Source organism: Syngnathus acus, chromosome 4 (assembly GCF_901709675.1).
Source record: "Syngnathus acus chromosome 4, fSynAcu1.2, whole genome shotgun sequence".
NCBI lineage: Eukaryota > Metazoa > Chordata > Actinopteri > Syngnathiformes > Syngnathidae > Syngnathus > Syngnathus acus.
In genome coordinates, this window is record NC_051090.1 from 3,132,272 (window position 1) to 3,273,406 (window position 141,135).

Consider the following 141,135-nt stretch of genomic DNA (forward strand, 5'->3'; position numbering starts at 1 on the left):
ATATTTACCACAAACATCATTTACACCAATAATGCAAGAACAAAGTCTGACGACAAGAAGAATCAAAAGAAACAATGTTAAGTTTGTAAGAAAACGGAAAGACTTAATCATGCAACAGAAAAACACAACAAAAGGACTTCATCGGTGCAAAAGGTGGATGATCTTCAACTGTCCGAGTCAACCACAGCCCTGGAAAAGCCTTTTGGATGAAGAAAGTCAAGTCAGCGAGTGGAAGCCGAGATGCGATTTTTTTCAAGTACGGGTTCTACAACCAAATATTAAATGCTCTTCACTGTGTGATACTTGAGTTCAACAGAAATTTAAAAGCCTTAGTTTCCACCAGATGTGGTATTTTATGTTTATTGATTAGCAAAAAAATAGTGTTCAAATGAGCAAAAACACATTTAAAATTGAAAAGAAAACAAAACGACAGTAAGGAAGCCCACTTACGTCAGACTGCTGAAACTGGAACAATGGGTGTCTGCGCTAAGCACCGCAAAAATGCAAAAAAAAAAAAAAATCTATAGTGCTGCAGTTAGTGCTAATAGTAATAAATAAGTTCAATAAATACAAGAGAAAGACTCCATCTACAGAATATGTCGTAAATGTGCTGTGCCGGCTGATCCCGTTGGTAGGTAGCTTGACAAAATTAACATATCACTTTACAAAAAATGCATAGGACTAGAGAGGAATGACAACGGGTCACTTCATACGCCAATCTCTCAGTCAAAGAGCAGGGCTAAATTTGCATAAAGTGCGCTCAGATGCAGGTGAAGTCAGTTCAAAAGTAGGGGAGGGGGGGTGAGGAGACAAGGGGAGGACGCTGATCACTCCCTGGACTGGTAGAAGAGGATGTATCCCGACTCAGAGTTCTTGGAAATGTCTGAGGTAAGTCCGTAAAACTCTTCGATGGCGTGAGCGTCAATTTTCTGCGGGGAGGTTTTGGACCGATGAGATAAACGTAGCGGGCAGAGCAAAGGGAAAAAAAAGAACGTTACGCACCTCCACGATGTCATCGTCAAACAGCAGCCAGAAGGCATGACTCTTCACGATGGTGATGTAATGCCCTCGGTTCGGACCGCTGAACACACACAACACACACGCAAGCGTTCCATTTAAGCAATCGAAGGCGTCCGAGCGATAACGGAGGCGGTCCACCTCACCTGCCGCAGTGGACCACCACAGCAACCAGGTCATACATGCGGTCCAGGTTGACAGCGTCGCTGGACGTGTTGAAGAGGCGGAGCTCCAGGGGGAAGACTACGCGGTACGACAGCTTGGTGTAGCGGTGCAGCTGCTCCATGTACTTGAAGCGCTTCAGGTGTAGCGCCAGAATCATGGGCAGTTTCTTCACGCACATTCTGCAATACGCACACATTTGCAGGCGTCAACTTTTTCTTTTAACTCAAGTCCAGTGTTTGGCGGCGGTGCATTCACTGACCGTTTCTGCGCCTCCTGCTTGCTGCAGCACATCTCACAGTAGTACTTGTATTCACTGCACAGCGTCTCCGTGTTGCTGAAGTCCCTGCAAAGTGGGTGGGGGGATTGTCAATCTGACTTACTTTGGGTCATTTCTAAAAGCAAAACTACCTGAGGCAGTGCGTGATCGACGTGTTCTGCTCCACGTCCACGGAAAGGTCGAGGAAATCCTCATCTTTGCTGCTCACCTGGCAAAGACATCGAGAGAAGCTTAAAACCGAGGTGGGCAAATTTTGGATTCCAGGGCACCTCACTTTCTTAAATATATTTATTGTCTTCTAACAATATTTCTTCATCCAGCAGTTCCTGAATCCAAATGTGGTGGCCACTCACCGTCTCGCAGTTGAGGCAGCGCGTCTCGTTAGTCAGCGTGCCTTGGAAGATGTCGTGCACCCAGGTGGGCTCGGTCTTGTTCTCGGTCGTCGTTGTCTCGGCCTCGACGGGGGGGCCGTGGTTCTTCAGGCGACCGTTCTGCTTCTCCTGCTTCTTCTCCTCCTGCAGGATGTCAGCCACCGTGTTCAGCAGGTAGTTGAGGAACTCGTGGGCGTCCTGCTGCATATAATTGTCGAAGAGGTCTGCAGAAAAATCCCGATTACAAAGCAAAATGCTTTTCAGATGTGCACGTATACGAAGACGAGGCGGTCTCCTCACCGTTCTCCTTGCGCAGGCGCGAGATGAACTTCTTGGGTGGGATGACGCCCACTTTCTTCTTCTGCGTGGTGATGGAGTGGAAGAGGTCAGCCAGGCAGGTGAGCAGGTTCTCCTTCTTCTTCTGCTGGGCCTTGTAGGCCAGCACGTTCTCGCGAAAGGGCCGGCAGAAGTAGAGCGCCTGCAGCACCGAGTTGCAGTAGCACGTGTTGCCAAACTGCCGGGAAGGAATCCAAAGAACGACGACAGCACTTTAGATGCTCCTCTTAGAGTCATTATGTTCCGGAACAGCAAGATCAGCCCTAGCAGCGATCCAAATTGTCTATGTCTCAACTCTTCAAGTCATATTTAATTGCACCACCTCTGACAGATCATGAGTCACTGATCAAGACAAGTCAAACAAAACACAATGACTGCAGCAACACTTGTCTTATACTGCCCTCTGGTGGCCACGACACTCACATCAGAAGCGGCTTAATAGCCATTGAATTATCATGACAGACAAAGCATTTATTTCTTTATATCACTGCTACTTACGGTATGTTTTATGAATTGGAATACTTTAGAGTACTCTTAAAAATATTTCGTTTGTTTGTTGTTTTGAGGGAATTGCTTCATGGCATTTCCAATCATTTCAACGGGGAAAGATGTTTTTTCTTGCTTTGAGTTACAAAATGTGGTCATGGAACAAATTGAACTCACATCTTAAGGCACCAGCATATTTGTGTTGATGCTTACATTGACCAGACCAAAGTAGTGCTCATTGATGGGGAACTGCTCGGGGCCGATGTCTTTCTCCAGAGCCGAGGCATTGGTGCCCTGCAAAGCAGAGAGACAACAAGCAAAAGGAGTAAGCTTTTGTCTTGGCGGAGGTCCCGCTCAAAGTTTTTTCCCACACTGCTGTCTGTTGGGCAGCCGAAAACAGATCCGGTCTAAATTGTCTAGGTGTGTTTTACAGATGATTGCCGGGCCCGAGCGCTTATCTCGGCGCCGAGTCGGCATCTTCCCAAGCTCAAAGCGAGGCTTTGTCGTGACGACGCAGGCGACAATTTAGCCGGCGGGCGCCCTTGACGGCCAATGATGGTCGGTTCCGAGCGTCAAAACAAAGATGTTGAATGGCGCTTTGTGCCAGCGATCCAAGAAGTCATGGCATTAGGGGACTTTCATGTCAATCACTGTTTCGGGATTCATTGTTTGCTTTTCTATCAACTGCAAGAGCTTTGAGCTTCCAGTCAAGATGGAGCCTGATCGACAACTAATGGACAGACAGTACCATTCAGGATTTGGGCAAATGAATACATAAAATAGTGTCTGATGCTACGGTTTTGAATTTTATTCCCAATGAATACCAAAAACAACAACAAAAATCCCTATATTTGTTAAACTCTAGTTTCTTCCTTGGGGTCTTCTGGGTGAATGACATGGACATTCCATTCCACCCCGAAAATCAAGTACAACCCCCCCTGTCCATTTTAATATTCCACCAACATTTCTTCAATCATTCATTATATTTTTCAGCGTTTTGCTTTACAACAGGAAAATTCCTTCACCCTAAAATTAAGAACCCAGAAAATGGTATGGTCCAGAAATCTTACGTCATTAGATCACAGTGACGTCATGATGGGTTTACCGTACGGAGGAAGCGTGAGTCCCTGAACGCGACATAAACACAGATGACTGTTCAGTGATACGCCTTTCTCTCGGTCTGTGGTGTAAACTTAACACACCCACAAGGCGCTAACACATAAATCACACTATTATCGACACGGCAATAGCTATTATACATATTTAATGGTGCCCTGCCAGCTCCCTGAGTGTCAACTTTCGGCCACCGCACACCACAAGCCCTCGCTCGGTTCAAGACGGAAGCTACTCCGCCTTGCACCACAAACAACCGAGCACTTTGTACTCACCATATTACAAATGGAGGCGATGTTTCTGACAGTCATTTAGTTCACAGTGTCCCCCTGGCCGCCATCTTCAGGAAATAAACATGACTGACGGAGCAAACAAGGCCACACACACTGCAAGAAGCCCCGGGCGGCGTCGCAACGCAGACCCGCGGCACCATACGGGCAGCGAAGACCACCGAGAGAGTGGAGAGGAACTTAGAGACGAAGCGGCTCCATCGTCAGAAGACATGAAAAACAAGCATAATGGTGTAGTTTGGAGAGGGAGGTTGTTAGCAAACAAACAGGGCAATGCTTCCGTGGGGACGTCATGTAGCCCCACCCACCTGCCGCCAAACCTAATGATTGGTTCGGAGGTAAGTATTTGATTGAAAGAGAGCTACAGCCAATCACAGGGGACATGGCTGAGCTGCAACCAATCATTAGCCCCGACGTGATTTTTCGAAATGGGTACAATATTTGCTTATATTTTGTTGTTTACATTTTTAACCGTCCCATTTCAAATACAAATTAGGCTGAAAATTAAATAAAAAATGTTTTTGTGCAATTATCGTTATTTTTACTTCATACTATTTTCTTGTGTTCTAAACTCCCAGGCAGACAACTCCTATGTAAAACTCACCTAAAATAAATGATCTGCAGATTCTACAATTTCAGTGAATTTGTGAAAAGTTTTCTTGGACTTGTGTGAATTTATTTTTCAAATTTAGCTTCTTAACTGCTTCAAATGGGTGGGTGGTTGGTTTTTATAGAATTCTCTCTGTAGGGGTTCTCCCACCCTCAGAATGCACCATCCTGCTTTGTGCTTTCATAACAACCAGTCCGCAATTATCTCCTTAGCATTTAAATGTGGAGCCCCCAAAATAAAGGAAAACAACAAATAATTGGGATGAAAGGCACTTCAAAAGGGAAAGGGCAGCGGAGGATGGGGAGGGCATCATGTTTGGTATGCACCTTGGTTTGCTTACATTATGTCAGCCTGTAATTGATGAGGAAACAATTGCAACTGGTGGCCTTTCAATACAAAACGTTCCACAGACTTGTTTTGCTATTTCCGTCCCTGTGTGGATGGACTGTATTAATTTGTCTGAGTCACACCGCTTTTTTTTTTTTTTGTTTAACTTTGCCCTAGCTCTGTGTGTGCTTGCTTGCGGCTGATGAACACTCAGCAACATCCATGAAACCAAAATAGGCCCGGAAACCTCTCCGCTGATGGAGATAAAATCTGCACTATCTTCCTTTTTGGTCTGTGGGTACCTTGGAATTTTGTTTCCACAACAAGTTCATGCCAGGTAGGCGAAGCGTGGTGTCCAGGCAGGATGTTTACACTTTCACTGCACATGGAAGACTTTTTCATGCATCATGAGCATGTTTCCTGTAAAAGCCAACGCAAAAACATGAAGCTGTGTCACTGAAATGATATCAAAAGCCCCAAACCTTTGTGGCTATTTACGTGAAAACTCACGAGCAGCTGCTGTAGGCCACGACACGCCCGGACACTCACACACAGTCATCCGCTCACAAGGCTGATGATCTGGAAGTGTTGCAAAAAATATTTATGTTTCATCAGCATGATCAGTGAATGAAAGTGAATATCATTAATTATGAACATAACTAATAGTATTAAAGGTCAGTTGAGCAAATTTGTTATTTCAGACATGTATCAAATTGGCACTAATCAGTTTACAAGAAGTAGCTCTCGGTGGCCCCTGTAATAGAGGATAGATGAGGAATCATTATGACACACGCACACACACATACGCACACACACACACAGATGAGGCCTGGGATGCCTCTTGGCTTTAGTACACAGTGTTCCCAACGGTCTCAATTGGACATGTCTGAGGCAGAGGCTTCATTAAACAGATCAGCAACAGGGCGTGCTGGCAACACGGCAGATGGACATGCAGAGCTCATCATCACAAAAACACTCAGTGCAAGCAGAGGGAACACTTAGCGGTATGTTAGGTGTTTGACTGCGGTCAAGCCTCAATTGTTTGCTTCTAATTATTTTTGGATGGGCGGCAAAATGGCTGTGCGAATGTGAACTAGCTACAGTGTTCTAGCTGTGGATGTAGCCTATCGCCCAAAGTCAGCTGGGACAGCTGAATGAATGAATGAATGAATGAATACAAATATGGATTATAACAATAAGATTTATTAACGAGGTTGTTTGCATAACGGCAAGTGACATACTTATTCCGACGACATAATAGCGAGACCATCGGCATTGTCACGTCGCCAACTCAGCGGCTGTCTCACAAATGCAATTGCTTCAATTTGAGTTAGGCTCGCTGCTAATTGATTGACGTGTGAAGGAGGCATGCATATGGATAAAACATTGACCTACTTTATACATAATGGTGTTAATAAAATGGGCACCTTAAAATAAATGAACTATTCTCAACAGCGGTGTCATACTAATGATGATAGTCACCAGCAGTTAGCATGTTCAAAAAATCTTCAGGCTTCTGCTGGAAAGCCAAAAGAAATGTCAGGAAAGTCCAGTCGAACATATTTGGGTCCATCAGAGGCACCTGAAAAGATGGAAGGTGTGCATTCACTCCCTTTTAGGATGACATTGAATGTGACCCAGCCTTATCCCCAGTTTTTAGCGGGTGTGCACACTTATGCAACCGCATTTCGCAATTGTTTGTTAGTATTTCCAAGCTCTAAAACTTATATAAAGATAGGTGGATGAATGAGTAGATTGCTAGATGGATAGTAGTGAGCAACAAAGACATCAAATAATCAATAACAATTTTCTCCTGGAAGAGATGCGCTCACTCCAACTGCAATTTGTTTTTCCGGCCGAAGAGATACCCGTATTTCCTTTTAACGATGACACACTCATGGACACTCACGCAGACACACACATGGCAACGCATGCCCTCGCCTGGCCTCATCACAACAAAGCAGACGTTTTTAGGAAGGGAGCTTGTCGACCCACTTTTTCAGTCCTGGCGGGCGGAACACGTAATGCGACATGTTGCTTTCGGAGTCGTGCCAGAGCACGCTGCTACCTTTCCACAACTGTGGCTTTCCTCACTTCGCAATTATGCTACATTTCGACGTGAATCAAATCATTTTCCCCATTAAAATTAATTGAAATGCCAACGATCCATTTGGTCCATCCTAAATACTGCGATAACAGTATGAGTACTGATACCAAGCACCGATACCGCTGGTAAACAGTATTTTTGAAACATGCTACTGAAGTTTCTTTGTGTTGTGATCTGTACCAAAATAACCACTTACATTTTTATGGCCTTAAATCTGTGGTCCATAACTACCAGATAATAAAAAACATGTCTGTTTTGGTAGCAAAGCATATATGTTCCGATTGGGATTGTACGTCAGCAACCCCCCCCCCCCCCCCGAATAAGGTGCTTTCCATGTGTGCGTAAAACCAGTAAAATAAATGGCAGGAAAATGAGACTGTGGCAATTTAAGCCACTTATTAAAATATTGTTTCACAGCAAGTGTGCTACAAGCAGCAGTTTCGAAGGAGTCGGTTCAAGTTGTCTGACGCATGAGTCTTTCCTTTGTCCGTGCCAATTTACACGCGCAGTTTGTACATCGTACGGCACGTACCCTGTGGGAACAACGGGCTAGCACGTACGCCGGGGGCCGCGGGCACTGTGGCCCATCGCCGCGGTTTTCTTCTTCACTGCCAGGTCTGCAAATGGACGTCATTGACAAGTGTGGCGGGATAAGAGCATTAACACATCTGAAATGCAGCAATTATATAAAGTAGATTTCATGTTTCACTGTATTAAATATAAATAAAGGCACAACATATTTTTTTCACCATTTGCTCAATTTGGTGGGGCACTCTCCCACAAATGAAATTAAATAGAAAATAAATACAAAACTGCCTCTAGATTGGTTATTGTTGCTGGTAATCTCGGGTCATGATATTGTTATTTCCCCTGCGGCCATGTTAGACACAGATCTTAAGCAGATAAAAAAATATACTGTTTGCCTCTTTTGAACCCCTCAAAGAATGGAATGCGTAACAATGATGATACTCGCGGTGTTGCATGCGTCTTGGCTCGCAAACACTGTAAGCACTAATCGCAGGAAAAGCAGCAACCGCATTACTTCAACGTCAGATGTGCTTTCAGTTTGTCTCTCAACATGTACAGACAAAAAAAAAAAACACAATGCCTGCGATTCATTAGAAAATGTCCTGACCCGATCATAGCCATATTTCAAAGGGCGCAATCACTTCTGCCCTCGAGGCCTGAACCTTTTGTCGGTACTGCAATTTTTTTTCCTTTTTTGTTGCCTTGTGCAAAATTGTCATTCATCCATTGTGCATTTTCTTCCTCCCAAGTGTGACAAGAAGAAAACGTGTCAACAACGTGACAACAATAATCAGGCAGTTTAAAGTCTTAAGAGCGTAAACGTACATGTCACATGCAGCGAAAGCACTCTCAGTATCTTCTGTTATTGCTGCAACACTAAATGCTTTTAATCTGGCGGGGGTGCGTACACACATGCGCGCACACACACACAAGCACACGCAGGATAATGGTTCGTCCGGGCACGTGCACAACGGGGCCCAATTATCCACCGCCGTGCCAGAGATCAGCTTGCGGAATGTAAACAGCCGGCGCGACATGAATGGAGATTGAATTTGGATTGAAATATTTTTCAACTCAACTCACAACTTTGACTAAGGCTGGAATTCCTCAGGTGGGAGGAAGGCCTGTGTGTGTGTGTCAGGTCTGTGTAAAAGTACTCACACACACATAGAAGGGCCAAGCCCCTCATTTTATCTCCTCTGGCCGCTGTTGACTATGCAAATGGAGGAACATGTCGGCCGGTTTGCATTTCAATGCGAAGCACAACAAGCGCTATTTGCCTTTGTGTGCGCTTGCTTGCGCCAACAAGCCAACATCTTTTTCACGCATTGCTCCTTGCCAATGCTAATCCGGTATTGACTTCTTGTCACTGACTTTTTCCCCATGCGCTCAATGTGAGGATATTGAGAATTGAATCCTTCCCTGACAAATACTCAACTAAAACTAAACAATGACAAATGAATGATAAGAATCTATCGTGACCTCAGGGCTTGCCGGAGGGGGCTTGCATGCCTTGGGAAGTTCCTCACATGTGTGTCAACAAGGACATCCTTCTGTGATATAAAGGTAAAAAAAAAAACTCCCTCATTTTTGTATTTCACTGCCTGCAAGCACCCCTAATTATCCCCACATTCCATTTGCAATGAATACCCCAACGATCCTTGACAATTGCCCTCAATCCAGATGAATACCCCCATCCAACCCCCACCTTACGAACCAGCCACATCAGTGAGTGACCTTTTAATTCCGTACTCTTAAAATTCATTCCGGAATGTTCATCGAGTTCCAGAGCAAAAAAACCCAAAACATTTGTTTCCCAGTTTAATCTAAATTAAATATCAAATATATTTTAAGAAAATTAGGGTATAATTACGTATTACAAATTGTTCTGTAAATCACTTTTTTAGCACTGGAAAAGGTCGCAAGCTAAACGTATTCTGAAGATGGATGGCATGCCAAGATAAGACACTGGTAGTTTGACCTTTGGAGGCCGCTCGCTGTCATCGGCACGCTTATCAGAATGACATACCAAAGCGGAATTGGTGCCAGCCTGGCATGCCAACACAGCTCAGGGAACGAATGTGTGAAAGATGGACGACTACGACCCAGCAGCAGGAGGCTAAATGCCGGCCGGGAAAGTGGGACACAGTCATGTTTACATGTTGCCAGCTGTCAAGCATGTCAGAATATTCTTTGATTTTAAACAGGATAGTCAACTGAGGTTTTAATTGCAAAAAGGATAACAAATACATTAAAAATTCAAAAATGTGTAACATCCACTTTCCCTTATACTTGAAAAACCCATGCAAGGGAACAACAGTTTTGCTCGTGAAAGCCAATGTCAAGCTTGTCTTTTGTTGGGACGTTTCTATCCTGAGCTGCCACCTGTTCGAGCAGAAATTGGGCTTTTGGGTCCACTTGTGGGCGGAGCTAACACCACACGCAACCTTTACCGTCAGCCAATCAGGATGAGGCACACTGCCTGCCCTATAAAACACGCCGGCTCTCCCAAGGAGCTCAGTCAAGTCAGCTTAGAGACTTTCTGCACCTATTAATCGACGACTCGTTAATATTTAAAAGAATCTCACTGCAATAAGCTGTTTTGCTACGAGAATTAAAAAACTTAGACGGCGAACCTTCAGTGACGAAGAGAGAACAACAACAGCGGGAAACAAAAATGCGTTTAATCCACAACATGACGACCATCGCGGAGTGCGCAACCCCGGACTACTCGCTCCCTAACCGGGCTATTAAAATAGCCGTGATAGGTGCAGGCGGAGTGGGCAAAACCGGTAAGAAACTGAAACGACAAAGATGCAAATGGCAACATTTTCCAGCGTGTCCAGTGATGTTAAATTGCTATTTTGTGTTCATTTTCAGCGCTCGTTGTGCGGTTCCTGACGAGGCGATTCATCGGAGACTACGAGAGGAATTCTGGTGAGTTCACGAGCACTAACGTTGAGTCGGACATTTGGACACTCTCGAGTATTATGACCATTTTACACAATTGGCGTTTCTTTTTAATCTAATTTCTGTTTTAATGTATTGTAGTCACATCTTTGAACGAAAAACTGTTATTTAGTATTTTCTAATTAACTTTTGTGTGTTTGCTTGCAGGTAACCTGTATTCCAGAGAGGTCCAAGTAGACGGCGAGCAAGTCAGCCTCCAGGTTCAAGACACGCCTGGTGCAGAGGTAACGGCTCTACCTTTTTCTTCCCTTCTCTGTGATGACACTATTTAAGTGGCCAAGCCTTCAAGCTGTATGTTCTGAGAGGGGAAAACGAGAGTGGAAGACTCACAGGTTGTTCTGTAAAACTAAAGTTGTTTGCAAACGTTTTTAAAAATTAATGAAAGTAATATCTCCTCTTAACAGGGAAATAGAATGTTAAGGCAGATTCAATTATTCTCTTTAAAAGAAAACATGAGATGAATTAATGTCTGTGAGAGGTGGAAGCTAACCTTTTGTGTTTTTTGTTTTCCAGATGAACGACAATGGCGTAGTTCTCCCCAACCACGTTTCGTGCTCCCTGCAGTGGGCCGATGCCGTGGTGCTGGTGTACTCCGTCACAGACCGCCACAGCTTCGATCTGGTGCCGCAGCTGCATCAATGGGTATCGCGGTGCGCTATTAGTGGCGGGGGGCCGCCCGTGGTCCTGCTGGCCAACAAGGCGGACCTGCTCCACCTGCGCCGCGTGGAATCCCAGGAGGGCCCCCTGCTGGCCGCTGATCTGGGCTGCGCCTTTTACGAGGTGTCGGCCAGCGAGGACTACGATCAGGTGCACGGTGCCTTCCACAGACTGTGCTGCCAGCTGGCCAAGCAGCGGCCGGCGCTACCATCATCACCGCCCCCCGCACCTGCTGAGAAAAAGCGCCCCAAGTCGCCCAACATGCAGGACCTGAAAAGGCGCTTTAAGCAGGCGCTCTCCGCCAAAGTCCGTACCGTCACGTCCATATGAGACCTTCGTCCTCTTTGGAATTTTTATTCTGTTCTTGGAGAAGTTGCTTCTCAAATCACGTCCAGAGGAGGGTAACCGTGAAGAGCGTGAGAGGCTCTCCTTTTGCCTCTTGAAAGATGGACGGACGTTCCTCCAGACCGTTCCGCCACAGCTCACGCACGAGGCAGGACACAAGATGGAGAGGTGTCGCACGGTGGCAGTTATCACTGATTGCACTTTTAACACTGTGGGCTCAACAGCCAAATTTGTTTTTGCTGCTTGTTGGTGATGGTGGTATTTATTTGTTGACGATTCACACGGCTTGTTTTCACAATAAAAGGATGAAGCCCATTTTGTCATTGTTCTTTACACAGTTAAAACTTTGACCAGGGTAACATTTATAAAACTATTAAAGTTGTTTCTTATTTAAGGTCTCATTGAGCTAAATAAAGGCAACAAAAGAAAAGACCACATAAAATGCAAGGAATTGCACTTTTACTATTTGCATCATTTTTATTTTATTGCAATTTACTTGGAATATATTAAAGAATAGGTATAAATGAAAGAAGCTAATTTTTAAATATTTAAAAATATATTTCAAAACATTCCCCCCTCCTCAAAATTTCACAAAAAGTATTCTTCCATTTTCTACACCGCTTCTAATCACCGGGATAAAAAAAAAGAAAGATAAAAGATTGGTCTAAAATGTACATTAAAACTACACAAATCATTTATGCACAATTAGAATTGTTTGCCAATAAACATCTGAAAATACTGCACGGTTAATGTTTGAGCATATGATCTATTTGGTGCGTGGAGGGTCGTTCTGCAATTTTCAAACCCCATAACCCACAGAGAAGCTGTTTTGTTTGCATTTAGTCTCGGCATACCACACAGCGTCCTTGTGCTCATTCGTGATGGAATAGCATTGCGCTAGCGCTGAAAAGCAGGCAGCCACGAGGCTACATCAGATGTAAATTTCACAGCGCTGACCTTATTTTATAAAAAGCATCCGCGGAGCGAGACGAGCGCGCTTTAACAACAGTCTTGCATGAATGCAAGTAACTTGTGACGACATGAGTGGGCCAACAAGCCTTTGCTGAAGGACAACAAGACTTATTCAGATTTTAACCGCCACAAAAGTAGATTCGAAAGCAGAGATGTGTTTAAAAAGAAAATGCTGCTACGTAACCAGGTGAATCGGGTCTGTTTAAAAAAACGCTGATAGTTTATTTATTACTTCTTTCGCCTTGTGTGCTAATGCTAATGACGAGGCCAATTCGCACCTTTCCCTCCAATGAGCTCTCTGGACTTTCAATGCCACACACAGCATGCTTGTTTTATTGAAATAATAATATCCCATGGTTATGAAAATGTTTAATCAATACTAATTACACTTTATGTACAATCTAACGTAGCATCTGTGCTTTTCTTTAATTACAGTGTGTGTGTGAGTACTTTTTGGTTGCGGCCTCACACTCCGATGTCAGGTGTCAGTCTTTGGGTGGCGAAGAGCAGCTCGGGAATGTCGGTGGGCCTCAGCAGCCTGGTGGACAGGACCAAAACCTGTGGCGGAAATCATATTTTCTTTCTAATGTTCATATGCTCAACGCTCGCCCAGTTGCATGTCACAAAAAAAACTTCCAAGTGTGCCAAAAAAAAAAAAGAAAAAAGTGTGCTAGACGGCAGAAGTTGGCTTTTCATATTGGGTCAGTTTGTACGGTCGCTTTGCAAACGTTCTCGTAACAACGCTGATGTCATTTGCTTTGAAATGAAACACGGAGTCGCTTTCTGCTGCGCGCTCACGTCCTTTTAAGGACAGCTTGCTTGATGCCTTTTTTCTGAATTTTTTTTTTTTTAAAACTGCTACAAAGTGAAAGGAAAATGAATGTTTCATAATTAACGACTGTTTTAGATTAATGAATGTTTTTTTTTTTTTGTAGCCTGATCCAAAAGCTTTGATGGCAGCAGGCGTGTTGGTGGAAATGGCATCTCCTATCCACATTTCCCAGTCATGACCCCAAAGCCAACAAGTTCGACCCGGCCCCGGCATCCATCCTGCCATCCGCTGTCATGTGCCCATACGCTCCTTTGGCTCATTTGCACTGCATGTGATGGCGGGATACAGAGCCATCTGCGTATTGAGGGCAATGCTCTGTGTGCATATTCACGTGTTTTTGCTCAGCAAACTGGGCCACCAGCAGGGGGTTACGACAATGTCACACAACCTGCAAAAATGACTTTAGATATGGTAATGTGCCCACGGGGGCCTGTAAAGGTTGACACATAGACTAAAAAGACTAAAAAGAAGAGAAACTATTAGCGTCTGGTCCTGAGCGTGGCACGCTCACCTGACTTCCAGGTTTCAAGGCCGCGACAGTTTCCTTGACAAGGCGGAGCTCTGAGGGTGTGACTCCGCCCACGAGGAAGAGGAACAGCAGCGGGTTGTCGCTGGGATGCGGGCGGCTCACCTGGGAGGGGGGGAGGGCTTCGTGGATTAACATGCATTTATTTTTTATGTCAGCGTCCTAAAGTTTTTATGTCAAAAGTCATCTAAATTTCTAAGCAAATCATAAAGCGTTGAAGTAGAAGGGGATGAGCACCAGCTGAGGGTCTACACACGCCCCGCCTCCCGCCCGTATGCTTATGCAATTCGGGCTGGATTTGAAAGGGCTCGCTTATTGTCAAGTGCGGATGCCCCACGAGGTGGCAAACAAAGCCTTTTCTTCACACCCTGGCGTCATGACACGTGGACGTCTCATATGACACACACACATGCACACACACATGCGAAGAGGCTTTCACACACATTCAACGACACTGGATGAGATGGCAATTGAAGATGCATTTCTAACAGCGGGGCGGGCGGCCCGCTGTGTGGGTCGGTCCCGATTGGCTGAGGCGGTGAGTGCTTCGGTACACGTGAGGCGGCAGACGGTAGGGATGAGTCGACATGTTGACGTTCAGGTTCACACTCTCTCTCTCTCTCTCTCTCTCTCTTGCTTTGTGTGTGCGCGGTCAGAGGGCGCTCGGCGACACGCAGCATCCATGTGCGCTAAGTGCGACCATGTGCTAGGCCATGGGACCACGCAGGGGGGCGGAGCTTAGAGGAGAACAGGTTTTTTATAGTCACACGGAGTAGACTATTTTACTTTCCATTCTTTGCAATGGGGAAAAAAATGAAATGAGTTGAATCCTATGATTTGCTTCATAGATGGAAAGGGTTATGTCAGCATCAGACGAGCACATGCTGACAAACACATTCTCTTGCTTTAAGAAAAGGACCCTTTTCAAACTCAATTTTCTGTCTTTTCTGTATCTTTTCTTCCATTATTTGTGCATTTTTGTCAAATACTACTTCATTTTTAGATATGAATGGGATCTGAGGCGGAAAACCTTTCCCACCGTTTCATCTGTGACGACGGTGCTTCAATAGCGTAAACTGCCCGAAAGTTCAGCCGGTTTGAGTCGGTCCAAGTCGCTTATTAATTTGCCCAAAATCAGGACACTGTTATGCAAGCGCTCTAATTCGTCCTCCCTGAGAGTAATCATCACTTTAAGCAGGCCCAGATGTGGGATAAACATGCCGCGGACGGGTATTTATTTCCCGGCGGGCCGCAGCTACATGTGTATTGCACGAAAACATCGGTGGCAAAAGAAAAAAAATATTAACACAACCCACAAGTTGAGGTTTGAGCGTCTCCCACAGAGGAGCTCGACAAACCACCAAAGAAAAGCAGGATTAGTCGACGAGGTGATGGAAAGTAGCGGAAGGTTTGTCGGGACTTTTCAAAGTGCAACACAGTATTTGTGTATTTTAATCTTTAGATTGCATAACTATTAAAATGAGGTTTTTGATTAGCTCTTTAGGTATTTTTTTGCACAATATTTGACCGTTTTTTTGTGTTAAGGAAAGCAGACAAAATGTGATTAATTTGTCCTTAAGATCAGTAAAAGAACAATTACAACAGCTAAAATGCTTGCATCAAAGTAAAATGGTGGACGTTTTGAGACTTCATGATGGACACATCTACCAAATGTCATGAAGTAAAACGGTCTGCACGTAATGTCTGACCTTCATGAACATGCTGAAGCCCGTCTTCAGGAGGTCCGTGAGGCCCCCGGACATGTGCTCGATGTCAGGACATTCGTGCTTGTCGGGATGGAAGACTTCTTGCAGGATCTGTCGCAGGAAAGGTCGATAGGTAGCCTGCAAAAACGAGACAATGAAAACACAATGACTTGACAAGTCGTCAATTTCAAATATCTCATAAAATCTCTGCGGGAAAGGCCTTATGCAACATACAAAACAAATTTCCGGAGCACCATCTGATATTCTTAAAAGGGAATTCAGCTCCAACCCAAGTACTGCACCATTTATAGCCTCAAAGCTAACAGGGCGACGATTCCAGACGTCTTTTTCTCGATAACATCGGACACGGTTTGAGATTCTCGCAAAGATGGAATCTTAAAATAATCAGTCGGATGACACAACATTTTTGTGAACGTCATTGACCGTGTTTTAAATCAGTCTTGGAAAAGCTGACGACTGCTAACTCATGAATCTGTGAATGATATATAGTTGGCTAGGAGTTAGCTTCTGTTAGCATGCTGACTATTTAGAGTTGACAACCACGTATGTTTTTGGAATCTGGGAGGAAGCCGGAGTACCCGGAGGAAACCCACGCAGGCAAGGGGAGTACATGAAAACTCCACAGAGAAGGGCTGAAGCCCGGAATCAAACCCACGACCTCCGCACTGCGAGGCGGATGTGCTAACCAGTCGACCGCCCGTGACTCACTATATCAACTAGAATTTAGCAACATTACAAAATGGGTCAACATGCTCCATCTGAGTGGGCGGTAAACAAAACAACACTGACACCACAACATCTGTCTTGCTTGACTAACATCGCTGGGGAAAAAAAAAAAAAAACACCTCCGCAAAAACACACCCACAGAATTATCATGAATGTCAAACCCGCTTCTGTTAGCAGGCACGTGTGCGCACATGCCGCCGTATCGCTTTTCCTCCAGAGTGGGATTTTCTTGGCGCGGAGAGGATTGATTAGCGAAATTGATTTGACAAAAACAGCACGTTACATGAATACAACGGGACAGAAAAACATGTTAGGGAATGGAATGTTCTAGCCGAATGAGGAACACGGTTGACATAAAGACAAGCTAGAACTTGGCTACAGTTAGCAGCTGTTAGCATAATGAGTAATTGGAGCCTGAATGTAGTTAAATTGTATTAACATATAGTTATCCAAAGAAAAAAATCAAAGAAACAGACTTTTTTGTAATTATTTTGAAAACACTTGCTAGCTCATTTTGTTTGTGTGAAAGCTATTTGGGGTAAAGTTTAGTGAAGTTAGGGCTCCAAACTAATAAGAATTCCGAAGTTACTGTAAGTTAGCGCTCATGTAGCTAGCGTTCGTTAGCATAAAGTCCATCTGGAGCCTGGCAATTTTGAGTTAAAACGAAGACAAACAGAAGCCTGGATACAGTTAGTTTGTGTATCTAGCATTTACATAAGCTGTGACTCAACATTTATCTACATCTACAAGTTTGTGGAGGCCATCCTCCACATTGCAAGACAGCTTTTGTTTGTTACACTTTTACAATTTTCAAGGATGAACGCCCCCCCCCCCCCCCCCCCCCCATGGTTACATAACATAATAAGATAGCTTGATAAAGACCAGGAGGCTGTGGAAGTAATTCAAGCAGGAAATAGTGGTATTAAAAAGGTATAATTAAAGTGTGCTTTCTGACTAGAATGTTCCATGGCGCCCTTATTTGGACGGCGACGGGACACAAGGTGGTACCTGGTGGACTCCGTCGCTTGGCGTGTAGACGCGACGTAATTGCTTGAGGTGGTCTCGGGCGTGGCTCAGCCTGCCCAGGGTCTCGAACATACGTTCTAATGCGGAATGGACCTGCTCAGTGCTCGGCTCCTCCTCCTCTGTACAGCCTGGCAAAGCAGAACAATTTTAATTTCAATACTTTTAATCATTTATTTGCATAATAATAGTTAAAAAAGGGAAAGGAATAGGTATAATTTGAGTTTTGATTACAATTTTTGTTTGTATTTCCAGGAAAAATATTTTTGAGAAAAAAAAGTTGAGACAAAGAGTCGTATAATTTTCAGGTTGCTGAGGTTTTACTTGTTCTTCAAATTGCAGGCCGCAGGTCGCCTGTCTTTGGCGCGTAAGCAAAAGTACCACCTGTGTTGCGTGCTTCTTTGCAAACTGGCACACAAAAAAAGCCAACGCATGCAAGAAAACACTGGCAAAAAACAAAAATGACAAAACACTTCACCCCAAAACTAATTATAGGAGTAAAAATACTTTCTTCCCAAAAGAACATCTAAGGAAGCTGATGTTTTTGCAAAGAGACATAAAAATATGCACTGGTATAAATTATGATTAAGGGGAACCCATTTTTTGGATGATCGGCACTGGCAGGAATGCAGCGAGTAATTAAACGTGTGTTGCAGTTCTATACGACATCAGTAAAAAGCGGCACGCCGCAACTGTGTCAGCAGGTAGTCAGCAGGTAGTCAGCATGGCTCGCAACCAACGCCAACGCTGATGGCTGCCAGCGGCGCACAAAGGCGCATTGTGCGCTGCCAGGTGCCTCACGAAATGCAAACATGGCTCATTATACGCCTCTTTAGTACCAGATTAATTCTTCTGTGGAATCAGCGTGGGTGAAATAAAAGCAACAGAAAAAAAGAGCAATTTTGAGGTAAATGAGTTGATTTTTTTTTGCCACTCTTTCACCATCATCCACCATTCACATCAAACCTAAATTAAATTGGGGCTCCACATGATCTCACATGTTAAACAGGTCTTCAGACATTTCTATATACAGTATGGAGTACACGGAGATAAAATCTCAGACGCCGGTAGATCACAGAAACCCCCTCGCACGATGTAACGATAACTTTTCCCAACTCTAAAAGGTGACCTGCTACCCAAACGCTTTGTCTGATTTTATTCGGCCGACTCCATCCGTCAACGTCGGCGCGCTTACATAATGCACGGGCGGCTTTGTTAGTCTTTAATCTGGGAACTTTGTTCCCTCGCCTGCCTGCTATGTTGCAGATGATATCCGAAATCAAGGGGGACAGGCTTTGTTTTGAGCGGCTGCCCGTCTGCAGGAATCTGGCAGCCAACCCCGACGGCTGGAAGTTAAACGCTCGTCCGGGGACAAAGCGCAGGGCGAGACCGTGTCGAGCGTTCGGATATGGGTCTTATCTTAAAGCATTTGCACTAATCCAAGCGTCCTAAAATAGGAGCGGGAGTGGCACCTGGGCCTTTCCCGAAAGTTGGACTGACTAGCCTCCAGGTCGCAGTTGAAATGAGCGCGTGGTATGTCGAGGGTTTGCCAGGTACCATCTGTTTGACGGTTTCACAAACCAGCTAATAGAATAAGCAATAAGACGTTGGCCGGGCGTGTTGCGTGTGAGCACGAGGCGTTTGATCACCTGCCAATGCTGGCGGGCCGCTGCGTTGACGGCGGCGTCAACCGAGCCCGACATAGGTCCCCCAGGTGGCGATACGGAAGCACCGCAGCTTGGCCCGTGGGCCCGAAACACCTGCGGATCAACTAATCTCTGCGCCATCCACCGTGTCGGGCCAAGACCGCACGCCTCTTCTGATGACTCTCACGCGAGTTGTGGATTGAGGGCGTGTCAAACGTATAGGTGGAATTTGACGGGAAATCGCAATTGAGCGAACGCTGCTCGATACGCCCCCAATCCTCCAGAACCTTCTTCAACCGGCATGCTCTCACGCAACCCTGTCATGACTCACCCGGGCAGCCATCCGCTTGTTCGGAAAATTAAAGGATGCACTTATCAAGCGGCATTGAAGGAAAAAGCGCAGAGTGGTGAGTCACTGTTCCTTTGTGCGGACAAAGAGATAACTCAGAAGGATAATTTGATCTTAAAATTAGTCCAAATGCAAAAAATTATCTTGGCTGTTTTGATGGCAGAAAATGGGTCCTCATTTATATTTTTTCAAAACAACCGCAGTCGTTATTTTTACGTGAAATCTGTTGTGTTAATCCAAAGCATGCTAGGTTGTTAGCCATCATCCGGTAACATTAAACATCCATTTAGTGAGTAATTACATATACAAGAAAGAAAGACATCAAAGTCGGAAGGAAGTAATAAGGCCGTATTTTGGTCAGCCATGTGGCCGGCGGAATGAAAACAGTGCGTTTCCTCAACAACCAGCCAAACAATACAGCAAAACTCTTGCTGCCGCCGCACTTATCAGCGGAATGTATTTATTATAAATATGCCTGCCTATTTCAAGGCACGAACAAAATGGCTCTCCTGGGGGAAAGAATGTGGGTACGTGATTCAGGGAGGAAACTATTTATGAGGCTTCTTATCAACCTTACGAAAATTACGACGGTGGACACGGCCGCTGTCGAGCTTTTCCATCATGTGATGTTCCACTTCCACATGGTACTGACATGAGGATGATGTAACCGAAGTGTGCTTATGTCATTCTTTATTCTGCCTCGGCGGCTTCAGTTTCCAGTTGTGAGCTACTTGGCTGGCAATGTCTATTGCGCTAGGCAGAATGCTAACACGCTAGCTTTAACTCCGCACTGGGTAGTTTTTGGACCCAACATGCATCCTCAACTGGATGTGTTGCGGTAGTTATTTCACCAAATTTGGGTTACTTTTGACCCAGCGGTTTTAAGAGCGTGCCCTGTCATAAGAAGGCGAGTTCATTTAACTCATATGCTAAATGCTAACATAGTAAGAATTTCTATTTCAGGCTGTGCGCAGTGCTGGTGTATTTAATGAAGTGTCTCTTAGAAAACGACACTGCATTCATTCAAGGTTGAGCTGAATTCGGTTTGCTCGTCTCTGTGGGAATTAAAAAAAAAAAAAAAAGAAAAAACATTTTTCTTGTCCCAGAGTTGCATTTTTTGCAGGAATGAAACGGCGACGGCTGAAAACCGAGATCCCTCATGACTCGTCTTTCACCTCCACCTTGGCTAGTTTGTGTGTGTGTGTGTGTGTTGAGGTGCATACTTTCATGGCCGATCAGTGAAATCTAGCACTCTCGGGCCCAGACTGAAAAAGGGAGTAAAAATTAGAACTTTGCACGCAATCCAATTTGAGACACACGCGAGACGAGAAGGGATGTAAAACAAACCTCCTTTTGGCACACCGGGCCTGTCTGTACAGTGTGTCGAACGTCCTGCTTTGGCTTTCAGCAGTTATGTAAGCGCCATGATCAGCACATTCACTTGAGGGAAAAAAAGCAGTCGTTAAAAAAAAAAGACATGCTGTCGTATGCTCAAAAGCATAAATGTCACGACGTCAATAAAAAGTAGCAGCGGTCTTGAAAAAGTATCTGCACTCTTTTCAAATTTGTACGTTTGATTGTCTGAAAATGTGACGCAATTGGAGCTCAGCATTGGAGGGTCCTGGTGAAACGGGATCTTTAGAAAAACACAGCGGCCTGATCAGAAACGGTCTTTTTGGGGCCTGACTTAACCTAAATGATTCATTGGCTGTTTCATCCAATCAAAAGGTTGTATAAGCCCTGTCTTTGTTCAGCAAGTCTTACACAACCACAAAAGTATTCTACCACTTGAAAACAACCTTGTCTGTCAAAAGAGTCCAATCGCAGCCTTCTTCCGTCACAATCATTCTGTTCAATTTTTTTTTTTCTTTTTCATGAATGACCTTGCTGGCATATGGTGTGCATCAATCGTCAATTGTTTGTTACACAATCATAGCGGGCGTGTGCGAGAAAGAATGTCATTAGCCGAGTGATGACTGAATGAGTGTGCCAGGTCACCTTTATTATTCTGATGATTATTTGCTGATTTATGCTGAAGGCCAGTGTTGGAGAGCAGATCAACAGGCGGTGCATGAGTGCACCTCCTAACTGATCACAAAGCCTTTTCAACACTTCTCAATGATGTCACCAATTGCAACTATCAGGTCATTTTCTGAAAATATAATATTACTTTTTTGTCTAAAATATACAACTTGTTTTTTCTCCAACTGTCTTCAACAAAAACAATGCTGTGGTCCTTGCTAAATGAACCAAGAAGTCAATGACAGTGGATGAAAAGGTAATTAATGAACCAAAGAAGGACAGTACTGCCCTCCAGCGGCGCATTGATGGCATTCCACTCAGCAGTCCGCCTTGTAAATTGTATCCAAAGCGCCCTCTGCTCGTCAAACGGAGACTAACTCCCTAAAAGTCAGCTGTGGCAAACTACATTTAAAATGAGTATGATTGCATATAAGCAAAAATGTCAAAGAAATATAGACACAAATTAATTTTAAAAAATTCAATTAAAATGATCTAGAGCAGGGCTGGGTAAATTTTGTGCTTATTTTTTTCCATCTATCTATCTATCTATCTATCTATCTATCTATCTATCTATCTATCTATCTATCTATCTATCTATCTATCTATCTATCTATCTATCTATCTATCTATCTATCTATCTATCTATCTATCTATCTGTACGCTTAAAAGTTTAGTGTTCTGTTTTAATTATCACTTGGACAGAGTGGGCGGGAGGTGTGTGTGTGTGTGTGTGTGTGTGTGTGTGTGTTCGAAAGGTTTTATTTTGACCGTCCGGGAAGCACACGGGCCTCTGCTCTGCTGTGTTTGTTTTCCCAAGTAGAAACATGTGAACATGTGTTTGTTGCTCACTGGGCTTGAGTTACACACCAGAATGCATGAACACGTGTGAGCAGTCGGGCGCGCGCACACGCACACACAAACACAACAACGCACAGTGCTTTGACAGGTGCAGTTACTAACATGTCCGCTAGGGGGCACTGTTAGATAAGCCTGCAGCGCACAGCATGTAACACGTACCCCCATCAATTCAATTCGGGCCCCCAACTCTCCAACCTATCAAAAACAGACCTCTCTGCCAGAAGGACCGAGGAGCTGTTTTTTCACGCTCTCCTGAGGAGGATAAGCATCTTTTTTTTTTTTTTCTCGCAGGGGCCCAGATGTGAGGCACCAAACCTGCTTGAATAAAAAAGTCACTTTCCCTCCTCCTCTTGCTCTCCAACTATACTCTCCATTTTTACCACAAAGTGTCCAAGTTTGAAAGTGAATATTGTCCTCCGCCCTTCCTCCAAAGCTGGCCCGAGTCTACTTTTTCTTTTCTCGCCGTGGCAGGTTCCACTTTCCAAATAAACCCTTTCAAACGTGCAACACATGCCATGGGGAACAAAAGGGAACAAAGTGAGACATAATGGCGAAAAAAACAAAACGCTAACAGACGAGTCACACAGTCCCGATGACCCAGAAAACAAAGACACATATTTAGCCTCGTCCACTTTGCTCTGTATCTTATTATTCTCGTAAATTCTTCGTCAGTGTGTGTGTGTGTGTGTGTGACATGTTTGCGCACATTTGTTACGGCACATCTGGATGGAGTGAGGGCGTGGTGGCTCGCATGACTCAAATCCATACGATGAAGAAACATTTTGTGAGGAACAAGGCAGAATGTTTTATAGCGCGTCCAGCCCGGATAACCAACACAAGTTGCTGCGAAGTGAATTTGGGATTTACGAGGCAAGGCCAAGACTCCGGTAGGTGTGCTGTCTGCGGGGATTAAGCCTCTTTTTTCACGCAGAGATCCCACGTAATTTCTGCACCAAAACTGGGACGCTCGTCCCCATGCTGCCTTTTTACACAGAACTAAGCAGTTAACAGGAAAAAAAACATAAAAACCAAAAACAGTCTTAAGGAAGTCTGCCATTTTGTTTTGAATAAGTCCTGTCTTTATCACACAGACTAATATGATAAGATAGTCAACAAATATTAGCCTAAACCAACAAAGACATCAAGTTCGCGTTTGAAAAAACATCAGAGCGAAAAAGCCTATTGGCTAAAGGTTTCCAGCAAATAAACACGCACACATGGTCAAGCAAGATGACGCGATAACACTCATGGCAGCCAAGCGGCCTCCAGTAAGGCCCCGCCGCTGCTTCCAGCCGCCACGCTAGGCTACACCGTGCTAATGAAGAGCTGGTGGGAGCCCGTGGCTCGTGTTCATGTTATAACGCCAACAAGACCTACATGGATGTCATGCAGACTTGTCTGGCTTAGTTTGCATTAACTGCAAATAGCATGAGCACATTCCTAAATTCAATTATTCTCTTTGAATCACATTGATGACACTTAAAACCCTAACCCTAGTTTCACACCCTACCCCTAGTTTGAAACCTTGACCCTAGTTTTAGATCAGCAAACAGCAACAATGAGACAAGACGACCAAACAATGGAGAGTAATGACAAGAGGAGGACAGGGTGGTGCTGCTGATGAAAAGACATGATTAACCTTTGATCCTCATGTAATTTTGTGCGGGTGTGTGTCAGATGATAAGTGTACTACTCCCAGGAAGCACAAACAGAGAGATAGTGTTGATGCTGATCAGATACTTTGTATATTGCGGGTGTGTGTGTGTGTGTTGTGAGAATGCGCGCGAGACTGGAATAATGGATGAAGTGTTGCGCAAGTCCACGTTTAACAAAGTGCAGGACCAAGAACAAAGACCATTCTGAATGAAAACAGATACAAACAGTGCTCTTCGTTTACATGAAAACGGTTTTCGCCGTTGATAGACAGTCTTCTTACATGAATACAATTTCCAATATTCTACCAATCCCAACAAGAGTTTAACTCAAAGACGACAACTGACGAGATACGGCAGCGACATCCATCTAGGGAGGAAACATCCTATCGCAGGAAGTCCGATTCTCCCTAATCGCAGCTCTACTTCCCGTTCGGGTCCCGGAGCCTCATCATCTCCGGATCCAAGCAGCCACGCAGGCAGGCGTCCCACACAAACATGCATTCATGCTAGGCTGGTGGCGCAAGTGCAAGTGAATTACAGGGCGGAGCGCTAGCAGACGTAGCACTTAGCGTATTATACGCTGACACCAAGACCGTGACTTAAAAAACTAGCTAAAAACTGTCTGGACAAACTATAATTTAATAGTTTTCATCCAGTCTCTAATTAGAGAGTGCGCGTGTGTCACGATCCAGGTCTGAGGGATGATGCTGGGCCAGACCCGAAGCCGCGGTAACCTCTGATGATGAGATGCTAACGCTTAGCATGACACAAATAACACACCCAGACTGGCTGAAACACAAAAACCTTGATCATGTACTCTGCTCTTCGACACTGCGCAACAAGCTGAACAAGCTAACGCAGACCACTACGAGGACCAGGAGTGGAAGGTGTGTGTGTGTGACTTTGAATGTGTTTATTTTCTGAAGCGGGTGAACCGCAGACAGCCATTATCGCGGCACACGTACGATACGCCCACACGATAACACTAGCAATGACTCTCAACAACCAAAACGTTTCCCACGAGGGGAGAAACAGTGGTTCATTCATGCCTTCATCTGGCCACGTCGGACTACGGCGACTTTAATGTTGACCCCGTTCCGATAAAACTGCAGCGATGTTAGCATCTGGGCTACATTTGATCGTCTTGTCACGTCAGCCTGTAATAATAATAAGCAGCGCACATGAGAAACATACACAAGAATTCCACACTCAAAGTGGCCGTCCTCCCTTCCCGTTGTATGTAAACCAAACCGTGGACACAAACCACAGAGAGAACAATTGACTAAGTACAAACATACAGAGTCCAAGATAGAGGAGGGGGTTTGTTGGCTTTTTGAGGCTCTTCATCCCTTACTATCTGCCTCTGGACCTGCATTCCTCTAATGGGGACATTTTGATAAGACTCAACATTGCCTTCGGGCTGTTTTACGACGAAACCGAAGAGGGACTTTGGAAAAAAATAAAGGGGTGGGGGTTAGCTGATAGATGAGGGTGTGCGGGAGAACACGGAGAGGGTGGGAGGGGGTGAAGGGGTGGCGTTCCCGTTGATTAACACCAGGCCTCCTGACAGGAAATGACCGGGCCGGCTCAGAGAGCCAGGAGAGCTTCCATCTGGTGCCGCGGAGGAGCCTTGGAGGAATTCTTCAAGGAGATCTTGACGCGAATGTGACGCTTCTGGTGCTGTTGCGGGACACTGAAGCAATGTGGACACAGCAAATGTTACCCCCACCAAGACCTTCAGTGTAATACCGTAATGTTCCACAACATGCCTTGGCAGCACTGAGCTGTACTGGAAGAGATGTAGCATAATTTAGAGGAAGAAGAAACTAACTCCAAGTTCAATCATCAAAACGATCCTTTACTTTTGTCCCCAGATTTGCTGGTACTATTTATTATCAGAGTGAATAATAAGAAGGAATACAATTTGAAAACTTTCCACACACTCCCACAGTAACTTTGCAAGGAGCAACAATCGTTAGAACGTTAGGTGGACGTACGCGTGCGCTAATGTATTTTCGGCCCTTGCGTGCGTACGAGTGAGCGCGTGGGCCGCCGTCTCTTATTTCCAGCGACACGTCCCCGCGGACAGCCGGCCTGTTTTATGATGAGCATTTCCTGTCGTAAATAAGACGTTCTAAAGCAAACACAGGCGTCAACCGCACACGACGAGCCGCAAAACGGCGACGCCTCCTCCTCACTGTACAAATTCGGCTGTGAAAGTCATCATCTTGTGATTTCTTTTTTGGAATGAAAACATCATGTATTTATTTCCCTACAATTCATAACAGTGCTACCGTGACAAGCCAATCGTAAAACAAAGCATGTTGTGTTTTTACCTTAAGAAAGTCTGCTAGCTGAATGCTAACATAGAATTTGGCTGATATTATTTTTGTATGATATGCCTCATTGAAACCAACGAATTTGGGATGGCGACGTTTTTTTTTTCCCTATGGGAAAGCAGACATAAACGAAGGCGACCGCAGTGGCCACGGTGGATCTCGGACCACAACGCTCACCACTTGGGGTCAGGTTGGACGAGGGAGGAAGGGGGGGGATCTTCGACCACAGCTAGCTGTGTGGTCAAAGTCTGAGGCGCGAGACGGTCTGCGATGGTCCTCCCTTTTTAATTACGGCCTGTTCTCCGAGTCACCAGCTTATCTGATCAAGTCAACTAGCGGGAACAAGGCTAGCGGCTGCTTTGACAATGAGTGTGTACGTGTTTATACAGTATGAGGAGGAAGTCAAACAACGGCCCCCTAATTAAAAATAATTGAGACTAATTTCCATATATTTAATCAGGCGCGATCGTTGGATCCACTTCTGCTCCACTTCCTCCTCCAAAGACAAGCCCCCGGACACTTTTGGGGCAAAATGGAGGAAGCCCCGTGGTCGAGGAAGTGCAAGCAGACATGGCAAAGGAAATGAAGGAGAAGAAGAAAAATAAAGAGAGGTGAAGAAAAAGTTTGAAACGTAGGCAAAATAAAACGGAGTTCAATGCGACTGCTTTCATGTCGCTTTCTTGGCCAGTGCCAATGCAAACAACTGCCTTGGGGGAGGTCCGGAGCTCTGGCTAAGAGCCCCCCCCCCCCTTTACCACCCCGGCCTCACCCCCCACAGTCTTTCTTACAACACACACACACACGATGAATAACAAAGCCAAGCGTTGGATCAGCACTAACTTTGCATCTCTATCAGTTGTTTTCACTGTTACAGCCCACATGCATCGGGGCAAAGAGGACCCCTTCGATCCAGTAGATGGCGCTGTGATGAAACAGTCTACCTTGCCAATCTATTTCATATTATTCTGACCATTTCCATCTAGGGAGCGGGCATTAGTTCCCATTCCCAGCAGTCAAAGCCAGGCCTCATCTCAACTGAGCCGATGTCCCGGGGTGAGGAATTAGGAAGGTTTGGCTTGGCCCGCTCGACTCCTCTCTTGCCGAGAAGGAGGATGTTTGAGGGCGCACCAAAGACAACATAAACGCCACTGCGGCTGACAGGAAACACATCCGCGGGACTCGGCGACATCAGCGTTTAGACCGCAACATTGCAAGCAGTGCGGTGACGGCCAATCGGGCTCCACAGACACACGAAGTCGGCCATTTTGGGTGCGTTTGCATTATGTCGAACCTCTGCTATTGCACTCGTGATGACCAGGTTCCAAACTATGTCTGGTTCTCATTTTAAGGCTATAATTGGGGGAGAGGGGGGGGCGATGTCACGATCAATGTTTTTCTCCTAGACGACCGCCCGCCTCATGTTACTTCATAAAAATTCACTCGCCGTGTTCAAAAAGGGAGGTCCACATACACACATGTGCCGACGAAAACACAGCTGGCACACCACGACAAGGTCACTACCAATCACGTGTTTATATCGGCGAGTCGGGGCTCCCTCACGGAGAACGGGAACTCGCATGAGGATGGAAAAAGAAAGAAAGAGAAACAAAGACCACGCCTCTAATAACGCTCTACCACCCGTACATGTGCAATATGAGAAGTGTGTTATTTGAGGGTGTGTGCAAAGGTGCACGGGCAGGCCACAACTAAAAGTAGCTGTAATTACGAGGGTGTGTGAGTGTGTGTGTGTGTGTAAGCTCAAGGTTAAAGACGCTATTATGGCACTGCGGTTGCAGACAATCCATCCATCTATATGGTCGACCTTCATACCAGACTATAAATACACACGCTATCGCAGGTTGACCGAACAGGTACGAGACTCATTACTGTGCTGATTGAGCGCTTGGTTGCTAGGTTACAGAGTATTATGGGGTGTACACACATCTTTTTTGTCATTTGTGACCATGGTGTGAAGAAAGAAGGAAATAGTGTCACGGTCTAATGCGACCCAGACAGCCTGGAAAAGGCGGCATTTATATTTGTTATACATATATTAAATAAGTTCAGTACTATTTGAGAACATCCTCCGATTCAATCAACCTGTTGCATCTGTACTTTGTGGTCAAGTGAAAATGAATTAGCCGTCTCACCTGTGATGTTTTGCAGCAAGGGGCTGAGTTTGCTTTCCCTGGTGATGGCCAACGTGAGCCCTCCGATCACCTCCCGTTCCAGCTTCTCCCTTAGCCGAACGTCTTCCCGCTCGGCGGCCTGGGCCTCGTCGGCCAGCGAGTACAAGTAGATCAGCAGGAGGATCAGCTCGTCGGGCCCGCACTCGTCCTCGGCGAAGCTGGCGCCGTCCTGGCTTCCGCGTGGCTTCAACAAGGGCACTATCTGACTCAGCACCGAAGTGAAGTCGGCATCTCCGAGAGCCTGATATACATGAAAACAGACAAAAGTGTTATGAGTGGATACTGTCAAATAATTTAGTAAACCTTTTTTGCAATCAACATGGGCAATTACTGAGTAAAAAATAATAATAAATACAAATAATGTTGTATGCAAATTGTGAATGGCCAAGTTTCTTTGTTTCAGCTTTTTGGAGATTTCACTCTTAGCAACGGCTACAGGAAGTTCTGCTTTAAATCTGCGCGCGGGTGATTGACCGATCACCATTTGGCCGTTCTTCGCATCCCGGGATCCATCCAGGCTCAGAGTGAGCCAATCACAGAGGCTCAGCAAAAAAAAAAAAAAAAAAAAGCTCCCCTTAGACAGGAAACCAGCTCCAGATGCAACTCCCGGAGGAAGGTAAGCAGGGCTAACCCGAAGCAGGCCTTTCACAATGAACCTTTTTCGGGGTGCAGCGTCTGGCGAGGGGAGGAGGGGCAGTTTGCGAAAAGTGGCCAGGTCGGGTTCGGTTTACCCGTCAACGCCAAAATGCTAAATTGCGTTCTTTGACCGGTACTCTGCAAAGCACAAATATGCAATCGTGTCCGCCAATCTGGAAGCCGTACATGAGACCTTGGGAGACAGGCCGTAAATCTCCGTGTCGGACTCAATTGTGAACAGCAGCGCTGCTGTTTTTTGTTTTTTTTTCTCCCCTCCGACATGAGAGTCACGGTCATCATCATCAGTGGCAAAAGCACTGTATTTAAGTAAAAGTACAAATACTGGTGAAAAAACAGACAAAAATTCAAGTATTGGTTCAACTCCCATACTTAAGTAAAAGTAAAAAAAGATACACTTAAGTACTTTGTTCGATGACTGTGATGAATCTGACAATGAGGAGCTGCTGTTTAATAAAAAGACAATTCCCTTTGCGAAAGTCGAGCGTGAACGGAAATCTACCGTTTATTTTACGCCTATAAAAACCCAGTGATGGACAACGTCCCCCGTAAGGGCTACGGCGGAAATGTGTGATTTTTAAACAGAAAGACGACAAGTTATAAATCTGACCACAATTCCGAGTATCAACAGCGGAAGAGTCGAGATTAAACACGTGTTAAGTCTTAGCATGCGAGTGTCAGTGCAAAACATTTTACACGATTGCTTGTGAGAAAAAGACAAAAGCCTTAAATGAGGCATTTCCTTGACGTGATTTTCAAATTGCCACATCAATTTTAATTTGAGTCCCCCCCCTAAAAAAAGCAAAATTAGCATATAATCTATTTATTCAAATATTTATCTTGGTAAATTTCTTTTTCCTTTTAGGTGCAGTACATTTTGATGGAATCAGAAGCTAATCCAAGCTAATGCTATCACTGAAGGAAAAAAGAAGGCCTTCCATCTTGACTTGCCAGTTTAGGGAATAAAAAAAAGCTAAAAGCCGTGAAATCGCCAAAGGCACTTAAAAGTAAGGCGACCTCTCGCTTGGGCCGTCTGTGTGTAACGGCCGACATAAATCTCCGACCTGACTCGCCACACAGAGCGGGAGCTTGCCCGTTTTTGTTTCTGATCGCAGCGTGCTGACATGTTAAGCAGCACAAATCAAAACGCATCGCACTTGCCATGACCGGAGCTACACTTGAACGTTCTCACCCTGCACTTCCCTCACATAGAATTCAGAAGAGACTCCCAGACACAAACGGCGGTCACTGCGGCTAGAACATCTGTTTGGCACACGACACCCCCCGCCAAGTGGTACGGTCCAGTTTAGTTCACTACGCCACAGGACAGTTTGGAGCACTAAATCTTAATCTCGTTTGTGTTTCTTTTTTATACACAATATGAAAAATATTTTTGAAAAAAAAAATTAAAATAAAGTGCAGTGATTATATTTTATTATAGTGATAATAAATTAAAAAAAAACTTTTTGGGATAGCACAGAGAAGGTCTGTGCACCACAAACTCAACGCTCGACAATTGTTAACCCCCCGTGGGAAAACACATGCTCGCTAACCACGTAGCTCTTTTCCTCGACTCCAAAGCGCTAAAAGAAAGACATAGGTTAGACTGCGGTATTTAATGAGCCTGCATCTCAGCCTGCGACACATTACACCGCTCGTCCCCTTCCCACACACACACATTGCGAGAATCAGAACGACTCATCAGTAAACAAGCAGCCGAGACAGTTACATGCCATCCTCTAATTGACTCAGGAGGCTCCGGCATGGAGGAAAACATCCTCGAGTAAACACCAGCTTGATTGCAATAAACACACCAAGTCGACGTTTTATTAGGGCTCGAGCAGAGAAAACTGTATTTTCCATTTTTCTTTCCAGATTTGAAAGAAATTTTACTCCCCAAGATATCCTTGGTCAAAGTTCATAATTACGATATCTATGCTAATTTAGATTAGTATATGTTAGCATTAAGCTAGCCAAACTTCATTCTCGGAAATGATACCATGCTTTTGAAATAAAAAAAAAAGATTCCAATTGCATCACTTTAGAACAAAACATTCCGAATTACGTCATTTGAACCATGCAACATAAATCCAGACCTACGACTTCTTTTCATGAGCGCGGCTAATTAAGAATTGTGTATTGAGAGGGATTAAAGAAGTCTGTCTTGCACATGGAGAGCAGTGGGAGACCAAAAGTAGGCTGCAAGGGTGGGGGGACAATGTGAAGGCAATTCAGACTCATTTAATTCCTAGGGGATGTGATGCATATTCGCAAGAGACCATTCAAACGATAGGGGGCAGTGTTGCGTCACCTTGACGACCCAGCGGGGTCCGCACAACTTTCCCTCAAAAACGAGCATCTTTGGGAGTGTTTCAGCCCATTAGCTGTACATTTGGTGCGTCCCAGTTGTGTCGTTCGGCATTCTGCAGTGCTGAGATCAGCAAGCGTTCGGAAACGGGTACTAGTCACCATCCACCATCGTTTGGTTTCCACTAAATGGAGGTAACGCGCACATCTGGATGAAATAAAAAAAAAAAAGAGGTCCGAAAGCCTCGGCCAGGGCCTTTGGGGGAAAGTAACAAAGTACAAATACTTTGTGTGTAAAAACGTGGTATCATCATCCCGACGTCTGCCACCATCACGAACAAACATGTCGCCTACACACAGCTGAGTTTCCCCTAAACATTTATAAAACTTTGCAAACATGTCCAATGGGGGGAAAAAAATCTGGCTTGCGTACACACCTGGGGGAAAATGAATTTTGTGGACAGCGCCAAAAACCACAGGAATGCTGAAAAACTAAACAAAATGAGGACAGAGATGGGGGGGAAGTAATCAAGTTTGGAATGATGGGAAGAAGAATTAAGATGCTATCACTGCCAGCGTGTGTCCTGCGTGTTCGAGAGATGTTCAATTACAAGTCAATTACAATCAATTAAGATGAATTACTGTCTGAGCTCGGGTTAACGAGCCGGGCATCCGCGTCAACATAAAACGGACGACGTGTTCCCACAAGAAATGAGTAAGTCGGACAGTTACGGGAAGTACATCAGTCTTTTGTCTTCTTTTTAGGAAAACTTCAAAAGCTTAGCTAATTTATCTGGACCTTTCGACTGCAAAGCAAGCCATAATAACTAAGGCACCGCCCGTGTCTTATTACAGCGTTAAAAATAAATAGCGCTAAACGGCTACGCTCGCTTTCGAATGAGGGTGTTGCTTAAAAAGACTGCATTGTCACGATTTAGAAACCCGAGAGCTGAAAAAATTGTTATGAAAATCGATCTGACGCAAAGATCGCCAATAAAACCAACACAATAAACAGAATGCTAACTAAATGTAGCGCCACCGTGTGACAGTATTCAGTTTTGATATTCAATCCCCGGGTTCCTGTCCCTCGGCTCAGTTTCTAGCTTGCGGCGATGCGAGTCCATGGCGGAAGACAAATAATGACAATAAGCCAGGAAAAACACAATGGGACTTGGTAGCGGTCTGTAAAAGCAGGCGCACATTACGTGCACGCACAATTTAAGGCGTCCACGAGGACCAAAAGGCATAATAAACACTTGCGAGCTTGTTTTCCCATCCTAGTTCCACGCAAAAAAAAAAAAATAGCAAAGGGGAGGAAATTATAAAAAAAAAAGTGAATTCATGATTTGTTTCTCACATTATTTTCATAATTTAACTTGCCAAGGGGGAGGTTTGACCTTTTTTTTTTTTTTTCCATGCACAGTTGTCCACATGAATTCCCAGCGTATATGATGAAGTGTATCGCGTCAACACGGCGGCCCCTCCCTCGGCTCTTCGACGGCTTAATATCGTCGACGCGCATACAGCGAGGCTTCTGTCGCACGCACACTCCGCCAAAACAACTCACACAAAGATAGATGTGTTGCGCTGGTGTTTGCTCGAGTGTCACGGGCCGAGTGGACGCGACACGCAATGAAAGAGCGCACACACCCGCCGTAATCCCTCAGCAGACCGCATGTCTGCACTTGTGCGTTGCACCAATGATTAAAATGTGGAGTTATCGAGACCTTTTAGAAACATCACATATTTTCCCGACAGGCAATTTTTAACAAATTTAACAAAATGTTCTCTCTTAAGTTGCATAATTGCAATGTTTGCCAAAGTAGCAAATGTTGAGTTCTTGTCAGGGTTCATTCAAGGTTCTAATTTTTTTTTTTTTTGGTGCAAGGAAATTTTCACCATGTTCCAAATCAGTTGTTCTGAAATCACAAAATTTGAACAAATTTAAGTTTAACAACGCCTCCAAATGATTAATCGATTCCGAAAACAAATGCCAATTAATTTGATAAATGATCACCTCTAGCAATCTTCTTATAATCGATTATCCTATCGATTATTTCATTCGATAATTGAACAATCAAATTGATTCGCACCCCTTTTATGCCAAAAAGTCAAGATGGAGACAAGCCAAGTTGAGAATCGCATGGTTGATTTTCCAATATGTGTGAAAGCAAAACACGCTATGTCGATGGCGGCTCCAAACACACGCGCGCACAATGAAATCGAACAATACAAACAACATCAAGCCGGGCTTCCGCTCCACAAACATTCCCAGAGTCGTAAGCCAGGCGGCTCAGCTAAACACGATAGCAAAGGGGGGGGATGACCAGGCAACCCTAATTCCCTAAATCCACCTCGACACATCCATCCTTGTTGCTGCAACCGTCCAACTTTTTTTCCCCAGATTTATCGACAAAGCTCTTTCCTTCAGCAAAGCATACAAATTACAAATATGGAAATAAACCATAAAAAAACTGCAGCTAATTCTAAACCCTCCAATAAATAAAAGCTTCTCAAATAAATCGAACATTATAAATGATAAAATGAAATTGTGAGGCTCTCTGTGGAACAAAATGTGGCGATAAATTATTTTGGTACAATTTGATCGACTTCTGACATTTCCTACCATCTATGAAGCGAAGCATAAAAAGTTTGGACTCGAGTTGTTTCCATCCATCGTTCCAAATCCAAAGGTCCGCTGAAGGACATTTATGGAAACAGGCCTGTGGATTCACTTCCTATGCTAGGATAATATACAACAAAAGAAAATGCCATTTTCTTGACTGAATAGAATTTTCGGAAACAGACCGCAGAGGGCAAGACGACTCTCCACAAGACAGCTTTACAAGTCCTGCAAGACGTGAGGCGCTGATGCCTTGTTGGACCGAGCTTGCCGGCAAAGATGGATGGCGACATCAAATTCTGGGCACACGAAGCTCATTCCTCCTGTCTTCAGACCTTGTAATCCCCGGAGGCTAATGGATCACCTTCACTTGCCCAGACCACGGACTACCAACCCAGCACGCGGCCGGCATTATGAAATAGAGCTTGGCAAAGGTGACCCACATGGCAGTAGAAGACCGGTTCTGTTCTGGGGCTGCTTTGCTACACCCGACACGGATGCGGGGTAGAAGACTATCGAGGGATTCTGGAACGGATTTAGCAACAGACTGCGGATTCATACAACAACAAAACAAGAACAAAACATGTTCTGAAGAACCTTGATCTAAAAGCGCTAAATTATGCAGCCTGGAGAAGATAGTGAGCCAGCTGGAGTGTGTTAAGAAAAAGTATGAGGACCAAATGACAAAGTAGCGCGTTCTCTGGAGTTATTTTTCTACACAGCGTCTACTAACGATGAAATCTCGAGTCGATCACGACATTTTGAAGGCTCAGTTCCAGTCGTTGATCGAAAAGATAAAGACACAAAGGGATGGAAAGAACCAAAAAAATTCTGAAGATCTCCTTCAGGAACTAATGGGAGTGGGAGGGTACGCCACATATCCCCTTTTTGAGGGGGGGGGGGGGGGGGGTCATGGCGTCCCAGGTGTCTGCTGTCAAGCAACAGGTCAGCATCACCGACGCTCTTCCATCACGCCTCGACCTTCCCGAGCAGATGGTAAAGTCATCGCTAATGCCTCGTCTGTCTGTTTGCCTAGCGGCTGATGCAGCGCAGAGCCGCGGCCGCTCAACGACGCCTGGCGGGCGGGCGTAGACAGAGCCCCCCCTTCTTCAAACAACACCAGCGGCCAGCTGAGCAACGACGCTGTCGCCGTCTGCTTGAAATGTACCAAAGTGCACCACTTAGCGTACAAATGTCGCTTGGTAGAATGAATCATTTTCACACTCGTGTTGTTTACATGAGTCAGATTGTATGGAGATGTCCAATCAGAGTGCTTGATGAGCGATGTCTTCAAAAAAAAATAACGCAAATCCACCGTTTTATTATTATTTTTTCCACCAATACTGCTGCTATGCTAATCTAGCTAAACGGAATCTTTTGGATCGCAGACGTGTCTTTTAATACTTATCGTAGAAGACACCGGCTGTATCTGTTTTAGCGCTCAGGCTTCAGCTTCGGTCATCTTGTGTTTCTCGGAAGCCAAAAAGTATCAACGAAAGATGACTTTTATAGACCGACAGTGGGCGGATTCACTCGTACCTGGGACTTTAGACTTTTCGACATGGTCACTTTATAAAATCAGCCATCCAGATCACGATCACGCTTATGAAGACAAACATCTTCAAAGGGATTTTTTTTTGGGGGGGGGCGAGCGAGCCACTCCTCTTTCCTCTATGAGTTTAAAAAGATGCCCCCGGGCTCTCTGCTGACGTCTGGAAGTGGTTGAACGTCGCTCAATTACAACGTTCCAGAAAAGTCTGCGACTCTTCAGATGACAAGCGATCGCAAGATTTGAAAGGTTTTATTCGCATTGAAATAAAAGGCGACGTTCGATGGGAGTGTTCGTTTTCAACCGCTTGTATTCAAATATCAAAGCAGAGAATCGCAAAGCAGATGTGCAAACCGCTCGGTCCGTTTTTCGACTCGCAGAAAAAACGTTGTCATGCAAACCCGGAGACGAAATGACACGCTTTTATGCATTTAGAGTTTAAAAGGGGGCAATTCCTCGGATGTGAACCTGCAGGCCAGAAGAAAATATTCCAAAGCCAAACGGCTTTGCCAACAAGGCTGCATTCGCTTAGCCCAATTACAACAAATGGAGACCAAATGTGTCCCGTGTTCATGGAGGAGAACAAATTGAAACGGGTTACACGTCCACGAGAATTGCTGCCATGATGAACACGTGTGTTCCGATTGGTCCGAGGAGGCTCGCTGATCAATTTTCACGGTCACGATGAGCACCGGTCGATGCCAAAAAAAGACCTCCGCACTACTTTTGATCCAGCAACTTTCTTTCGATCTATATTATTCACATTCAAAGATTTCATGAGGGGGAGGGGGAGGGGGAGGGGGGGGCTCATATGTTCTTCTTCTGGTGGCCTATTGTTGTTCGCTCGGCGCGCTTGGAAACACATGTGGCTCCGTTTGTGCCTTCCTTTAGGAACGGGGAATGAAAGTAACCCAAAACGAGGATCGACATTGAACGGCTAATGATGAGCAGGAGGAGGAATGACACGCCCTTAACTTGCCAATTTCTCACTTGTTGATTTTTTAAAAGCCGCTTATTGGCCCTCGCCTTTTGTGTTTTTTGCAGTCGTGCTACAACTTTTTTTTACATCTTCCCTATTGTGTCCCCTTACACAGACTATAAATCGTGGAATTTGCGCTTGTTCTGTTTGGGTGGTCATCCGAGTTGAGAGAAACTTTTAATCGGAGAGATAATTAATGACTTTAACAGCACAATAAACGTGGAGTTCAAACATCACTCTTGTAAACATAGCATGGAGATCTTTCATGAGTGCCTGAAGCTATGCGACAATGTATTTGGAGAAATACTTATTCACTCTTAATGGACATTTAGCCCTTTTGACACGTTTGCAGCTTTGGATGCATAGCCGAGCTACCGACTCTACTTCTACTTCTTCATTGAATTTCCTGGATCCCCTTTGGGATGCTGCTTCCGCCCACAGGTGAGTCTTGGAACTACATCGGGCATTGGGTTTGTGTGTGTTGTCAACACGCCGAGGACTTTTTGAGGTGCATCTTTGTTGAACGTCTAGTCAATTAAGACATTGTTAGACTACAAACAAATTCTGCTGATCACACACGACCCCCCCTCTATTGAGCTATGAGGTTACATGTAGACCAGCGGCCCCAGGGAACTATGGGTAATTAATGACAGAGCAAGAGTAGCCAGAGTCTGTATCCCATTGACCCAAATTGACCCTCCTTGGTTTGTTGCCATGGCGATGGTTACTCTTCTCTTTGGGTGACTGGTCGAATCCCTGGGGCAACAAGGTGGGCACGAGGGGGGCTTCAGATGTGTACAATTACACGCTTAGCAAAGAAGAGTCCTTGTGTCACCTTTGCTTTACCACCAGAGGGGATACCCCCCCCCCTACTACCCTAATCCTCCTTATTGCCCCTTTTATCTCTAATGTCGCAAGACAACGCTCATCCCGGGCAGCAGGGGGCACTGCCAGACTGCTGAGCTTCCTGCACAGAAGGACATTCATCACGAACTGACGTGCAGTCATTCAATGGTGGTCTAAGAGAGCATTGTCTTGTTGACATCCATCTCAACTTCAGCCCTTTCCCTAGACAGTATTTTTTTTATTTTCGAAAACATAACCACTGAAAAGAAATAGCCCAAACCATGCCAAGCCCACAAGCCACATTTGAATTTTTTTTTTCCTCGTTTTTTTTTTTCCTGGGCCCAAGTATCATTATCTAATCTAACAAAAAGAGACAGTCATAGGTGTTGGAATGCCGCTGTCTCCATTTCAGGCGGGACACAAAGACACACATCCTACGGTCGGCTGACCTTTGCCGGCCCGCGCTCAGCAGGAAGTGACAAATGATCTGATAGTTAATCTGTCCTGAGGTGGAGCTTTTTTGGCGAGGGGGGGCGGTGGGGAGGACAGAGGGCTTGTTTGTGACAACAGAAAGCTGATCCGCACATTAAAGGATGAATGTATAGATGCACTTGTGGCTTCACATACAGCTGAGAAGGTCGTATCATCGCCCCCCCCCCCCAAAAAAAATTCAATAAATTAAAAAAATGTCATTTCAAAATTCATTTTCTTCATGATATATTTTTTAAATTAATCGGGTACGATTTTTTTCCCGTCAAAGATTAGAATCAGTATTAGCCTGATGGTTGGGGTCTAATTTTTGGTGGGGTTGGAACGGATTAATTACATCTAAACTCATTTCAAGGAGTATAATTGATTTGATGTACAATGTGCTGTCAATTGAGCTACAAGCTTGGTCAAAAAATGATTTCAACTCATAAATCCAGTACGTGTGAGGTGTTGTGCCGATCAGAAGTGGTCGACGGGTCACTTCACTGAGGACACCGTCTCATTGTGGGGGTTTCTCGCAACCGAGCCACTTCGACCGCCTTGTTTGTGAAGCTTAACGGTCAATGCGGCACTGTGGTATTTTTTTTAAATTTTTCCCCCCCAGAAGTCTGCGGCGTCTTCTTGGTGCATGCTCAAATGAAGCCTGACGCCACGAGACCAAGTCAGCAGACCACACTGACCTGATTCACCCGGGAGGCTGAGAGACCCTCTTCTATGAGCTGCCGAGACCACCTCGTACAAACGCCGCTCAGTGCGGCTTTGGATGGAACACCAAGCCAAAGAAATATCACATTTATTGTTGATGTGGTTTTGCTTTACGGTCCTTGCTGCTTTTGTTCGTTTTCACATGTATCGATTTGACCTACAAATCGAATTTGCTCCGTGACCAAGCTCCGTTGACTCCGTTTATCCCGATTGATAAATCATTGAAATGATTTGATTCTATTTGAAATTCCATAAAGAGCTCTCGGCCTCCACAATCACTACAAAATAGAATGCGCTTGATACAAAACAGAGGGGGGGAGGGGGGGGATCCAATTTAACTTTGGCAAAGCTCTAACTCAACTCAACGGCTATTAAAAGCAAAGCAATCCTCATACGGTTTCAATTCAGTGAGGCGGCGCACGGGTGACATTTAGCAGAAAGACGCTTAGCAGAACAATTAAAACGCAAGCGCATGACAATCAAGCGGCAAAGTGTTTTAACACCAAGCCGCTTGATTGGTTCCCATGTTGATTGATTTTTTTTTTTTTTTTAACCGGGGGAAGAAAACAAGTGCGAACGACCGCCGGCGGGATGGCGAGGTAATACGGAGAGCAAAGCGAGCGAGGGAATGATAACAGGAAGTGAGATGAGTTTGTGTTGCCCCCCCCCGGCCCACTACTCCATCACCTCAGTTAAAAAGCTCCCCGCTATATAAACAGTCGTCTCTGCCTATTAAACAGATCGTACATTAGGCCTGAGCTGCGCTGAGCAACGTAAACACAGCCGTCCGTCTCAAGGTACGCGGGATGTTGGGATGGGGTAGGAGGGTTTATTCCGGGGGTCTTCCTGGGGAGTGAACTGCATCAAAAGTGATCATCTCTGGCCAAACACAGGAAGGAAGACAAATAAGTCGCTGGCTTGATAACCCGCCTTTAGTCTGTATGAGGGAGGCTTGCTTTAAACGCAGATGTGCAACACTTGCTGCAATGCGGCGTTGCTACCAATGATACGCCTTTGCTCAATTTAAGTGGGACACATTATGGAAAATTGGCTTTTTAATGGCGTGTAGACAGAGAGTAAGTCTCTGAAGTGTCTGTCCTCCCATCAAGTGTGAAATTAAACAATCAAGTAGATCTTTTCATCTGCTTGCATGTTTGGGAGAATTTGTCTGCCAGCAACAGGTAAAAACGGGTTTCATTTGCTAACGTCACCAGGCTTGAAACGCAAAACATTCTCAAATCCTATTTCCCTATTGAAATGAATGGAAATGCCATTGATTCGTTCCAAATAGTGGATCTTTGTGAGAAATGATAAAAAAATATGAGGAGCATGTATTTTGCACTTACGCACGTATTTTGGCCAGATTTAAAATGGCATTTAAGTTGCCCAAATCTGCTCTATCAGACCATAAAAGGACGGGACAGCAAGTCGTTGACATGGTTTTAACCTTTGAGCCTTCTTTGAGCAGGACAGTGTAGCTTGGGGGGCTAGCTAAGGGGATAAAGCAAGAATTACGAAACAAGGAGGGACAAGGGGGGGGGGGGCAGTCGGGCCTAGCCGTGAGGCTGTTAAACAGTGGGGCGACTGTAGGAGGTCAACGCTGGACGACTCGGGCCCTGCAGTCATTTACACGTCTTCTTACAATGCCCAGCACCCTCCATCTTCTAAGCAGAGATGCTTGAGAGATGTAGAAGATCAGGGAATGTTTGGTCTACGGGGACAGACACTGAAGCCTGGGGGTGGGGGGGGCTATTACAGACTTAGACCCACCCCCATTACGTGTCTTGCGGCATTCCGCTCAGATAAGATGAAAGAGAACTTTGGACCAATATCAACATTTTCCTGTGTCACCCGTCGGAATTATGCGATCCAGATGCTTCATCTGCGAGCGTACGCAAAGCATTCTGGGGGGATAAGCGCGACCTCGTAAATCTTGAAATAACAGGCCACCGACTCGAGCTTTATTGTCAAGTCGGCATGGCTGCTGGGCGTATACGCCATGACTTTTACAGGTCAATGTACGTCCAGGCGAGAGGGGCAAAGGTGAAAGGTCTGGCAATTCCGTAGCAGCATAAACTGACACTTTGCTAAATTGCTTGAAAAGTGGTCCAATGATTGTGCTTCAAAATTGGGAGCTGATGTGTGCACCTTAGCCACCGGGAGGCAGTGTATTACAGACACAGACATACTCTGTCTTGCAGCGATATTAATTGATCGTCAGAGAGGATAAAGGATACACGCCCGCGAGTAAAATCTGTCTACACGTGTTGCTGCACCTTTTGTGTCATTTTTTTGTCAGCGGCTCAAAAGCTTGTAACACTGACTACTTGTTAGCCTGTCGATGTCATTTTCAATTATGTGTTCAGCATTTCATTTAATGTCCACTAAACACATTCAATTCTAAAGCCACTACATACACGACGTGTAGACAAAAGTTATTCAAAAGAAGAAAACAGTCACTTTTGCGTCAACACACCCCAAGATAAGACGGAGGCTGCAATCAAATGTTTTTTTCTTTCCAGGCTCAGCTTTGGCGTGTATATACACAACATTTCATGTCAAACACAAGCCAGGCAGATAAGAGCCAGGCGGGCGGTTAGCGCGACCCCAAGAGAGATGAGGCGACACGGGGGGGCTGTGCACTCTTATGCATCTGTGCAGCACAGTGACCAATAAAGTCATAAGCTTGAATGTTTGCAGAGGCGTGCTCCCCCCCCCCTTCAGCCCTCGCTAATCCCAGCAGAGCGAGGCAAGCGGCCGCGGGGTTAGGGGTCAGCTAGTCTTTGCTCCGCGCCCGTCGTCAGCCAGCGTTCGGCAACACACACACACACACAACAGAGGTGGCGAAAGGACTCATGCTGTACTTAAACTTTTTTACATTGTCAGTTCAAAAAAGTTATGAGCTCCTTTTGACAGGGGCAGAAAGTCCAAATATCATTTTTAAAATCCAAGAGGTAAAAGTCATCGGAAAAATAAACACTCAGGTCAAGCACACTGATGTCAACATGCCTTGCCAGCCTGCGCTCTGTGGGTGGCTCGTTGCGGTGGCGCGTGTTTAGCTTGGTGCGCACGCAACGTTGATGGGAAGCTCGGTATCGTGTGCCCTGCCTGCGGTGTGCTGGAAAGTGGAGAAAGAGGCCGTCTGTTGAGGTTCGCCCTCACGGTCGTGCCACCCATGTCCGTGCCCTCGCCTCATGGCGCTCCGCCAGAGGAGGATGGAGGTGCGAGGTGGAGCGGTCCAAGAGCTGCGGCCGTTAACTGGCAGCCCATAAAGTCGACCAGATTAAATACAAACTATAAAAACTATAAAAACAAACACTCTGCTTATGACCTCACAGCATAAAGACCCACCAAGGTGCAAATTTACATTTTAATTCATTACGTCTATGCTAATTTACATTAGCTTGTTTATGGTGTTTCATACTGTACGTTAGCATTACGCTCGTGAATTTAAGTGAACCGTTTGGTCTTAAATGAAATATACACTTTTATTTCACTTTGGTCTAGGTGTCATTTTTGACAGTAAATATTTTAAAACTGGGGTTTCCTTGTATTTGAAGTCCAATTTAGCTTTGTTTTGCAACTTTTGGAGCATATTTGCACGGAGAAGAGGGTGTGAACTCAAAAGTCAAGCAGTGAACTCGGTGGCCTCAGCGGCCTGACGTGCCCGCTGCACGGCCCGCAGCTGGGGTGGGCCAGAAAGCCCGTCCATGGTCACACCCACAACGGCCCGAGTGGCAAACACACGCCGACCGCTGCGGCGCGCCGGACTAAAAAGGAATTTTGTCATGCGATTAATCGTTCTCCCACCCCTCAAAACCGCAGCACACACAACTCATTACTCCCTAATACCTCAATAAAAGGGAGGCCGACATTGCGAGATTGGATTCGCAAAGCACGGCCGAAGGCTAACGGGCTAAAACGTTCGAACGTGGCACTTGGGCTGAGAAAGTTGAAGCTCAGGTAGTGCGGGTGGGCAGCCAGCCATGGGAGAGTGGATCAAAGTGGAGCCAACGGAGTTAATGGACGCTGGAACTTTAAGCCCCGCAGTCTTCCTCCTCGTTTTAATAAAGCGGCTAGCTGGGGAACAGGAGCTTTTTTACGAGCATGTTTTTAAATTTAGACTTTTGGCACCAGGGCTCTTGATTTTTTTTTTTTTTTTCATGATTTACTTTGATTAAATCGGCTGAATGCTCCTCAGAGATAAAAGAGAAGATGTTTCAGGGTGATTTGGTTCAAATTATAACGGACGCATGTGTATCCTTTAACCCGCTAAAAATCAATTGGACATTTTTTCCTTTGCAGGGTATTTACAGTACTGGATGTGAATATTTTCCCTCCAAACAACCTTGTTGACCAGGGGAGGAATCTGCAACCACCCCCAGTCAGTACAAAAACATACTAGGCAGCGGCAAACAAACCCGCAGACACCCACTTACCTGGCTGCTCTGAAGCAAACAAAATATTTACGCGAGGAGAAAGTGTGAATTGCTAATTGCAGAGGTTAATTTTCTTCTGCTTTGATATGTTGCTTTCCACCATATCATTTTTTTTTCTGTCACTGACTGACCTGCAGCAGTAGCCTCTCGAAGGCCAGGCATGCGTCCCAGCGGGGTAGCAGGGGGTGTCGGAGGGTCTCCGCCGTGGCCAGGCCCTGCTGGAGCACCCCGCAGTGACTCTCTAGCGCCCCCGCGTTGTCTCGGAACGGCCGGGCGTAAGAGCACAGCTGTTCGGGGGTCACGCGGCCTTGGGAGGCAAAGGGAGAAGCAACATATACATGATCTGCAGCATTGGAAATAAACAAGGAGGCGCACAATTCGGGTAATGCATCCTGATGGGAACAGCGGCGTGGGGTAACAGTCCAAATAGACACCAGGGGGGTGAGCGACACCCGGCGCTTAAGCTAGTCAACACAACGCCAAGGCGGACTCATAAGAGCGTGACGGAGATGTGCGAAGCCGATCTGCTTTTGGATTATTTACAGAAAGTCCAGAGAAGACAACACCAGAGGCTGGACGGTACGGGGACGGGGGGCACGCATTAACTCCCCCGTAACGACCGCGTCTTCATGTTGATGCTCCGAACCAGCACCAGATGTGGGAGTATTTCCTGTCGGACTCGGGCGGGCAGTGTTTTCTTTAGCGCGGCCAAATGCATGACTCGAGCAGGACCGGGACACATGGACGGGAAACGTCCAGAATGCTGAATAGAAAGTAAGATATAGGGAAGAACTAGGAGATGACAAAATTACAAACGTAAAACTCTTTTAAAGCAAACTGTGAGAAACACAGTGTGTTTTTTGCGCATTTACAAAAGGTAGGGTCAAGTTTCATCCTGAAATTAAAGTATTTTCGCATAACAAGCTACAGTGTGAGAGTATGAAAAGCTCTATTGTGAACAAAGCCCGCCATAAAAAAAAAAAAAATCCTGTCCTGGCTTTACCGGCCTTAATGTGCCAACCATAATTTTTCAAGCACAGAACTGCATCAAGTGCCAGAGCCAAGCAAAACTCCAGCGGGTAATGGACGACTAAAAACGGTGTCGCTATGTGTCGAATGGAATCAAACCTTTAACGGTGAGGCGAGCCCACGTGCGCAAAAAGTCTGTTCCGGTTATCAGAGAACTCGGATTGAACCGTCGCACTTATCTATGCTAATGACGTTACGCCTGAGTCATTCCGAGAAAGTGTCGAGGTTTTAGAAAAATAAGAAGGGGTGAATGGAAGACTTTGCACTAAGTGATCTGATCACAAGTGAGTTCACACTTGGCGTGACTTTTTGTTTCAATTGGCTGCATGAGATCTCGAATCTCTCCGTGTGAGCGTCTGGGCGTGAGTTGTGACCTACAGCAGGAGTGGAAACGGCGGTACCGCACCATAAATAAAAATGTGCCGAAAGAGCGAGTGAGTCCGAGACGACGATGAAAGTCTTGAGGGATGAAATAAAGGGCACAAAGTGCAAAGCGATGATTTAGTCCGCTTACTTGAAGATGACTGTAGGTGAACGGGGGGGTGTGGGGGTGTCTGAGTTGTGGCCCACCTCAGCAGGCCGGACAGCCTCATAAGTAATGCTCCGTGAAAAGGGGACAACGGGAACAGACGAAGGAATTTTATTTACGTGCCCAGAAAGCAGAGGCAATTTTGGCTTCTGTTTAGGATTAAGAACGCATTTTTCATTGTTGAAGGAGACATATGCAATTTTTCACGTTGTAAAAAAGCCTGTCTAAAGATGTATATGTGAGATGTTTTGAATCAAAATTCCTCCACTTTGATGCTTTTCATTTCTTAACTCAACCAAAGCGTGACCAAACGTACACATAGCATCAAAATGTGAATTTTAGCGTAGCGTTACACTCCTAATAAATCCACCAGACAATACGCACGGAAAACAGACGGATGGACAATGAAGCTGTTCCGGAGAAGTTTCCCGACGCGATAGATGAACGAACACACGTAGGAGCCAGCAAGGGGAATTGCATCATCCGATTGTGCAGTGAGAAAGCTGACAGGTCAAGCGGAGGCTCTGAGAAAGTGGATTATTTTCTCGGATGATGTTATCCTGTTGAGACGACGACGAGCCAAGTTGGGCTGCGGTGGATGTGAGAATGTTGGCGCTCTACAAAATGAGTGGACCGATTTTTTTTTTTTTTTTTTTGGAGCAGCGGATGTGATTTTAAAACGTCCAGGCGGACTTGTGAAAATGTTTCGTCTTTTTTTTTTTTTAACTATCCGGAACAAATGAACAAATCAGCCAATTATGACACTTGAAACCAAAATAATCGGGCAAATGGACAATATTTGCCGATCGTTATGTACTCTAACCGTTACCAATCTCATTATTTATCACAAACTTGTGTTCTTAAATACATAACAAATCTTACGTTTGACAAGATATGGTATAAATTTCCACATTTGTCCAAATTCATACCGATCGAAAATATCGCTCATACTGCAACGTAATTTAGACGTAATAGGAAGTGTTTTACTGCCACACAAGTGGACCGGTTATTATGCTGTTCCTTGTAAATCGACTTTTAAATGGAGAGTTTCACCCTGAGGTTAGCGTTTTTTTTTTTTGCATTTTACATCGGCGGCCGGCCACCTTATTGATCGCTGTTAAATGTTCAGACGGCCTGCAAATTGCGTCTTTAAGCACAAAGTGGTGGAAAAAAAAAACACTGTGTGTGTGTGTGACTTCCACCACATCAACCAACCTGCTTGTTACCAGACACTTTTTTACCTCACCCATTACAGGAGTCGAGGGACCGAAAAGGGCCTGCCCATTTTTTGTGCCAGATGCTAACATTCACACTAAAACTGGAAATGTGTGTGCGTCAGTACATCAGTCATGCAATGTGAGTCAGAAGGTTGCACAAAGGTGAGCGTGCACGGCGGGACTCGTTGACCTGATTGTGTGTTTGTAAAATGACTTTATTTTTTGCGTGCCAACACATATTTTTATCCCTGGCCTCGGCCTCCTTTGCTTCATTACCAAACAACAAAAGTTTGCAAACGTGTGTGTGTGTCGCAGTTCCAACATGTGGTTCACATTTCCTCGGCGGCGGCCACATGTGCAAACACAAAAGTCTGAGCAAAAGGATTTGATTTTGACTCGGTAGGTGGCGCTGAAGAGCTGTAAAAAGGTGTCAAGACCCTTCGATTGGAGCCGTTCGGAATTTTGTGTCAATCGAAAAAACGTGCAAGTGAGTGTTAGTAGGTGATTAGACAAATTCGTACCCATGCTCATCTTAATGGGCAGCTTCTCCTTGCTGGCCGCTTCCACCAGCTGCCTTCGGACCTCCATCAGACTTTCTTTGTGCTTGCTGGTCAGCATTACCTCCCACAGGGAACGTGCTGCAGGCGACCTGGCAGCAAACACAACAGTGAGGTTTAATTTTTTTTTCTTCAAAGTGTCAATCCTGACAAAATAGTGTGGGTCAGATTCTAAATACTTTTCTTTTATTAATTGTATTTCATTTTATTGCATTTACATATTATACATGGGATGCCATTAATCGTGGTGTTCCTCAAGGATTGCTTCTGTGCACCATGCAATTCTCCAGCTACATAATACTTTCACATCATTCACAGTCAAATTTATCTCGATGGACAATCTAAGAATTTAATCTGTAACCACTTCACGCTGACTTCCAAGTAAATTGGAAAAATCTGGGGCGCAACAGTAGAGTGCAAGTCTTTCACGTAATGCACAGAGGTGTTATTTACATGGACAAAATGGATGAGACTGAATCTTGTCAGCGTGATAGTCGGAGCACGTCGACTCCCCTGCGGGACACCGCACAGGAAAAAGCCAGAATTAACATTGAGTCAACATTTGGAATGTTCCCTCCATCTATGTTAATACCGTTGTAGCGTGTCAAAGCCTGCGGAGAGCAAAGTCTCCTCTTGATAGCATTTCTCCCTGGTCTCCTTATCTCCCCGCTTACGGAACACTCTGATCCGCCTCGCTAATGGGACCGTAGCACAAGGCGAGCGTACGCGACACTATCAGCATCTACCAGAGTGAATATCTAGGAAAATGATCAAATGTTACTTTTATGAGATCAAAACTCCAAGAGAACAGATGCCTGTGAATATTGTTGATGTTTTAGAATGAGCGTAACAATTATGCAAAGTGCCGTTAGCCGGTCTATGTCTTTTGACATCATATGTTAGTATGGTCAGGTTTGGTTGAACATTTTGTATACAATGTTTAAATAGTTGGATATTTGCAGGGCGCTGGGCGTGACAAGCAGCTTGAAGCAAGCACACTTGGCCTCTTATTGAAGAACTGTACGAGCAAGAGAGTAAGAACAGGTGCTAAAGAAGAATGTTTTAAGAGCTTTCTACATTTTCTATAAGGCTTGTCTTTGTCGCAGATTTGGCTGGTTTTATAACATATCTTCAACGAAAAACACACCCCTCTGTCACATGTTCCAAATCCAGATGAATTGGAAACGACTCGGAGGAAATCAAAATGCACTCAATCTCATTCAACAGAATTGCAGCGGCAATGACATATTTATTACATCCCTCCTCTTTGATTTCCTGCAGCACAGACAGTTTGTTGTCAGGGGGAATAAACAAGAAAAACAAAATTCCCATCTTTTGCGTCTCTCTTACAAAGTTTCCAGAGACAACGGCGGGGCGAGCGAAGCGGACAAAGAGCGAGGGAAGGTAGACGGAGGGAGGAAGGGGGCGCTTGTTGACAAATGTGCTGCGTTTTTTTTTTTGTCGTCATCGTCGTCTTTTGTGCTTTCTAACTGCCGCCATGTGTTTAATATCAGATGTAATCTGTTCCAGACCTCAGGGCTGGACAGGGAGGAGAAGGGGGGTATCACGGCGGGACGGCCGCCATCTTCTCAGAGGAGTAAAAGAAAAAAAGAAAACTAAAAAAAAGTAAAGTCTGTTTCGTGGTTTGCGGGAAAAAAAAGATACACGCATATAAATCAGTAATTTCTCAACAATATGCACGCTTGCCTAAGTTGTGGGGAATACCAGACGTTAGTCCACACCCATGACATGGTTTCATTTCTGGAGAACATTATTATTATTATTTTTTTTTTGGACAAATCGTTTAGTAACATCCAGCGTGTTTGAAATGCTTGACCCGAACGCGTACGTCGTCTTCTCTAGCGTGTTTGCAAAACATCTGAGTGTGTGTGTGTGTGCGCGTGTGTGTGTTCCCTGAGGACCAAAGCAATGGATGAAATATGGTTCTCATTTGGCTCCTTGCCCACCTTTCACAACACACACACGCACACACATCACCCCTTGACGCCTTCCCTGCTGGGCCATTTGGTCAGAAGGGGGCGGGGCTTCTAGCTAAAGTTCGTAATGGCCCCAAACTAGGTGAGCAACACCACACTTGGGAACATTGGGGTGAGGGGCGGTGGGGGCTACAAACCGCCTGAAGGGGGCACTCTTGCACTCCGACTCTTGCCAGCGCTATGAAGGTGGCCCAACATCACATCGGGCGAAGGAATGAGTCGGCATATTTAAGTGATGAAATAACAGATGAGTGTCTGCATGCATTAATGAGCGAGGGGGGTTCGAGGCTGGTGGAGTGGGTGGGAGGGATTTGTTCCTGGAAGCGTGTGAGAAGGCAAAGAAGAATGTTTCTGTTTCCTGTGTGTGCGTTTTAGGAATCGTGCAGTTAGTTTATGCGCGTTTTCTTTTAGTCGAGAGGAACCTCGAAGAACGATTCGTTTCGGATTTGGGAAAAATCTGCAGATAACGCAGGTTGGGGTGAGGCAGAAAATTGTTTGTCCCAAATTTTTTTCTCCCTGATGGGAAAAAGGAGATGTCACTTTTTTGGGAGGCGTTTGTGTTTGCGTCCACAAGTGTACTTTTATGGACATTTGCTCAAATTACGACAACTGCACGACATCGGGGCGCTCGGACTGTCTTCGTTTATGCATGACGCACTCTTGTACTTGCATGAAAAGTTCATGTCATGATTCATGAGTGAGTCATGCAGAATAAATACCATCCCTGAACATGCTCCGGGACGGGATTCAAAATTTCTCGTAGGAGTCCATTAGCTCTTATTTTATCGCTCCCCCCCCCTAACAGAATAATGTTGTCCGTTTGGCTGCTGCAGCCGAAAAGCATGATTAAGTTTCCGGCGTTTTTTCTCTTTTTTTTAACAGAACACTACAAAAAAACAAGATCCAATAAAATAAAATAGGAGGAACCGCAACTGGAGCGAGAACATGTGTTTGTGTGAGGCCCGTCCAAAAACAACTGACGTCGCCTTGCTTTTCAGACAGTTGTTGACCGGACTGTTGTTGACAGCTGGGAAAGTTCAGCACCTACGCACGTCACACCTCCCGACCCGAGCGCACGTTAGGGCAACCGACTGCGCCCCAAAATACGACCCGAGAAGTTCCTGTTGATGTTGCGCTCTGAAGTTTGCGCAGCGGATGTGTCTAGGGAGGAGACGAGAGGCAGAAGCCCCGGCCTTAAGTGTCTGTGTGTCCTGGCGAGAGCGACAGTAAAATGACCTGGTAGATTTATGGATTGGGGGGGGGGCTGCAGCAGGAAGTGAGCAGAGGGACGTCGACACGACTACAAATAAAACTTGAATGCAATGAATGAACCCTCGAATCTTTGAAACGCTCACCAAAAAATTCATCGTTTTTTTTGTGATGCCCCACCTAACAGATATTTGCATTAAAAAAATCAACGATATAGTCTAAATGCAAATGGCGACCAACGCTCTATTGTTTGAGGCCTGCTGCTTCTTTAGCATTTCAAAAGAAGGCTTTCTTTGAAGGACTCGGATGCGAGGATCTGAAGCCTTATCTGTGCGGATGTTTGATCCTCAATACGTGCACGGTGTCCTTTGGTGGAAACGCAATAAAAGAGGATCAAACGGACAAAAAAAAAAAAAAGGTTATGTTATCTGGGCCTAGACGGGAACAGGCTGTTCAGGTGAAAGTGGTCACACATGGTGGACAAGTCCAACATTACTGCCACTAATAAATTAACTTGTTTATTTTTGCAGGATTTGCGCGTGAAAAATACAAAATTTGCGTCAGCAGCATTCGCACCGAGACCTGAATTTATCCTGCCTAGCTTAAAAATGAGCCTGGCTAGCTTTGCTTCACCTCTGTCCGTCATTAGCACGTCAACTTTTGCTTTACATGCCGCCAATACTGCCATTTTTTTTTTTCTTCACCCGAGCTTGGGACCGAAATAAGTATACATTTTATTCCGCGCAATCTGCCAGGCGCATTTGAGGTAGATGGCAACCTCGCCGTGTATTTTCTCGTGGCTAGGGTGTGGTCCGACACGGGGAACCGGATCTCCACCTTGACCACCCATGCGCTCACTCACACACACATCAAGGTCCGAGGTTGAGCCAAGCCCTGGGGGGGGGGGGGGACTGGGTGCCCTCAGCCGCGCCGCACAGGGCGAAGAAAGAACTCCGGGAGCCAAGCACAGCACAGACGTGGCGGCGAAGGTAGCCGACCGCAAGCTTTCGCTCCACACGGCGCGCGTTTATTCAACTCTGGGTTTGTGCTGCGGAGAGTCGGTGGCGTTGATATAAGAAAGTTTGAGAGATCCTCACCGGCAGGTTACAGACAAAACAAAACGGGAGAGTCATTATAAAGTAAGTGCGGCAGAGCACTACTTTTCTTTTTAGGAACCTTTTTCTTCATTTTAAGAGACGTGAACCTTAATTGTTTTTGTCATTTTTCCATCACCTGCAACATCAATCGTTTGTCATCTTTTTATGGAAGTCCAAAATCAATGAACTGATTATTTAAAGGAAGAAATAAAACCCTGTGATAATAGTTTGTCCGTAAACGCAATGAACTTGTTTTATGTTAACGTGCGTGTCGGCATAAACACAAGCTGCTTCCTTTGAAAGGGTTTGCACGAGAGCATTGTCTCGAACACGACACTCAAATTGGGAAATCTGCGCCTTGCTGCCATGTTTTGCCTGCCGAACATCTGCGAGGAGGCTCGATGGGGACATCTGCGCTACCAAATGTGCGTCGGGAACACTGCCGCTGATCGTGGAGACTATATGAAAACAATTTAGTTTTACCCTCGTCACACATTTGAACTCAAATTAATCTTGCATTATATCGCTATTAAGCGAGCAGGCATTCAAATGATACAGTTGGTTCGAACTTTGTTGTGTTTGAATTTGGATTTTCTTCTGGCAGTGACAAATAAACAGCTCAAAGCAAAAATGATTTTCTTCTTACTTGCAAAACTGTCCCCCCCCTCCGCACCACCACAAACATATTAGACACTCACCGAGTTTGCGCCAGGCAGCCCGGTGCCACGCAGCTTTCGGAACCAGGACAGATAAGCACCCCGGTCAGTTCTCGCATGTCGACCTGCACGTCCGTCACGTGACCCGGCAGAGGTTTCAGCATCGTCAATATCTTTTCTGCCAGGCTGTCACCATGATGACCGACTGCTCCTATTATTTTTTCCAGGAAAAAGAAAATATTTCTCTCTAATTTCAAAAAAGGGGTGTGTAAACATTTGACATTCTCTTCGTGACCTAGAAAACAAACGAGACATACCCGTGAGGTCCATGGTGCGGTCGACAAAGATGATGGAGGCCTTATTGGGGGCCGTCTTCCTGCGGTTCTTGGCCTGCGGGTGAGTGGCCAGTTCCCCCGCGATGAGGCGACTCATGGGGCCCAAGGCGAAACTTTCCTCCCTGGTGCCGGTGGCCTCCAACATGGCGTTCAAGGCCTCCGCCAACGTCTTGATCTCCAACTGCAGCTCAGCGGGGAGCGCGTGCATGTCCACGTCTTCCAGGCTGGCAAAGCGCTTCTTCTCCGGCCGCTTGGCGTTGAGGGCGCGCAGGTCCGGCGGCAGCAGAGGGAAGAGGTTCGCAAAGGCGGGCACCAGAAGCAGCTGCTGGGACACGGTGGCGAAGGACAGCGGCACGTGCAGGACCTCGGCCGTGTAGTTCATGTCGCCCATCCACTCGCACAGCTTGTCCTCCAGCTGATCGAAGACAGGCGTGGAGGCGTCAGTGTCGGCCGCCGCTGTCACGTTGTTGGCGAGCAGGTGCAGCGGGTGGGACACGGCCGTGATCACGACGCAGTATTGCAGGTGGCTGAGTGAGATGATGTCCTTCAAAGTGTCCACGGTGCGTCCCTTCAACAAGGAGCTAACCTGGGGATGGAAAACATTGGTACATTTCCAGAAATGTTTCCAAATTTAATTGAACTGGGGATGTGGCCTGTGTTCAGAACTAAACCATCACATTCAAACTCATTTTTCATGCATCATTTAGAGTGCCTCTAATTAAACTTAACTCAAATAAAGTTCCGATGTTCTTAGTTGTCCTTAGGAAGACCGAGAAATGGTATTTGGAAAAGTTAAAAAATGCCTCCACATAAATCTGAGATCAAGCAGGTTTAAGGGGAAATTTGAACACTTTTTGTAAGAACTTGTGACTACAATTGTTTATTTACTGGCCATTTCGGGTGGTTTATCATGAGATATTGACGTTGACTTATCTTATACGTTATCTTTTGGAGGCTAACATGCAGTCGTGCTCAATTCACCCATCGACTACATTTTCTGAGCGCGTGCCTCATAAGGTTATCCGGGTCAACTATTTGCTTTTTAAAAATGTATTTATTTACTTATTTTGCTCACCACAAACACCGCCTTGGGCTCGTCCTCGCTACACGATTCGAAGCTGGAGAACTGCTTCACGTTTCGGGCTCCGGCGTCGAACAACGCGGCGGCACCACCAGCGGTCCAGTGGAGGACTTCCGCGGAGGGGTCGTCCATGAAAACAACCGCCCGGTTCACCTTGGACAGAACCCGGTCCCACATTTGAACCGGGAAGTGCCACACCGCCTCCGGAGTAACCATTTTGCCCACACAAAACAGTCAGTCGGCGGCTGAGCTAGTGACAACTCAGCCCGGCAAAAAAACAAACACGTTGATGACGTGTCAGTGCTGCGTCGCGTATATTATACGTCACAGCCAAGGAGCAACGTTGCCATAGTGAAGTGGCATTATGCAACAGCAAGATGAATAGATGGAAGGTAAAAGGGCTTCATTCACGATTAACTCTTTCTGCTGACATTCTATTTCGTAAATGGATTGTAGTCAGGTTTATTTCACATTAATGCTCATTATAGTTGCAGTATATGTGAGTGACTGCAGCCCTGGCAAATGCATCTAATGCTTAAAGTAATCATGCGTGAAACAATAGGAGCTAATTCAAGTCCCGTTAAATCCTCATTCCATTAACACTTAATACTTCCAACTGAATGTGAGTGCCTTTGAGCCGTGATGCATTCGGACATTATCAGACCATAGGAGAAAACAAAAGCAGCCTTACATAAGTTCCATCTTTGAGATTCTGATTAATAATGGGGTTGGTCAAATCAGAATAAGGCATATGAAGCCAGCCTTCTGTTTGCATCAAGTTTACAACACTGCCATTTTGATCCCGTGCCGCCCTCCACTGTCAACTGAAATCAAAGTGCCCTCGGGCTCGCATTGCAAAGGTCACCGATGGATGGGTTCGCTCATGTGACGTTGGGAGTGACCACAAACAAGCTTGAAGAATGCACTTGCAAGATCTTTTATGAAGTTCACTGTTCACAATCACAGCTCAAATTTTTCCAAGACATCAAATCAGTCATATTTTGGGGGGAAAAAAAAAATAAAAAATTAGTCTGTTGACTCAAACATGAATGTACCAGTGGGATTATTTTTATCTCCTACTCTTGACTAACTCCTCGTGACAGAAAGGGGTTAGTGTCCCATCTGTGCATGTGTGTGAACATGCTTGGCGGGGGTGTGAATGTGATGACTATAAAGAGCCTGTTTGGTGAAGACGAGCCAAAATGACCCAGTTAAGGTGTATAAAATGAGTTAATGGAGCCACGGGAGTTGTCAAAGTGGACGACAAAGCGAGCGAGATTAGGACGTGTCCTGTTTTCTATCTGTCCAAAAAAAAAAAAAACCTTACAAAATAATCTTGCATATCTTCTTACTTAAAATTGTAGTAAACACATTTCCCAGAATCCCATTGAATTTTCCCATTGAGTGAGTCAAATGTTCTATAAATGGCCCTGATTAGTTTTTTTTTTATTAATGCCCATGTTGCGACACAATCGCACATGCACACACACGGAGCTTCCTTTGAAGGCATAAACACATCTGGATGCCATCCCCTCTCTTTTCTTTTTCTTTCCACGAAGACCCCTTAGCTAGAGAGGGGGGAGGTCGCAGCAGTTTTTCGGCCACACTAGAGCATAATCGCGATTTAATGGTGAATTGCAACATTTAAAACTCTCAAAATGGATTTTGTAAATTGCATCTCCTGAGTCCAAAAATAAAGTTGCAAAACATGTCGATTTTCATTAGCCCAACCATGGCGTTTGGCACTATCTGTTAGCATTGAGGTGACAGATTTTTTTATTTTTGCTATTTATGTCCACAATATTTAATTCACTTTTGTTTTACGTGTCAGTCTTAAAGGGAAAAACTTCAAAGATCCCCAGACGCTGCGGCTAGCGTGAGTAATTGTTTCCTACCTGTGGTGCTCTTGCAGTGAATGTTTGATGAGGGCCACAAAGTTGCATGCTTTGCAGCGTATGAGAGCACAAACTCCTTAGGGCTAATTGCAAACCAAATGTGCTTGCGTGGCTTCTTGGCTCTCATACAACTGCTTCACACTTGGAAATGGACTTGATGGATTTCACGCAGGCATGAGGTGGACGCCGCTGTCGCAGACTCAGTGTGAACACCTCGTTTAAGGCTTTCATTGAAAGTGACTTTAAAAATAGCTCGTAACTAATAAACAATGTTACCGATCCGATCGAACTAATTTATGCCTATCAAGACTGTGGTTCCGGGTCTCGGAGGGGTTCTGCAATTAGTATGACACGTGTCCTCTTCACCAAACACCCAAACAAAAACATCCGACTAAAAAAGCAATTTGCCTCTCCTTTTCTTTTGCTTCTGGCGAGGTCCCCATGGCGGGCCTGTTCAGCACATTTCTCCCGGCCAAAACGACACAGTCAGCGCTTTTTTTTTCCTTCTTGCAAGCAGGGTCCTATTTTTATCACGAGGCAGGCACTATAACTTCAAGAAAAATGGAGCGTTATGGATAAAAGCGGCGTAAAAGCCTTTTAAAAAGGGCCTTCTGCTGGATGTTTGGCAGTTGAGGCGTATTTAGCGGCCTCTTGGCACGGCTTCACCTGCTGGCAACATGGCGACTAACAGAGGGTGAAGGAGGCTCGCGTGAGATAAAAATAGAGCTTCTATTTGGGGATCTTTTGAAGATAAAGATGTGAAGCTTTCCTGGATCGTCCATGGATTGGCGCCAGCACACCTGGACTCAGGAAGACATACAAGCCCCGTCCGTCCAGCACACAATTGTTTATTATGACATTGCAGCTTGTGCACCCCGAATTGCAAATCAGTTATTTTTGCAGCTGCATGCGTGATGTGACCCAAGGGAGGTTCTCCAAGGAGGCCTTTTGAACCCTCCGAATTTAATGCGATCACCCCTAAGGGACTCCAAAGACAACATATGAGCTGCACATGAAAAGAGACATGAATACACCTATTTGGTCCAGAGGGATGGAAACCAGAAGAGAGTAGAAGTGAGTTAACTTTACAAAAAGACGATAGTGGAAACGGTGAAGGAAGGAAATGTCATGTTGGAGAAATAGTGCAGAGCAAATCTTCGATCAATTTGCACACACAAAGACAAACACAACCGATACCGAGTACTGATACCACTTTTGAAATATAAATAAGAATGGATTGTGATCATCACTGGCATCATTCCCAGTGTGAAACTCAGCCAAGGCTTAAATACGTAACACACACATACGCACACACCGATAGCAACACAAAACTTTGCTAAAAATAGCCAAGATCACTTTCATTCGTCACGGCAGGAGAGGAGAACACATTACCTCCACGGTACATACGGTTGTGTATGTGTGAAGTAAAATGTAGGACACACACACACATGTAATGGGTGACATTAGGATGGAGGAAAGAACAATCTATAAATATCTCGTGTGTGTTTGGCACGCACATTGGTCTCTCACTTCCCCTCGTTTGACCCACAAGTGTCATGCCGCATTAGAACGAGCACTTTAAAATGTGGATGTGAATGGATGAAGATTTTTTTGAGGGTGTGGGTTCATTACAACCTGATAAATATCCTCAAAAGATGTGGGAACTGGAGGGACATCCCACAAGAAGGAAAAATACAAAATATGAAAAATTATCCCAAAAGAAAATCAAGGGAAAAATTGTAATATCACCAGTCACCACTAGATGGCAGACATACCTGCACTTGCACTAATTTTTAGCTGATTTTTAAATGATAGGCAGGACAAATATTAACATTTTAAGTGAAAAAAATGAGTTCCTGCACTTAACTATGATGCCAGTTTGTTTAGCAGTTTTGTGCCATCCTTGGACGGTATTTATTTTTTATTTTTTGCAAAAGAGCCCTTTGCACTAAGGGGAAAAAACAGCACGTAGACTGTCGAGTTCCTGTTTTGTAAGATAGAAGGATAAATTGGATAGCTTGTGATGGGACTCACCTCGACGTGCGCTGGGAAGCATTCCATTAGAGGAGCTGGACTTCACCTGCAGTTGACTCCAAAGTCTTATCCATCCATCCATCCATCCATCCAGCCAGCCAGCTGGAGATCCTTTGACACGGGGCCAGTCACTTCAAACACGAGCGAGCTTTGTTATGCTCTCTTGATTCATCTGTTTGTATGTTGGCTCGCTCCCACTTGCTTTCTTCTGGCGGTTCCTCAAACGAAAGGCATATTGCAAACACTGCCGCTCGCAGATAAAAAGTCAAATGAGGCTTTCGATGAACACCTTGGCTTGAAAATGTGATTTACATTTTAAGGGTGATGCTGAAAGAGTACACACAGTAATGGTGTCAGAATTACAATTTTATTTGACCTAGTTTTACGGCAAAGCTATATTTTTTTTAGCTCTGTACGTGAAGGATATAATATAAAGTTATTCTGAGAACTTAGTATACATTTTGCAAGTCAGTCATTTCCTGCCCACATGTCTTCAGTCAGCCTCAAACGGGAGCAGTTTGTAAAATTTAAGAGCAGGAATAGCGATTTGTGATGCCAGCACCATTTTTCCTGCACTCCCGCTCGCATTGTTCTCTTTGGGTCTTCCGAATGTTGTGTACGTGTGTGAGGGCTGAGCGCCAGCGCGCATGGATCGAATGAGCCCGGAATAGAGCGCGCCGACAGATTCAAGATTGCTTTCACGATCAGACAGCCACAGCTGCTCGACAGACCGCGTTAAACGTCACAAAACGTCTTAGCCAAAGATTTAAAATCGAGATTTATTTATGGGATTGTTTTTATGGAGAGATTGAGATTTAAGATGTTCAAGAGTCTTAAAAAAAAGATATTTAATACAATGGAAGCTTTAAAATGTCAAATCAAGTTCAATTTGAAGATCAAAATGTTTATAGAATGAATAAAAATGATGAATTATCCAAATGGTATCAAAAGCAGGGTCGTCACGGGAGTTACGATCAAAGATGTCACAGGAGGGATAATTAGTAAGGTTCTTTGACGTAAACAACCACATTTGTAACTTCTCCTGTTTACGTTTTGTGTCCTTGCTCCGGGTTTCCCCTCGTCCGCGTCACCGCAAACGTCCAAATAAGGCGGATAGACGACCGAACGCCTCCGCTTTGCTCTTTATCGGCGGCGGAGGCGTCCTTCCCGCCCTCGTCGACGTGTCACTTTGGATTTACACGTGCTGGAGGTCAGCGAGTAGACCGAGCCCAAGGCCGGAGCGCTTCAGAACTTGAGAGAACATACGCTCATGTTTTCTCTTCCGTCAAGGACTTTCTTCTCTTCTCTTTTTATGAATCATTTCCTTTTTACTTTCACCCGATACACACGTGTGCAACATGTCCACCGGTATATTAGGAACAGCAGGTTCTCCTGGTGCAGTGGTGGGCCATATTTAGCGTTTGACAGGGGGAACGGCCGCTTGTTAACCTCAAGAGACAGTCGGATGGGATGAGAGACAGGATGGAAAGCAGAGGGAGGAAAAGAACATCCTTTACCTGGAAAACGTTTCCCGGCGAGGTGGTGTCAGAAGAGAAAGGAATCGACTCAAAGATCAAGTGAGCGGATGTGCCGACGTTGTGTTTTTCTCAATGTCTTTTTATTGACCATTGAACCGAGTGTACCGATATCAGTTATACGAGACGGGCCGAAGCGGAACACAAACAACCACGGCGGACGGCCTCCGACGGATACGCAGCAACCGAGTCACTTTTCTGAAATCTCTTCAAAGTAAGAAAAATGAGTAAGGCTTCCACAAAGTCACCTAATCACGGTATTTAAATAGCATCACTTTTTTTTTTTTTTTCCTTTGAATCTGAAAGAAACGAGTCAAACGACACAGACGACTACTTGGCAACGTGATCAACGGATGTAGTACAAGTGCTTCATTCTGTATTTTTTTTTTTTTATATACACACCTGACATTTACAGTAGTAGAACCTCAAGCGTTCTGTGTCCTCGTTCCCAGAGACAAAAAAAAAAGTCCAGTCTCAAACGTCCGTTCACATCAGGCTTCCCGGCCACGACACGATGGTCAACGTGATTCTTCCCCGAAGTTCCTTGAGGAGACGTACCAACGCCATGTGGGTCATGCCCCACGTACTCTTCCCGTTCACCTCCAGCAAGATGTCGCCGCACCTACAAACGGACACGTGGGTAAATAATCGGACGGCGAAAATCCCGACGCCAGTCTTACCTTATCCCGCCGTCGTTGTAGGCTGGCGTGCCCTTGACGATAGAGCGTATAAAAAAGTACTGGTTGCAGTTGACTTCCTCCTGGCCCCCCACAATGCTGAACCCCAGGCTGCCCGACATGCTCCGTCGCAGCACGATGTCCTTGCAGCTGTACAAGTGCCTGCGGGATAAAGCCGAGGGCGGGACGCTGTCTTTGAATGGACATTTTTGGGGTCATTGTGTCATCACACATGGACGTATTGGCATAATAACATCGGAGCCAGACAGCCTTTGTTGTTGCCTTTAATTTGAGGTGTGAGTCAATGGGGTTTGATGGATTTTTGCTTTTCCCGTTGGTCCCTGTTAGCATTGGAAGTTAACTGTCAAACTAAACACATGTATAAGAAAGGCCTGCTAGCTTAATGCTAATTAGCATTTATGCAGTTTTATCCATTTGAGCCATGAAGACAAATGTTTAGCAATAAATGTAGTAAGTACTCATAGTCATACATTCTTTATCCTCCGTAGAATGGCCGTTTTTTGACTTTTATCACGAAGTGGTGTTTCAAACAACTTCTGCAATGACAAACCTGGGCAGCTGCAGCCACGACACCCACAGCGGGGAGTAGTCGTTGTTGGGCAGCGGGCTCTTGGAGCTGCTGTCGGGCGAGGACGCCAGGCAGGGCGGCAGCTCGCCCTCTGGCAGACCCTCATCGGGGGGTCGCATCTCCAGGACTTTGAGCACCACGGGCGAGGAGGTGTTCTTCAGATTGGCCACGGCTTCGCTCCGCGTCACCCCCGTCAGGTCCACGCCGTTCACGTTGAGCAAGATGTCGCCTGCGGGGGGTGAGACGAGGGGAAGGGCGAGCTCTGTGAAATATTACATAAATATAACGCGAGCGCCACCTGTGCGTTTGAAAAGAGCAAAAGGTGCTTTCGAGCCGCCAGCCAAAGGACAATTGCTGTGCGAGCATATGCAAATGCCATCATGAATATTTATTCAGCCTCCTGTTAAATTGTGGGTGAGATTGACTCGTTTAATCTAAAATGCAAGAAAAAGTAGCTTTCGGCTTGGCTTAATCATGTCAGGCATTTGTAAAGCAATGGTTGGACGAATGGAGTTAGTCATGAGATGATAATTATTAGGATTTCCTTCCACCCAAAAAATATTAAAAAAAAAAAAAAGAAAAGGAGGGTGAAAAAGCAAATGTCATCATCCCATAAAGAGAGATTCACACACAGGCACAATGACATGATTCATATGCATTAAAGAGAGCCGAGTCAGCAAAATCTCCCTCGCCCGTGTTTTAAAGTGATTCCTTGGCCAGTTCCATTCCTTCCTGGTACTACGCTAATGCTAACGCTTTCTTGGGTTGGAGTTAATTTGCAGAGCGCTGAACCGCCGCCGCCGCCCGATTAACTTTCATAATTAAACGCGTGTTCGCCAATCGGTACACGGCACAAATCCACCAGCAGTGCCTGCTGCAATTAAATTGTGCCAGACAGAGCACAACATTGTTTTTTTTTTTTTTTTAATTATTATGTTCATCGCAGACTGACGGTACGGCTCACAAAATGGTGGAGCCTCATGTTACCTTTGCGTATGGAACCCTCCTGGCCGACAACTCCGTCGGGGTCCACGTTGGTGACGTAGATGGGCAGGTCCCACCCGCGGCTTGACATGCCACCGGCGACGGCCATGCCCAGCGAGTCGTACGGCTCCTTGCTCAGCGTCACCGTCTTCTCGTAGCAGGCGGGCTTCTGGTCCTACGAGATTCGCAATCCATCAAGTCCACATTCATGTTTGGATATTGTATTTGAGTGTGAGCTGACCAGCAGTGTCTGCTCAATGTCCACCGGGGAATACGGCGGTGGGCCGTCCAGGGCCCACGGAGCTTCTTGGAGGATGTCGGGCGCGGGCAAGCAGACCTGGCGGAACACGATGAAGTGGACGCCTTCCTCGCTCGCCTGGCGAAAGCACGTAAGCTTTGTAATGATGGTTCGGCTAATTTCCGTTAGCTCATCGATGAGGGTTTGCATTACATGTTAGCGTTAAGCTAAAAGGTTATGATGAAAACCCTTATTATTTTCATCCTTCCAGATATATTTTTTGATCGACTCTACCCTAATTTGCATTTGCCATCTGATGACCTCCCACGTACTTATTCACACTTTTGCCTGACGACTAACCGACTGTTTCTGTCTCTTTACCTCCTCCGAGAGTCGCCCTAGTCTCTGCAGCACAGCGCTCGGTTCCTTAATAAGCCAGACCCGAGCCCATTATTGCCTTAATTGGCCTGATTTAATTTCAGGCCCGCTGGCTGTTAATCTGTCAGAAAGTGCCAGCTCGGGAAGACCAATAGGGAGTACCCGGTAGAGCCAGTCAGTCAGAACTTCAGGCCCGAAGACCCTGAACAACTTCACGGCAATTAACCGCCATTTGGCAAGAAACGACAACTGGCCGAGGCCTTTCATACTGCTTGCAAACGGAACAATACTGCCGTTGTTCAATTCCCAGTTGAGCAAATAAACACCTTCCTTTTTTTCCCATGGCAGAAAGTAATTGATAGTAGGTCTAATTCATTTTTTAATCCAATTTTAAACACATTGCTAACCAAAACAGCAGCACCTACCAATTCATGTTCCCTTCACCAACCTGTATGAGCAGAGCAGCATGTTCCGGAGCTCCGTAACGCAGATCGTGTCCATTGATGGCCAGCACGCGGTCTCCGACCCACAGCTGTCCGTCACGCGCCGCCAGGCCGCCCTCCAGCAGGTCAAAGATGTAGAGGCCGGGCTCCTCGGGCCGCCGCACCAGCTTGATGCCCAGCTGCTCGTCAGGCGCGCTTTTGCTCAGCACCACGTGAACGTTGTCGTCCCGGAAGGGGTGCTGATGTGGCGGCCCGTGCGACGGGTGGCCCTCGGCGACGCCGGCCATGTGCGGGTGGCGGTAGCGGTGGCGCTGTTCCCGGAGGATGGTGAGGCGCAGGAGCTGGCACGGCTGCTTGAGGGTGGCCACGGCGTAGCAGTGGGACACGTTGCTGATGTCGATGCCGTTCACCTGATCGAAATCGGCAAACGTTGTCGTTATTTTCAATGAATCCCTCGATGATTAAAATAACGGTGATACCTTGAGGATCATGTCCCCGGGGAGCAGTCGGCCATCTCGAGCGATGACCCCCTCCCTGTAGATGTCTTGAATGAGGATGCGCACCAGCGGCGTCTCGTTGCCGCCGACGATGCTGATGGCGAGCGGCTCGGTCGGATCCGCCCGCGTGATTTTGATACTGGTCACTTCCCCGTCGGGGATCAAGTGGTGGAGCTGAGGCAGAGCCAACACTGAGGGAAGAAGAAAAGTTTGAGTGCAGCTGTACTTTGCAAAGAAATAAAAAGCCAAGTTAAACAGGAGAGAAGTTTGGGAAGATGGCGGAGCAGCTGTCTCGACTCCCTCAGGTTACTCAAACAAAACGCTACGAGCCAAGAAAAAGCAAAAAGGCGCTTGGCTTGTTGTCCTCGCTTGATGTTTGTGCAATTAGTCACCTACATCTGTACGCAATGTGCTTGGGAACGATCTCCAACTACAAATCTCCGCCGCTGTTACACGCCAGTGTTGTTGTTGTTGCAAAATGGAGCGTTTTCCAAGCACTGATTGGGAAGAAAAAAAAGACATCCTTCATTTCGCTGTGCGTGCAGCGCTGCAATTTCGAAACGTATTCATCATCATTCAACTTTTTCAAATCTTGCCTCCCACGAGGAACATATTGCGTTAACAAAAACAGTGCAGCTCAGCCTCTGCGAGTGATGTCATTTGCTTGATTTTGGACATTCCTAAAAACTAAAAAACTGGGCTTCACTGCATCCAAAAAAATGAATTGTTAGTTTTATCCAATTGAGACAACTCAGCGTGACAGAAGTGGATTTTGGCCCGCCGCCACGAGCCCTCGACCACCAAAATGATGCATCCCTGCTTTTAGTTATTGTTTCGAGATGAAAAATGTCTTCTGGTCCCTCCGCGGCGTGTTGTCCGTTCCCCCTCGGTCGTGTTACGCTTTTGCCGTTTCCAGAGTCAATATTTTGAGAGCGTATTGCTTCAAGATGGTTAGCGCACGGTACTATATCGGCCACGGCTGTGAGGCAGACGTTCTGACCACTTGTCCACCGTGTCGCTCTGTCTACACAGTCAATGATACACATGTCCCATTTCAAGTTAATTATCAGCAAAGGCTAATGGGTCCAGCAGGTAGCACGTGGCTTCCTCCCCGGGGACATTCCGTCAAAGTAACTGACAAAGGAAGACATTTCTGCGCCAGATCCCGCGGCTGTCCGAAAGCGCCTCGGGCGAACGCTCTCCCCCACGTCCTGATTTCGCCTCCCGCGACCAACTCTTACGCAACGTGCAGCTGAATTATTAAAAGGAACATCTGCTTGGGCTCGGAGCCGTGTCACCGTCCTTGTTTCAGCTGGGGGAGCGTCACAAATACACTTCGGGGAATCGTAAAGTGCACATGAGGCAGTTCTCCCTCTGGGCTCTTTGCTGGCCAGTTGTGGTCACCTCGACTGGCTTTTATTTTTTAAAACATATTAGCTGTCCTAATATAAATGTTTCAGCACATTTACTTTACCAATGGTGAGGAAATTCTGTCTGTACAATGTCGTGGGAGATTCTCAGTTTCCAAAAGACACGTTTAATTTGATTTTAATAATAATATGCATGTGAGTCCGGTTATATTGTGTGTCTACATGTGTTGCTCCACCGTTAGTGGCATTTCCGATTATGTTGGCTAAAACAAAGTTCATTGTTTTTTTGTTGTTGTTTTGACAGTCAACAAGTAAGAGTGGCACGAAACAACTTCAACCCTGTTTGTATATATTATATGTACAACTATTTTATACAAAAAAAACTTGTGCAGTCGGTACAAGAATGTCAAAAGACTTAAAAATTCCTGGCAATCTCCATAATTGGCCCAAAATGAGCACACGAAAATCTCAAAGCATAATAAAATCCAACAAGGAAGGCCTGAGGAATGGGATTAAATGGTATCCATTGCTGCATAACAAGCAAAAAGATTCCAAAAGGTACTCCTCGCTATGCCGTGCCGTACCTCCTTGTGGCACGCTGGAATTCCTGGCATTGTCCCGTTCTTCCAAGGTCTCATGGTTGACGGCAGTGCCGCTCTTGGTCCTCCGCAGGACGCTGAACGCCCGGTTGAGCCTTCGGAAAGAACGACTCCGCACTGGAAAAGGCAGTTTGAAGAGTGAGGCTGAGTGGGACTTTATAGACACCAGGAGACAACATGCCCGGACATGTCTGCAAAGGGGCTAAGGAGGTTTGCACCTGATTGGTTAACCACAAATCCTGAAATCAAATGGAAACCCTTGGAGGATACATTGTGGAAGTCCCAAAAATACACATTTGTAATTAGCCGACTCGATTTGTGCTATGCTTGCGTAACGATAACACCCTCATCCCCATGTTGATGGTCACATTGAAGGGGAAAACTCTGAGATGTTTGGGCTTCAAATATGACGTAGGTCTTGGAACTTTTATGAACTTCATTCTGGTAACATTATTTGGCTTAGTATAATTTTTCAAAAGTTTAAGAAAAACTTTAAAAAGAAAGCAAAAAGCGTAACCTCCCCGCCCCCCACATCACTCACCGCTCCCTAGCCGCCCTGCACGGAACGGAGGAGATGCGATGGCTCCTGACAGCCGCATTATTCTTTAAAAGCTGCGGTGGCTGCTGGCCGTGACAGCTTGCTCAGCGCTGGTGACGCGCACGATAAAGTGCTGCTCGACGTCATTTGGAGTCCCCCATGACTGAACGCTCAACTTATGGGTGGGGACTTTTGACGGCGTTCAGGTGGGAAATGTTGTCACTTCAAACGCATGCTAGCACTGGCTATATTTAAACTCCATCAACTTTGATTTTTATTCTCTTTGACGAAGTAATGTGCTTATTGGGCAAAATAGTGATTTATCTAAGTTGATCGATTGTAACCAAGATCGTAGATCTAGGCTAAAAGGACCTTGAAATCGAAATGAAAGACTTTGTCAAGATGTGTAACTCACACTCACTCTTCTTGCTGCTGCAGCGGGCCGCCAGGCTGCCGGTGCTGCCCGACTGGCTGTGTTCTTCCATGCTGGCGTCGAAGGCCGGGTTGACCAGACCCGCCTCGTCTGACAGCAGGGCCACGGCGGCGGATGCCGGGCCGTCGCCGGGCAACGTGGCGATGGTGAGTTCCGATGTGCTGTCGGTGCACTCGCCCTCTTGAGAGCGTCGCTTCCTGTCCGCCGAGAGTCCATAGTGAGAGGCGCCTTTACACCTTAATCGAAAAAGAGGGGGGGGGCGTGTCAGACGATATGTCGGACAAATTATGCGTGGGTGATATTTTCATGAATCTTTTGTTATGAATAATGTGTCCAAGAAGTTGCTCTGGGTAAAAGTCAATAAATTCACGAGGGGGAATTGAAAAGGTCACTGCATGGTGTTCTCGTGCAGTATTTTCAAACGCGAGTCAATGAAGACAAGATTGAGCTGGTAAAAACAAATGAAATAAGATAATACAAAATAATCAGTCTCTGTACACAATTAAGATACCGAAATTCACCTTATCCACGCAAAATGGTACACATTCTTACCATGAAAGGTAATTGAATCCGGTTGCCAGCAGTGGGCGTCATTGAGTCCTTTTTTTTCAACAATAGTCGACAATTGTTACAAAAACGAACAATTTCCAAATGTCCCAATAAACCACACATTTCGCCAAAGTCCACTCTACTTGCGATCGCGATCAAACCAGAAAGAGCGAAACAGGAAGTGACATCTGTAGATACGACGTCATCAATGACACAATTTAAAAAAAAAACGTTAACAAATTAAATTCGAAGATCATTATGTAACCACTCTACCTTTAACTAACTTAAAGGAGAAATATGTATAAAAAAAACTAACTATTGCCTTCAGTGCAACACAATCACAGTAAAAAAAAAAGAGCAGACTTCCTGTTATGTAGTTTAGGGGTCCCAAATACTCCCAAGACAAATACGACAGACAACCACAGTGTAAACAGATTTTTCAGAGCCAGGTAGCACAATGCCAGCAAATCCATTTTCCCCCTCCATCTACTTTTTCATCTGAGACAGAAAATAGCTCCGCCTCGCCTCCCTCCACTCGTCTCTGCGGAGCCATCAGCGTGGACATTAACTGGGCCGTAATGAGCTGGATCAAACCCAAACTCGGAGAAGAAAAATCCATTCTCTGGGCCCAAGGACGGGGGGTAAGAAAAAAAAAATCAAAAATAAGACAAAGCGAAGGCCTGCAGAGAACTGGCTGACCTGACTGTGTCCAAATTTCACTCGGGAAAAAATGATCCTTTGCCTCTACATATCACTGACATCTTTTACTTTCAGTTACAGATCACACAGCAAGGTGGAAGGAGCTTTACACAAAGACCCCCCCCCCCCCCTTCCTGAGTCGCCATCGATCGCATCGAGCCGCCGCACTCTTACGTAACACTGCCGGGGCCTGCTTCCGAGAGTTATTCCTGCTCGTTCAGTTAGTAAATTGAATGCCATCAAGCATGTCGCTGCGGCAACATGGAAGTTAACCTGCTAAAGTGGTTGAATAGAGCAATGTGTCAATCCACTTCAGAGAAAGTGGGGGGTGCCAGTGCAGTCTCGATGCTCCGTAGGACACAAGCAGCAGGGAAACGTCTTTAGCAGAGGCGTTTCTGTCACTGGCGGAGCGAGGATTTTTTTCCTGGGGGAGCAATGGATATCTCAGGGTGTCCGCAAAACTAAACAAAAAATGCTGATGAAGATTCATTAAGTCCCCCATGGGGGATGGGTGGAAATTTTGGAAAAAAACATCCCAGAAAAAAAAATGGCAACCATCAATCTTCCTTGGCACCTGGAGGTCCAAGCATATTTCAAATTCAGGGGAGGCCAGTGCCCTCGCAGCAACCCCATTAGCGCCGCCACTGTCTTAATTCATGAATATAGTCCTTAAGTAGTATATATGGAAAAATACACAAATTTTACATTTACGCTTTATATACTTACATTCTTTTATTTTATTACAAAACATTTTTCCTACTCATCAAAAACATGGCAAAAACAAAAAAGTCGAAATTCTATTCATTTCAAAGCTCGCGGAATGAGCTAAACTGGTGTGAAGAAATTTGCATAATATGTCTTGAACAGGCAAAGAGAATATATTTAGTGACACTTCACAAGGAAAATCAGCTTCACAGCACAGTTGGTGCTTGTTTGAAGTGAAAATGTGTTTATTAATAACTTTGTCTTGTATCTTAAGGGGACGGGGTCTTTCAAGCAGTCATATTGATGTCTACATTTTGTTTATATATATATTTTAGCGAGAAAAGCATGACTGACTGAATGGTGTCTGCCGCTGCAGAATGGATGCCGGCGAAGATTGCCAGTCACTTTGAGATATTTTAATTTTCCCTCCGTTATGCCGCACTAAAATAAACATCGCAAAACATCTGCGCGACAAACATCATTGTTCGTCTCCCCCAGGCGGCTCAGTGGATGCTTGTTATTAGCGCCGCCGTATCCTCGGCTGGCCTCGTCCTCGCATCATTCCTCAGATGCTGGACGGGATGAGGCGCGAAAGATACCCGGCGCCCGGTCTCCAAGTGCAGTCACAATTACCCACAATGCTCTGGGGCGTGCCTGGATGTGACACAAACTGCCATATTCTTGCGCTGGGAAATAAACAGCCGGCTCACAAGTCATCAAAGCCTGCGAGACTCTGCAATCCTCTTTGGGGCGCGAATGGATTATCCGTACTAACCCACATACTCTCCGCTCCCTGGCTGACGACCGACACCATGTCGCAAATTAACACCCCCCACACACACACTATACACTAACCACCATCGCAGCTGTCGAGATGACGGCGGGTGAAAAGAGTCGCATTCTCACAACCCGCAGGAAGGCCTGGAAGGTTGTTTAAAGACGAGAAAATCTCTCATCTGTCCACCGTTACAGATGTTAAATTTAAAAAGGAGAAAATGTCGTCACCGTTTATCATTGTAGAAACAAGTCAAATATAAAATAAGAGATTTTACACCAGTTCCCCATTATGGAGAGCCAATTACCATTAATTTAATGCCATTTTAAGGAAAACGCGTAAGCTGACAAGACACGAGGCCATCGTACTTGTTTCTCTCTAGCAAATACGCTTCACGTTATCTTTCCACACGTCATCACCTTAAAATATTTGCGTCTTTTGTCTGCCGCCCGTCGACAACAAATCGACACGCAAATCCTCGAAGAGCACTCCGCCGCTTCCCCCGTCTCAAATTCATCGATCGTAAAAATCAACGGACGTCGTTGCCAATTTAAGACTGACAGCCAATTTTCCCAAGCGCTGGGAAAATACATCAACGACACCTGACACGTAAAAAGCTGAGTGGGGGTGAAATAAATAAAATAAAATAAAGGGGGGGAAAAACATCTGCGGTGTCTCTGCCAGCCCAGAGGACGCCTGCGGCTATTTCTCATGGAAGAATGTGCGAAAAACAATGAGAAGGAATTTGCATGGGAGAAACCGCCAACAGGAACTCCAATGCAGATAGAAAAATGGCGCAATACTGTGCAGAAAAATCTATTTTTGAAACCCAAATTTTGTCCTAGGTTAGTTTTTTCATCACATGCTCGTCTCAGCAATGCAGCAGATGCTCAAAGTTGCGCCGGAACGGCTCTCGGGAGTGATAACGGCGGCGTAATCCCGTTAATGGCGAATTAGAGAGGTGTTTATCAGAAGGAGGCGTGTCGATTGGATCCGCATGTCGGTCCCATCTGCTGCACGGGATGCAGCGTGACCCAAATACAAAAAAGCAGTGCAAGTGTCTGCTGTCTATTTTTCTTTGCAAGGCGCAGAGCAGATTTGGTGCGCTGGGTCAACTGAGTCATGGCTTTCCCGCCCAATCAATATGTCCAATCATGAGAGGCGCTGGCCTCCTGATCGCACTGGAAGCCATCGTGATCGCACGAATCTCAGTCCGCTATGTGAACCGATCCGCTCGAGGCAGTTTGTCAGCATCCACTGTACTCTTTTGTCACGATGATTTTGTCCACCTCAACCGTGGCCAATTTCCCTGACTTGAACTGTTGTAATCCTCTCAGGCCCATGCTTGGGGCTCCATCTCACGTGACTCAGTGACCCCCCACGTGCTGCCAGGCGGCCAACCCTGACCCCGAAGCCTCGGCGCTGACTCGCGTGAGGGATTAACGCCGGCCGCCGCTTGTCACTTACGCTGTTGCAGACGAGCCAAAAAGGAGCGATGAGGAAAGGCCGACATTTGCAGGCGGGGAGGGGGGTCAACAGATTTAACCTTCTTAAGCCATCTGGGTGATAAAAAGCCCTCGAATGATTCAGGAGCTGATATTAAAGCATTTGGGAGGAAATACGGAGAAGTTTATTGACGAGCCCGGCTCTCCTTTCCCACTCGCCAGGGCGTCGGAAACAAAACGACGGCTTAAACCGAGGTGACATAACGAGGGTACAAACGACGTCACTCCTCGTCTGACCCGCCGCTCACTTCACCGCATGAATAAGTGAACGCAGCATGCATGATTCAGATGCCCTGCGTGTGCGCACACGTCTGTTTTACGTCAGCAAGCGACATTAACTTGGATTCTTTGATTCATTTATGAGAGCTGGAATCGATCCACTCAACTGCATGAGATTCAAACTTGAGGATAGTTGAGGTGTCGGGTGACGGATTACATAAGGCCTTAGCCGTCCATACGTCTGGATAGAACGAGACGGGGGCCCGGACAAAAAGTCTAATTAGTTGAGCGATTGAGTCATGAGGTGCTCAGAGCCTTTGACTCGGAACTTCTGCCGTGAAATCAGTGACTCGTACAGTTGGGATGTAGCTAGCGCGTGCCTTCCGGGTTGCTAATCCCGTTAGGGTGCGTCCAGGCTGAAGCGTGATCAAACACCGTGCAGATGCGGCATGAAGGGTGGAGAAGACGTTGGGAGAGAAATTTTTTTTTTTTTTTTTTTGGGGTTTACTTACATTAAACCACAGCCCTGTAGATGGCGCTAATCTACAAACAGTTGATTATTTAACGGAGCGAAACGATTGCTGTCAGCACGGAAGACGAAGAAAAATGGAACGCGACCACGCTCTCCGGCCAACCGGAAAAACACGACGTCCGCTTTTGTCCGTCATCACGGAGCGATGGCGGCTGTCACGAGAGGCGGACGCTTCCCATCGTCGACTGTGACGATTTGCCCCTAAGCTCGCCGCGCTCCAACTGACCCACATACAGTAAGTGGGCACTATTAGAAGCCAAGCGGGCGTATGTGCGGGCAGATGGAGGAGAAAAAACGCACAGGACGTGACCTTCTACCCTCTCATCTAATGTCATCTGACGGTCGACTGAGTGGACTTCTTGGGAAACGGGCGGGGTACACGGCCGGACTCCCATTCAAGACCTTAATAGGAGTTTGCTAACATTTGGCGAAATAATTTGGAGGTGATTTGTCAGCAAAAGCAATTTTGCTAATAAATCAGGGTGTCAAACTCTGGCCCGTGGGCCAATTTTGGCCTGCAGTAATTATATTTGGCCCGCGAAGGCAAATTGTGCATCGACTTTAAGTGTCAATACTAAAATTGCAAATTGTCTTCACTTTTAAAAAAATAGAGCTGTTGCTAGCAATTTTTATTACCATTCTTTTTTTATTTTATTTGAACAGTTCTTACTAGTCTCCGATTTCAAAACTAGTTATTCATCAGTTTGTTGTGTATTCTATACTGTATATAATATGAGAAGTAATATTTATTTGGGTTGATGGTTATAATGGCCCTGCGAAGGAATCTATGACTACAATGCAGCCCGCGACAAAAATAAATTTGACACCCCTGTAATAAATCCTCTATTAATATTGTGTGTCGTCATTTGGGTCACAGGTGAGCTGGACCATGATCAGTATTCAGGAGCCCATCATGGCTGATTGGGTGAGAATCTGGGTCCGCCTTGGACTTTTTGCCAGCCATTCGCAGGACCCATTTACAATCAACAAACATTCATAGTCACATTTAATGGATGGAGTCCTTAATGAAGCTAATGTAAATTTTTTTGGGGACAATGTTTAAGGAAGAGTACGGAGAGAAACGCATGCAAAAACAGAGAGCCAAGTTTCAAAGCCCAAATCTCCAGACGTCTTATCCACTCTTTCAGCGTGGAACCCAAATGTGCATTTTGTTATCAAAACTCGTTAAGCTGCCGTGTTGATTAAAAGCGCAACATCAAGGCTGGCTCGGTGGCAGTTTTGTGGTTCTCTGCAGCATCCAAAGAGTCCTGGAGAGCACAATGCGCTAGCTGCAGACGTCTACGATATGCGCCCCCCCCCCCCCGCTTGTCGTCACGTATGGCCAGGAGGATATTTGAGGCTAAACACATTGTTTCCACACAATCATGGATGAGTGGTGTGGAATGGGAGGAGGATGGTGGGGGGTGGGGGGGGGCAGGTCAGGTGGGGTGTTGTTGATGTTATGGTTTGACGGCATGAGGGGTTTTGTACTCACAGCTCGGAATAGAGGATGTGCAGGTTGCCCAAATTGTCAGTGTAGTTGGCCGGGCTGAGCCAAGGCAGAACCAGCAGCAACAGAGCCTTCATGGTCACCTCCTTCCCTTCCCTTCCCTGCTCTGCTGGCTCCTCGCCGCGCTCTTCTGGCTCCCTCTTCGTTTTCTTCTACTACTCCCCACCACCCCCCAGCGCAACCACCCTCCTGCCCACCCCCCTCCTCGTCTTCCTCTTCCACCTTCACTACTTTACACTAGACCCCCACCCCCAAGCTAACCCCCACCGCATCTCCCGTATCTCTCCAGAATGAATCCTTGCCGTCCCGCAGAGCCGGACAGGTTGCTCCTCTGCCTCAAGCCGGCCAGAGGACGCTGGAGGAAGAAGAAGAAGATGAAAAAGAAGAGGGTCCCGCTATGGTTACAGGAGGAAGAAGACAAAGTGCAGGAAGAAGAAAAAGGAGGAAGGTGGCACATTGGGACTACAATCGGAGATGTGCAGCCGCCCCCCCCTCCCCTCCCTCGTTTAATCTGCTCTGGGCAGCGGCCAGTTGTAAGAGGATTTGTGCTCGTGTGTGTTTGTCTCCATCCCCGTGTGTGTGTTGGAGACAAGCGCGCAGGCTGTGACTTATACTGCAGCAGAAACCAATGAGGAGGAGGGAGGGTGCTGGTGGTGAGATGGAGCGGACCAAATTGAGACAGGAGGAGGGGGCTACCTGCTACGTTGCTTCCATTGGCTCTTCCCTCACACACATCCACCGACATCGGGTCCAACGCACACACGTGCGCAACCTCTGCATTGGCCTACGAAGGGGAGGAGAGAAAGCGGGAGGACGAGGAAATCACCCCCCCCCCCTCGGTCCTTCTCATCGATGGACCACTCGCTGTGCAGCGGATTGGTGTGACGGTTGGAATGAACCTGCCTACTTTATCAAGTAGATGTGCTAAAGAGCCTGCGGGAGTCAAACACAAGACGGAATCAAAGTGCCAAAAAAGATGGGAGCTGCTGTGCGGCGTTAACACAAAAAAAACACAATTTTATCTTCTTACCAGGAAAGCAAAATAGTGCAATGGAACCCCATTTTAATGAAAAGAAAATGGAGCCCAGTTTGCTCCTAAAGTTGCCATTTTAACTGCGAAACTTAAAGCAATTGGATTTTGTCAGCTAACACACTGGCTGATTTTGTTTTTAATGATCTGAAATATCACACAGGCTCCATCTCATGCTGCGTAAATAAACGAGGCCGCGTGGACGTGCTTTGGTTACGTGACGTTTTCTTGCCCTATTTGAAGAGTCCGCAGGGTATACGCGGCGAAATGGAAATTGCGACGGGACGCGCTTTGCGTGCGGAAAGCCACGAGGTCCCTGGAGGAGTCATTTAATAGGTTTCTACATTAATGCTCAAAAACGTTTCACGTCTCAAATTTCCTTGTTAATTTCCCACCCACGGCGGCCGATTATTACTTTGCCGCAATAATCATCCCGCCGTCTTGCTATATTACGATCACTTTGAGCGAATAAGATCTGAATTGAATCATCACAGTTCAGTAACACATCATTTGGCGTTCTATTCGCCCACTGATTGACTTTGACCGAGCTTTTTCTTTGGACTGAAGCGACATGATTCCCTAATTAAGTGTTCGACTGCGCTGCTGTGCGCACCGCTGCCAACTCGCAGCCAAACGAAATGAACCCGAATTCCAAGCAAGTCCCGACACGATCAACCGTCAATGCCGGCGGCGAGAACCGACGGCGTCCATTTTGCATGTGTTTGTGCCTTGAATAACTATTCGTCAACACTCTGATACCAAGCAGGATTCAACAAGCGTGAAAGCAGCAATGCGACCAGATGGCGCGGCACGGCACGGCGGTCTCAACCATGACAACATTTGAATCGCTGCCAGATTGCTCCCTGACCGTGTTGCCAGCCCCTCCCCACTGTGGGAAGTGTGGCGGGGGGTGTCATACGCAAGAACGGTTTATAATTACTTCCTATTCCGAGTTACCGTGAGAATCTGTCTCCCCCACCACATAGCGACGAGCACAACAATGTGACAAGAGGAGATAAACATGCTAACATTAGCTGGTAGTGCTAACCCCACGCTCGTCACTCGCTAGCTGATTGCCACGCTCAAAGTTGTCAAAGATAAACATGCTAGCATTAGCTGCTAGTGCTAACCCCATGCTCGTCACTCGCTAGCTGATTGCCACGCTCAAAGTTGTCAAAGTCGCCAAAACTTTCTCAAAAACGTTTCAAGGTACATCGTGCTTTTGTTTAAATAATCAAAGATCCCGAATTACAATGCAACTTTTTGCCCCGTTTCTAAATCTAGCTTCTTTTGAAAAAGTGGTCCCATCTCATGCAAATGAGCCACCCAGGGGAAGAAACAACAATCACAAAGACCAAAAGATTTTTTTTCTTTTTCAACAAACGGTGTGTGAGCCTCTGTGGCTCTGCCGCCCGCTCGTGTGCGCTAATCTTGCTGAGATGCACTAATCATGTCAGAGGCCTTCGGGCTAGCCTAGCGCTAATGAGCGTTAATGAAAACACGGGCCGACCGAGAGGAAATCAAAACACAGTGCTCTTAATGTTGGATAAACACAGGGGGCTGTGTTGGTTTGGATGAACGTTTTCCCTTTTGGGCACAGAAGCCAGAATTTGGTAATTTAGAGTAAAGTGGGTAGTCGGAGGTAAAAAAAAAAAAAAAGTATGCTGAAAAGGCAGGACCAATTTTTTGTTGTATGTATGAGCCCTAAATGTTTGCTCCAAAGGCCTTGTGATAGTCTCATCCTCCTTACCTGCTTTTGATGTGGTCCGCCACGTCACATCGGGCCAGGACTTGAGTGCAGTGATCCTTGAAGGGGCAAACCACAGTCAGCTTGTCCAGCAGCTTGTGCACCAGCAGGCTGGGCTTCCTGCAGCTCTGCAGCATGAGCGGTGCGCGGCACACCGGACAGAAGTCGCTCTCCAGCAGGAAGCTGGTGAGGCACTCCTGACAGTAGGTGTGCCCGCAAGGCGTGTCCAACGGCCGGATGAGCGGCTGCAGGCAGATGTGGCACATCAGGTCGGTGTCCACCTCTTCTTTGTAAATGTATTCGTGGTTCTCCTCTAGCAGGTGGCTGTGGCCGCACGAGGCGCACAGGTCTTCTCGCGGCGACTGACGGCCTGAATCCAGCGAGGAAACGAGGGGAGGTGGCTCATCCTCCGTCGCCCCGGCAGGTTCCGGCTGCCCACTGAAAATGTTTCGGAGTCAAAGAATTAGAAGCCAGATTCATATCTTGCCAGCTTGCCTATTTTGCAACCTGTTGTTCATGTGGTCCTCCAGGTCACCAGGGTTCTGGTCTTGAGTCACAGCCACGTCGTCCAGCATTCTGTTCATCCGCAGACTACCTTCCTTGAAGTTCCGCGACAGGGGCTCGCGGCACGTCGGGCAAAGGTTGCTCTCCAACGAGTAGCTGGCGAGACACGCCTGACAGTGGGTGTGTCCGCACGGCGAGTCTGACTCTCGGTCCAGCGGCTGCAGGCACGTTTGGCAAAAGGGGTCTTCGAGAGGCGGCGCCGAGGCCTCCGCCATTGTGAGTCGAGGCTGAAACTCCGTTTAGATCCGATGAGGCGGACAGAAGTGGGACACATCGAAGTTAGCTAGAAAAAGAATCAATCAAAGATGAAATGTTGAGTGGTTGACCAAAGTGGACCAACACCACATTAAGGAAGTGAACTCGATACACAGCGTGAACACCAATAACCCAAAAGTATAAATCAATAATAACGGATTTACATCCAGAAACTTCTCATAACATGTACGCAGCTAGCATGCTAATTCTCTCTGTTGTGTTGCTACTCAGACTTACGTCATACAGAAAACAGGCCACGAGCAGATGGCTCAGTCAGACAAACGTCACCTTGGCAACGGGCATCTCGATGGGGTTCCGACAACGGGATGCCATTCGGTTTCGGGACTTGTTTGCAACTTGTAGCGCCACATTGTCATCATTACACGTTCAACAGTCAACAAGGAAATGTATCAACTGTCAAAATTACAGCTTTATTTGATGACGCGTAAAAAGGCCAAATAGGATTTTCCATTATTTGGATTCAATTGCTGCCAAATGTGCAAACGGGATTCCGTCCAGATTGAACCTAAAAAGCTTTAAGCCCGCAGATCACGATATTTTTAGTTTAATCGTCACCGTGGAACGGATGACACACAACAAGAAATATTTTATTAAAAAAAAAATAAGAGGCATGCACATGGCGACACGCGTGCCTTCACAAAGCGCACACACCCCCACCGGTTGTTCAACTTGAACTCCCGACATTTAATCAATAACTCAGCCCTCTAAGTAATCACACCTTGCTTTGTTTTGTTGATAACAAAAACGATGGAAAGGCTCTTGGCGTGACAGGCTCATGTTTCACTTTGTTTCGGAGCGTACACGTTTATGCTTCGCCCTCTTTCGTTGTGTGTGTGCTGTCTGGATAATTATTTCAGCCCAGATCATTCAAGTATTCTGCTCAAGTGGGAAAAAGCAACCACATATTTGTTTTTCTTAGGTTAACAGATCTGAGGCGGTGATCTGAAACACACAAGTTCATCGTGTTATGCCGTGTCAGCTCATTTCCATTTTTCGACTGTTAACCAAAGTGGAGAGCAAAGAGCAATTAAGCCACACTTCACTTTGCTAAAATAGCAGCGGCGAGTACTTGGTGGTTAAGAGGTACAATTTTCCATTGTTCTGGAGAAGTCGTTGGTATTTATGGTGCCCAGAAATTTCCCAGGGTGATGTGAAATGATGCGCAGATGTACGTAAACACAGGAAGCAGATAAGGACGCGGAAAAATGATGCTAACGAGGTGCCGTAAGCAGCTAGCATCTGAGATCAATGTGGAAACGCCTTCAAAATACAGAGCAAAACCAAAGTCCGTTGAAAATGCTTTTTTTTTTCTGCTAACTTGGCAGCGCATTTGACGGATGAGCGAGCAGCTCTCCTTGGACATGAAACTAAACATTTACCCGACGCAACAAATTAACATCAGGCCTGCCAAAAGGCAATCAAGTCACTTTTTTGTTCAGGCATGTTGTTGAATCATAGAAAATTCCAGGAAGGTAGTTTTTTTTTTTTACCAAACGCCCTCAGTCTGTCTAATTCCCAAACACGGTAAACCAGACTTGCCTCAACATGAAAATGCAGCGTTTTTTTTTTTTTTAAACGCGTGCGCCTGTCCCCAAATTTAGAGGCTTTAAAATGATACAAAAGGGCTTCAGGGAGGATTTCAAAGCAAGCACAGCCTGCCTGTCTATTCAGGTACGGAATGTAAAGGAATGACTGCTTTGGGTGAACCTTTCAAGAACCTTAAAGTGATCAATGAAATCACAGCATTGTGTCGCAAACATGCACAATGTCAACATGAATAAAGCAAACCAGAATCAGAAAGCATTTGGAACAACTTCAATCAACTTGTCTTGAATAGTAACACTTGTTGAGTTGGTGGAGGAAAAAAGAAATACTTACATGACTTCATGAAGAGTGCAGTTCACCTGGACAGGTAGAATGTCGTAACACTAAACCGCAGAAGAATGGGACAGAAGGAGGGACTTTGTCCCCGTCCGCCCGAGTCGGTCGGGAAACTTTACCCCAGCAGGGCTGCTCTTCGGGGGAATTCTCCAACCTGCGAGGACGCTCACCTGAGACAGGCCAAGGTGAATGTGAAACAGGAAGTGGCGGGGCAGACGGAGGTGTGGCGAGTGATACTGTAAAGGAAAAAAAAAAGTGAGTGAGTGAGAAACCGGACGAACTTGATCACCCAGCAGGGGACAGAGGGAAAAAAAAAAATGAAACAGAGGTGAACGTTTTGGTTAAACAACACCGAGAGATCAGCTTGGAAAACAGGAAAAGGAAGATTTTGTGGTGGTTTCAGATTTGATATAAAAAAAAGTGTATATAGCGACATTTTCTTTTAGAAAGAAAAATCATTATAACTTATACTTAAAAAAAAGTTCAACTTTCTCTCTTATTATTTGAACATTCAGAATTCCTACTTAGGGTAATAACACCGATGCAATTTGTTAGCCCGTCTATGCTGATTTACATTGTTTGTTAGCATTAAGCTAAACCTGCAAGTCAAAGCAAAAACAAGGGACTGTCTTTAAAAATAATACAATACGACTATTTATTTTATTTATTAGAAATTGGTGGTTTTCCCCCAGTATGATGCTTAGGTTTCATTTGGAAGGTGAAGCACAATTGTCACATCTCACATGCGTTAATTACACCTCAGCTATTGTCTATTAATAGTCGCTGCTTATGGTCCAGCCTTTGTTTTCTATAGCTTTAAAAAAAATCGGGGTTTTTTTGTGTGTAAAGCTGACAACTAATTCTATTTGAAGATGTACTTTCCCTCTCTGGTCGTGACACCCTCGAAACACATAACAAGCATTTAGGTGTGAGTCAGCCATTGACGCAAACACAGCTGAATCATGGCTGCAACAGAGCGGCGTGTTGTGGCAGTTTTTATGCAACACATACGGCTAGAGCAAAATATCCAATTTCAGTTTTTGATCAAGAATGTAACTCCTTTGTCTTTTATGATCTAATTTGCATAAACGAGGCGAGGTAATTTCACTCCCGCTCCGTACGAATGGCTGTATTGAAGGATTCGTCAATCAGGTGGTGTCTACTTTTAACCCAGGGAGGAGTGTCAAAATTTTCGCACGAGATGTTTGTGAACACTCTCACGCGTGGGTAGCGCCACTTGTTTGGCAATTTGTCACCTGCCACGGTGAAGAAAAGGAGGGTATTTGTACCCGTGGGACAGGACAGATGCTAAGTAAGATGGAGTGTCGGAAGCACCAAGAAGAGACGGGCGGTTATATCGAGATCCGTTTTTAAGCGTCCAACGGTGGTCGGAAGGCCTCGGGAGAGAGCTAACGACAGGCTGCAAATGAAGATGAATCCGGCTAATTTCTCGGGGTGTCAGAAACGCAGCTTTGATCGTGTAGCGTTGCCAGCTAGCCGCAGAAAAAAGGCAGACGATCCTTTTGAAATTTGGGGGGGTCATTCCCATGGCGCAGATGTTGAGACTCGTTGAGGTAAACAAGTTCGTCTGTCACCATGGTAACATACTGCTAGCGCATCGTATTGACGTTCACCTCACTTTGGCGTGTTGCCGAGGCGAAGCGCGATTGTCCTCGATGGAACGGCGGCTTTTTCGAAGTCGGCCTGCTGAGTGAATTACGTCGCCGCCTTAGAAGTGAAGCATTACGCCTCGGGGTTCACTTTCGCAAAATGGCGAGGATCTGGAAACGAGCCACCTGGAGCGGAGACTACAGACGACATGGACGTAAAAAATGGGACTGAAGGGATGCTTTGTTTTTTTGTTGAATGCTTTACAAATCTGCAAACACAGGCTAAGCGAACGCATTACATTGTTATTTTGTTGTTCCTTCGTTAGTTCAATCCTGAAAGTCATACATTTTAATTGAATTTTTTTTTTTACTCAACTCAACTCTGATGGAATCATTCTTGATCTCACTCGTTAGCATCACCAGAGCATCGCAGCAGAAACAATCTTCCGTAACCTGAGGGCTTGGACTCAATAGGTAGCGCGGAGATTAGAATGAGAAGTGAACGATGGTGCAAATGTGCCTAATTACAGGAATGAAAACGGACGTGAGAGCCACTCAGGTGGCTTTTGTCCTCTCATCCTTCGCCCCCTCCTTGACCTCCCCCGTGGCGGTTCTATGACGCCAAGCGAACATGGAGGATGGAAATGGAGGAGGGGGCTCAGACAGAAATAAACGCTGACCTATTATGAACGCGCTTGCAAAACACTAACTCAACTGCATTAACATAATCTCTTTGCTGTGTTTTACGGGATTATCATTTATAAAAAATCCAATGTTCCCTACTTGCCCTTTACTGTCAAATGAAGCAAAATCACTCAAGTGTATTCCAAATCTAATTAGCTGTGGTGGCTTCTGCAAAAAAAAAAAAGTGATGGCTCATATCTCAAAATAATCAACCATCAATGCTGATTCTGAAGCCCCTGGGCAGATTAGATTACCATAGCAACATAGGGAATGAAATCTGATTGGATGAGAACAGTTCCTAAAGCTGTGCAGCCAAGAGAAGCACAATAAAAGGAAGTTGGGAATATTTTAATACAGAACAAATTCTAGAATTTAAGTTGTAAACATATTGTAGCGGAAAAGAAGGCCTTACTGGCTGGCTTTGACAGCCAACAACTGCTAAATAGGGTTTGTGACTAACTAAAACGGGCTTTAAAATGTGCGTTAATCCCATTTGTGGTGCTCCTAATGCTAAAAGACCGCATGCTAACGATGAAGCGGAAACGGAGACATAATGAAGTGGATCGATAAGTCGATTGAAGGAGAAAGGAGAAGGCGGTCATGTAAACCTGCTAACAGGCCGCCTGGGAGCTGCGCGCACACACATATTGCACACACGGCGCATTCAAAAGGAAGAGGATGACCTCATCTAAAAATGTGCAGTAGGAGTTGACATTATTCATTCCCTATGTGTCATTTTCGTCAAAGCGTCAGTTGTTATGCTAAATTATTCAAATGCTAACGGCTGACAGCGAGGGCGTTATGTAACATGGCGGGCGGAACAAATGGCGCGTGCACGCTATTGATTTGCGTGTGTGTAAATATAAGCGAATAATTAAAAATAATGAATCTCATTTTATTAGAATTAATTTAGTACGCTTTGTTTTGATTATTTGTACCTTTCATTGAATTACATAATGTAAAATTATTCTTAAATGAATTGGATTAGGAATTTAAAAAAAAAAAAATTTCCACTTATGGCAACATCCAGGTCGGTTCCCAGGGCAACTGGCAGCGCCGCAAATTGATACACTAGCGAGCAGCGGCACACTATTTAGCGGTAATGAGCCTGTGACTTTAAGGGACATCAATGAGTGCGGGTGCACCATCTCCATCCGGCACAGAGAAGGGGGCGCATCAATATTACTTACATGGACACTGACCTTTAACCGAGACATTTTCCGGTGTCCGAGCCCAGCTGGCGCCGACGGCGTCGCTCCGGGGCCTCGCTGACACACCAACATCTGATGGAAAAACAAAGGCCAAAAAGCATAAGATGCAGAAATTAATATTTGAGTACTTACAGTCTACTCACACTGCCCCCTACAGGACTGGAGTGTGAGAGCAGCATCAAATGACAGCTTGTTTTGGGAAATATTTGCACAGGTGCTTGTTGACATCATTGTGACAACTTTTCAGCGTCTTCTGCTGTAGTCAGAACTTCCTTCTATTACCACACCCTTACATAACACCCACATGTATAGAATACAGTATATGTATGGAAATACGCTTCAACACGGGATTTTTTTCCTTCATGTCAGAGCTCACTTTGAAGACGACGTCGCGCCGCAATGCGACCCCGTGAGGCGGCATGCGTGGCGGAATGTTAAAAAGGCAATTTGGCTCAGTGCTTTTATTTAACGAGAAAAAATAAAATAAACAGGCCTTTTCATGGCGAGCTGTCCTTCAAACGGAACATTAGCAGTCTGCTGTGGTTGTAAAGCAAGATCCAGTCGCACAATGGAGGCAAGTCTTACTTTGAATCATGTAAAGTATTCTAGCTTCATGCAGTGGGTATTTTAATTTCTTTAGTGCTGTCTTATGAAAAGAAACCGTGGCGTCAACGTAAACACAAGAGGTCACGCGGCAGGCTTGGCGGCGGCGCACGCTGACCCGCGGGGCGACCCGAAGGACGAAAGGTGCCGACCATCCATCACGGGCCCGACATGGCCAAGGTGAGCGCTTGTGACGGGGCCGCACGCCGAGAGGATGAGACGGACGGCGGCGAGAGACAGGGTCAAAGGTTAAAACTGTTCCCACAGTAGCAAGGGGGGCCAGGAGGGGTGGGCCTGTTGGTCATGTCGTTAACCCACTCGTGAAACGTGTGATTCGTTAGAAAGGAAAAGTATGTTTAGCTTGCGCGTTTTCAGAATTGCATGCTAGTATTTAAAAAATGGGACTGTACCATTTTTGTATTCTAGCGGGGGGGGGTTATCATTATTCCTCGAGCAAAAAGTGAAAAATAATCATTAGTTAGCATAAGGGAAAATAAAGCAAGTTTTTTTTTTGTAAAGTTGTCAGAATGTCTCATCCTTGAGAAGTTACGGTAATTTATGGTCTATTTTTTTTTAGTTAGAAAAAATCTGTCAGACTTTTAATCCATTTTTTCCTGAGCAGAGAGCAAAAGTTGTGTTTCTTGTTTCGTGTCCTCATGTTCCCACTGTCACCTCGAATGCTGACCCCCTTCCCCCCCATGTCCACCGCCCCCAACCTGCTCCATCAGATGAGAGCACTCCTGCAGTGTTGTGACTTTAAGGCAGGGCCGCTATCAGACGTTTCACCCCCGAGCGATCGATGCCAACGTACCAGAGGGCTGTTTATCGCCTTCCTGCATGCTTCTTATCACCCGGACAAGGCGAGCGAGCAAGTGAGCGAGCGAGCGAAGAGAACACCTTGTTCGTGCAGGCTGTTGCTTTTTAATCCGGGGCACACTGCTTCGCCACCTTTGGAATTGCCACCGTCCAACTTTGACACCCAGGAGATTAATGGCGCGTGGCCTAAAGGGAGCAGATGGGTACAAATGGAGAAAAAAAAGAAAAAGTAGAAACGTATTGTTAGCAAAGTTATGGGTGTGCAGCACAATTAAGGTTACAGGAAATGAAATAACTAAAAACATTGCTAGTTTAAAAACATTTAAAAAACTTTTTTTCCTGGAAATATTTTGACTTTGTTTTCTTCAAATTTTTTTGGTCAGGAAACACTTCAACTAAATTCTCAAAATATTTGTTTTCTCGATACATGACAATCTCATATTTCAATTAGATTCCGATGATTTCCTCTATATTTTTTTCTATTCTTGTGTATTACAAAGTTTTCAAGAATTCTTGAAAGTTCATTGAGGCAGTGCCAGGGCTTTTTATTTTTTTCAACATCATTACATTCCTGTCCACCATTTTGATCAATGCCAAATGTTACGCAATATCAAAGATGTCGTTTGGACGCATCGCTCATTAAGGCGAATTAAATGTAAGCTCGCACTTCTGGAAAGCTCGGCGACGTTCCATACTAGCGGCGACGAATGAATAATGTAAAAGCGTTATGAATATACATCAGCTCCAGTGTGACTTGGAGGGAAATCCCAAGTGTTCTAATCGTTGTTCTATTAATACAGCAGCAGAGTTCTCATTTCGGCTGCTTTTTCGACGAATACACGTTTGGTTCTATTATATTGCCTACTAGTGGCCAAGGTGTGCATAGCAGAAAGAGCAGTACAATGTCTCAGAAATCAAACTTTTTTTTCCCTTTACATATATTTTAAAAATGCCAAAGTTTGGTTTTTTTCTCATAAAAAAAAATGACGACAGTGATGGCCAGCACCGAATATTAACATTAACGATGAGTCAGTGTTTGCGCACACATCGGAGCGAATGGTTACTAATGAGCGGCACTGAGTCACATGGGACACACTGCATGTGTGTGCGTGTGTGTATTCATAGCTCGCCGAGCTCTTTTATCTGCACGGCGGCCACGATCCACATGATGTAACCGCGCCATTGAAATATCATCAGTATACAGAACAGAGAGAAAGAAAGACAAGAAGCGGCATGCAGGCCCGGAAACAGAAGCGGAATATTCATTAGGCACTTGCATAAGCTCGGAGGTGATTGATTTGTGTCGTCGTGAATCTTGTCCCTGTCGCACCACTGATTTGAAGTCCAACTTTGACCTTATTTGACTTTAACAATACATACAATCAAAACACTGTCATGTGCATGCCAGACCAGCAGATGGCGATGTCACAAATTGAGCTGTGCGTCTATGTCGGGAAACACTTCATCTGTAAACGTGTAGATGTCGCAAATATTTACATGAAGTGAAGACGGAGATTCAATCTCCGCCTGGAGCTTCCTCTTGCTCTTCCTGCGAGGTGACGGGCTGGGGATTCTCTCCAGACACTTTTATTAGACGTATTAAGGGAAGCTAAATATTTGCGCAAAGTATTCACGGAGGAAGTTCTAATGTTCCGTCAAACATTGGGTGTACGAGATGATTCAGTCTCGAATGGATGAATGAGAGCAAAAATCTTGTTCTCATTTTTCTTTCGGCATTCAGTTTTGCTTAAGCATCTCCTCGCCTTCCTGTGGACTAATATTTGTCTTTCTCCCTCCTCCCTCCTCTATGAACATCTGGACCGAAGCTTTGCAGAAAGATAAACTTCCTTGGAGACTTTAGTGGCTTTTTGGTGCATGCGTGAACATCACAACCACGAGCGTACTCCTAGTCTTGTTAGCATCGCTAGCTAACGCCTCATGCTAGTGGCGTAAGAGCATTTTTTGTTAATGAGCTAACAATTGTATAATTTATAAAAAAGTTGATAATAATAATAATAAATATGGACATCTGCACTTCTTGACCAAAATAATTGGAACACCTGCACTAAGGGAAGCAAAAGGATAAAAGTGCTCTTATCTTGTACTTTCCAGCTGAAAGAAGCACAAACCAACCGGGGCTTCTACTTCCACTCCAATTTCCAGCAAGTGATGAGAGTCATGATTGTTCTGCTTCTCGGGTCTGATTGAAGTCCTTTAAAAAGAAAGAAGGCACAATTGGTATGATGGTGGCGGGCAATTGGCGAGGGAGTCGCTGTTGGAAATCAGGATCAAGAGAAGGCCAGAGGCTACTCGGTAATCAGCCAATCAGGATTGGGAACCATCGGGAGACGCGGGCTGCTTCGTGACTGTCGGCAAAACGCACGAGTGCAGTCCTCTGGCACTCGCTCGTCGATATATCGCCGGATAAATCCTCAAACTAACCCAATGAAGGATGAGGAGAAACGACCTTGTCAATCAAGGGAAATGAAAGGAGATGGATGTGACCTAATGGCATGTCAAGTCCCCTCATGAGGTCTGGGAGGGCGTCCGCCTTGCCCTCCCGCCCCCAGCTTGACTGCTCTCCTTCCCCAGGGCCCCATCCTGCACTCCCCCGACATCTGGAGCCTGTTTAGCATCATCCACGTGCCGTGACACTGGTCAGAAAAATGACAAGAATCTGTACTGTTTGTGCAGGAAGTTTTTTTTGTTTTTTTTGCAGAAGGCTCCGTTCTTCTACATTAACTACAAACTGACTCATGAGTTTGGGTAAGATGCAGTAAAACCACGGAACGAAAATGAAAAGTATCTGCTCAATTCATTTCGGCATAGTTGTCAGGCAAAGAGATGGTGCCAAAGCACTACTTTTGTCCAAATGAAACTCTTAAAATCACTTCAACATAGCTCCTTGGTACTAAAATGCCACATGATGGCGGCAAAGCATGACTTTTATCCAAATGAAACCCCTCAACTTGATGTTTATTCTTTTTTTTTTTAGTTGCCTATTATGATCACTGAGTTTTAAAAGTCTGTCAGTTCATTTTTAATGGTGTCTGTGTGTGCGCATGTGCGTGCACGGTGTTTACACAAAGCTGCCACAATCTGTCTGTGAAAGTCTTTGCCGCCGACAGATTTTTCACGCTGGTCAATCAGCGGATGAGCTTGCTAATTCTTTGTGTGTGTGTGTGTGTGTGTGTGTGTGTGTGTGTGTGTGTGTGTGTGTGTGTGTGTGTGATGACCTCCATGCACCTCGGCCCTTTTTTGCCTGTGGGAAACTCCCTCACGGGCCTGGACAACATTGCGGAGTGATCACAACCTGAGATCTACCCTGATGGTGTTATTTTTACTGAGTCATGGAGTTCAGAAATAGATAAAAATCAGGTGTTTAAAAAAAAAAAAATGTTTTTCATGTTCAATGATTCTCCAACTAAAAATGACAGCAACATCCTGAATTTAAATCCCTTCCTCCATGTGACGTAAAATGTTTGTCTTATGAACCAAAAGCATATAAAACACTGACATGCTGACAGGCAAAAAGGGTGACAATGGCTGTTGTCTTAGCGAGGGATGGGGGGAGTTGAGGAGCCCCCAGGTACACCCCCCCCCTAAAGGATTAACCTGTCATTAGATGGCTAAATGACATTTTCCTCAGTCCCCGCAGGAAATCATTTAACAATTCAATGAGCCGCAACAGAGAAAAACACAGCTGACGTCTGGAAGCAAAATGAAAAAGTTGCTCAAATGCCACAAATAATGAAACATTTTTCAAATTGAAAATTATTTTTCGTCGATATAGCTAACAAAGATTTTCATATGGACAATGTTTTGTTTTATGGTATATTTTTTCCCATTAGTGCTAAATCATGAGGACTTTAAAATTAAATCAGTATTAATTACATGTTGCATTATATTTATTTATTCCATATTACTAACATGTCTAAATGCAGTCAAAGCAAAATCTACTAAGTTAAATCAAATAAAAGACCTTAAAGCTCTGCTGCATGGACAGTGACAGAGCTGAAGTTCCGGCAGGGGCAGATAGAGGGCAGCGTTTGCCTTTTCAATTTGCTGAGGTACCGAAAGAGGAGCAAAGTGTTTCATTTCAAACGAAGCACATTTGTTTGCATTCCAAACCAAACCTTTTATTGCCGCCCTTTGCAACGTGAGCCCCCCCCCCCAACCTCTGCCCTACTTTGTTGCCGCCTCTAAGAATGATGACTTTTTTTTAGTGTAATTGGCACTCTTGTACCTTTGTGTCCCGTGAAGAACATCTTGTGAAGAACGTCTCAAGACAAGGCCCCCGAGTGGATGCGTCTCGAGTGACGAGTGCTGTTGTAAGCGGCCTCATTTGCTCCCTGTGAAAACCACACACACATGCCGCACACATTTTCACACATATTTTCATCTTTTATTATCAAATGACTTCCAAAAACTTGCTGCGTTGACTGACAGCATTTACGAAGTGAGCCAATTACAGTCACTTCCTGTTTTTCATTTGCTCCGGATGTTAAAAAGGGGAGGCGTTTATTCATTACAATGCGAGTCATATTCAAGTTGTAAAAGTGACAGAGTGAGTGAACGGCGTAATGGTGACGAGCGTATTTCTTGTCAGCGCTCGTCTTTGTGCCGAGGCCTTGTTTGAAAGAAGATGAGCTTCATAATGGAAGGATCGCGCTCCGCGGGGCCGCCCGGCCTGGCGCTTTTAGCCGTCTTTGTCACTGCTTAGCTACTTTATTACGCTTCACATTAAGACAGTTGTAAATAATTAAAAAAAAAAAGAATATCTGAGGCGTACTGGACAAAGTGGAAGTGCTGATTCAAGGAGTAGAAAAGGACAGATTTAAATTGAAGTAAAAATTGACGAAACGCAGCGACCAGGACGCGCCAAAAAGTAAATAGGCCTTCAAAGTTCAATAAAAAAGAAATGGCAGTTAACGTCACACTTTGAGGGAAACTTGAAATGTTCAATTTCGTCCTATTACAGAATAGATCTCTCGGCTCGTCCTTGATCGCCGTGTGGGGCGAGCGGCCACCCCGCCCCGCCCCTGCGGCCCCCCGCCGTAATGAAAAGTGTTATGAATGTAAGTGCGTCTTAATTCTCCGCCGGCCGACGTCGGTGGGTGGCGAAATTGGGGTGGGCCGACTTAAATAGAAAACCGTGTCCAGTTTAACCGAGCTTGCGCTAAGCCGATTCTTTAAGGTCACGTTGGCACCAATGGGGGATTAGCTCGGGTCGAATCAATGTCTGATTGGGAGCTTTCTCTTGCCCATTGCCTCCCTGTGTCCTGGCAGAATGCTGCCACAGTCTGCCGATTTGTACCCAGCTCTCCCCTCCCACGGTGGACAAAGACTCACATTAGCTCACTTTTTGCCATTTTTTTTTGTGCATCGGGTCTGCGAAAGGATCAAACGGGCAAAGACTCCAAGAAGACGAGCTAGCAGGTGTCGGTTAGCATTGCGCGACCGTGCTAGCAGAAAGGCGATTTATAGTGGCCGATCAAATAACTCGAAATGTCATCTAAAGATTTTACAGAAACATCGACACAGGGTCGAAAAGAAACCTTAACATAGGCTTGACTGAACTGAGCTTCACAATTGCTTCTTTCTCAGCCACAGGACTTTGGCTCACGTTGGTGACAGCAAATTAAATCAAATCCAAAAGTGGGCGGAGCCAGGTAGTGCTATTTATCGTGTGAAAAAATGACATTGAAGACATTGTCGGCATGGGTTTGAATGGTCGCTGACACAACGAGTCTCAAGTGACCGGCCGCCGCCACGAGTGGATGGCGAGGGCCCGCCGCCCGCCGCTTACAGAATGGCCACTCGGCCCCTGTTCAGTCGGAGGCCATTGAGAGGCTCAGCAGCTGGGAGTGTTTGTCTCCCTGTCGTAAACGGGGATGGGGGAGGGAGGGGGCGAGGTGTCATGGGGCGGGGGTGTCAAGGCGCCCAATAGGTTGAATTGACACGGAGCTGGCCGTCACCTGTGACATTGCCGACATAATGACAAGAAGGCTACTCTAGTCTTTTAATGAGCAAACACGGGCACAATGGCGGCCTTGTGGGCGGAGAAACAGACATAGGGGACAAAAGTATTGGGACGCCTGCCATTATACTGACGGGAAGTGAATAACGGCTTCCATTCTCCTCAAGATGTCGGACAAGATGCCAGAGCCTGTCCAAAGCTCTTTGATGGGCTGCACCACTTGATAGAAGCCCGAACCTAGATTTAAAGCCTTAACCCTCACTTTGAAACCATACCCAGGGTGGAAACTCTAACCGTGCTTCAAAATTAAAAATAAAAACCAGACTTGAAACTCTGATTTGAAAACAGCGTTTGTTTGAAACCCCAACCCCGATTGAAAGACGAATTTGAAATCCGAAGACAGATTTGAAACTTTTGTCAACACCCTACTTTGCGTTTGTTTTGCTGGTGGCACCTGTGAAGGAGCAAGGCCGGCCTGCAAAAAGAAGCTTCCTCAGCTCAGCAACCCACTTCAGTTCTCACTTGAGTGCCTCTCTTTAGGCCTGGACCCCGACAGCCCGGCCCCGCCCCTTCCTCAATCTAGCCACCGCTTCTGAAATTCCTCCACTGGCCTTGTAGCGCGGATCAACTCCCCCCCCCAGGCATCGAGGGGCATTCAAAACGAATTAACACCCAATCAATGGGGGAACAGTGAAAAAAAGGGCAAAGAAGAGAAACGGGCAGAAAGGGAGAAATCTCCTTAGCAACATAATCTAGGCGGTCTGGCGAGAGAGGAGCGCTGAAAGGAGGAGAAAAGGAGTCTTGTGGGCCGTGCCGCTGTTTGGGGAGGCGCGAGGGACGGCGCACAAAGGCGAGTGCTGCAAAATGGGAAAATGAACACATAAGAAACTGTTCCCTTTTTAGCCTCCCAGAAAAGGAACACAATCGGGCACATGAAACCCAAGCCCGGCCTCTCGCTCTGGCCGAGCAAAGCGCTAACTGTAAAAGGAAGTCGATGATAATCATTCCAATAGAGCATTCAACAAAAATAAATGCAACCTCCAAGCTATGAAGGACATTTTCCCCTCAGCGGTGTTATGATATTGTTTTCATATCGGAGAGCAATTAGCAAGAGGGGCGAGCCCCGTGGCCACCAGCCGCCCCGTAAGCGGCCTTTGACCTCCCAGCCCATTGAGAGGAGGGTGGGCTTTAATTAGGAGGCCAATAACCCTCCTGTTCTGTTCCTTTCTCAGGAGTAGCAATCATGCTACGGGGTCAGTTTGACCCATTGCACGGTTGAGACGCAAATATGTCAGAAATGATAATAGAAAATGTGCACTGTAAAAAGTCCAATGCTGTTTTTGAATTCAGTAATGAAAATCAGCTACTCTGGGTCAAATTGACCCATTGACTCAGATTCAGGAGGAATTGTATTGAAACACTTTGAACTCAATGACAAGCTTTCGCACAGAAACATTTTACCGCTAAGAAGAAACTTTCTATTAATGTTAAATGTGGGTCGATTTGACCCACATAACAGAAGGGCTATTAGCCAACCCACGTATTGCTTGGGTTAACCACATTGAACATTTGTAGCAATGCATTAGAGTGGTTTTAAAGGTCAAGTTTCATACCCCAAAAATATGTTTAACCTTGAAAATGGGTCAAATTGACCGGGTGCTTTGTTAAATAACTTTGAAAAGGAGAATGAATGCATTGGAGTGGTGTGAATGTGACTTCAAATGTAAAATAGTGACGGAGCATGAAGAAAATCCACTTGTGTTGCCTCCATGTACTACATGCGTGATGTGAAGGTCACACGTTAAAAAAAAAGAAGAATATGAAAAGGCGGGTCAGCACCAGAGCAGAGAAAAGCGTCTAAAGAGGTGAGACAAAGTCAAAAGGTGGGGGGGGGGGGGAAAAAATAGATGACAAGAGCAATTCTCTGCATTCAAGCGGCTGATTTCACAGTGGCACAAAGACGCTTTGGGGACGTTTCATCCTTTTCACATTTCCTGCGCGTTTATTCAGCGTTTATTCGCCGGGCGCGGCGTCTGCTGGAAGGAGTCAGCTCCATTCACGGCGCTCTTTTATAAATGGCCCCAGCATGCAGCAGCAGACCGCGGCCAATCGGCCAATTACGCCCCCCCTCGGCACACCGGGGCCGCAAAAGAAGGCGGCCCACAATGGGATCACAGGCCAGATAAACGACCCTTTAATGGAGTCGCCCCGCAAACAGGCCCAAACCGCGCGCCCCACTTACGTATTCCATCACGCCGCTGCCCCTCGTGTTTCCTCTTGCAACAGGCACAGCTGGGGAGAAGCTCGCACCAGGGACAAAAATGACTCTTCCCCCCCCGCACCACACACCCGAGGCCCCTTTTGAGACTTTTGGCCGAACAAAAGCATCTGTTGCAATACTGTGCCGCTCGACCCCCCCCCCCCCCCAGCTTAACTCTCTTGGTAAGTAAGTTCTGGGTCAAATCAACCTATTTAAAAAAAAAAAAGGTGTGAGCACATTTTTGTTTTTTTATTACATTTTTAGGGCCTGAAAAGAAATCATTACGTTGAAGGGAATGTACTTTTTAGTCATGTCAGGCATTCAGTTCTTGGGCCTTCATTGACAGCAACACAATTTAATTAAGTCCCAATTATAGAAAGCCTCAATACGCAATATAACAGCATCATCAGTTCAAAATCAATTTCTAATATGACAAAAATATTTTAAAAAATGGAAATGACATCTTACTCACCGGTGATGCTGATTCTTAGATGTTCATGATGCTAGAAGTGTGTTTTGCTAGTTGAACAGATTTGCTCTGACCAACCGATCAGAGGCCGGTAAAATGTAGACATCATCGAGGGCCAGAGACCTGGGAAGATGAATTTAAAATCCAGTTAAATTAACGCTAAATAAATACGCACAGGTGGACTGCAGTTTGAAGTTGTAATAGCACCAATTGCCTGTAGATGGCAGACATTGCTTAGTTGCACTTACACCTCTCGATATTACAACGTGACTTGGCCTAATCATTTTTTAGAGACTTGGTATGTTACGCAAAGTACCTCAATAATATTAAAATGAGCAATAAATTGAGTTTTAAGGGAAATAATTACAGAACGAGCGAGGCTGATATGCGCCGGGATGGAGGACGAGCTTAAGCAGCTCGCTTACCTTGTGCTACTCGCTTTTGTGCGCCATCACAGGAGCTTCTCATCCATCTTTGTCTCGCAAGCTCAAATAGATAGAAGTGAGAGAGAAAGAGAGGGATGGATTGGGAAAACGAGAGAGAGAGAGAGAGAAGTGCAGCTGTGGGATGAATAGGAGTGGGAACGAAGGGATGAGTTGGGAAGGGGCAGCTGCAGGGTGGTCCTGCACCCCCCCCCCCCCCTCCCCATTTCTTGCCGGTCGGGTAGCGCAACACTTTGTATGGATTCACATGTTGCGCTACATTATTGAGTCATCGCGCTGCTAAATGAGACTGTTAAAATGCTTGGTTGCACAAGCAAACAGGATTTTTACCAAAATGAAGAATGTTTTGTGTTGCTGCTCCATCTGTGTTATTGTAACATCGAGGCTAATTCCCGTTAGCACGTCTATGTTAGCATTTAGCTAGCAGACCAGTCAGCGTGAACATTTTTGTATTTAAATATGACAATGATGACATTTCTGATTTTATTTGCGAAACTTCAACTGGGACTAACAAGAGCTTGAAGCAAGCACGCTTGACATCTAATTTGGTGATTTCAGGCTGCCCCCCCCCCTTCCCCTAAAGTGATAAACAGGGGCTCACAATTAAATCCTTAAAAGAACACAACCAAAGGGTTGCAACACTGACGGCTGAATAACGTAACAAAAGCTGCAGGTGCAAATCAAAAGCGTCAGCAAGTTCAAATCCCTCCTCCTTCCCCGCCCTCTCTCGTGTCCGACGGGTCGCACTCATCAACCAAACCTCCACCCTGGCTTCCACCTGCCGCTGGCCCCAAACGCACCTCTCGTGTTGGATGGCGGCAAACATAAAGTGAATTAAAAAGATCCTCTAAGTTGGGGGCTCATTTCGAACGCGGGTGGCGTCCAACTCTACAGTACGAGATATCTTCACGTCGCACTTAAAACAAATTTAGTCCCGGGGACCATTGTGGAGCTTCTTTTTCAAGAGTGTGTTTAGCATTCAGCTCGGCTCAGGAAGTCTTTGTCCGGCCCGCTTGCACTTCAAACCTCCCGAGTGTCGGCAATGGGTGGGGGTGGGGATCGATTTGATTCTAATCGGAGCATGAAAAGAACATGATCTAACTGCTTTCACAGGCGAGTATATTTAGGCCCCAGTCCTCGAGGCCGCCGCCGCCCCTCCTAAGACTCGACGCGCGGGCCACAATGACGCTGAGCCAATTTAAAAAAGCTTTGAATGTCTCGTCAATGACTTTGTGAATGCAAAGGAGAGAGATTTGGAGAGAAGTGAAGGGGCGGAGCCAAAGAGGGGGGGGGCTGGAAAAAAAAAAAAAAGCAGACATAAAAATTCCAAGAGTTGTTTAAAGCGTGGGTGGGTTCATTTGCATGACAGCGCCTACTGAATGCGACTGACCCTTCTCGGACCGCCCCGGTGCTCGGGGATGAGCGGCGGCCCGACGCGCACGCTTTGACCCAAATCATTGACTCTCAATGGATACTCGGTCCCAATTCGAAAAAACAAAAAAAATTGGGGTGGAAATTACTTTTGATAATACAGTGGAACCCCTCTGGTCAGCCACAAGTTCGATCGGAACATTGCCGGACCTCGGATTTGGAAACACAGGATTACGCAAAAAGGGAAATTGTTGTCACATGTAGGACAAAATCCGTTTCATTTGTCTAGTAGACCATTGGGAAGATCTTCAAAATCATTCTAATCGCTGATTCACAGGCCTCTTACGATGTTATTGAAGCCCACCAACATCAATCAACCCCCCAAAACCGGCCCAACACACTCGACAGGTGCAGCCGAGCCCTTGCACGTGCACAACGCAGTGATTTAATGCAAATGAGCAGGTGAGAGCGGGACATAAAGTGGACTCCCCCCCCCTGAGTGATACGGCCTGCATACAAATAGCGGCTGGTCCCACCCAAGCCCGCAAGCCCGTCCCCTCGACCTCATGCCAAGTGGCGACAAAGCTCAGACGGGCGCAAACGCGAGCTCCATTCATGAGGAGCAGCAGACAGGAGCTCCTGACCTCGACCTCAGCTGTCTCAACGATGCTAAATTCGATGCAGAAAAACTGGTACACGTTTTATTTTGCAATTTAGGTATTTTGGTGAAAATGATTGAAAGTTTGGCCACTCGTAGGTGTAAGCTCATAAAAAACATAAAATACTTGATTTCCACTGAATTTACATCTCATGATGGTCCGTTTGTCAGGGTGGATTCTTGTCAAAGAAAAATTGGAATGCCCAAAAAGTGATCATGATGACAGTCAAAACCCGAGATCCAGATCACAGCCATGCGGCCTTCATTGTCCAAATGAGCTGACGGCCTCCACTTGTTTCTTCATCAGAGATGAGCGATAGAGAGAGAAATGCGCTGTTTTGTTCAAACTCAGATGAAGCGCTTACAAGCGGCCATGGAAAATCGACATAACGAACGTGACAGTTTGTTTTCACTGCACAGCCCGAGTGCCTTGCTCAACAAGTCACAGAGAAAAAAAAGAAATAAGCCAAAGTCTAACCTGACGCATCCCTGGATAGGTGCATGTCGCCGACTCTGCGCGACAGAGGGGCCGAGAGTCGTCCATTCACAACAAAAGACCCCGAACGCAACATTCCAGCCTGCTTCCGCTCCAGCAAAGACGTTCAATCACAAGAATCGCCCCGCCACTCCTCTCTGTGGAACATCTTAGCTTCTTACGATCGTCCAACTTAAAATAATATTTTTGTATTTTTTTAATTGATTATTTATTTATGTTATTTTTATTTATTATTATCTATATTATTTATTATATATTTTACATTATATTTCATTTGATTATCTATTATTTTTCAATATTTTTTAAAAGATCTTCATAATTTGATCTTTTTAACCCAGGTCAGATATGACCATACATACAGTTTTTGAGAAAAAAAAAAAAAAAGAATCTCCAAGCAGTGAAAGGACATTCAGGGTTAGTGCTGAACTGAAATATGGAAAATATAAACATCAAGATTAAAGCGAAAAGGCCGCTCATTAACGAAGATAAACCAGTACAGTATCTTGAACCAGCAGGGAGCCCAATAACGAGTGCCAGCGAGATCTTCTCATTACGACTAAAGCCGAAAATTGCCGTGCGTTTGACAAGTGGAGCAAGAAAAGATTGAAATAAGGGCTGTTTTTCTTGCCGTAATTGCGTTTGCTTGGTCTGCCGGAAACAATCGTGTAGCGCCACGATAAGCTTTAATGGCGACGCGTTCTCGTGGGAACTTGACCGTGAGCCGCCACCGCTGCCGCCATCCCTCGCCGTTTATCTCTGTTTTGTTTTGGCCGGGCCTCGTTTAATTGCTGGCGATATCGGGGAGACGCCGCAAACGAGGGCAGGCACACTTCAGTCTAGAGCGGCAGGAGTGTCCGAGCGGCTCTGGGAGGCCGAGGAGAGTCGTCCTAATTAGCGGAGAGGCTGATGCGGGACGTCTGTATGGGCTGCCCTTTGTTCGGCGGGCGCACTCTTCTTCCTCTGAGGCTGTCACTTTACTTTTCTATGAGGCTCAGAGACGGGCTCTCCAAGCGTCCTCCAGCTTACAAAAAACACATTTGTCGGGCATAACAATCTTTCAGGATGGCACACTCTTGTTTTTTTTCGATGTTAGCCAAACGACGAGATAAGCGATCAGAAGTTTAATGGTTCAAATGGGAAAACGCCATTTGTTGGAACGTCACTGGAGGTCGATGCTAATTTTCAGTTAACATGTCAATGGGATTTTGCATTGACTTTAGCGTTAGCACTTAGAATCAGGAACGCGTGTCACTCCATTAAAGGTGATTCGATACTGTTTTTAATACATGGGCTGCAAAACGATTCAAGGACGATTCGATTTGAAATGGAACGATTCGATTCAGTTCAGGCACTGATCATTTTAAGACCTTTTTTTAAATTTCTTATTTGATTTGAATCCTACCATTTCCTTCCAAGATACATTCCTCCAATAAAAAAACGATTCAATACATTTATCGATATATTTTGAAGCGGACCGATTCAATGAGTCTTCATATGACAATGGGTAAAATAATCTGCATAGTTTACACAAGTCTATTCTAAACTCCTGTTGAGCTCGTCTTTGTTTCAGCCTTGGCTTGTCACTTGCGTCGTCGCAAAGGACGCAATTATTTCAGACTCATTTTTGCATAGAAAGCCAATTATTCACTGAGAATTCCGTACCCGTGATGCCCTCCCACTCCCCCCCTCCCTCCCTCAGGGAAGCCATGAGACGGAGAGCGAGCGCTGCAGCTGCTATTCACAGCGACGAGATAATTGTTAATGAAAAGTCATCGTGCGGCATTATGTTGTCGGCGGGGTCATTGTTCATCTCATTGAAGTCTATATGGCGGAACAGAGTGTTTTCCTTTGAGTCGGGGGCATTGGGGATCTGTTGCCCGGTAACTGATAAAGGGCCCAATCACCCACTGTATTGGCCAAGATGGGCCGCAGACTGGCCCCGCCTCGACAATGCCACGTTTGTAAAAAGGCGGTGATACAAGTTAATGATGCTTGTTCAACAAAACATTAATGGGCTTCTTCACGCTTTAATATGGCATGGGATGGACCCTGAATGAGGAGGAGGAGGGGGGCAACGGGTGAGGGGGGGGTAACTTTAACACTAACGGTGTCTTTTTACAATAGGGAGGAGCTATAAAGGCATAACGGTAATGCAGACAGATGAAAAAGAGGATAAAGGTGTTGTTGTTTTTTTTGGTTTGCAAACTTAGATTTGGAGCTTTTTCTCAAAGCCGCCCCCTCGCCCCCGTTAAAATTGAATTTTCGTTGGATTGAATGGGCTTGTGATTAATTGCCCATCATGAAGTGAAAAGGGTGAATAGTGGCGGGCTAACCGCAGCACTCCAAAGTTTAAGAAAAAAAGAGAAGGCACTCAACAGTGAAAGTCAAAATGGAGGCAAACAAGTGATGACTGAAAGTGGAGGGAAAAAAAGAGATGGAATTTTACAAGTGATAAATGAAGCTGAAAAGTTGTACGGTTCCGAGAATCAAATCGGAACGGTGACAGATTGAAGTTGGATTGTTTTGCTTCAAAACTTGTTAGAAAATGTTGTAATGTTAGAAGAATTAAGCCAAACAAAATGTTTTTTAAATTCTGAGAACAAAGTCGTCATATTGCCAGGACAGTCATAAAATTGCAAAAATATTGTCGTAATTTAATGAACATATTAGCAGCGTTATCATCAACACTATTGAGGCTTGTTTTTCGATAATACAATTTAAAAATATATTTTTTTATTTTTATTCATAGATATTTCCACACCATTAAAACTTAAGTTAGCAGTTCTTCCGTTTTCTTTCCATTTATTTCATCATTGACAGACACCCAAGCAGGAATGATCTCAATTCCGAACTACGGGCCCCGCCCGAGCGGAATAAAAAGGAATGATAGGAAATCCCTGGTTTTGCCCTTAAATGGCGTAATTTTCTCCTTGAATTATGAAAGTAATGGCGAGGTAACAGGCTGTGCTGCGCGGTACCCGGCGGCTTAATGCCTGCTAAACCCTTCCACGTGGCTCCACTGGCCCTGGCAATTAGGCCTCATTATAGCCTCATAAAGGGCCTCATTTGGGGGATTACTTAATAGACAATGAAATTTTATCGTGCAGAATTATGGAAAAATAATGTGTGATGGAGGTGGGGGGGGTTGCACGCCACGGATCATTCGCATGGTTGGAGCGCTGCTCTTACACTGAAACACACACGCTGTTTGCCAAAATAGATTTTGTGTGTGTGTGTGTGTGTGTGTGTGTGTGTGTGTATGTACATGCCTTGCTTTATTATAGCAATTATGTTCCGTGTGTGATATGACAGTTGCATTTGAAATGATTTTTAGGGAAAGTTAGAAGCAACATGAGAGCTAAAAAAAAAATTGGGAGGCAATAAGTAAGTAAAAAATAAAATAAATTCAAGTAAAAATAAATTGAATTAATCATATTGATTTTTTTTTTTATCATGGCAAATCCTTGAAATGATTATCAAACTTTAACCTAATGGGCACATTAAATGACATGGACATTTTTTTGCAAATTGAATTTTGTGTCCATTAATGGGACTGGTGATGGAGGTTAATTACTTTCAAACTTTTTAGGGGGGGCTACTGAGCAAGAAATAGTTTATTAAACTTCTTGTTCAATTTTCTGCATGGGTCCTTGAGCCTTTTTCATGCGTCTTGATATTGACCAGAACCACAGACCCGCTGAGTCGTTCCGAGGGTCCGAGGGGCTACTTGGCAGATGAAAGCAGAAGCTAAAGCCAGGAGTGACCCACCCGCCTGGCTGCCTGCTGCAAGCAGGAGTGAAAGGGGGGGGGGGGGGGGGATCAAACCCGCTAATTATCGTCACAAGATGAAGGATTAACGCATTTCTGGAATAACTGCCTGTTTACCCGCAGTGCCGGCCCACTTTTATAAATACTTTCTAATTGATTCCTAATCGCCATCCAATAGCCCCACGCAGACGCGCCGCCACAAAGCCGGCGTTATTGGAAGTGACCAAATCACAAAAATAAGGCTGATTGAAACGCAATTCCTCCAATCGCATTTGCAATAATATAAACTAGTGCATTATAGAATCTTAGAGGGCTCATTTCAATACCATGCGGGACTGTGAGGGAATAATAGAAGTGTTCACTAATACAGATTTAAACAAGTTTGCGAAGGATATTATATTTTAAAAAAATACCTTTATAAATATAAAAACAATAATAGAGATCAAAAACAAATTCATTATTTTGTTCAGTACATGTGTGTGTTCACTTACGTCTTAAGTATTTGTCAACAGTCCCAGCGTTGCTACTTTGTGTGTTAAAACCTGTAAATGGGACAAAATACAGTCAAATTAGGAAACTTTTTAAAAATATTTTTTAAATGTATTTTTAATATATTATTAAAATAATCGTTTTCTTGCAGCCATAATTGGGTTGAACTACCTGAAATTAATATGGAAATATGAATACTTTGACAATTACTTGAAAATGGAAGCAAACGCGTTAATGTGGGCCATTTGACACACAAAGACTTGGGGAAAAAAAGATTAACAAGAGTAAAACGAGCAATTTGTGATGTTTGATTAGGGGTAATGAGGGGTTGTTCCGTTTTGCAGCAATGGTGGTGGGTGACGCTTTGCCCAGGGCCCACCCACCCCAGCCACCCCCCTCGCACTCCCTTTTGTTGCGCCATCAAACATAAGCACCTTTGCGAGCTCCCGAGGGGCATCACATGCAATCGAGAAGCGTGCAGAGTCCCCAACCATGTCTAGATCCTTCTACGTGGATTCGCTCATCGTCAAGGACACCCGACCGAGCGAACACCCGGCGGCCGTGACGGCGACGGCGCACGACATCCTGCTGCCCATCAGCGTGCACACGCCGGGCGTGGTGCCGGCGTGCCCGTCCAGGAAGAGCGGCGCGTTCTGCGTGTGCCCGCTGTGCGTCACCACGCACCTCCACGCGACCAGGAGCGGCGCGCCGGGCCTCAAGAGCCACTTCGCGACGGGCGTGAGCGCGGAGGCGGCGCAGTACTGCCACCGGCTCGCCCACCACCAGCACCAATCCGCAGCCCTGGCACACCCGGGACATGCACCTGTTTGCACGGCGTCCGTTTTTAGCGACCCGCGGAGGTACCACTGCATCTCCATGGGTAAGACTCGAACTTTTGCGACTGACTTTTTGGATGCTCGACATGACTTTAAAACATTTTAACTATAAAAAACGTATTGCCATTCATTGGCGCATGAATTGGCTAGAAACCCGTTCTTCAGAAAGAGGGGTGCCCAAACTGTGGATCGGGGGCACAAAATGGGTCCAAGGAATTTTTTAAAGAAACTAAAATAGCTCATTAATGATGCTATATACTCTGCTACAGCACAGCACATGCATTTTCTCTCTATAAATATACATTGTTTAAAACATGACAAATAAATATACTAGATTCCATTGTCACTTAAGGACAAAGTGGCATTTAGATTTTTTTTTTCACATCAAATAAAAATAGGCATTGAATCCATTCATTTAGGTTGCTTTACTTTATTCAACCAATCCTATGTAAAAACATGTTAGCCTAGTTAGCATATCTTGTGATTGACTTGAATCTACACATGAGAAAAATTTAAAATCAGCAAGCACATTTGAATTATTTATTGATTCAGCTAAAAATGACTTGGCCTATTAGGTTAACATTTTAACCCCTCCATTATGTTTGTTTCTGGTAGACCAAAAAATAGGCTCACTATGACCCACTCTCAGGCTTAAATTAAACATGAATAAGGACTACCATAAATGAATCCAATGATTGAAAGTACTTTACCTGCTTGAGGTGTGACTGAATGATTATCAGCATGTCTGATGGGTCAGTGAGACATTTTCTTGCATCCTGTTACAATGAATAATGCGGTGTCAACGTTTGGCGATCGGGCCCTAATAATAAAAACATACATACATGTTTGTTTACACTTTCATTTTCTAGAATTATATACAATAATTCATCTTTTAAGGTTCGTTTATCAGGAACATGCAAAAATGTCACTGGGTCATCCAAAAAGTGTCGGGGAAATAAATCCCACATTCGATTGTTGACATTTTATTGATTTCATTACTCAACATTAAATCTAATCACACACTCCTCACTCCCTAACAACAAATGTATCGTTGATGATGCACTTAAGCCACTACAATTACTGCCTGTGTAACTTTATAATGAGTCGAATTGGGCCACTTAATCCATTTATACTGTGGCTCAAATTAACATAAGCCTTAATGAGTATAATCAACTACAAATATTGATTTTAATGGTGCGAAGTGGAGTGACTGGAATATAATGGACCCCCCCCCTTTCCCCAACAGGCACCTCGGAGGGCAGCCACATCCAGAACGGAAAGCGCATGCGCACAGCTTTCACCAGCACGCAGCTGCTGGAGCTGGAGCGCGAGTTCTCCTGCAACATGTACCTGTCCCGCCTGCGCCGCATCGAGATAGCCACCTACCTGAGCCTATCTGAGAAGCAGGTGAAGATCTGGTTCCAGAACCGCCGCGTCAAGCACAAGAAGGAAGGCAAGGCGGCGCAGAGGACTTCCCACGTCGGAGGTGCCAGCGGCGGCGGGTGCAAGTGCTCGGGCGCGCGATACCCTCGCTCCGAAGATGAGGAGTCCCTCTCGCCCGCTTCGACCTCAGAGGAGAAGGACGGGGCGCTCGTCATGTGACTGCTGACGGTTTGGTGACACCTCCACCTGCATGAAAACTGTTGAAGAGGAAAACTTTTTGTGAATGCACGTTTTGAAGAAAATAACTTTTCCTATCGCAGGGTTCTCAAACTGGGGTGTCCAAACAATCCCTCCATCTTACATTAGCTGTTGGCCAATCAAAACCTCGGATTCAATTGGACCAATCGGACAGTGGTGCAAGAATAAAGTTTCAAATAAAATAAGATGGCTCTGAAGCACTAAATGAAACTCAACAAATTTCTTGGGCACTTAAAGGCCACAACATGGCATCAAAGCACTACTTTTATCAAGAATAAAACTCCTCAACTCACTTTCATGGAGTTGCATTAAGATGGTGCCAAAGCACTACTTTTTGTCAAACCAAAACTCTTCAATTCACTTCCACATGGACCCAAAAAGTTTGAGAACCCGTCCTACGGCCTCGTGGCCCGGAAGTCTTCCACTTTGGCCCTTCACTGTGAGTGTGTGTTGCTTAGAAGCAATATCAAATAGCATATAGGACAACCTGTGTGTGGAACCTGTAAGCAACATGTGTTTGCAAGCTATGTGTATATGATGTGATGATATGATGTGTATTTATTACAATAAACAATTTAATTTCAATTTGCCACTTGAGATGCAACTCCCAGTCATTCCCGTATATTTTATTTATCAGAGGGCAATTTACATGATATAAGCCCTTGTTAATTCCGAGTGGCGCTCATAAACGATCGTGATAATGGTCCCTTATAAAAAAAAAAAAAAAACGATTTTTTTTTTCTCTCTTTTTTCAGTGGTTCTTAAAAAGCAAGTTTAATTGCGTTTGGGGTCCCACGTCGCTTGATTGTATGCTGCCATTTAGGGCAGCGCGCCCGAGGGACAGGATATATAGAAGTGGCCAAAGGCTTTGACAGGTTAGATTGTCCCGGGGGGGAGACCCCCTGATGTGGGGGGCTGCGCGCTCACACCGCTTTTGAGGGTGGGAGGGGGGGGTATCGACAGGGTTCCACACGGGGACCCACACAGGGCGAGTTTTAGTCACTGTTTCATTAGGACCCATTTGAACCTTTCAACTTGGGGGGACAAATGGGAAAAGACCTCTGAGGAGGGGATTAGGGTAAAGCAGAGGGAGGTGGGGGGGGGGGGGGGGGGGTTTAAAATTAGCTGACGCCTAATTTAACTCGTTTCTCTCAGAGTTTGGGATACATTCCTAATTGAGAGGGGAAGCAGGTGAACTTTTTGGGGTTCCCATTCAGCGTGGGAGTAAATGGCCCCTTTTCACACTCTGCTGCTGATCATATATTATTATTGGGTGATATGGGAGGGAGGGGGGGGGCAACTAATGAATATACACTAAAGTTCCTATTAAGTGAATTAATGTTGCCTTGCAGGTGTTGGAGCAAAAGGGGGGGGGGCACTCAAGGGCTACAGATTTTCTTTTTATGTTTACTATTATCAATCATCATAATGATATGAGCATTTATTTTCCCACCACCAGGGAAACATTTACCTGTCTAAACGGGACTTAAATGAGCATTTTAAGGTGCTCCAGCGAAGCCATTGAAAAAGTGGCCAATTACGCATGACAAAAGACAATTAATACGAGGGTCCTTTGAGCAGCAAGTGCAGCTGCCGGTTGACGAGGACGAAGGGGAGGATGAGGAGGGACGCAAACGCGCTTTATTTGAGAGCAGGGTGGTGTCTATCGTCTGCGCGCGCTCGACGGACTCCATTGGGAAATGCGAGCAAGTTCAAGTTTGCAAGGTTACGTCAGAAACGCAAGGATAACTTGGCACCAAATCGGACTGGATGTTGGCTTAATAATGTCTGCGAATTATCGGCGTGTATTATTTATCAAAAGTGTTATTTTAATCATGGCAGCTAGCTTGTTTCTTGTTATAAATTGGCCACTCAGAGGTGGAGTCCGACGTGTGAAAATTTGGGTTGTTCTCAATTAGTTCTCAATTGATGATTCTGTATCCAAGTAACTACGACGTGCTACGCACATTACGTAAATTGGTCAAGTATTTTGTGGACGTTTCAGCACGCCGGACAGTTCCCGCAACCAGCTGCGCTCGGTGGCCGTGACGTCACGTTTGCCAGGTAATTGCGTCACAGCTCGACTTGTCACAAAAACAAATATATTTTGAAGGATATAGCGTTGAAACTTTTTGTATCGGCAGCGTTAAAAACTACAATAAAGTTTTACCTCCCCTCAAGAGAAATTCAGAAAATCTGATTTTAGGTAAAATTGTCATAGAAGGTAGGACGCCCGACCTGTATCAGAGACCTCTAGTGGACAGTGAAGGATAAACGGAAAGATCTTGAACTAGAAACACAATAGAAACATAGAATATTTCTGTACTTTTATCTTCCAAACTTACTATGCACATTTCATTTGGTTATTTTAAGAAGGAGGAGGAAAAAAAGTTAAATAAATATAACACTTCGTGTAAAATCCCACATAAATGCAATGCTCGGCCATTTTGTGGTGGTGAGCTTTTGTTTGGAGAACAAGGACAGTGTTCTTTCAGCCAACATGTGGAAGTCATTGCGTTCAGCCAACGTCTGCGTGTGAGGGGAGGGGGGGGGGGCGTATGGGGGCTGTGCGTGACCCCCTTTTCTTCACCTTGTGGCCCGCGAAGAGAGTCTCGGGACGGGGAGGAGGACTGCCAAAAATCCGATATATATATATACGTTTAAGTGCTGACGCAGGCGTGCCACTTGGTTGCACTTTGCCAGGCTGAGACAGCGATACAGGGGGAGGTTAAGGTGGTGTTGGAGCGCCCTCTACATGTACAGTTCGCCACTGCATCCTGCAAAAACAATCCAGGATTTGACACCAACGTTTGCAAAAGCACCCCCCTTCCCGATTTTAATTCAATAGGTTTCTGAATGAGCGCTATGTTTAGAGATTGGAAAATGACGGGCAGCAAAACTCAGGCATATCCTTTATCCTCTGCAAAAAAACATTTTCTTGTTGATACACATTTGGTGCCTTGATGGAAGGAATATTACCGCCTATCCACATTTTTTGGGCAAAAGGGAAGGGGACTTGTATTGTCTTAGTCATTTCCCCACTGGAATCCACAAAGCATTCAAATCCAACAGCATGTTTTAGTGTGAAGCGTAAAAAAAAACTCTTCTGCAAGACTGAAAGATGCAAAAGAGGTGGGGGGGGGGGGGAGGAGTTGGGAGGAGGGGGCATTTCCTGAGAGTGACTTACTTGGAGCCAGATGATGACTTCGCTGAGGGGAGGGAGGGAGGAGGCAGGACTGTAAGTTGGACCCACTCGCAGGTCGTCCTCGCTCAGTCACTCAGTGGACGTGGACACACACACACTCGCTTTTCATACACACGCACCCTGTGGACTATAAAGCGCCTTTTTGGAGTCAAGTGTGGATGTACTCGCTCTGACGGATTGTAACGAGGATTACGCAAGGTAAATTTGAAGCCAGGTTGGAAAAGGCAAAGCAAGAAGTGATCATTAGTGGGGGGGCTTAATCGTTGAAATAGCACGTTTCAAAATGTGTTAAAGTTGGAAGTTTGTGTTTTCGCGTTGCCCCCGTTGCGCGCCATATGGTTACCCCCCAAACCCCCTCCCTCTCCAAACCGCTGGAGGTGAGGCGCAACCGGCTGGAGAGAAGCTTCGCGCAGCTGGAGGTATCACCTCAAAAGTCCTGGAAGACATCCACTGGTGGGATCCTTTTTCCCCCCACTTTGGAATTTCACTTTGGCTTGTTTTGTTTCCCGTGGAATGCGCAGAATTAATTAAAAGGAGAAAAAAAAGCGGGGGGAGCATCATTACGAGAAGATTGGACTGCACCGGACTGTTGTACATTGGTATTTTTATGCACGAATTTTGGATCAATCTTTTTTTTTTTTTTGGAGGGGGGGGAAATGGATACTTTTACAACTTTACACGCAAAAAAGGAGCGCAAGTAACAAACAGCCTTTGCGCGTTTTTACGCATTGATTACCGCAACGACAATTGCGCTATGAATGCAACCTGGTCGTGCAAAAGTTATATACGGAATCTGAAAAATATATATTTTGCATAAAGAAAAGCACAGCAATTAGAGAAGCAAGGAAGGGGAGATTTGCGCTTTGTAACTCGTGCAGGAATTAGAAAGCTAAGAATCAAGCAAATAAATATAATAAATAATAAAAACAAATGCACCTTAGTCAACCCGTAAACAAGCGTTACTTTGTGGAAAATTACTTGAACATAAAAAGCCATCAAAACTTAACAACGCGCCCTACTTAATTAGCCAAACAAGCAAAAAATACAAACTAAACACAAATGGAAAATTAACAAAATTATGCAAAAGAAACAATTAGATATTATCAGCCACAGTTCGACATGGAAAACATTCAAAACAAGGACAAAACAGCAAGAACAATTAACTTTTTTGTGGGGGGTGGCGAAATAAGGGGGGATTTCAAGAGGTGGACTGTGTCTCCCTCTAGCGGCAGCAATGTATTACAACGTCACTTGAAACGTTCGACTTTTAATTGGGTTCAAAGAAAAAGGGCAAAATTTGTAATTATATAATCAAAAAATCGTTATTAATGTAACCAAACTGCAGACTTAACAAAAAATGTAGATACTCATTTAACGTATTAATTATCTTTCAGGCTGTAGTTTTTTGGCCTGTATGTTTTTTTCAATCAATTTGCTCATACTTGGAGGCGACATTTTAAAAATTCTCTAAAATAAGGGAATGGGTGTGAATATTTTGCTTCTTAAGGGATTCTTGTATTAGTTAAATACAGTAAATAGGTATTTGAACTTCGTTACCTCCCACCAATAACAAAAATTGAAACAATCTTACTTGGGGGGGGACTTCAGCTTCCTTTCTTTGTCTTTCCAGGTCAGAAGGTCCACCAACATGGATGCTTCAAGAACATTTCGTGTGTTCTTTGGGTCCATCGTGGCGTTGGCCGTCACAGGTGTGTTCCGGTTTGCTTTCACAATCCAAACAGGGGCTGTTTCGTGATTTCAAACCACCTTCATGTCACAGTCAAATGCGGATTACCGCCGCCCACCATCATCTCCGACGAGACGGAATTCGTCCTGAGGCCCGACTCCGTGTTTAACGTCAGCTGCAGCGGTGCCGGCAGTGTGATGTGGGCCGAGCCTCTGCCCCGAAATACGTTCGTATTGCCGGGCTACATGACAGCGACGCTGTTCATCTACAACGCCACCGTGGCCAACACCGGCTACTACGTTTGCGTGGACGAAGATTTGGCGGCAAATCCGGAAGTGGAGCACGAAGCCGAAATATACGTTTTTGTTCCAGGTCTGGTTTTTTTTTTTTTAAATTATTATTATTATTAAAATACACACTGTGCAAGCTTTTATAGTTCAAACAGAAAAACAAAAAACGAAAACATCTAAAAAAAAATCTATTTGGGGAAAAAATAGACATTTTCTTAAATCAGCATCAAATATACTTACTGCCTCGAATTAAAATTTGCCATTGACCAGTATTAAGTATTACCATTTTGCATTGGATCTCATTTATGTTATTTAGCAACTGAAACAATATATTAAACGTTTCCTCTTTTGCACCCCCAGATCCCCAGGTCCCCTTCGTCCCAGAGACCCCCAACAATCTGGTTGTCGCCATGGATTCCATGGGCGTGACCATTTCTTGTCGCGTATCCAACCCCCACTCTCACGTAACCTTGCGAAGCGTCCCCAGCGGTGACGAGGTTTGGGCCTACTATGAAAACAAGCTGGGCTTCTTTGCTGGCGTCACCCCAGGACAGTACCAGTGTGAGACCACCGTCAATGGCCGGGTGTTCACCAGCGCTATCTACACTGTCAAAGATAAAGGTACGTAGACTCTCGAAATTGGTTCATGGCCATTATGACTCCATTAATTCAATATAGTGCAATGATTTCATTTGCTGCTGAATGAGGAATTAGGGGTAATGCAGTTTTAAATGTTGAGGGATTTTAGATAATTGACATCTTTAGTGTACATCAAGGACGTGCTGTAGAATTAAATGAGAACATGGTAAATAATGCACTTAACTTACCCAGTGGACTGGATTTACGATGAGAGCATCACCGGGCTGATCTCACTGCATGAAAGCCATTACATGAGGTCATTATCACAAAAATGGGGAAATGACCTAACGGGCCTGTTTTTACTCAGTGCATGTATGTGTGTCAGCGCACGATGACTGATGACTTTATATGACCAAGTGGTCAGATGATGCGCTAACACCGCCTGTCTTCTGGCTCTTCTAGTGGAGGTTGAGGCGGAAGACTTCCATGTGGATGTAAAAGTCAGCACAGAGGCATTGCGGGTGGGGCAGCCCCTCAACATCACCTGCGTGGCCCCCGCCGGCTCCTTCTTTCACCAGCAGTGGCTGCACCCGAGAACTCAGGCGAGCTGCATTGAATTTTTTTGTTGTTGTCTTCGGAGCTGGAAAACCTTCAGGCTTTGCTCCCCGTCCATCTCGCGCTCTATTTCTCTTCAAACCGCCGGTCACGCCTCCGTGTTGTTGTCCTCCCCCAGGAGCTCAGAGTCTCAAATTAGCCAAGCGATGGTTTTGGCTCTCCTTGAAGCAAACGCCTTAGGGGAAAAACAAAGGCGGACCGACGGACGGTTCTTGCGTGTTTACGATAAAGACGTCAGCCCGAACTGTTCACGCATAACAGTCGCAGGAAAGTACAAATTTCCCGGGAAAAGGAAGAAGTTCAAAGAAGTCCTTTGACCCCACCCCCCAACCCCACCGGCCTTCGGACTTGCACACGACAGCAAGGGCTTGGTGTTATTCAGACCTGGTTTAATCTCAACAGCACATTGTCGGATCATGAGCTCAGGGGTTCCCCTGAGCTCTTTTCCAGAAAGTTGGACTCTTTTACTTCAACTTTTGGACTCCCGTCATGATTCATCTCTTGCCCTCCATCTTGTGTTTTAACCATTAAGCGCTACTGTAAGCTTCAGTCTTCTGTATAATTCTTAATGCTCCCCTGTTCCTGTTCCTGCAGGCTGTCAATTCAGTTCAGAAGAAAGAGGATTTTCCCGACAAGGTCGTCTACACTCTGGTTATCCAGCGAGCCGGTCTTCAGGATAGCGGCACCTACGAGTGCTCCGTCACCCACCAAGACAGCGGAAAGGTCCGGGTGAGCGCGGCGGCTGTCACCGTCTATGGTAAGAAGTGTTTTATCCCAGAGAGACTAACCCCTGCTTTCAACATCAGACCGGTCGTTTAAGCGATGGCTTCAGCAGATGCCGTGCCAGACCCTCACCTCCGCCATACTTCCTGCTCAGTCGCTTCCGAATTCTCCCTTTTTTTAAAATGGCTTTCCCCCGTTGTCCACAGAGGAGAGTTCATTCGTGGCCCTGGACCACAGCGGGATCCTCATGACCGAGTATGTCAGCCTGCTGGAGGAGACCCAGTTCACCATCCTCATCGATGCATCCCCCTCGCCCAAAGTGACCTGGCTGCGAGATGGCAAAGACATCCCAGAAAGTTACTACATTAACACCAAAACAAGTCACCTTCAAGGCAACAGGTAGGAAAAGACACAGGTTAGCTTGGCGGGAAGTAAAGCTAGCTAGCAGGTCTCTGGCAAATTGCTGCTAAAAAAAATGCATCTCATAAAAACGTCATAATATACAGTACTGTATCTCCAAACAAGCACTGAGGAGTTTTGTGCCAGAATATCTTGGCTTGCTGTGCAATGATCCCGAAGGCTTTTGGGCTTCTTTGGACCCGGCCGAGCACTTAACCATCTGCAGAACTACATTGTTGATTTTACATGTTTCTTTTTTTTTTCATGTAGATCAAATAAACCACCTGAGCGCTAAGAGCTCTGGCTGGTGCGTGTTGTTATGCTTGGATAGAGCCAAGTTTTTTTTTTAAATATATTTTATTAACAGCACATCTGGTTTTCGGCTTTATGCTGAGCTAGAATAAGTACCACCTGGATCCACCGTAAATATAAAGATCTCGATATTTAAAGTTAATTGCGACCAGGGATTGCCATGATATCTGGAACAATGGCGTGTGTTTGCTCTTGTATCAGGTACCAGAGCATTCTGACATTCCGGCAGCCTCTGGAAAGAGACAGCGGGAAGTATACGGTCACGGCTGTGAGTGGTTCTCGCTCAGCCCGGTTCTCCTTCACTCTTAGAGTCAAAGGTAAGACCTTGAAGCAATAACGTCAACATCTAGTGGTTAGAAGACCTCATCGTTTTGAGGTTCGGAACTTGAAGATCTTTGTTCTGGCTTTCCCCCCCCCCCCCCTCCAGCTTCCACTGCCTTGACCTTCCCGCCGTCTTCGGGCCCGATGCTGCTGCCACAAACCGACGAGATGGTGGTGTCTCTCCACGCTCCCTTCACACTGACCTGCCGGAGTGAAGCGAGGTTGGGCTGGGACATGCCGCTGGATGCGCCGGAGCAGACGCAGGAGGACGACAGCGGTCTGTTCGTCACCACCGTCACAGTGGACCGAGCGACGGCCGAGCACACGGGCTTCTACACTTGCTTCTACGTCCAAAACAACACGGACGAGGCGGAGGAGAGCAGCATCTACGTCTACGTGCCAGGTCTGTTCCATGTGGCATCTTCGCTCGACCCATTTCTTACCAGGGCTGAGCGACTCTTCTTTTTTGTTCAGATCCTGATGTTCCTTTCGTGCCGTCACCGGTGCCCTTCTGGAATCACGTCCTGTCTGGTCACGAGGAGATGGAGATTCAGTGCCGGGTGTCGGATCCCAGAGCGAATGTGACCCTGCTGAACGTAGACACTCAGCAGCCTGTCCCGAGTGTCTATGACAGCAAGAGAGGCGCCCTGGGGGTGTTCACTGCCGGAACCTACGTCTGTAAGGCTGTCATCGATGGAGAAGTCCGCTACAGCGAACAGTACATCGTCCACGGCTGGACCGGTGTGTATTTGCAAAGCTAGAGAAGAAAATCAGTCCTTCAGTGTTTGAACTCCTCAATTGGTGCATGCCAGGTGGCGGCGCCCTGCACGTCGAGCTGGCCGCCAAACGGACTGCTCTGCTGGTCGGAGACCCCATAACAGTCACTTGTTTGGCTCGCGGCTCGGAAATCCTGGAGGACCACTGGAAATACCCTGGCAAAGTGGTGAGCGGTGTAAAAAAAACGTTGCGGTCATGTCATCAAATGTCTTGACAGATCTGAACGAAGTGCTTACTTTGTATTTGGCAGGCAAACCGTGCCACGAAGACAGTGGAAGAGAATAAGCGGGATCAAGAGATTCTTTACACACTGACCATTCCACAAGCCTCGGCCAAAGACAGCGGCATCTACGCCTGCTCCATCACTGATATCATGAGTAATGAAAGCCAGACCAAACAACTCGCCATCACAGTTTACGGTATGACGACACCCGGTGGACGAGGTTTTGCTAACTCACTCGTAAAGACGTCTCATAAAGCCTTGGCCTCTGCTCTCGAACAGAACGTGAGTTTCTGTTCCTACGGCCGGAGTTTAGCAGCCAGGAATCGGCAGAGCTGGACGAGGTCCGCGATTTCAGGGCCGAGATCGACTCGTTCACCGGCGCTCGCGTCACCTGGCTCAAAGACGGCCTCCCGCTGAGCGACGTCACTGCTGAGATCTCCGCCAGTCTGCGTCCGATCAGCGAGACCAGGTGAGACTCTGATTGCGACTAGGCTTGATCTCAAAGTAAAAACTCCAACTTACGATCTTGTTTTTCCATCTAGGTATTCCAGCGTCCTTACCCTGATCCGTGCAAAAGAGGAAGACAGTGGGAACTACACCATGAGGGTGGAGAATGGAAACCAAACTCACAGTGTCAGCTTTAACCTCAAAGTCAAAGGTCAGCAAAAGGAATGCCCAAAGCCCTCTCCGTGTGATTTTAATGTTATCACCTTCCTGCACTAGCAGGCTTTTAGCCACGTTATCTCACATAGTTGTGTGACTCTTCCAGTCCCAGCGGTCATTGTGGATCTGATGGACATCCACCACGGGTCAGCCTCAGGCCAGTCCGTGGTGTGCATCGCCGGGGGGCATCCCACTCCGGAAGTGGAGTGGTTCATCTGTAAAAACATTAAACAGTAAGCCCTGCTCGCTTCTGGAATTCAACCTGGGAGACTTTTAGGATGTTTCAGTATGACTTTTTTTTGTTCAGCTGCGCCAACGACTCATCGTACTGGGCGCCGCTCCCTGCCAACTCCACGGACGTCGAGGTGGATTCGCATGTGGACGAGGACAACAACCTCGAGAGTCAAGTCCTGTTTGGTCATCTGGAGAACACATTAGCGGTGCGCTGCTTAGCCCGCAACGAAATGGCCGCTGTCAGCCGGGAAGTGAAGCTCGTGTCCAGCGGTAAGAATAAACACCCTGTCAAGTCCCCTTCCTGTTTTGCTGTGACCGGATCGGTAAAGTCAGTGTCAAAGCAGCTGTCAAGATGCCAGCTCTGTCATTACACCACACGGTCCTTCCAGAAGCTTGACAATCCATCATCACCCTTAATCAGTCAATTACTGCCGCCTACCTCTTTGCTCCCAGAATACCCTTTGGCCTTAATTACCCCTTTTAAGTGGCCCGTTGGACATTTCTATGTTTTACCATCGACCGTTCTCTCGAACAGGCCCTCATCGGGAGATGACTGTAGCTGCCGCTGTGCTGGTGCTGCTGGTCATTGTCATCATCTCACTCATTGTCTTGGTTGTTGTCTGGAAACAGGTACTCATTCATTGGCATTCCTTCACCCTACCGCCTAATATTTTGCAGCTCTATCCCATCCGATTCCATGGCCTGCGGTAGTCTAACGAACGGCCGATGTGTTCTCAGAAACCACGTTACGAGATCCGCTGGAGGGTGATCGAGTCTGTAAGCCCCGACGGTCACGAGTACATCTATGTGGATCCTATGCAGCTGCCGTACGATTCCAGATGGGAGTTTCCGCGAGACAGGCTGGTGCTTGGTGAGCCATAAGTGAATCAACACTATTTGGACAGAATTTCGAGGATACCTTCTTGGATGTAAAGAAATAGGTAGTCAGTCAACCATCTGGGAAGTCTTTGTTTTCCAAGGCCGACTGTGGAAATTCTAGTGACTAGATCCAAGTATGACTGATTTTGCATTCATCTGTGCCAGAAGAGAAATGGGCCTTCCAGAAAGTTATACAACTGCCAAAGCGTTTGGGTGTGTCCAGGAATTTTGGCCATATAGTTTAACTTTATGCTCAGTGATCCAGGACAACAAAGAAGAGGAACCCGGACTGTGTTTGCATACACCTTCTTGACTTTGTGACTATGTCCCGTAGGTCGTATCCTGGGTTCCGGAGCCTTTGGGAAAGTTGTAGAAGGCACCGCCTATGGACTCAGTCGCTCTCAACCTGTCATGAAAGTGGCGGTAAAAATGCTGAAACGTGAGTCAACCTAGTTTCTACCCAATTGATTAAAACCAAGACCTGATTAGCTCCAAGTGAAGAAATCAAAGAGTAGAAGTCACTCAGCTGGCTTTTAGTAAAAATCAAATATGGCTTCTTGTAGCCACGGCCAGATCCAGCGAGAAGCAGGCCCTGATGTCAGAGCTGAAGATCATGACTCACCTCGGACCTCATCTCAACATTGTTAACCTCTTGGGAGCCTGCACAAAGTCAGGTAGAGACTTGATTGGAGTGGAATCTTAACAGGCTTTCTTGGGAAAACTGAAGCTTACCCATGCCTGTTTTCAACAACCCTCTGATAAGATTAGCCCACTGACTGACTGGTTTCCTTCCCAGGACCGATCAACATTATCACTGAATACTGCTTCTACGGTGATCTGGTCAACTATCTGCACAAGAACAGAGAAAGCTTCATGAGCCTGAGCCCGGAGAAACAGAAGAAAGACTTGGACATCTTTGGAATCAACCCAGCAGACGAGAGCAGCAGAAGGTAGAAGGCTTTAATTTATTTATCTGAAGTGAGTCAGACGCTCGCAAAACCGCGCAACATTGATTTGTTCCATTTCCTTACACGCATTCCCCCAAAGCAGAAATCGGTAACTCTACCTTCATTCTCCCCCGTGGGTTGAGGAGATCGTCTGGCGTCTTCCCCAAATCAAATCGCAGACCTGAAGTGGTCTCGGCTTTCGCGCTAACTTCGTTGTGACGGGTGTGCAGTATAGCTGTCAATTGTAACACGGTCAATCGGCAACCGTGTCTCGCGTCTGACGATCATCCGTGTTGACGGATGACTCACAGTGACCGCTCCTTGCGACGACCGCAGCGCATTCTAAATGGGGCGCTAGCTTTAGCCTCGACCGCATCGTCCGCCACTCGTAGCCGCGGGCGCATGCCGACATCAAGGACTAGATACTTGAATACAAACCAGGAGTGTACAAATGAGGTGAAAAACGGATTCATTACGCAATAGCTAGGAAACGAGTTAAAACTAAAGTTTACCGCAATGAAATAATTGTGATGGTAATGTTAGCGTCAATGCTAGCTTGAACAAAATCATTTTCTCATTGTTTCAGAGTGCAGAAAAGTCAGCTAGCTACATAAGCAATAAATACAGATAAATACAGTCTTCTGTGACGTCTGAATACACAGATTTGGGTCGAAACGCTGACGTGGGAAATTCCCAACTCATTTTCTGGAGTATAGCAATAGATTATGGTCAAAACAGGATGGTAAACTTGGCCTTGACACTTTGGTCCCTTGCCTTTGCCCGCAGCTATGTGATCCTGTCCTTTGAGGGCAAAAGCGACTACATGGACATGAAGCAGGCGGACTCCACTCAGCAGTACGTCCCCATGTTAGAGATGCCCAACACCTCCAAATATTCCGACATCCAGCGCTCGGACTACGACCACCCACCCTCCCAGAAAGGTTCGAGCGGTGAGTGAATCTTTCTTCTGTTGTCGGTCCACGTTTGCTCGGCTAGTTAATCCAGGGGTACACCCTCGTTGGAATTTAGGATGGGTACAGCCCTGTAATTACGCGGAGGAGAGAGCATAATTGCAGCACTTGCGTATTATTGCCCAGTTTCTCCAAAGTCAGGTCGGCGCTATATTTACGACAAGCACTTTTTGTGTTGCCGTGTCAACCAGAAACGGGAGAAGACGACCTGCTGTCGGACGACATGGACGAAGGTCTCAGCACGACGGACCTGCTCAGCTTCACCTACCAGGTGGCTAAGGGCATGGAGTTCCTGGCTTCTAAAAACGTGAGTGTGAGCTGTAGCACACAACAAAAACACCAGCTGGGTTTTTGCTTCTTCCTCATTACCGTCGTTGTTGTTGTCACGTGACAACAGCCAAGCTATTCGAGTCATCTACGTCTGATAAGCAGTCACGAGCAAACCCGCTCACGAGCGAGGCCTGATTCTGAATATAGCAGCAAAACAGCCAGGCTAGAATTACCCCGGCCGGCCTCCCAGCTTCATAGTTATTATCCCTAAATAAAACAAGTGGTTACATCCATCTATCCCACTGGCATGTTTATATGAGGATCATGCTGTGTGAAGCATTATGTATTATCATTAAACAAGTTTTAATGCAGAAATAGAACGTCCTGGGAAGCAAAGGAACGAGGGGTAATTTGGTTGTTCTCTTTTTCACAGTGCGTGCACCGTGACCTCGCCGCCAGGAACGTTCTACTCTCTCAAGGCAAGATTGTGAAGATCTGCGACTTTGGGCTGGCCAGAGACATCATGCACGACAACAACTATGTGTCCAAAGGCAGCGTAAGTCCGCAAGATGTTTTTTTTTAGGGCGGGATCTTAAGATCTTCCCTCCTCAGACGTGTTGTTTCCGTGCAGACCTTCCTGCCTGTCAAGTGGATGGCACCCGAGAGCATTTTCGACAACATGTACACCACCCTGAGCGACGTCTGGTCTTATGGGATCCTTCTCTGGGAGATATTCTCCTTAGGTGGGCCAAAGCTAAAGCTACATATGCTAGCCACAAACAAACACCTTGACCATAGCTAGCATACTGACATTGGCTAATATGATCAAATGAAGGCGGAACGCCGTATCCTGGCATGGTGGTGGACTCGAGCTTCTACAACAAGATCAAAAGTGGATACAGGATGTCCAAGCCGGAGCACGCGCCTCTCGACGTGTACGTATGTCCAAAAAATAAACAACACGTCACTTTCCCTTCTGAACTTTTGCGCGTCAACACTGCAATTACAAGCTCACCCAACACTTAACTTATCCAGTTTTTTTTTTTTTTTCTTCCCAGCTACGAGCTCATGATGAAGTGCTGGAACAGCGAGCCAGAGAAGAGGCCTTCCTTTTTGGGTCTGAGTGATACCGTCTCATCTCTGCTGCCTTCCAACTACAAAAGAGTACGTGCCCCCTCGCGAACTTTGACACTTGTTGATCTATCTGCTTTCTGACGGGGCTGCTTTTATTTTTGACCCTATGCTTTGACCTGTGCATTCCCTTCATGCCGTCTTTTCTCAGAAGCTTCTATCGCGCATGCTTTTGTTTTCAAGATTTGTTGGTGGGCCTCACTTCCCCCCCGCCACCTTGCGTCCCCACCGCAACCACCCTTTATTACCTCTACACAAGCTACATCAAAACAACCTCCTTTTCAAATTTCGAAACAGCTTTTAACATTTCCCGTCCCACCGCAGCACTACGAGAGGGTCAATCGTGATTTCTTGAAGAGCGACCACCCTGCCGTGACGCGGGTCTGTATGGAGAGCGACGACGCCTACATCGGGATCGCCTATAAGAACGAGGGCAAATTGAAGGACCGGGAGAGCGGCTTCGACGAGCAGCGGCTCAGCTCAGACAGCGGATATATCATCCCCCTGCCCGACCTGGACCCCATGTCCGACGACGAATATGGAAAGAGGAACAGACACAGGTACTCAAATTGAAATAGTGAACAGGCGTAGTTTGGAGGTTTTCAGAGTTTTTGACTGAGCACGTTTCGCTTGTGCCCCGTCTTGCAGCTCGCAGACATCTGAGGAAAGCGCCATCGAGACGGGTTCCAGCAGCTCCACGTTCGCCAAGCGCGAGGGCGAAACCCTGGAGGACATCACGCTTTTGGACGAGATGTGTCTAGACTGTAACGACCTCGGGGAGGACAGCTTCCTGTGACCTCACCATTGAGGGAGGGGCGGGTTGGGGGCCCGCTGATCTAGCAAAAACTCTACCTGTCCTGCCCCGCCCCCCCTTGTGGAGGACAAACGACTCAGACTTTACCTCTATTGGGACACTGCCCCTTGCTGGGCTGGAGGATCGAGTGATGACTTCAATCGAAAAGCTTTATTTGTCGGGCATTCCTTGAGTTGAAAGAAGGGAAGGATAAGCAGCTTTAAACTAACCGCCCCTCAGGACTCATTTAACCACTACATCATCTGGTCCAGTCCAAGTTTGACAAGTGGGGACCCCCCTTATCTCCTCCCCTCCATCTACATACTGTAGCACCTGATGCTGGCACAATCAGTAGCAATACTAAAAGCACAAAAATCGGTGCATAGGCATTATTGTAACGTGATTACATGAGGGGTGAATACACATTTATTTTTTTTAAACGACATTATGTACACATGTATTATTTGTGAAAATCGAGTAGTTAGTGTGAATGAATTGGACCTTGTGTAGCCCAAAAAAAAAAAAGTGCGTTTGAAGGAGTGTGATTGTACTGTAAATAGCACCAGAGTTTTTTATAAAGAGAGAATAAATGGGAAATCAGATTGTTAATGCTTGCACATATTAAGATTCCCGGACAGCGTGTAATTATTCAAATATAGTAGTTTGGCATTTGTGATTTCTGGGGGGGCCATCTGGTGTCAAGGTACCGTTTGAATTGAGGAGCTTCATTTCGACATAAGCAGTCATTGGCTGCCATCTTATGGCGTCGATGCATAATTACAGAAACCATTTTTGAGACAACTCAATTATTTTTGCTCAGTCCTTGACACCTGCATGCATTCCAGCCACTCCAAAACAAGCACCAAATAACCCAAACATGTTCACTATAATCCCCCCCCCCCCCCTCCTAAAGCTGTACCACTGCCTGTTTATCTGTCAACTGTGACATCAGCAATCAAATGTTGCACTTTCAATTGTTTGTTGTTTTCCAGCCAAGCTGCCGGTACGCTGTCTGTGTCATATTCATAACAGCTAATCACCCAAATATGCTGGTTTACTAGTATTGTTGTACATACAGATGATTTACAATACATATATTGCAATAAATGCTTTATAATGTGAAAGAAAAAAATGGCTTTTGAAGTGTGAATAATATATTAATCAATATAAGCCACAGTGCAGCGGTCATTTAAATTCAACCGCAGTACATTGTGTTGCTCCATCTGGTGTGCGTGTCTTGGCCACATGGGGGCAGTATAACGCAGACAAACGGGCATAGAAGGAAATGAAATTGGAGCTGCAGTTCAGTATCAGTCCACTAGAGAGCGACAGAACTCAGCAAATATGAGCTCACTCTTGAGTTTACGGCGCACGGGGAGGAACATGAACAGTTCACGAACCGAGCGTGAGCAACTGAAGCTTTGAAACAAACAAGTGGAGAACGTTTGACTGTACTTAGTCCCTCTCATTCCTTTTAAAGGCCTTTTTTTTTCCCCAGCTGTTTTACGGCCATGAAATTACAGCTCGTGTTTACCTTTCAGTTGATTAACACATGGAATGAGGCCATTTTTACACTTCATTCCAGGTCAACCAATTTTCCTTCATCCAAAATTCCAGTCTAGTATTACAGTTTTTTCTTTTAGATTTCTTCTTTTTGTTGGGAGGGTGGTTGTGTTGCTTTAATGTTTGGTTAAAGTGTCAGGCGTCAAAGCAGATGGTGTGACGCAAGAAGAAAAACTAAAGGGATCCGAAGCTTCAAAGCAGCTGGCACCTCAAAGAGGCAACTGTACGGTAAGGGCCAGGACAGGGACTACTGATCGTCTTATGACAAACACACATTGGGAGTTTATCTGGAAGTTTATGTCAAAATATGCTCCCTCAAAAATCATCATCATGAGTGTGTTGATGTCACACACAGTTGAAAAAATATTACATAAAGCACTGCAATACTGGGAAAAAAAATACAAATCACTAAAGTATTGGCGCAAAAATTACACGAATCATAAGAAAAAAATATTTAAAAGTGCGGCATTAAATGATACGGAATAATACACGGAATGACGTGGAGTTAAATTACCGAAAAATGTGCAATAAAATAAACGTGACAAAATGTTTCGAATTTTCTGTATAAATAAATTTGGTGGATACTGAAAATCATTTCCAAAATGAATTGAACGTGCTGAGCATTTTGAATTTCAAATGGGAGTGACTTAAATCCGATACGGTGAATGTGTTTGGCTTGTCAGTTGGGCGCCATCATCTTGCCGCGCAATTTTGGAGGGAAAGTCCGTTTTGAGCTTGTTTGCTTTGTTTCATAAAGGCAAACGTTGTTCGCGTACCTTTACGCAGTTTGCGCTGAGTAAACACTCGCTTGCCAACTAATGTGAAAAGATCGCACTGTTCCTCATCCACGGCGGGAAAACAAAGACTTGTATTATTGGCTACACCAAAACGCTAGAGTTTATTTAGTAAATGATTCTGTTTCACCGTTGCTAATTTCCTGGATGCAATTCTAAATGGACTCACGTCACTTAGTTGTACTAATAAAAAATATTTTTTTTCCCTAGCATAAAGTAACGATAATTACGGCAAAAGTCTTCCTCGGGAGAAGACTTTGTTTGGCGTGACAAATAATAACCTCGACAATATAGACAGACACGGCGGGTGGTTGTGAAAGCAATTGAGGAGAATTTAATTGTGCGTTGTTCTATCCAGCCAGAGTGAGGCGGAATCTGATTGTGATTCCGATTTGCCCGAGTGAGCGAGAGACAATTGGATTTGCCATCTCCTCGGGAGTGTTTGATATGTAACATCACTCCCCGCATGAAATGTGACGCTTTGAGGTCCCGGCTGTCTGATCCGCAGGGAGACGGCGTCGGCTACGAACGTGTCCTCCAGTCCCGGACTGGTCTCTTCCCCAAATGAGTGTGGGCAACACGTACGTAATGTTTTGTAACGGATACTCTGGGAATTGTAAAGTAATTAACGATATGGCGATGAAGTGGAAAAAATAACGTCTGGTGGTGGTGATTTCACTTTAACGCTTGTTCTTTGAGACTTTTTGTGTCGTGGTCTTTTGAAAGGTGCCAGAGTGGATGTAATTAGAGGTCGGGTTCAGCCGCATACCTCTTTCGTCGGCGCCATTGGAATAGAATTTACAAATTCCCGATTTGTTACTACGAGAAACGACCTAACCCGTTCACTACCATTGACGTCTAAAGTCGTCAAAGTCCGTTTTCTTTACTCGGTTTGGCTGTGAACGAGTTAAACATGATTTGGGTAATCCTGACCTAGATGGTCTTTGTCGCCTTTGGCCAGGAAAAGGTCCAGGGATTTTGGTTTTACAGATGCCTTTTGGTTCTGTGCGTTGACAGCCTCCGAATGGATTGATCGGAATCGTTAAGTTGGATATTGTTGCCGGGAACTGGCCTGCGGGCCAGGAAAAACATGCAAACTCATGACTACGCAGACTTGGAATCATATGAGAGTCCTCCAGGCTGGGAGAGTGCTCCGAACAACACTTGACTCACACTTTTTGTACTTTTACTGAAAATATTTGTTAACTCATTCCTTGACTTTGCAGTTCAAAACAAAAATGGGGGGGATATTTTCCAAACACAAAGTTTCTGATTGTTCTGTGTTGTTGCGCTTCTCTAATATTGACCATATCCTCTTAAATTCGGCGTGGATATTTTATTTCCGACTTCCAGATTAGTTGTATCCGTTTTTATAGTTTATTATTTATACCTTGTTAAATGCTGATTTCATGTCACATTGCGCGGATACTTAATAATGCTGTCAGTCGGAACAGCTGAAATTTATTTGGGATTATACTCATGCAACCGATGAATTTGTATCACCATTGGTGGTTGCCGATTGGATTCAAGAAATATAAAGAAAATCGTTGAAAATAATTTTGTCCACCATGAAAGTTTTCACAAGGAGAAGTTTTCAGGAACGGCGTTATAAATACACAGTGACGTTGTTTAGTGGTATTGAATATGTAAAATGTAATAAATCCGCCACAAAAATGTGTCTTTCCTCCCCAAGCCAAATATGCCAAACATAGCAAGCGATTGCCGCTAGCTGCTTCCAAACTTACAGAAAGCGAAAAGATTGAATGTTACCCGCATGGCCTCGCTAAATTCGTCTTCATACATGACTTTTTTTGGGTGTGTGTATTCCCGCATCCTTCTCGACTCATTCCATTCATTTCCGGAACAATTCTCCTCTTGTTGCTTCCCGAGTGCTTGACCACAAACAACAATGTTTATTGAGGAAGTTTATGAGTATATATGCGTGTCTTGTTTTTTTGTGTACTTGCTCACGAGTACGCTATTAGCTTGCGTGTCATGTGCTTTTGTATTTCAGACGATAGCCTTGGGGGGGGCACAGCACCCCGCCGTTCATGTGATCGCCAGCTGTGGGCGTCACAGGCACTCCGAGCCTCGGGGTTCACCGGGGAGAAACCTCGGCTTTCATAAGATAGGCTGACACAGATAAAAATGGATCTTGGACGTCTTTAGCCGTCAATGGAAGTGAATGAGTGCGTTTGATCAAATGAAGGGTCACAGGTAGAAACTTTGTGCGGGATTATTGATTCGTGTTGTGGTTGTGTGAGGCAAAATTCTATTTCCTTTTTTGTTCGTTGTCATGGTCATTATCAGTGTGCAATCTCGTTTTTGTTTCTTTATTTTTGATAAACATTTCTGGTTGTTTAGCATTTGAACAAGGACATTTATTTGTGGCCGTTTCTGGCGTGGCTAAAATCGAATCGCTTCAAAACAAACAAAACCTTTTTTGTTTATGTCATGATCATTATCCTAACGATCATTCCCGAGCTAGCCCGTTTCTGTTTAGGTTATCTATTTAATAAATGTATTTGTGACCGTTTTCGGCGTGGCTAACTTTCAACTGTTACTATGCAAATCTCATGAGTGGTCTTTAAAACCCAAACAGGATCGTTGAAAACGTTTTCCTGATGGCGGCGGATGGATTGGGGATCATGATTTTAAAATCATTAAGACAAATGATCCATGTTAGTGCTCAAGGCATGCTAACATTGTAGCCAAAATAACCGAAGAGCCAGCGTAGCGTACAGGCAACGGGTCTCTTGTGTATTTGACATTCAAATGTAAAATAACGCTAAGGTATATTTACCATGCGTCGCTCGACGTCAAACAGACCTTCAAGTTCCCCTTGAGACGTTTCAAAGTCGCTCTGAGGGTAGAACTTTATTCTTTGTTGTAACTGCCTGACACTATTTTTCCTAAAACCGGTCGGGGCATTATTCCAGTTGTCATTTTTACGACTTGACTGCAGTACATTTGGGCAAATCCGACTCGGGCTGGTGCTCCTTATGAATATATGTATACACACGAGAAAGGAATTGTTGCATCCAAGACGACGAAGACGCCCAAAGCTGCAATCACAACAGTTCGGCTCCAGTGAAGAAATCCATTAATTCCTTCGCTGAATTTATCGAAGCGCGTTTGTTGTGCTTCTCATTTTCAGCAGTCGATGTTGGTGATGAATACATTTTTATTTCATAACCGGGTATGAATTATGAATGCGGCCTTTAATGGCTACTGAATTGAATTTGTCTGAAAATATATTGAAGACACAACAATTTAAGTCATACTATTTACAAATCTCCTATATAACATTTTTTTTGTAGTTCTAAAACCGAACATTGTCTAGAACATCTTCATCATGCATCGTTTTAAGCATGGGAGGGGCGGTTCTATGAGTTGATGCATTCCAGCGCAGTGTTTTCACTCCAAAGTACAACTCGTCCATATACGTAGCAAAGATGGCATCGAGTTACCCCAACATGTGAGCAGTGGGTAACCCAGTCAACAACACATGCTTCGCATTTCTGAACGGTTGATATATGAGATAATAAGATTTAAAGCGGTAAGATGGAACAGATGGGGAAAATAGCCAGGAGTCTTCAGGCAAAATGTCAAGGATCGCTTGTCTGGAAGCGGGTGTGAGCACTTACGCTATGCTATGTCTTTGATATCCAAACTACGATTTATCGAACAAAGATTACAATAGTACTGAGATGAATATGAAGAAAGTATTTTTATATACAAAAAGGTGAGTTGAACTTGCTCATCATTTCTCTTACGTGACAATTTGAAACTCCAAATTGTTGAAACAACTTTTTAGTTAGCACGGTACGGTTCGTTGACTAGGACAATATTTGGATATGCAGAAAAAGACCTGCAGGGAAAGTTTTATGATAATCCTCACGATTTGTCTCTCAGCTGCCTGGAGAGAAGTCAGACTTGCCAAGAAAAAAAACAAAATTTCCTTGAGGAAGTTACAGAAAGTGGCGCCTAATTGTACTCTATCCGGCTCGACAGACTTGAGTTAAAAAAAAAAGATATATCAAAATGCCGACGTTCAAGAGGTTCCGTCTTTTTAGACGATTAGCAAGCACCAATTGATTGACTTTGTTGCTAACCAGAACAGCAGCACCCAAACACATCAAATGTCCCCTCAATGAATTCAAGGATAAAAACAAGAGAAAGAAACATTTCGAGATGGATGCATCTCATTGGTGAGATACAATCAAGAACAAAAAAAGGTTCTCACTCCCAGGCAACAACACGGTCACATGAATTGTGAAATATTTTTTTTCTCTATTCAACAGCCAGAAAAACACAGCAGCGCCTTCTTGGGCCACAAAAAAAACCACTTGGTGATGTCCAAACATCCCATGTGCAAACCACTGTAACCACAACAACGACAAGCTTTTTATGTTTTTTTTTTTAGAGATGAACCTAATAAGTGCTGACTAAGCAAATGCAATTGAATGATTATTGTGGATGATCATTTTGGCATTTCTTTGACTCATTTTGGTCCGCTTGTGTTTTTCACCCTGCTTTGTGTTTTTTAGGTCCTTGTGGGATATTTGGGTCAGCTTCATGTTGTGCGTTGGAGGCGATTTTGTTATCTGGACCAAAAATCAGACACACCACTGAAAAGCAGGCCAAAGACAAAAAACAGAGATAAGAGAAAAGAAATAAAAGAAATGTGATTACGTTAGAGTGAGTCAAAGATGAGTCAACAGGTCCAAAGACCATGTCTGAGTGTTTTTCTGGATGTCTTGTTAAAATGATTCTCCCTCTTTTGGATCTGGAATAAATTGTTCCAACGAGGCCAGCTGCTTTTCAAATTTCAGTATCGGGAATTCAAATTTTGGCTCTTTGGCTTGATCGATTGTTTCACTTTTTTGTTTCGTTGCAGTTTAAGGCAGAACGTTAGGTGTGCTTTTCAAATTTGGACTCCTAATTCCTCGATTGGAGTCATTATGAAGCCGCTAAAACTCTTCTATGGTTACTTATTTGACCCTACAGCGCCACCTATCTCTTCGGAAGGCACTTGAAACACTCCGGCTGAAAAACCAAAAAGCGTTGGCCACCAAGTCGGACCACACGCATCGTACTTCTCACAGCTGCGCGATGGCAGACGAGAAGGACGTGTTAACGCCAGCACAGTTGTTGTGGGCATGAGATAAAATCTTGGAGGGAAAACAAAACTGACAAAGTAGATATGTATGAATTTGCCGTGCCACGAGAAAGGAATGGGGGCCTTTTCAACAACAAGCCAAACATAACTGCTCTCAATAGTTCCTACTCTCTCCACAGAGAATGGACTTCTTGCGTGTGATGGACCAACTAAATGAGACTAATAAAAAGAAAGTGTTATTTCAGTTCATATAATGTTAAATCTTAAGGTATTTTTTGTTCTGAATTGGATTTAAAGCCACCGAAGCGTGACCGAGCCGATTATTCATCATATGGTGTAGCCCAGGGGTGGCCAACCCGCGGCTCGCGAGCCGCATGCGGCTCTTTGCCGGGTTTCATGCGGCTCCTTTACGTTCATATCAACATTTGTGGGTTTATTTGTTTTTTTGTTTTTGTGCGTGTTCGCTTCGCTTGAGTTCAATATGGTATTTTCGTCAAACGCTGCGTGTTCGCTTCGCTTGAGTTCAATATGGTATTTTCGTCAAACGCGCATGGTGAAATCCCGCAAAGGAGGAGGGGCAAACCCATTCGGGGGGGGGGGGGGGGATGTGGCTCTTTGCGGGTACACAGTAAAAAAATGTGGCTCTTAGTCTCTGACTGGTTGGCCACCCCTGGTGTAGCCAATAAAATGTCACGCCGATTCGTCCGGCAGTCCGCAAAACAAGCAGCCGGCAGACGGATGTTGTTGATTTGATCTTCGGTGATTTGTCTCAATCCAGTTGTGATGTTTTGACAAAAGTAACCAAAGCGTAATTCTGAGCCAAACTCAAACATGCTAAGCTACGACGCGAAATGAGCACTCAAGCTCGCTCCAACAGAAGGAATTCAAACTTGCGCAACAATAAAATATTCTCTCTCGGGTGAATCTTGACAGTTTGAATCTGGCTCCAACATTTCATTTCATTATTCCCATTGTGAAACATCATTTTAAAAATGACTGACGGAAGCCATCATGTCCAATTATGAACATACCGCTTTATTTTTCAACTCGAAACCAAAATCCTGCCACATTGTCTATCACAAGTAGAGTCAGTCGCTGGGGATATTACGAAAGCACGTCTGACGCAAAACACCGACAACGCCATTTTGTTGCTGTTTGTAATCTTTTTAATGGATTTGAATTTTGAAGCACATGATCCCCCCCCCATACCTGCCAACCTAGACAGGATCCAGCGGGGGTGTTAATGTGAATTAAAGAAAAAAAGAAAAATCAATACGTGATAACTGATGTGTCATTTCTAAGAGTTAATGTGTTGAGGAAGTTGAATTAGAGGTACGGTTTCAGTGGGACGAGCCACCCGAGCCGTTAAGAGTGCTCAACGGACAAGTGAGGTAATTTTAGTATTCTGAAGACGACGGCAAAAAGAGAGCGCTACAAAAATGTCTTGACCTGCTCGGCGCAGGTCATGCTGGCGCACGGCGATCACATGTGGCCTCTGGTTAGTCAACGTATAACAGAATGGCTTGTTATAAAAACTTTGCCATAAATCACGAGTCTTGTAAAAAGCGACATGAGCGCGATTGGTGGAACTTATCGAAGAAATCAATCATTTTATGGGTCATGATTTTTTATAGTTATCATACATTTTATTTGGCGACGCCTTTTTAGACTTCCAGATAATAACAGCTAAAAATACAATTTTATGAAAAATAAAATACCATGCAGCAGTGCCGTTACAGCTACAAGGCATGTCATTTTTTTTTTTTTTTTTTTATATTCAGGCATTGTGTTATTTATTTATTAAGTCCTTTGAGATTCTTCTGTGGGTAAGGGCAACACAAAAAAAAAAAGACAAGAAAATTTACTTCAAAGGCACCTCCCATGATATTAAATAATTAATACTGTATTTTTTTTATATAACCGACACAGAACGTTACGAAGATAAAAGAAGTTTGATATCTCACTTGGTTTCGATACTAGGATATGTGATGAGCCATTGTTTGGATGTCGTTGGTCCAACAGATGTCACAGGACACCAGAAAAAGCAAAGAAGCGTCATAATGTCTGTTGTTGTTTTTTTCTTTAAGAGCCAGCCCTTCCCTACTCATCCCGTCCGTATTTCTGTCAACAATTGAAGCGGCGGCCTCCGGGCGTGTCAGCTTGTGCGCCAGTGTTCAAATGGTGCAACATGTGATTTCAGGAGGGAACAAAACACAAAGCGTCATTGTAAATTTGTAGTTTATTTGCGCCGGGGTACAGAAAGTCCACAATGTTGAGAATTTGGAGTATAACGGAACCTAGAAACTTGATGGATATTAATAATTAAAGTCTTGCCCGTGGTAGGGGAAAATGGACAAAATATAATTCCCACACACTAAAATTACTTTCAAACTCATTTGTCCACACACTGTAATCAAATTTGTGCAGGAAAATAATGTTTCCCCCCTCAAAAAAATCCCTGGATTGAGCCCTGCGACAAATAGAAAAACTTTGCGAATTGACGCCTCCCTAAAAATGATTCGTAATTAGTTTGGATGCCACAAAATGGCAAATGTAAAATCAGTCACTGAGTGCAGTCGAATTCCACCAGAGGGCGCTAAAATAATAATCCTATTGTTTTGATCCACAAAAACAGCAACAGATGGTTAAAAAAGTTTGAAAAAAAATAATCCTCAAACATGCAAAGTTGCAAAAAATTGTACTGCTACAACGCTCTGCTGAGCGGAAGGTCCAAAATTCACAATTGAAGTTTTTCAATTGGGATTCCAATTCTAGAATTTTTCATGTGAAATTTCAATCTTACGTCGGAGGTCTGACATTTCAGTTGATGTTTTTTTTTTTTTGCAGGATTTCAGTTCCCTTTTCCAATCCGCTTTTCCTAATCGAAGGTCAGTTTTTCTTCAAGTCCATTCCAATTCCAACTATTGCTGGTTAGCAATTAAACATTTTTGGTGTTTCAATGCAATTTCAAAATTTGGGGATTTTATTTTGAAATCCACCCCGCCCTAACAAAAAAAGGAATTGTGAAAATTTTGGGTAAAACTCCTAAAGTTGTGTTTTTCGGCTTTTATTTTGAATTTCTTTTTTTTTAGACTGAAATAAGAAACGTAGACTATTGATAAAATAAGTATGGTCAATAATAATTATGCTGTCACGTAATTAATTCGCTTCGACGCTCTCTCTCCCTCCCTCCCTTCCACCCTCCCTCTCTCCCTCCCTCGCTTATAAGCAGTTGGGCTCAGCGTGGCGGCTGCACACACACACACACACACACCCGCAGGCGCACGCGCGCACAAAAATACATGTCCACGGCAGTCTCAGCCAGTCACGCACACCTGCTCGCCGTGGAGCGCACGCTGGCCCGGCGATGTCCACAGACTCCGAACTGCGCTTTGGAAGACTTCTAAAAGCAGCTCTTCTTTTTCCTCATCATCACTTTCTTCTTTTTTTTCCACGAGAGTGGAGTATTGCGGAGTAGTGGAGCTAAGCTCCCACCTCTCACGCCCGCCTCTCACACCTTCCACTGGCTCTCGCGCGCAGCTCCATCCATGGAAGTCTAACTATGGATTACCGCTTGATACCGCTGCTGTGTGTCGTGCTTCAATTCACCTTCCACCCAGGTAGGTTTTGCTCAGCTTTTAAACCAACATTTACGAAGCGCAACAAGTTGGTTTGGAATGAGACTTTACGCACGGCGCGCGTAAATACGCACGTTTTTTTTTTTATAACTACTACTATCTTTTTTATGATGTGCGTGTGAGGTGTTTTTGTCAAGGCAGTAACTGACACAGGCAAGTGGACACCCGTGGACACCGAACACGGTCGCGTGCATTATTTAAACGAGGCAAGCAAGGGCGTCGTGAAGAAAATAAAAACTCGAATGGAGAGGGAGCAAAGTGCCTAAATCCAGCAGCGCACCCCCCCCCCCCCGCCCTAAATAAATAAAAATAATAACAAAACAAAACGATCACTCTTGATTTCATGCAAACGAGCAGCTGTTGTACTGCAGGGCACTTGTCGTCACTATTTTTGGGAATTATTAAGCAAGTCCACACAAAAAATAAATCAGTGTAAAAATTGCAAGCAGAGTTTCATAAAATCTTTTGATTCAAATGAAACGCCTTTTATTGAGATTCAGAGAACCATTTATTCCCAAAGGGAGCTGATGGAGTTGGCACAAGTTTAACAACAAGAACCAATAAATGTGGTGGAATCAATTTAAGGAGGTATTTACATTCTTGCACACATGTATTGTTTTTATTGATTGATTGATTTATTTGAGAGCCTCATTTAGTGTGACAGCCCTTGTGGTATTGATTTTCAAGGACGCTGGAACTGGAGTCAAGTCACGTTTTTGTGTTGTTTATCATTAGTTTGTGTCAAAATGATGCAATCCGAGATGCATTGAAGTACCAGTGGGAAATACATTTCACAAATCTGGGTCTGCAAAGGTGCGAAACTCCGCTTCAGACGAGCAATGCAACTTTAGCAGACTTGCTGCAATTTTTTTTTTTTTAGATTGTTGTAGCAGAAGAGAGAGTATATGCTGGCCGACCTGCATGCTCGGGCTTACCCGTCATGTGATGCAACAAGGCACCGCCGTCAAGTTTGCCTTAAGCCCGTCTACACACGCAGGGGTGAAGCAGAGGCAGCGGCGACGGGAAGTTTAATTTACCACAGAGAGGTTCCGCTTTTCACGGCCGGTGACACTTTTACAGCTTGGGAACGTGCTTGTTTGCTTATCAGGTCTGGGAAAAGGTACAAGCGGTTACCTTGGAGACCGGGCTGGAGATGAAACGGTGTGAAAATGTCCTATCGCAATGATAGAGATGAACTTAGTGGTGTGAATGGTCGGTTTGTCTATACATATGTGGCCTGTGATTGGCTGAGGATCACTTCGAGGTGCACCCTGCCTCTCTAAAGAAAATGCATGGAAGAATTTAAAAAGGCAACAGTGTCAGAGCTCATAAGTCAAAATGTTGTTGGCGCTATTTATCTCGAATGAATTATGATCAGTGGAACTTTCATTCTTATCGAACGGCCATTACATGTTGAGTCCCTCAAGGGTCTGTCCTAGGGCCACTTTTGTTCAACCTGTATAATTCCTGCAGAACGCCAATGTTGGCTGTCATTGTCCTTTAATTGAACCAAAACAAAACTACAGTCATTGTTTTTAGCAATGTAAAAGAAAAAAGGTTGTTTTGAGTAAACACTTAAGAATCGCTGTTTAAATACCAATATCTGAAATTAGTATTGAGTTATGAGCTAAAAGATGTTGCATCACAAAGTGCTGTGTAAAAACTGTGCCAAACACGAGTACAAAAGCAATTAGCTTTGAGGGAAAAAAAAAATGTTTGTATTAAATTTTGTATTATTTTAAACCACAGCTGTACTGATAACCTGCTAACCCATTTCTCGATAGCTTAAATTCATTTGGGGTAGTTTTTACCTCTTGTTGGATTAAAATCTCGATACAGATACAATTAGACAATACCATTCCAGAACACTTGAAAATGTCAATAGCTTAGCAAATACACACAAAAAACAAACAAATTGGAAGCTTCTTGCGTGGAACCTGCGGTCCGTTTATGAAATATTGTCTCGGCGTTGCCCCTACAAAGCGCGTTATCGATTCAATGCGGGTACAATCTTTGGTTTATTTTCTTGTTGGAGATTGAGGCTTGAAGCCTGCGGAACGCACGGGAATAAGATTGTGGATGGGAAATAACTAAGAACTCAGTTACTTTTACAGGTCTTCTTTTTTTTTTTTCCCCAGACACCTTTTTATTTTTACTCCCTCCATACTTTTCAAAAATGCCGTCTGTACTTACCTTTTGTTTTGTCAAAATAAGCTTGTAACATTTGTATGTTCTGAAAAGACGGAGTGGCAAAGTCAATCTTGATAGAGTGAGACTTCTGGCGAGAATAAGTCAGTAAATGTTGATTGTTTTTTCCACGAGTATCTGCGCTCACACGCTCGAAGTACTTTCACCGCCTCCGATGAGCCGTCATTACTTTTAGGTGTGTTTACGATGCAATAATTATTTCAATAATAAGTCATTGGAGTATTCATTATGTTTTAAAATGTGAAAGGAGTGTGGCATTGAAAGTCGGTGCTGTGTAGGTGAGAGAAAACTATTTATTTGAATGACTTTTTTGTATGAGATGCTAATCAGATGCTAAGACTAACAATGCTAAGCGGCGCATCCATTAACACGGCGGGTGTCGTAAAATTGAGCGTTTGGTTTGGACACGATTGTGTTTTCAGGCCGTTGGAACAAAAGCATAAAAATAGCGGAATTTTTGCCCAGCCTAAGTCATGAGTGGAGGAACTTGGCTTGGGAGCAATGTTATGTAAATGAGCCCACTGGTGATAAGCTATTTATTTATTTGGCCCACATGGGGAAATTCCAAAATGGGGCATTCAGCTTTTTCAGACCCTGTCCAAAGGCATAAGAAATATTTTCCAGCCCGTTTTTGCACAAACACTCATCACCAAACGGACAGCCTACCTAGAGAGAAGAACGGCGGTGGGTGATTTTCTTCTGCTGGAGCTGGCGGCTTCAAATCACATCCTTCGCACAATATTTTCTACCAGAATAAGGGAGAAAAAATGTCAGGAAAAGCCTACAACAAATCTGAAATTCATTTGAAGTTATTTAGAGGCACCTTTAACGGTAGAAGCAGAGCTGCACTGTTGTTGGATGCGCAGATTCATTTGCTTCCAATTTAGATGTCCTATTTCTGCCCGACAGGCCACACCAAGCCCAGCATCACCCCGGCGGGACCCCACCTGGTGGTCCCGCTTAACGCGCCATTTGAGCTGCGCTGCCAGGGTGAGAAGGAGATGCAATGGCAGCGGGAGGAGCGGCCCAAGGTGCGGGGGGAGCGGCGGACGGAGGGCGCGTCGGCGTTGCATGTGCCCCGTGCCCTGCCTGCCCACATGGGCCGCTATGTCTGCCTGGAGAGGACCAGCGGCGAGCAGACGTCCGTCTACGTCTTCGTCAAAGGTAGATGCACGCCTCACTGGAGAATGACAATAAATAGACAAATTAGAAATAAATTAAAAATTTGAAAGAAATAAATATTGTTATAAGAAATAAATTAAAAATTTGAAAGAAAGAAATATTGTTATAGTATCACATCATGATTTTTTTATATATCGCATGCCAACTTAAAATGTTTTGAATACAATTTGATAATAATAATTATTCTTGCCATAAAATGACCAGCTAACCGTGTGTAAGCGTGGGCGTGCTTGTCCGTGACAGCGTTTGCGTGATGGCCTGGCGCAGGTAGGGAGCAGGCATGACTGTTTTGACCTGCACGTTGCCTTGGCCCGCAGCCATCGCTGCAGGATGATATCATGTGCTGCTAATAGTTCCGTCGAAACACTCCTTCCTCACAGGCAGTAAACACAAGAGCACTATTTTCATGAGCGAGGCCAAGACAAAGCGCCACTGGGAACACAATTTACTCTTTGGCAAAGCCGCAGAGTAGATGCAGATTTTTACGACAAATGTCAGACGTGTCCGGGTAGCTCCATTGGAAGCCGATGAATGATCGTTGATCCAAGGCATACGGTTGCTGTCGATTTAAAAGACGGATAAAAAAAAAAAAAAAACATCTGCTCACTCATCTGCACCTTTCACCCTCCGCTTTTGTTTTGTTTTGGCAGATCCCGACAACCCGTTCAGAAAATCGATGGTGTTCAACATCCTCACCCGCGTAGGCGACGCCGCATCCATCCCCTGCCTGGCAACAGATCCCAGCCTGTCCGACCTGCACCTGGAGACGTGCTCCGGGGCGGCCCTGGAACCCGGCCTGCGTTTCTCCGCCAGGCTGGAGCAAGGCATGGTGGTCCGAAACGCGCAAAAGAGCTACGAGGGCTGCTACGTGTGCACCGGCGTGCTGCGGGGGCAACACGTACGCTCGCACAACTATCACCTGACCGTCAAGCCAGGTGAACTGGTCGTATCCAAAATCACAGTCACGTTTCCACTTTTCATGAACATTCGTTCTCCATTTTTTAGTCCCCGAGGCGCCCCCCGTCATCGGGATGCAAGCCCCCGAGCGGGTCATCCTGACCCTGAACGAGTCTCTGGCCCTCACCTGCAACACCACCAACGTCAACAGTGACATCAAGCTCAAGTGGGTCGCCCCGCCCAGCTCGGTGAGACACCTTTGCATTCTTCTACCGCTCTGCGTGATTGCAAACACTGGCTTATGAATGAGTGTCGAAGGCAGGGGGTGTCCAAACTAGGACCCGAGGGCGGAATTTAAAAGCGCCCCGTGTATCTTTTGATTTTTCCCTATACGGCCCTCGGAGGAACCGGGTTTGGACACCCCTGGCATGAGGGGCAAAGCTTCAAGATCTGGACTGTGTGTGTATTGCATGTGTGTGCGTGTCAGTGTGGTTGGCGAGGATAGCCGTGCAGACGGGGTTAATCTGTAGAGATCTCTGGGCGTTGACAGGGTGCCGTCTGGTATCCACAGCAACCAGCAAAGGTTGACACTGCGTCGCGTATCCGGGCGGAGCACTTCGACCACATGCGCAGCGCCACCCTGCGCGTGGGCGCCCCCGCGCTCCGCGACACCGGACGCTACAGCTGCGAGGCCGAGAACGAGAAGGGGATCAGCGTGCGCTCCGTGTGGCTCGACGTCTACGGTGAGGGAAATACCGGCAGCAATTCCGCTGATAAGCAAGCCCTCATCCTTTTTTTCTTACCTTCCTCCTGCTATGGCTGTTCCTTCCTAACCCCCCCCCAGACAAAGGTTTCATTAACGTAACGTCAACGAGTAACAGGACAGTCCACGTGCGCTCGGGAGATAGTTTATCTCTGCTGGTGGAGATGGAAGCTTACCCCAGGCCTGGCGTTTTTTCCTGGAGCTTCATGGGTCACGAGTTGAAGAACAACAGCGACCACGTCATCACCACGCAGAGCACGCGTGACTACAGGTACGAACGGCCCGCCCCACCACCACCACCCTGAGCTCCCTTTCCCCCAACCACAGAGGGTGGAATTTAGCATAGAGCTGGCCGCGGGCCTCGCAACTCTTTGACAAATACAAAAGTGTAATAAACCCCTCGGGTTGTTTGAACCCAAAAAGCTGTCGCCATTCAAATGCGTGCAAAGAAAACGGAAAATATTTACTCAAGAGCACCAAGGGAAATATGACATAATATCGTAATGCTGTACATGTTTACCTGGGTGTTCTTTTTAATATGGCCAGGACAAAATGATCAGCTTTTTGAATTTTGGGATTTATCCTTTTTGGTTATTGAGTGAGCAAAATGTCGCCCCCTGGTGTTCAGGTACAGCAGCGAGCTGAGGTTAGTGCGACTGAAGACTTCCGAAGGCGGTGTTTACACGTTTAAAGCCGCCAACCGCGACACCTCCCTGAACGAGACCTTTACCATCTTCGTGACCAGTGAGTGGTTTTCTTAAAAATGTAACTACGTGTTATGCCACGTTTTTATTCATGCCACATTCCTTATTAGCCAAACCCGAGATCGTGTCACACGAGGGCCCGGTGGACGGGCAGGTGCGCTGCGTGGCCGAGGGATTCCCGGCCCCCAAGATTGCATGGTACTACTGCGAGCAGTACATCAGGTGAGCGACAAACAATTTCCGCCAAGACGCTTGTGTCAACAACGGCTGGCGACCTTTGAAGTTACAATTATGAAACCCATTTTTGTAATAATACTCATTAATATAGGTGTGTCTGTTTGGACTATTTATTTTTGTTGACTTTTCTGAATTAGAAAAAAAAATAATCTTTCAATTTCCGCCAAGACACTTGTGTCAACAACAGCTGGCGACCTTTGAAGTTACAATTATGAAACCCATTTTTGTAATAATACTCATTAATATAGGTGTGTCTGTTTGGACTATTTAATTTTGTTGACTTTTCTGAATTAGAAAAAAAAATTATCTTTATATGTAATCAAATATTTTAATTAATAATTTGCACCTCAGGAAATTAGTTACATATCCTGCAGAGTACTTTTAAAGAGAATTCATTTTGAGTTCAGGTTAGGGTGCTTTTTTATGTTTAAACACAAAGATAAGCTATGATATTTTTTTCCCATTTTTTCAATTCGTTTTAGGCTTTTACTACCTTACATTGAACTGCCATTTTGTGAATCTCAAAGCTATGCCAAGGTAAACCACTACAAATAATACAAGACAATAACAGCAAAGGGCGGGGTGAGCCGGCTGCCTTTTGGAAAGGCTTTCCAAATCATTTGGCAAGTCAGTGCAACAAGAGAAACATGACCTGAGCTTGCCTGTGACCCAAAATAAACCTTGTGGTGCGCTGGTGTCAAAAATTGAGTCTGGTGTTCATTTTACACACGTCAAAATCTGTCAAACCCCTGGAAGACATTATTATGGAAGGAATGTCTCCACACACAAAAAATGAAATGCTAACATGAGGAAATGGGAATGGTTTTGATCAAAACCCTAGTGCTTAGTGTCACAGCGTCAATACAAAAAACAGGTTACATATCTCAGGAAGAAGCAGTGTTGCATTAGCTAAATTAGCATTAGCAAGATGATAACACACTTAAGTGGTATCGCTACAATTGCATTAAAACCGTCATAAAACAGTCATACAGCACATACTATAAAACATAGCTAGCATAGCATGCAGCTCAGTTAGCAGCACGGCTGTATTATACAACCACACGAATCATTCTGATAAGACTTTCGAACCCCTGACAGTTTATATCGAGACAACCCAAACCCAGTTTGCATTAGCTCAATTAGCATCAGCGCTACAGTATTAAAACCTAAGCGGTAGCACAATATTATCATCCAAATAATCATAAACAGAGCTAGAAACGGATTATGCCAATAAGCAACACAGCTGTGTTTCATAACAACACAAGTTGTCCCGATAAGAACCACTGCTGTCAACATTTGCCTGACTAAAATGACAACTCTTGTTATCATTAGCCAACAGTACAATGTGGTCTCAAGGCTGCATGCTGATACAGCATCTGGATGACTAATTTGATAATCCTGCCAGATTCCTATCAACATGTATCCCGATTGTATTCATCTTTGCCCTCCCCTCGTCCCCAGATGCTCCCAGCAGGTGAACGCCACCAAAGAAGAAACGGACATCATCACCATCACACTGTTCAGCCCCATGTTTGGTAAAACCGAGGTGGAGAGCCGGGTGAACGTCAGCCGGGGACGCTTCAGTACGCTGGAGTGCGTGGCCACCGTGGCGGGCGAGCAGGCCTACACGCTCTTCTCCATCAGCGGTGAGCCACCACGTAAACACAACAAGAACACCGATATACATATACATACTTCAAATTTTCATACGCAAACTGCAACGCAAAACCGCTTCTGAAGATTTCATGGGAACAAGCTAACATTGATGGTCGCATCAATTATCTTTTAATTCCCTTAGGCTGTCTACAAGCGTTTGCTGTCTCGTTTTTACAGCTACGGTGAGTCTTTGTAAAGATACGGTGAGCTAACGCACGCCAGGGTGAATTTTATTCAGACGTCTGAATCATTTGTTTTATGGCGCAATCTGGTTGTAAACGGGAAAATCCGAGCCAATTAAGACATACCTTCCTTTTAGGGGTGGTACATTTAATTTACTAAAATTAGAGAGTACTTTTTGGTACAGTGTTTAATACCGTTGGGAGTCATTGTAGGTTTATTTGTTTTGTTCTACAGTCTGAAATCCTCAAACAAGACGACTTTTAAATGGAACACATGTAACATTGACTTTCTAATGACTTGTTTAAAAAAATTTGGAATCAAACAACCGAGTAAATCTTTTGAGCCGACTATTTCCCCAACGGTGACTTTGAGCAAACCGTTCAAAATGTTGCCACAATGTGATGTCACAATTTTGCATTTTCTACAGCCGTGACTTGGCAAGTCACAAACTAATTACGGACACATAAGGAACGGATTTGCAGCGATCTTTACACCTGCGTTAGCTTTCTTTAGTAAGCGCAAGAATCACTTCCAGGTTTTTTTTCCTCGCACAACAAAGAGCGCTTTTATGTTTTTACAGCTGTGGCGAGTCTGTATGTTTTCAGTCGCCCTTCCGTGCCTGGCCTGCCCTTATTATTTACTCCTCTGTCCACTGGTGTGTAATAAGCTCTTTATAGAGATAAGGAGCTTTCTCCCCACTTCGGAGAACGCTGAGTCTGCAAGAACAAATCTGCCGATATACCCGTCACTGGTTTCCAAAGTGCGCTTCCTTGACACCTCTAAGGGGCCTCTAGCATACATGTTAGCCCCCCCCTACAGTGGCGATACCACCTTTTGGGGGGGGGGGGGCATCGTGGCAGATGGGGAAGCTGTTATGACACAGTCAACGTAAACAATGGACTCCAGCTAATTCCCATCCGCACATCTTATCGCAGACGATCATGTCTGGCTTGACTGCTGTTTACCAAACGGTTTATGGAAGATGCGCAATAAAGGGTAAAGCCATGACTTAGTTGTACTTTTGTCAATATTTGGACTTGGGACACTTTTTTTTTTTTTGTCTTGACATAAATTGTATAAGGGGACACAAGGACACTTTCAGGACATTTGGTTTAGACTCAGACCAGTATTCCCTCGGTTGAATGTTGACTCTGATTGTGAGGTTGTTGGGAGTCAAATTTGGGAGATTCTGGTATGACTTTTGAAAATGATATCATTTTAATCCTGCCATAAGGAGTCAAAATATTTGCTTTCATTTTGTCCCCACAGAAAGAAGCATCCCTCACAGGCTGTTCACCCCGCTGCTGATCGGTGTGCTATCGGCAGCCTCCGTCCTATGCTTGGTCCTCATCACGCTCTTCTACAAGTACATGCAGGTATTTACCGAAGGTATTCATCGAACAAGGGAACGTTTGTCACACTCTGTGATTGTGTTCCCAGAAACCCAAATACCAAGTGCAGTGGAAGGTGATCGAAGGAATCCACGGGAACAACTACGTCTATATTGACCCCACCCAGCTTCCGTACGATCACCAGTGGGAGTTTCCCAGAAACAGTCTGCGCTTCGGTGAGCCGCCGGCACTTCTCGCACAAAGGCGTTAAAATGTGTCACACGAGTATGCGGCGCGTGGTTCTGCTTATAGCGTGAACGTGTCATGTCTGATGAGCCCGGGGCCCTCAAAGTACCAAAATTTCAGATCATGTTTGATGTCTTTGGCTGTGGAGTCGAAATGATAGTACGGATTTGAGATTTCCAAAATGGTTACAGACCCTGTAAAGTGAATTTCGATATATATGTTTCTATATGCACAATTGTAACATAGTTAGCTAGCTAGCTACCTTTTGATAGTCTGCTGTCATGGCCACCTTCAAGCTGATTATTTTCTGGCGCACTAGATTGAGAAGTGAATTTATTGATTTTTTTTAAGCTCGGTTTAACCATTTTTCGCCAGCATGTGAAAATAGTGCTACAAATCCTGCATCTGAGTTTTTTTTTTTTTTTAAACACAGCTAAAGGCAGAAACAAACTCTACAGAGAGCAGAAACATCTTCATGATTTGTTTTCACAGTCTGACAGTTTGAGCCTCTTGTTTACGACATCGCGCAACCCAATCGTTTTTTTTAATCCCGATCAAGTCACATGCTAGCCATTGCTTGGCACGATCATTTTGTGGGAATAACTACTCTGTCGGTCACACACACACACGGCTATTTGAATAGCCCGCCAAGAACAGGAACAGGAAGGCCTATTCATTTTTTTTTTTTCACACAGTTGAGAGAATATGAGAGGAGCTACTATGTATTAAACAGAAAATACACACATTGATCTGTTGAGACAGTAAAGCGCTCTTATGCATTTATATTGCTTCGGGGGTCATGGGAAAACTGGAGTCGAGCCCAATTGACTGTGTCCGAAGCTCAATTGTGACCAAAAGCTTCCCTCCCTCACTGCTAACATCATATTGTTGACATACCCAGGCTGTTGTTTTTTCGCCAACCTCCTCCAACAGGATCCTGCACGTCCTGGTGCTTGAGCACACAGCCCGGGGGCTCAACTGGTGTTGTCCCAGTAATGCTGGCAGAGAGCCAGTGCAAGGGAAGGGAGGGGAAAACAGGATGGGCAGGGGCAATAAAACAGCTCTCTGGATTTCTTTCTGTTTCCACAGGGAAGACGCTGGGCTCCGGCGCTTTTGGAAAAGTGGTAGAAGCTACGGCGTACGGAATCTCCGAGGCCGACTCGGTTACCACCGTAGCGGTCAAGATGCTTAAATGTACGTTGAAGCTCAGTAAGATGGGATAAGTCTGCTGCGGGGCAATGAATCACATGTCAGACATGTGTATTCCAGTCCAAAAAAAAACCACAGACTGGATGATCAGGAGGCGCTAATAAATAAAAAAGAAGTCGGGAATTGGGGGAAAAAAAGGATCAGTGGGTCCAAGACTGAATATCTTGAAATAGTTTTGGTGCTAAATAAAGGTGAAGCGCAAAGTAAAGCATCTGTCAATGAAAATAATGTTTCATCTGGGCTTTTCTCCCACAGCAAGTGCTCACGCCACCGAAAAGGAGGCCCTGATGTCAGAGCTGAAGGTTCTCAGCTACCTGGGAAACCACATGAACATCGTTAACCTGCTCGGAGCCTGCACCGTGGGAGGTAGAGGCGCGTCTCTTCCGTTTCCAATCAATCTCGCCCTCCAACCGACGTCTTAAAAATGTCTGTCTGCGGCGGAAGGCCCCACACTGGTGATTACAGAGTACTGCTGCTTCGGTGACCTGCTCAACTTTTTACGGAGGAAGAGGGAATGTTTCTTCTTCTCCAAGACGGACGAAGACTGCTACTACCGCAACGTGACGTCGGAGAGGATCTCCGCCGGGTCAGTTGTACTTAAGTTTTCGCTGAGATGCGTTTTCAGTCGCGGAGCATTTCGCAGTCAAAACAAAATCCGAACCGCAAAAGCAGACTTGAGCGTGAAGTCCTGGAGAGCGTCAAAGTGTTGTTTACTATCCAGAACGTGCGTAGGAGGAAGCTGCTTCTCAAGAATGCTCCTTTTCCTTTCCTCGCAGTGACAGCTTGAACGGCTACATGACCATGAAGCCTTCTGCCGCTGGCAAGCCGCCTTCGTCCTCATCCTCAAGCGCCGTGGAGAAGAGAAGCTCCTTCCGCAAAGGCGAGTCAGACATTCGTGGAGTTAAGAAAAGGATTTGAGTTAACATCTACTGCTCCCTTTTTCAGGCGGTTTCCACGGCGAAGGAGACGCCGAAGGGGAAATGTTTGACGACGACGGCCTGTCCCTGGACACCGAAGATCTCCTCAGCTTTTCCTATCAGGTGGCCAAGGGGATGGAATTTTTGGCTTCCAAGAATGTGAGTATTCCCATTCATCAAACCGATAAATGTCAATTCGGGACTTTTTGATCATCAGTCAATTTGAGCGATATGTTCAACGTGTTCAACACCTTTCGCGATGGCGTTTGTGATTTATCCGATTTCTGCCCTCGACACAAAGCTCGGCTCGTGTTTCCGTCGCTAGTAAGCGTATCCAGAAAGCATGTCGTGGCACGCTGCTGAAAATTTAATTACCGTCGGAGTCAAGTGTCAGCTGGTAAAAACGAAAAAAAAATATGCAACACTTGGCTGATGTCACACACAACATGCCTCATTAGCGCCCCCCTCCCCCTCAAGTGCATCCACAGAGACTTGGCGGCCAGAAACATTCTGCTGACTCAAGGACGAGTGGCAAAGATTTGTGATTTCGGCTTGGCCCGAGACATCACCACCGACTCCAACTATGTCGTCAAAGGCAATGTGAGTCTGGTTCATTTCAAGTAATACCGTTTTATATTCCAATTGTATTTTTGTTGCAAGATGACCATCGCATCAGAACTTATATTTACCGATGTCAATTCAGGCTCGGCTGCCGGTCAAATGGATGTCGCCGGAGAGCATCTTCGAGTGCGTGTACACGTTTGAGAGTGACGTGTGGTCGTACGGCATTCTCCTGTGGGAGATTTTCTCGCTAGGTACGCGCATCCCTTCATCGGTTTGTCTATGTTGTCATTTTTCTGACTGGCCGAAATCCTTCACGTAGGAAACAGTCCTTATCCCGGAATGCCCGTGGACGCCAAGTTCTACAAACTGATTAAAGAAGGATACAGGCTGGACTCTCCCGAGTTTGCGCCTTGCGAAATGTAAGACTGGAAGGATGTGGTTTTATTATTATTTTTTTTTAAAATGTGTTAATGGTGGTGGTGAATGCGTCAAAAAAAAAAGTGAGATTTTTATGACGGCCCACTCTCATCCTGTTTCACTGGCAGACAGCGATTAACTTATTCTGCCGTAGAAAACAAGACAACATTTATCAGCGCTCTGTATCGACTATAAAACATATAACGGAAACACTGATTGATTGTTGATCTGCACTTTACAATTGTGAATTGTATTTTGTGCTCAAATTGAACGAATGCCTTATTTCTCAGACTAAGGAACGATCATCAAAACAAACTAAATCAAATAAACCGAAGGACAGCAAAATATTTTCTCAGATACGGTTGCCTCTGCTCTAACAGACACCACCAAGTTAATTTCTTAGATTGAAACAATTTTTTTTTACAACGCCAGGTATCACATCATGCGGTCCTGCTGGGACGCCAACCCCTTCCAGAGGCCCTCCTTCAGGAAGGTGGTGGAGAGAATTGAGCAGCAACTGTCAGATGCTACCAAGCACGTAAGTGTTGACACCTCAGACAGAATTCACTGATATTCTACGTCAATTACAAGGCTCTTTTTTTTTTTTAGATCTATCTGAATTTCAGCTCCAAGATTACAGTGCCTCCCGGAGCTGCCAATTCCACCATCACCACCATGGAGGAGAACGACGAGGAGGAGCCGAGCATTCCGAACACGACGTTCCAGCTCAGCTCAAACGGCGGCAGCGCTCCGACGCAGCCCTTACTGGCCCGGCATGAGGTTTTTCTGGAAGGCACAGGTTTCGGAGTTCAGCGGGTTTGAGCCCCCCCCCCTCGGCCCTTTTGCCTCTATAAAAGAAGTGCCTCGTGTTCTGCTACTACAACAAAAACACTGCCACCCCTTTCACCCCATCCTTTAAAAAACTGCCCCATGTGGAACAATATCAATCAATATATACACTGGGTGCCCCAACATACTACTTGTAGCCCCAACACTGCCGACAACACCCTTTGGGGTATTGCGGACAAAACAAAGGAAGTAGAACATTTTGTCATTCACATGACTTTCAAGGGAGGACAGTTTAAAAAATATATATATATTACATACTTATGTCTGTCATAATGATGGTTTTTATCAGCTCTCTGAAGTTTTTTTCCTTTTTACCATATTTTTCTTACCCTTATGTCATATTTTGTCTGGAAAGAAAAAAAAAAAAATTGCACTTCACGTCATTCCACACATCCCGTAGTGCAGCTTTATTTGGCTTTTTGTTGTTGTTGTTGTTTTTTTACTGTCAGTATTACGTGTTTCAAATGAAGGTGATGTTTATTCAGGGTCCAACTTTTCAAATGGAGCGGCTGGCACACTGATTTTTATAAGCTATTATTAAGACAACCTGATCCGCTTTGAGGAGATTGCCCATTGTTTCACTAAAGGCTAAACGTCACGGTACTCTATGCTACGCTAGCTTGTTTTGCTGATAGTTGCGCTTCTTTACCAGATGCTGGGAACACCGACAAAGCTTTAGCGGGGCTAGCTTCAGCAACTGAACATCAAGTGTTTAAAAAAAAAAAAAAAAAAAAAAAATTGTGTTTCCGCCTCACTGTTTACATGCTGGTACTGCCATTTCCGAGATTTTTTTTTGTTTGTTTTTGGTGATCACCCGGGAAACAAAATATCTGGCTGTTTGGGACTTGCCATTCAATGAACTGGAACCCGTCATTGTTCCCCTGCCACACGTTCCTTTTCCACATTCTCCACTTTGAGTCCAGATGTTCCCTCCACAATGATGCAGTTCCGATGTTCCTGCCGGGAAAAGTGTTCTCTTGGTGTCTACGAACATATGTTTGTGGTTGTGAGTGTGTGCCTGCTTCTGTGAATGATTAAAAAATAATCTTATAATAATAATAATTATCCATTCATTATCCAAACTGCTAATTATTATTATTGACATTTTATTGTTAGATGCGGCACTATTATTTAGCCTTATCCTCGCGTTTACGTGACATTGACGTTTTGCTTCGTCAACACAGTAAACCGAAACGACAAACTAGCCGACGTGAACCCCTCAAAATATTTTTAATTGTACATGTGTACAGTTTAAATTGTGAACATGCTACAAACTATGACAACACATTATATCTTTATCTCACTACAATATTGTTAAAAATAAATGGCTTACTAATC

General features: G+C 45.3%; 7 protein-coding genes and 2 long non-coding RNA genes across 16 annotated transcripts in view; 4 read left to right on the forward strand and 5 right to left on the reverse strand.

Annotated features, from left to right (window-relative positions):
- Window positions 1–344: 344 nt before the first annotated feature.
- On the reverse strand, window positions 345–10,877 carry usp46 (ubiquitin specific peptidase 46). 4 transcript variants are annotated; one of them, XM_037249034.1, is made up of 11 exons: window positions 10,750–10,877; window positions 5,503–5,571; window positions 5,295–5,412; window positions 2,866–2,946; window positions 2,131–2,344; window positions 1,813–2,054; window positions 1,591–1,667; window positions 1,442–1,525; window positions 1,164–1,361; window positions 1,003–1,081; window positions 345–929 (listed from the first exon to the last, which is right to left on the reverse strand). In XM_037249034.1, the coding sequence occupies exons 3-11, from the start codon at window positions 5,322–5,324 to the stop codon at window positions 828–830; spliced, it is 1,107 nt and encodes a 368-aa protein (XP_037104929.1). In that variant the 5' UTR covers window positions 5,325–5,412; window positions 5,503–5,571; window positions 10,750–10,877; the 3' UTR covers window positions 345–827. The 4 variants fall into 4 exon arrangements, with proteins under 4 accessions (XP_037104929.1, XP_037104928.1, XP_037104927.1 ...); XM_037249033.1 differs by having other exon boundaries at window positions 5,491–5,571; XM_037249032.1 differs by lacking the exons at window positions 5,295–5,412; window positions 5,503–5,571; window positions 10,750–10,877 and adding an exon at window positions 4,041–5,287.
- On the forward strand, window positions 10,013–11,914 carry rasl11b (RAS-like, family 11, member B). Its single transcript, XM_037249036.1, has 4 exons — window positions 10,013–10,419; window positions 10,508–10,564; window positions 10,745–10,821; window positions 11,111–11,914. The coding sequence occupies exons 1-4, from the start codon at window positions 10,305–10,307 to the stop codon at window positions 11,582–11,584; spliced, it is 723 nt and encodes a 240-aa protein (XP_037104931.1). The 5' UTR covers window positions 10,013–10,304; the 3' UTR covers window positions 11,585–11,914.
- A 965-nt stretch (window positions 11,915–12,879) lies between these two features.
- scfd2 (sec1 family domain containing 2) lies at window positions 12,880–53,058 on the reverse strand. Its single transcript, XM_037249031.1, has 10 exons — window positions 52,756–53,058; window positions 51,663–52,266; window positions 51,388–51,556; window positions 46,351–46,478; window positions 43,186–43,361; window positions 28,425–28,704; window positions 17,391–17,536; window positions 15,639–15,773; window positions 13,915–14,034; window positions 12,880–13,129 (listed from the first exon to the last, which is right to left on the reverse strand). The coding sequence occupies exons 1-10, from the start codon at window positions 52,975–52,977 to the stop codon at window positions 13,037–13,039; spliced, it is 2,073 nt and encodes a 690-aa protein (XP_037104926.1). The 5' UTR covers window positions 52,978–53,058; the 3' UTR covers window positions 12,880–13,036.
- A 3,213-nt stretch (window positions 53,059–56,271) lies between these two features.
- LOC119121770 lies at window positions 56,272–57,256 on the reverse strand. Its single transcript, XR_005097761.1, has 2 exons — window positions 56,691–57,256; window positions 56,272–56,604 (listed from the first exon to the last, which is right to left on the reverse strand). It is a non-coding gene; the product is annotated as an uncharacterized LOC119121770 (long non-coding RNA).
- Window positions 57,257–58,291: 1,035 nt separating this feature from the next.
- On the reverse strand, window positions 58,292–77,173 carry lnx1 (ligand of numb-protein X 1). 3 transcript variants are annotated; one of them, XM_037249671.1, is made up of 12 exons: window positions 76,961–77,173; window positions 74,750–75,089; window positions 74,246–74,680; window positions 64,960–65,207; window positions 63,986–64,117; window positions 62,014–62,222; window positions 61,540–61,944; window positions 60,717–60,851; window positions 60,479–60,650; window positions 59,474–59,720; window positions 58,906–59,064; window positions 58,292–58,847 (listed from the first exon to the last, which is right to left on the reverse strand). In XM_037249671.1, exons 2-12 carry the CDS (start codon window positions 75,019–75,021, stop codon window positions 58,712–58,714), a joined length of 2,550 nt encoding a protein of 849 aa, XP_037105566.1. In that variant the 5' UTR covers window positions 75,022–75,089; window positions 76,961–77,173; the 3' UTR covers window positions 58,292–58,711. The 3 variants fall into 3 exon arrangements, with proteins under 3 accessions (XP_037105566.1, XP_037105565.1, XP_037105567.1); XM_037249670.1 differs by having other exon boundaries at window positions 64,954–65,207; XM_037249672.1 differs by lacking the exons at window positions 74,246–74,680; window positions 74,750–75,089; window positions 76,961–77,173 and adding an exon at window positions 71,451–71,660 and having other exon boundaries at window positions 64,954–65,207.
- A 1,435-nt stretch (window positions 77,174–78,608) lies between these two features.
- On the reverse strand, window positions 78,609–86,342 carry LOC119121769. Its single transcript, XR_005097760.1, has 5 exons — window positions 86,134–86,342; window positions 84,021–84,099; window positions 81,969–82,073; window positions 80,460–80,540; window positions 78,609–78,759 (listed from the first exon to the last, which is right to left on the reverse strand). It is a non-coding gene; the product is annotated as an uncharacterized LOC119121769 (long non-coding RNA).
- Window positions 86,343–98,250: 11,908 nt separating this feature from the next.
- Window positions 98,251–100,883, forward strand: gsx2 (GS homeobox 2). The gene is made up of 2 exons (XM_037250407.1): window positions 98,251–98,701; window positions 99,904–100,883. Exons 1-2 carry the CDS (start codon window positions 98,314–98,316, stop codon window positions 100,257–100,259), a joined length of 744 nt encoding a protein of 247 aa, XP_037106302.1. The 5' UTR covers window positions 98,251–98,313; the 3' UTR covers window positions 100,260–100,883.
- Window positions 100,884–103,532: 2,649 nt separating this feature from the next.
- pdgfra (platelet-derived growth factor receptor, alpha polypeptide) lies at window positions 103,533–116,453 on the forward strand. 2 transcript variants are annotated; one of them, XM_037249756.1, is made up of 29 exons: window positions 103,533–103,701; window positions 105,134–105,212; window positions 105,284–105,562; window positions 105,841–106,101; window positions 106,522–106,661; window positions 107,269–107,431; window positions 107,604–107,796; window positions 108,310–108,425; window positions 108,536–108,832; window positions 108,904–109,170; window positions 109,242–109,372; window positions 109,457–109,625; window positions 109,709–109,898; window positions 109,972–110,087; window positions 110,199–110,325; window positions 110,400–110,596; window positions 110,862–110,956; window positions 111,065–111,197; window positions 111,540–111,644; window positions 111,769–111,879; window positions 112,002–112,155; window positions 112,939–113,093; window positions 113,315–113,430; window positions 113,827–113,949; window positions 114,025–114,136; window positions 114,229–114,328; window positions 114,452–114,557; window positions 114,849–115,084; window positions 115,173–116,453. In XM_037249756.1, the coding sequence occupies exons 2-29, from the start codon at window positions 105,152–105,154 to the stop codon at window positions 115,318–115,320; spliced, it is 4,401 nt and encodes a 1,466-aa protein (XP_037105651.1). In that variant the 5' UTR covers window positions 103,533–103,701; window positions 105,134–105,151; the 3' UTR covers window positions 115,321–116,453. The 2 variants fall into 2 exon arrangements, with proteins under 2 accessions (XP_037105651.1, XP_037105650.1); XM_037249755.1 differs by having other exon boundaries at window positions 103,534–103,701; window positions 112,939–113,102.
- A 9,593-nt stretch (window positions 116,454–126,046) lies between these two features.
- kita (KIT proto-oncogene, receptor tyrosine kinase a) overlaps window positions 126,047–141,135 on the forward strand; it is a 15,736-nt gene continuing 647 nt past the window's right edge. The window contains exons 1-21 of one of the 2 annotated variants that reach the window (XM_037249873.1): window positions 126,047–126,416; window positions 129,552–129,806; window positions 130,475–130,759; window positions 130,830–130,969; window positions 131,272–131,464; window positions 131,566–131,755; window positions 132,113–132,228; window positions 132,299–132,410; window positions 133,887–134,071; window positions 135,534–135,640; window positions 135,705–135,831; window positions 136,931–137,035; window positions 137,306–137,416; window positions 137,495–137,636; window positions 137,827–137,930; window positions 137,996–138,126; window positions 138,445–138,567; window positions 138,671–138,782; window positions 138,851–138,950; window positions 139,381–139,486; window positions 139,558–141,135. The exon at window positions 139,558–141,135 is cut by the window's right edge and continues 647 nt beyond it. In XM_037249873.1, the coding sequence (XP_037105768.1) occupies window positions 126,359–126,416; window positions 129,552–129,806; window positions 130,475–130,759; window positions 130,830–130,969; window positions 131,272–131,464; window positions 131,566–131,755; window positions 132,113–132,228; window positions 132,299–132,410; window positions 133,887–134,071; window positions 135,534–135,640; window positions 135,705–135,831; window positions 136,931–137,035; window positions 137,306–137,416; window positions 137,495–137,636; window positions 137,827–137,930; window positions 137,996–138,126; window positions 138,445–138,567; window positions 138,671–138,782; window positions 138,851–138,950; window positions 139,381–139,486; window positions 139,558–139,770 (3,015 nt within the window). In that variant the 5' untranslated portion in view covers window positions 126,047–126,358 and the 3' untranslated portion in view covers window positions 139,771–141,135. The remainder of the gene's footprint in view (window positions 126,417–129,551; window positions 129,807–130,474; window positions 130,760–130,829; window positions 130,970–131,271; window positions 131,465–131,565; window positions 131,756–132,112; window positions 132,229–132,298; window positions 132,411–133,886; window positions 134,072–135,533; window positions 135,641–135,704; window positions 135,832–136,930; window positions 137,036–137,305; window positions 137,417–137,494; window positions 137,637–137,826; window positions 137,931–137,995; window positions 138,127–138,444; window positions 138,568–138,670; window positions 138,783–138,850; window positions 138,951–139,380; window positions 139,487–139,557) is intronic. The other variant, XM_037249874.1, reaches the window with a different exon arrangement.

Bases quoted from the DNA above. Each gene is read 5' to 3' on its own strand.
- usp46 (XM_037249032.1), bottom strand. From the start codon at position 4,076: ATGACTGTCAGAAACATCGCCTCCATTTGTAATATG. The intron at 1,668-1,812 runs GTGAGTGGCCAC...TGTCTTTGCCAG, and splicing joins GCTGCCTCAACTGCGAGACG to GTGAGCAGCAAAGATGAGGA. The intron at 1,526-1,590 runs GTAGTTTTGCTT...CCCACTTTGCAG, and splicing joins TCGATCACGCACTGCCTCAG to GGACTTCAGCAACACGGAGA.
- rasl11b (XM_037249036.1), top strand. From the start codon at position 10,305: ATGCGTTTAATCCACAACATGACGACCATCGCGGAGTGCGCAACCCCG. The intron at 10,420-10,507 runs GTAAGAAACTGA...GTTCATTTTCAG, and splicing joins AGGCGGAGTGGGCAAAACCG to CGCTCGTTGTGCGGTTCCTG. The intron at 10,565-10,744 runs GTGAGTTCACGA...GTTTGCTTGCAG, and splicing joins AGACTACGAGAGGAATTCTG to GTAACCTGTATTCCAGAGAG.
- scfd2 (XM_037249031.1), bottom strand. From the start codon at position 52,977: ATGGTTACTCCGGAGGCGGTGTGGCACTTCCCGGTTCAAATGTGGGAC. The intron at 46,479-51,387 runs GTGAGTGTCTAA...GTTTGCTGCCAG, and splicing joins GGCTGCCTGGCGCAAACTCG to GTCGCCTGCAGCACGTTCCC. The intron at 17,537-28,424 runs GTGAGACGGCTA...CTGCTTTGCCAG, and splicing joins CTTGCTGCAAAACATCACAG to GCTGTACAGAGGAGGAGGAG.
- lnx1 (XM_037249670.1), bottom strand. From the start codon at position 75,021: ATGGCGGAGGCCTCGGCGCCGCCTCTCGAAGACCCCTTTTGCCAAACG. The intron at 60,651-60,716 runs GTCAGCTCACAC...CGAATCTCGTAG, and splicing joins ACATTGAGCAGACACTGCTG to GACCAGAAGCCCGCCTGCTA. The intron at 59,721-60,478 runs GTAACATGAGGC...CACCCCCCGCAG, and splicing joins GGAGGGTTCCATACGCAAAG to GCGACATCTTGCTCAACGTG.
- gsx2 (XM_037250407.1), top strand. From the start codon at position 98,314: ATGTCTAGATCCTTCTACGTGGATTCGCTCATCGTCAAGGACACCCGA. The intron at 98,702-99,903 runs GTAAGACTCGAA...TTTCCCCAACAG, and splicing joins GTACCACTGCATCTCCATGG to GCACCTCGGAGGGCAGCCAC.
- pdgfra (XM_037249755.1), top strand. From the start codon at position 105,152: ATGGATGCTTCAAGAACATTTCGTGTGTTCTTTGGGTCCATCGTGGCG. The intron at 110,326-110,399 runs GTAAGCCCTGCT...TTTTTTGTTCAG, and splicing joins ATCTGTAAAAACATTAAACA to CTGCGCCAACGACTCATCGT. The intron at 112,156-112,938 runs GTAGAAGGCTTT...CTTTGCCCGCAG, and splicing joins GCAGACGAGAGCAGCAGAAG to CTATGTGATCCTGTCCTTTG.